We start from the raw sequence: 140,641 nt of genomic DNA on the forward strand, positions 1-140,641 counted from the left end.
CCTGTAGGTGTCTCCATTACTTTTCTTTTTCCCTGACGGCCGTCCTAAAACAAAAACTACATTTCCCATGAGCACCCACCGGCGTCGACGTCGCGCAGTTCTTTGTCGTCACGCCGCGCCCTTTATACCCACTTCCGCCCGGGAGCCTCTTCCTTTCCTTTCGGCGGCGCACGGCGGCAAGATGGCGGTGCAAATTTCTAAGAAGAGGAAGGTGAGGCGTTGGGGCCCGGGTGCCGGGGATCGCAGCGCCGCGGGAGTCAGGGGCTTCTCGGCGTGCTGTCCCGGTGCCCGGAGGCCCGTGCCCTACCCTGGGGAGTGGCTGGGCCCCCGGGGCATCCCCGTGGGCCGCGGATGGCGGTGGATGGAGGACGGGGCCGAGGCGAGCGAGCGCGGTGTGGCGGGGAAAGGAAGGGACGAGTTCTGCCGGTGCCGGCCGGAGAGCAGAGATGAGCGCCGGGTGCCTCTCCTGCCTCGGAGAAGGCGCTTGTGAGCATTTTTTTGGTCAACGAATAAAGTTAGTAAACGTGGAGTTTTGAGGGCACGAGCCATCCCCTGCAGACACTCCCGTCGCGGCTGTGGGGAAGGCAGGTCGCAGGGGGTGCTTGCCGCCTTCGTGCGCGTGTCTGGGTGCAGCCTTCCGACCCCACAGACCTGAACTGGAAACGCAGCGGACTTCTTGCGCCGTCTGGGAGACCTGGGAAGGACGGACGCTTCCTCGGGTTCAGCTCCCTTTTTCATGCGAGGAAAGTGTGAAATTCATTAGCTGTAGACGTCGGCAGGTAGACGTTTTTTGTACACTTACATCCACGTTAAAATGACGTCCGCGCGCTTTTGTGAGGATTTTGTGAGGATTTGCCAAGTCGGTGAGACAGGTTCTCCCGGTGGCCCGAGGTGTGCCTGCAGTGCCACTGACGCCTGGGTCTGTCACTCGGCTGTCGTCCTGCTGTGCTGAACGCGGGAGTTGTCAGTGTGCCACGTTGGGAGTTTTCCTGTAATGCAGGTACCCATAAACGACAGTGTTTAAAACCCTTCGATGAAGAGACGATGACGAGTCTGACTGGAGGTGCTGCCTTTGTCCAGGTGCCCCTACTCTGTGCTGCGTTCTGTGACACAGTTTTAAGGGTCCTGGGTCAGAGTCCCTCCAACAGATGACCTAGAGGCATTTGTCTGAGAAGGGTGGCTCCAGTCCTGGTGGGACAGGGTCATGTGGTTGACGATGGGGAATTTGTTGGAGGCGTTGGATCGGTGAGGGTCGTACTGGCTGGAAGGCGAGGAGGCGGGAGAAGGGGAGCCTGCACACCACCCGATGTGGAACTTTCCTTTTTAGTTTGTTGCTGATGGCATCTTCAAAGCCGAACTGAACGAGTTTCTCACTCGGGAGCTGGCAGAAGATGGCTACTCTGGAGTCGAGGTCCGAGTGACACCAACCAGGACAGAAATCATTATTTTGGCCACCAGGTAAAAACCTTACTTTCCTGGCCATCACCTGTAATTGTTGCGTGTACACCAATGTGGTGCCTTCGGTAAACTTAAGGGCACAGCTGATGAATTTGGCCTTAGGAAATGTAATTTTTTTATTACCTTTTTTTTTTTTTTTGAGTCTCACTGTTCATGTCGTCAGAACTTGATACTTGCTTGGGTTGTGTGAATGAGATCTTACTGCTACATACATGCAAGATTTGAACTTACAGCTGGAATTTTGTGAGAGCTGTGAATTGTCACTTTTTTCTTTATTTTCCCCAGGACACAGAATGTTCTTGGTGAGAAGGGCCGAAGAATCCGGGAATTGACTGCTGTGGTTCAGAAGAGGTTTGGCTTTCCTGAGGGCAGTGTAGAGGTGAGTGATCCTGAGTGATGCTAGAGGTCACTGTGAACCTAGAAAATGGCTCTTTACGGTGGTACTTCTAAAAACCCTTCCCGTCACACTGAAGACTTTGCTTATTCGTGGTCAGTGAGTAGTGCTCATTTCTGGTGGTGAAGGGATTTCTACATTCATCGTGGGTATGGTAACGATACATATGATGGATTGGCTGCGCCATCAGTCTCCTTGGTTTGGCTGTAGGAAGAGCTGGGCGAGGGGAGGCCAGTGAGGAATGGCTCAGCCTAGGTCACTGAGTGTGTGCTGGGTGTGGGGGGGAGAAGTGCTTTAGTGTTTGAGCGATACTACAGTAATCTATACTGTATGCTTGTATGGAGAATGTGCTCACTTTTAATCGAAAACACGATGAAAGTAACATGTTTAAAGACATACCTTGTTTCTTTCTTAAAGCTGTATGCTGAAAAGGTGGCCACAAGAGGTCTGTGTGCAATTGCCCAGGCAGAGTCTCTGCGTTACAAACTCCTAGGAGGCCTTGCTGTACGGAGGTGAGTGTCCCTGTTCTTGTGGATTAGAACGTGGCATGTCTGTCGTCTTGTTGTTCAAATGAACTTTTCTACTCGGCAGACTGCTGATCTCTGAGGGTTTTAACAAAAGCTATTGGCAGTCCACGTCCTTGCTGAACTGCACTCTAGCAAGAAAGACTAGTGAAGAAGCGAGTATTTAAAGAGTGGTCAGTGTTATGGTGGAGAACTGTTCTAAGTTTTTGGGAGTAAAACAAAAGTAAAACTCCAGGGAGGGGAGGTTAAGATTCCTGTTGAAGTCATTCAACTCCATATAGGAGAGAGCTTAAACTCGAGTCACTTATCTTTGTGAGCTGTGTGTAGATAGTAATGTGAGGAGGCCTGGCCTATAAAGGACATGGAGTGATTAGATTGGCCTTGAAGCTGGGGCTACTGATAAGATTTCTTTGTGCAGTTTGACTATGAAATAATTGGAATGCCTTACCTGGGTGTTTGGAACTTAGTCAGTACTCAATGCAAAGCCCAGGGTGGGGGGTTGGTTCCGCAGCAGAGGGTCATGAGGGCTGTGCTCTAGGGAGCTAGGATGGGTAGGAAAGGCTACAGGCGAGGACATATAGTAGACTACCTGGTTATATGCCTGGGCTATCACCTGACAATTTAGGGGAAAAAATTCTCAGTAGCCCAGTTAGTCTGTTTTAACAAGCCTTCCAGGTAATTTTTGCACACATTTAAGTTTGGCTTGGAAGTTCTGAGACCTAAGCAACTTAATTGAACTTCTCTGACCCTTGGATTTCCTGTCTCTAAATAGGGATCATTGTACCATTGCCTTTTTGTGAGGATTAAATGAGATAATGTGAAAGAGCGTGGGGCATGGCCGTAGATCTTACTCCTTTACTTTCCTGTTGCAAGTGAAAGCTGGCCTCAGTTAGAATCTCCCAGTGTGTAAACTAATGAGTGAGTGGGGGGGCATATTTTAAGGCTTACTGTCTAGTATTGATTTTACAGACCTAGAAACTTTTTTCCCCATCATGCTAATAGTCAAGGCAGCCAGGGTCCTGTATTAGTAGTTAGTTACCAATGAACATGAGTCCTGGAGGTTGAATACCTATGCCTGAGTTTTGCTATACCTACCTTCCCAAATTGCCTGTTGGCCTGGCATAGGGGCTGGGCTGAGGGGGGAGGGAATTTTAATCTTGAGGTGATTCTAATGTGCACGAGGGTTGGAAAGTACTTGGTTAGAAGGAACTCGGCATGCGTTCCCTAAAGAATTAGCCTAAGATTAGGTTTGATGGGAGTGGAAGAGAACTTCTCTCTCTTGGGCCAGGATCTGGTCAAATTTTATTCTCCGTTAAAGGAACATTGAAAGCAGTACAGACTAATAAGTCCTATTTTGATTTTTTAACGGGGTGGGGTGGGTGACCCTGTCTTTGGTGATAACACAAATGGATGTGTCTCTTGCTCTCCCAAAGGGCCTGCTATGGTGTGCTGCGGTTCATCATGGAGAGTGGGGCCAAAGGCTGTGAGGTCGTGGTCTCTGGGAAACTCCGAGGGCAGAGGGCTAAATCCATGAAGTTTGTCGACGGTCTGATGATCCACAGTGGGGACCCTGTTAACTACTATGTTGACACTGCTGTGCGCCATGTGCTGCTCAGGCAGGGTGAGCAGCCGGGGGCGGGGGGGAGGCCTTAGCAGATAGATGTGGTTTTCCACGCGTACTTCAGTGTTTGGGGAATTCATCGTGGGGGTAGTAGAGTACGTTTGTCCTCCTGGGCTTTATTGATTAGCTGCACTGAGCTGAAAGGAGTGAAGTGTTGGGGTAGGTCGGATCCGAGAGTTGGTTTGTCTTTGTCTCGGCCTCCTATATACCCTTCAGTGATGACACGATGACGAGTCAGAAAGGTCACATCCTGTTCTTGGCCCTTGTCAGCGCCACGTTCTGTGGCACTGTGCATGGGTTCCTTTTGCAAGTGTCCTGTCCATTGATCGATTAGAGGCATTTGTCTGAGAAGGGACCAGATCCAGGGATGCTCGAGTAACTTACGGTTTTCTTCCTCTACCGTGTGCTATTGTAGTGGGGGCCGGTGAGGCCATAGCTAGGTCCTAACCGTGGTCCTGATTCTCCTAGGTGTGCTGGGCATCAAAGTAAAGATCATGCTTCCTTGGGACCCAAGTGGTAAGATTGGCCCTAAGAAGCCCCTGCCTGATCATGTGAGCATTGTGGAACCGAAAGATGAGATACTGCCCACCACCCCCATCTCAGAACAGAAAGGTGGGAAGCCAGAGCCGCCTGCTATGCCTCAGCCAGTACCCACAGCATAACAGGTATGTTTGTAGCAGCCTCTTGGGCAGAATAGGACCCTATTTCTTCCCCTCCTTATTAATACTTCTATTGCACACTGGTGAGCACCAGGTGAATAATAATTGGATTACACTTTACATGGGAGAACGCAGGTTTGAGCCAAGGACCTTTTCACCCAGGATTCTGTTGGGAGGGATGTGTGGCCTTGGTCTCCTAAATTCCTGTTTACTACTGTGTTTGAAGTAGGAGTTTTCCGTTATTGTCCTTTATTTGCTCAAAAGTTTCCAGGCACTCTTGCTAGTCACTAGCCATCTGTTCTTCAGCTCCCTGAAGCCAGAAACACCTGGTTTTTTCCCCCTAAATGTTCTGTGTGTAGTTTATTAATCTTCATGTAAACGCTAAGTGGGAATGTATACCCACTTGATAAATGAAAGAACCTGATATTCAGATGAAGTTTCTGTTCTTACTGTTGTGCTTTATTTGGTTTTAGGGTCTCCTGGCAGCTGCATCTGGAGTCTGGATGTTGCTCTGTAAAGATGTTTAATAAAATCTTGTTAAAAGATATGTGGCCTGACTAGACTGTACATCCAGTGTTCAGACTGAGCGTCCATCACCCCGTCGGAGCCGTATTTGATTGAGTCTTAGGACTCCCTGCTCACCATGTTTCTGTGCTTTGCCTGACGCTTGGTTTCAGCTGTCTTTGGGAGGCAAGGGCCACACAACAGGAGGGTACAAGCGGAGCTAACCAGAGAGCCCCCCTGTTGGGGGGTAAGTGGTGAAAGTGAGGGCTTATGGTAACAGGACAGTGTCTTGATGAACTCATCTATAGTTCAGGGTTGTAGGTTTAGAAGAGGGATAGATTTAAAATGATTTTATTTTCCTGATGAATAAGGGAATCTACATTGTATACAGAAGATACATACACTGGCTATTATATTTTGAGTTGTACTATGCTCTGGGTATTATACTTCACATACTTTCTCATTGAATCCTCAACATTTCTATAAAGTGTAGGGAATCTGTGCCTCTGATACAGAGCCTGGAGCACAGAAGTAAAGAACATTTAAATTGTCTACTGTTCTGTCATGTTTTGAAGTGTTTTCTGCTGATGTCTATAAGCAATTGGACGTTCTTGCTATGTTCAGGTGAAACTACTGAGGGACAGACTGGGGTGACAATTCTACAAGACTAACGATAACTAGATTGATTGACTGTAGAGGGGACGTTCCTTCCTAGTGGCAGCAGCCTGGCCTGGTAGGCCAGGTACGGTAACCACATGGTCCGGTGGTGGTGACGAGGCCTGGCTGTGACGGACCCCGGCTTCACAGACCACCTGGTGGGTTCTCTGGTTGCTCGTCTTCTCAACTAGACGGAGCTGCACGGGGGCAGACACTGCACATTGTACTGCTTGGCACATGGTAAGGGCTTATGAGTGAACTAATGAATTACGTTGGGAGTGCACTGACCTGTATCTCTGCCCTCCCTCACTTTTTTAAAAAGCCTTTGATGTTTATATTGACTTAGTTTAGACTAACTTCTTTGTCACTATTGATGGAATTGAGACCACATCTCATTAGTAGATACTCTATAAGGCTTTATTTATCCTTTGTGGGTAAAGCTATGGCATTGCAATTTTATTGGAAATATTGGTGTTTGAACTGAGCTAAGCTGCTTTATTCCTGTACTTCTGGACTTGTGTAGTTTGGTTGTGAGGAGATTATTTTTAGTGAAACTAGTTCAGCTAATTTGAGCATCCAGAGGGCTGGGTGCTGGCAACAGGTTATGACAATCATGGTCACCTAGGATCTTAGCATCTACATCGTACTGGCACAGTCACTCATGTCTCTTTTAAATTCCTTACTTTCCTAATGAGTTTTCTGCAAACCTCAGTCCACTAAAATTGGAAATTAGTTTGTGGGGTTCAGTAGTGCTATTAACTTCCCACCAGGTGGTGCTGTAACAAAAAAATGTGCACCAAAGTATCTTGGGAAGGGAAAAATAAACTTACTAAAGTACGGATGCTCCTTGACCGTGGGGTTATATCTGGATAAACCCATCATAAATTGAAAATGTCAGTCAAAAATGCATTTAAAGCACCTAACCTACCAGTGTCAGTCTAGCCTACCTTAAATGTGTTCAGGACACACATTAGCCTACAGTTGGGCAATTACCTTGTTTTATCTCAAGAGTAATTGCCTTCCTCTTCTACCAGGAGACACAGATGGGCATTTTGTAGATATGAAAACAACACTATCCAAAAAAACCACTGGCAACGCAGTACAATACAGAGTATTGGTTGTTTACCCTGGTGTTTGTGGTTGACTCACGGCCACTTCCCAGCTCGCAAGAGTATTATACTTCATACTGCTAACTTTAGAAATATCCAAACGTGAAGCCTGCATATTTCTAAGAATGGATATCGCTTTCATACCATCGTAAAGTTGAAGAATCGTAAATCGAACCATTATAAGTTGGGGATGTAACACATGCAGGAAAGTATGCAAATTAGCTTACTAAAAAATACAGCTTAAATTACCAACACAAACACCCCTCTATAGCCATTATTTAGATCGTGAAAGGGAGGGATTTTTTTTTTAAATCTTATTTCAAAACCACACAAGATAAATGTAGCGCTTAGGTGAGCACTCAGTAACCACAGCCCATCAAGAGATGTAAGCCACTGTCCCCTTAATCCTCTGGGATGTTTCTTAATTCTATTTTCTTTGAAGTTCTTTGTTTCCTAGTTTTTCATAACTTATTAGCTATTTATGCTTTGTGTACGCCCAACAAGCTGAATAAATTCTTCCTACTCTAAAAATATTAGTTGAGCTTTTTAATGCAATTGACAAAAAATGAAATGGTAAATGTTTAATTTTACTCTAAGGCCCTCACTCCCCATGAGTCATAGGAATCAGAAATTTTAAGCACCTACGGTAGTATTGGACCTAAATCTTACGTAAGCATTCTGCGCGGCACTTCCATGTACTAAATTTACGGAGTGTCCTGTGTGTCATCTGCCAGATGCTGAGAGTGTACAGACATGATTAAGGCATTGATCCTGCCTCAGGGAGATTTCGGTCCAGTTCAGACCATCCAGCTTGTAATCAAGAAATATTTGTTGAACTCATCTGTAAGGCATCATCCCCCAGATTTCCCCAGCAAATGATTTTCCAGCTGTCCTTTATGTCACTTCCTTTAAGGTTCAAGGTTCTAGGGGAGAGCATCTGACTGGCCATGCCTGGTATCTGACCCAGCTGCCAGAGGTGAGGAGAAAGGTAGCTGGCCCCTTTGGCTTTCAAGGGGATGAGGCCCTGACTCACACATCGTTCCCCTCCTCAGCAAGCAAGGGGTTGATGCTGGGCAGCCAAAACTTGTGAAATAGCCCTTGGGACCCACCAAGCAAGTGCCTTTCATGGACTTTTCACCAAAAGGTTACTGCCAGGCTCTGAAGAGTTAGGTTCTGGTCATTAGGATATGTGGCAGCTGGTGACAGGCCGCAAATGAGCTGGGAGCTGATTGACCCATCAGGCAAGGAAAGAACACCTGTTAAAGTCTGGTCTTGGCAATAAGCCCAGAGGGCAATCAAGGGTTGGGGACTAATGGACAGTACTGGAGAACCAGGAAAAGAACACAAACTGGTGAAGTCAGAGGAAAACAGTTAAAGCGTTTTTTGGAGGGAGGATTCTGCCTTCAGACAGAATCCAGGCTTGCAAACCACTTTTGTAAAGGCTGCTAGAGCCCACAGCTGGGTGATGTGTGGATGCTGCTCCCCTCAGCTACGATCTCACATTCCCATGGGGAGGTGCAAGAAACTTTAGCCACAGACCCCAGCTCACCTCCAGTCAGCCAACCCTCTCCATTCCTAGTTGGAAGTTAGGCAAAGGTTATGTCAGCCAGGATGGGATGGGGTGGAGGCTGCCTTTCTCTGCAGAGAAAAGGACATACATCCCTTTACAAAGGGAACTCAAGGTAATTGTGGAGAAGCTGCGCTTTGCAATCAGAAACCTAGGTTCAAATCCTGGCACCAGCACCGATTCACTGAGAGTCTGATTTTGGACTTTTCTGATCCTTGGTTATCTCACAGGGCTGTGTGGGAATTAAAGGAGCTCTAAATACCAATACATGTCTCTACCGTGTTTCCCCGAAAATAAGACCTAGCCCGACCATCAGCTTTAATGCATCTTTTGGAGCAAAAATTAATATAAGACCCGGTATTTTACTATAATATAAGACCAGGTCTTACGTAATACAATACCAGGTCTTAATTTTTGTTCCAAAAGATGCATTAAAGCTGATGGGCTGGTGTCATATGGGGTCTCTAGCCCCACTCCCCACATAAGAACGCAGGACATGGTGAGGCCAAAAAGGAACACCCACGGAGCCATAGATGGAGTCATACCACTACATTCTCACTGGCGGCTGGGTTGGAGACACAGGAAACAGGAGCCACATGATCCGCAACCAGCCTTCTGCTTTTCTGCCAACCAACCAACCCCTTGCTAACTGCAATCCACCCTTGCTAGCTTGGCCACGGCAGTTATATTAGTGGCCAATGGCTAACCAGTAACAGCTGATGGCCATCTACTACCCCATCCAGCAACTTTTCCACGTGACGCTGAGAGCCTGGAAACTGCTCTCTGGGACTCTGTCCCCACATCTGGCTAGGTCTTATTTTCGGGGAAACATGGTAGTTTTTGTCATCTATTATCTCTGGAGACAACAGTTAAGAGCCCAGGCCTTCAAGCCAGACTCGATTCAAAACCAGGCCCACAACTTACAGTATGAGTAGGGTACATCAGTTCTGTCTCTGCCTCCATTTACGCATCTGCATGTAGGGTTGTCGTGCGGGGCGTCCGGCGGGGTCTCAGCTCTTGCTCCCCATGTAAGAACGCAGGACATGGTGAGGCCAAAAAGGAACACCCACGGAGCCATAAGTAGGGGAGTCATACCACTATATTCTCACCGGCAGCATCCGCCTCTCTGCAATCCGCTCTTGCTAACCCCCATTCTTTTCTGCTAGCGTAGCCATAGCAGTTATATTAGTGGCCAATGGCTTACGGGTTACAGCTGACGGCCAACTAGCCACAGCTGATGGCCATCCGATCACAGTTGATGGCCATTTGCTACCCGAGCCAGCACCTTTCTATGTGAGGCCGAGAGCCTGGAAACTGCTTTTTGGGGCTTTGTCCCCACAAGGGTTTTGAAGCACCGTGCCTGACACACCAAGTGCTCAGTAAATGCTAGCTGTTGTTACCATCACTACTTAATTATGTGCTTTTGGGAACCATTAATAGCTGACTTCATGGTAATGGATTGTCCCCATCCTAAGGGCCCTGACCACAAGGGCCATGCTTTCTGCTGCAAAGTGGTCGGAGCTGGGCAGGCATCCCCATTTTATAGGTAGTGAACTTGGCCTTTTACTGTGCCATGCTTCATCTAGTGATTGTTTCTGAGCTCTGACGTCGCTGTGCATAAATTCAGCTGTTGTCAGTAGAGCCTGCCGACATCAGCAGGAAAACATTTAGGTATCACTGAGAGTCAACATTTTGAACCTCAAAGGTTGTTTTTCTTAACTATTATCTTTCTCTGGGGCATCAGATTTTTGATGTTATTTAATCTATAAAACAAACCATTCCCATATTTGTTATTAAAGCTACATTTATAATTTGATAAGCAGCATGATCATGGTAAGAGGATAACTGTTATGTGCCATGAGCCTGCTATTAACATATTTAATCTTAACATCCCTGTAATGGGCAGATTCTGTGGGGACAGAGCCAGGAGTGCAGTTTCCAGGCTCTCGGCCTCACGTGGAAAGGTGCTGGCTCAGGTAGTAAATGGCCATCAACTGTGATTGGATGGCCATCAGCTGTGGCTAGTTGGCCGTCAGCTGTAACCAGTGAGCCATTGGTCACTAATATAACTGCTGTGGCTACGCTAGCAGAAAAATGGGGGCTAGCAAGAAGATGGTGGCTGAGCTAGCAAGCGCCTGTGTCTCTGGCCCAGCCGCCAGCGAGAACTCCTTTTTGGCCTCACCATATCCTGCGTTCTTATGTGGGGAGCGGGACCAGAGACCCTGCAGGCCGCCCTGCACGACAGATTCCATTACTAACCTCATCTTACAGCGATTTTAATAAACCCATGTAATACATCTTAGGTGACTGTGTAATTTCTCTTAGGCTTTGAAAAACATTTAGAAAAGTATTTAGAATATCTCAAGATCCCCACTTCTGACTGCAGAACAAGTAGCATGAGACCCTAGAAATAACTTACCTGATCCCATACCCTCACATTCACAAATAAGATGGAGCCTCAGTAGCTCAAATACAAATGAAACCACTGATCCTCAGTCCTGTATTATGGCACTTAGCGGGCCAGGTACAGCTGGGCCTTTGTCTACTGAGCGGGGAGGACTGCTGTGATGGATTCATCCCTCCCTCACTTGGTGGGCCATCAACTGCTCCCATGACCAGCCTGCACCAGGCAGCCCTGTGTGTGATGAGCTGGAGGAGTTGGACCCTTTGAATCTTCTAAATTGCCTAAAGAAAGGGTCGTGCTTTCCTGGCCTTTAAGAATATTACTGCTTTTTAGAAGGAGTGGGAGGGAGACAGCAATAGGACCACTTTCCCATCAAAGGAGGGCGACCAGAAGAGATGGATTTTTTGATACTGGTCAGTATAACAGGAAAAATAGTCACTATCACCATATGGATTTACTCCTATATGAAGTCATTTTACAAATAATTTACAAAAGAATAAAGGGATAGTGAAAAACTTTACAAATTTTAACAAGTATTAGCACAACTCTATACTAAAAACCACTGAATTATACTTTTCACATGGCTGAATTTTATGGTATGTTAATTATATGTCAGTCATTCATATATATATGTGTAATATATATATGAAATACATATATCTCTGTATATGCATACAAATTGATGAATTAAAACAGCAATTACAAATTTTCCTTGTCTTGAAAGTGTGTGTACCCAAAATGGGCAGTTTCCCTTGAATGCAATGAAATGCTCAACAGCTGCTTTGTGTGAAGCTGGAACTTACGAACGATGATTCCAGACCTCAAATACATCTCTAATCGGCTCTAGCTTATCGTCATGTCTGGGGGTTTTCTGGTTTCCTGCTTTTTTTGCACTTGCATTGTCAGCATGTAATATTTTTGATGGCTCGTAATTTTGTGAAAGAACAGCCATTTTCTTTCTCCATAGTTTTAAAACATTTTCATTTTTAGATTTATAAGAATGACCAAGCCAATGAATTAAATTTTTTTTTACAGCATCTGTTTCCCTCCAATCACCTTTTTTACCCAACTGTCTTCAGCACGTCTCCACTGGCGAAATGTAACAAACTGTATCAAGTAAATTTGGGGACATAAGCATCATAAAAGATGAAAGAAGATTGTCACACCACGTTTTAGCAAAACAGGATAGTCCAGGTTTTTGTCATAAATATTTTGTGATGAAATCCTTCCTGTTGAATGACTTTACTAAATAATGACTTAAAATACCATATTTCATTTCTGTTTTTAGAAATATATTGTTCATTTACCAATTCTGGAGTTTGAAAAAATTCATCTAGGACAAATTTTGCTAATGTGACCAATTTCCCCATCATCTTTAGAGGCTGGAGTGCTGCTGTGTGTCTCTGCATTCATTTTCTAATTAGTAATAAGTGAAATGTGTTCTGTCAGTTTTCTTCTCTTTCGTCATTATGGGTGGAAAATGAAAAATCGTGAATTCTTAACTGATGTCTCTAGACTTCTTTTATACCTTCTTGAAAGATGATAATACTTTGGGCAATGCAATATGGAAACTGAAGGATGATATAATGGTGATATTTATTTCATTGTATCTTCTAGGCAATACCATCATTCTTCCTTTCTTAGTATTGTTTGGCATAGTTGGGAATAATTGATGAGTAATGAAATAATTTTTAGGATGATGAAATAGCAAAGTTTTTCAAGATATAGGAAAAATAAATTCATCAAGATCTCATAATGTATTTTAGATTTATGAAAGAATCCAATGGATCTATATGGTGATTGGAAGATAGAATGAGTTTTATTCTATTTTTTTTTAATAAGTATATTTCCTCATGGGTCCTTGGAGGCCCATTAAGAAAGAATAACAGTCATCAAATATTGACCCTTACAAGTAGAATTATTCAAAAATGAAACTCAAAAGACCAAATTTGGCTTCAAAGGCTTCTGATGGTATATCAAGAATTAAGTCTTTGTTCTGCAAACCTGTGTGGCTAAGGGGCCGAGCTCAGGGTTAGTGCTCTGGACTTGTGGTCTGGCTGCCAGGGTGTGGGTGGGCGTGGGGCAGCAGTGGGTGAGGAGCCAGGGCCACCTTCCGCATACGGACTATTAGTTAAACCAAGAGACGAATGTATTAGTCTAAACAGTAGTCCTAGAGAATTAGGACATGTGGGGTGTCACCTTTTGTGTTCCTGCAAGCTTCACTCACCAGGGATGTGAACCACGTCTCCCCTCATCCCAGGAGGCCCCTAAGGGCAGGACAATATCCTGTCAGGCTGGGATTTCCCTTAGTGGAAATGATGTATCTCCTATTTCTAAACAACTCATGTGCTTCACTCAACTGATTCGCTTTCTCAGATTATCGTGTCTCCCCCAAAATAAGACCTAACTGAACAGTCAGCTCTAATGCATCTTTCGGAGCAAAAATTAATATAAGATCTGGTCTTATATATCACCCGGTCTTATTTTACTATATAGTAAAATTTACTTAATTTACTTATAGTAAAATAAGACCGGGTCTTATATTAATGTTTGCTCCAAAAGACGCATTAGAGCTGATTGTCCGGCTAGGTCTTATTTTCGGGGAAACGGTAGCAGCGCCTGGGTGACGATGCATGGAATGAGCAGGCTTTGGAGGTAGCTGGACCCAGGTTTGGAGATAGCTCGAATCCTGGCTCTGCCACCACTCACCAGCAAGTGACTTAGTAAGCAAGTCACTTCACAACTCTTATAAAAGGTGGGCGGGATGATAGTATCAACTCAGAGGTGTATTAGGTAGAAACCAGGAAACTTAAGATTTAATGTATGCAGTGGGAGGCTTTGTTCTGGGCCCTGACACTTCTGCCTCAGAGGGCATCCTGTGTGTATGTCCGGAGACTGGAGACATAAAGGCCTGCCCATGCGTCAGGTGATAGAAGGGGGACAGATGAGGAAGGGACACAAGGAGAGAGTGGTCCACCTGGGGTGGAGGATGTCAGGTCTACCCAGACAGACAGTAGGAAAGGGCATGGGGGGCATGAGTGATCATCGTGGGGTAGCTGCTTGGCACACAGGAAGTGCCAAGCCCAGATGAGACGCCCATGTCATTAGGGAGAGCTTGCCCCTATTTTTCCTACTCTGGCTTTTGCCAGGATAGGCGTGTAATAATACAGCCACCTTAGCTGTGTCATGGGTATTATCCATGGGGTGGGGGCAGGCAGGCTCTGAGGAGCTGGGCCTCCACCCCACTCCCCTCCCCCCTCTGCTATTATCAGCTGTGTCCAGATGGTCACAGTCTCCTTAATCTGGGCTAATCAGAGGGCAGGAGCTCAGCTGGGCCTTTGTGCTGGGCCGTGAAGGGCCCGCCAGCCCCAGCTGCAAAGACCGCAGCACAGACAGGGCCCTGGGGCTTTGGAAAATGGGAGGTGCGTGGGGCTGGCTCTGTGTTGGAGGAGTTGCAAGGAGCAGATGAGAACTCTTCAGAAGGCAATCTAAGTGCAAATGAGAGGAAGCCCCAGATGGGGTCCGGCCAGCTCCTCTGTCCTCCAGGCCTTAGAAACACAGGCACAGAACCTGAACCACTGGGCCTCCACCTCACAGAATCTGTGGCACCTTTTGTTTCCTCTCTTCCTCTGAGCTCACCCCTCGATTAGACACAGGAGCCTAAAAAGGCATTTGCACTGTCCTAGTTCTTCCGGTGGTAGGAACACAGCTATTTTATTATTCTTAAAACAACAAAAATAATCTTTTATGCACGAAATAGTTCATAATTTTTTTTTTAAAAATGTCCACGCTGCTATTATGAAGACAAATGAGGTAAAATAGGTGTTTTGTAGAGTCAAAGCAGGGGGCAGATACTTCTCCAGACAAAGGAGGCTTGAGCTGGAACACAGACCCAACCTTTGAATGAGGTTTTATTTCTACAAGAAAGGGGCAATAAGTGAAGAGGCTATTTATATGGAGGTGCCATGAGGGAAGCAGAATAGTGAGTTGCCCCTTCTCTCTCTGCCTCCTAGCTCAGGTCGTCTCACTGTGAGTCACCTGCCCAGGCTCTGGACAATGGTGACGCAGCCATGGGAGCTGGTGCAGCGCTGCAGGGACGGCTGGGCCTCCACCTGCCCACTGCTGGGGTCAAAGGTGAAGACCCTGTCGGTGCTTTCCCCATGCTCATCCCGCCCACCAAGGATGTGGACCTTCCCGTCACACACAGTCACGCCACAGCTCTCCTGGGTGGACAAACAGAAAGACAATCAGCTATGGGGCCCAGGCTCTCTGCCTAGCCGGCCAGACCAGACAATAAAACCCACAGAATACGAGCAGGCACCCCGGATGGTAGACAGGACACTGGATGGAAGGCAGGAAGCTCTGACTTGACCCTGACTAAATGAACAGCCTCAGACAAGTCCCCTAACCTCTCTAGGCCTCAGTTTCTTCATCTGCAAAATGAGAACAATAGTACCTTCAAAAAGTTCCTTTCACAGTTAATGGGATTAAGCATGGAAAGCATTTTACTTAGTGCCTGGGATGCCGTAAGCACTCCAGTAACAACAAGTAGCACCACAACCAGCATCTTAAGATCTCAGACTCAGAGAAGCCAGAAATCTCAGGCTCTTAGGATCACCGACAATCGGAACGGGCAGGGCCCACCCTTGCAAACCCACCCCTCCATAGTCTTTGTAGAGTTTCAGGAGAGGTGACAGGTGGGAGAGGTGAGGCACACAGGGGCCAGCGTATCCCGGACATGGGCCTCCCTTCTCTGATGTCACTGGGGCAAGGGAACTTACCAAGTCCCTTCGCCTCGTCCCCTAACCCCCCACAATAGGCTACCAATGGTGGCCTTTAGGAGAGGAGAGAGTGCAGGGTCATTTCGACTGAGCCACACGTCCGAGGCTACAGCACTTGGGGCTGGGGTTCCAGGCTCTGCCTTAAGTTAATGTGACTGGTAGCCTTGGGCTGGGGCCTCAATCTCTCTAAGGTTAGTCTCCTTACCTGTGAGATGCAAGGCTGGCTGTCACTGTGAGGACAAAGCTAGAGAACTGGAAAACCGCCTGGCATGGAGTTAAGACACAGGACTCACTGCCTCAGAAGTGCTCTTCCCTCTCCCGAAGGGAACCAGCGCCAGGGCCATGCCCAGGAGCCTGAACTCACCACAGGGCTGGGGAGGACAGCTGCCTCCCTCCAGACGTCTGCACCAGGGTCATAGGTGAAGATTGTGCTCAGGAGGCCCCCTACCACGTAGATGGTATCCTCCAGGCAGACGGCGTCAAGACATCGCTGTGAGAAGGGGGCTGGCGACCGCAGGCTCCACCGGTCCTCCTTGGGGTCGAAGCACTGCACCTGCGGGGCGGGAGGACCAGCAGTGGTGAAAACGCACCCCCTAACTGTCCTGCTGCTCATGCACCCCCACCTCTCTGTCAGGGGGACTCGATGAACACACGTGCCTCTGCCCGCCAGGCCTGACAACACAGCAGTCTGGGAGGGTATACCGGAGACGCACTTCCCTGGCCCCGAGTTGCGCAGTCTAGTTCCACCTTCTGTCCTATACTCCTGACTCCCTGTGTCGAAAACGTCCTCGTCTTCCAAGGTCCAGGGGGGTCTCCAACCCAGGAGATGGAGATACCATCTGCGTTAGAGCAGGTCCCCGTGGAGATGTGTTCCCGGCTGCACACACTGTCAGTCAACCACCTTCCCGCTGCTCTAAGGGCATGACAGGATTCCAGCTGGCATGTCGCAGCTCCCATTCCCACGGCTGCCCACAGGCCTCCCTCTCATTCCCACAGTTGGTTAAGACACCTTTCACAATTCCTGAGGGTTCATAACTGTACCTGCCTGCTTGCCGTGACTTCCTGTGTCAATTGTTTCTTTGGAGACCCCCAAAATGGCCTTTAAGAAGTCAGTGCTGCATGAAAGGGTACTGAATGGGGGCAGTTTCCCAGCCAGCCCGAGGAAGTTGTGCAGGGAGAATAGAAGCAGGATAAGGAGGGGCAAGTGATCCTAGGTTGGAAAGATTCAGATCCCAGGGCCACAGGCCTGTGAGGCCGTCAGGGGAGGGAGAGAGCTGCCATGACGAAGATCAATTTTTACTCACAAAAAAGCCTAAATGTCTAACAACAGAAAATTAGGTTAGTAGACTAGTTCACCCACCCAGTGGCCTATTATAGACTCAAATGATGGCTGTGAAGAGTTGCTAAGCATGTGGAGTGTTTCCACTTAAAGGAGAATAAAAGCAGAATGCAAAATTTTACTAACAACACAAAACTAAAACAAAAGCAAAAGTCAGTTCAGAAGAACCCTGGAGGCAATACACCAAAACATTAATAGTAGTTATCCTTACGTGGGGGATTATGGATGATTTTTATTTTTCGGTTTCTCTGTATTCTAAACTTTCAGTAATGAATGTATTTTTTTGTTTTGAATGGCGGAAAAACATTTTCATCTCCCTCTTGTCTTGGCTTAATTTTTAATCAGTGAAACCATATGGCACCAGCCCACACTTTTGAGCCCAGCTGTGCTGCTGACCCGCTGTGTGACCTTGGGGTAGTCTCAGAACTCATTTCCTTGCCTCAAACATGGGGCTTACTCCTCAGAGATGTTGACTGGATTGAGAAAATGGACAAGAACAGGAAGGCGCCAGTTTAGGGCCCACCCACAACAGGCCTTCCAGCACCCTCTCCACGCCCACCTTGTCGGTGCTGACGCCGTCCTGCCCCGCACCCCCGATCACGTAGAGCTGGCCAGCGCAGGGCACCACGGCTGCTGAGCTCACGGCCTCCGGGAGGGACGCCGCGGCTGCCCAGGTGTTGCAGAAGGGGTCGTAACGCTCCACGCTGCTCAGGCGCTGCAGGCCGTCGAAGCCGCCCACCGCGAACAGCTGCGGGTGAGCAGAAGTGGGGGTGCCCCCCAAGAGCCAAGAGTCAGGGCTGGCTGCCTCGGGGCCCCACCGCCTTGGGATGTGTGCGATGAGCTATTCCACCGCAGCCTTAGGGCCAGGCCTACCTAGAACAAATCCCAGTGCAGCCACTACCCCGTTTCCTAACCAACCTTAGCAGATTTCCTCTCATTAGTCGAGGATAATTAGATCGCTCTCTAAGCAGGATGGGTACTGAATGCGGAATTGATCTGTAAAATACCTGGCACCAAGGTGATGCTTAATAATAATACCTAGGAATTAAAGGTTTACCACCTTACTTAAATGAGTCTAAGGAGCACTTGTATTTGCATTTCTGAATTGGGGATGTAGCTTACAAAGATAATTGGCAGTGTTTTGTGGTTTCTTTGGTCTTAAATGGCACAATCAAGATCAAAACCTAGACTATCTGACCCCAAAGCCCACACCCTTGACCTCTAGGCTATATACTATTACAGTAACTACTATCAGCACGGGCATTATTATGTGTGACCTTGGGCAAGTCCTTTCCTTTTCGAGGCCTCAGATCCCTTCTTACAAAGACAGGGTCTTAGAGGCCTTCCCTAAGGGCACCCATAGATGTGCACCTCGGTCCCCAAGGCAGCAGCCCTGCATGTCCCTACCTGCCCCTGCACGACCGCCATCTTGTGCCTCCACCTGCCCTTGCGCAGTGAGGCCACCTTGATCCACGTGTGCAGATGGGAGCTAAACATCCACACATCACGGCTGTTGATATGGCCGCCTAGGGAAAGAGAAGCAGCTGTTGCCCCAGATCCAAAGGAAGGGTTAAGGGTAGATAGCAGGAAGGACTTCCTCCTGGGCTTGTGTGTGACCCAGACAGTAGGCTTTGAACACGAGGTGGGGAGGTCTGAGTTAGGACAACAGGCAGGGACTCTTGAGGGGAGACGCCCAAGAGATTCAGGGAGAAGGAACTAAGCACTGGGTACCCTGTGGTGGCACCCAGGCTCTGTGCTCAGGGAAGCAAAGGGTGGGGGGACTTGAGAATTCTTCTGAAGAGTGTAAAGGATGCCCAAGACAAACATCAAGAATGTTCTGGGGCGGAGAGAAAGCAGAGCCACCAACACTGGGGGAGAGGGGTAGAAGGTAACCCAACAATCACGTCTCACGTCTGCTTTCACCTCCATGACTTCATGTCTATTCTCATCCCTCCATGAAGTGTTAGAATTATTCAACCCACTTTACAGACAGCAAACTCGGAGAGGCTTATGAGACCAGGAAGGACCCGTTAAAGGTCACATAGCCTTCACTACAAGAACACTGATTAGAACCAGAGCTTCCAGCCCCCAAGCCCAGCACTGGTGCTCGTGATGGGCACAGCACATGCCATGGGGCCAGGCACTGGGGATGCAGGCTGTGGACTCTCCCTCCCCTTGTCTTGCTGCCCTGGGGTTCCTGACCAGGGTCTCATCTCTCAGGAGTAGCCTCCCCAGGGACAATCCTGACTGCACCCCTCAGCCTGAGCCACATCCCTGTTTTGTAGCGCTTGCCTCTGTATTTCTGGTGGCACCCGGCAGAGGCCCCACATGTTGCTCAATGGCCATCAGTGGTCAGTGATAAATGGCCTGGAGGTCTCCGAGGCCTTCCTGGTTCATTCTTCTCATCCTTCCCAGGCACCCACAGCTCCCTACAATATCCATTGCAGTCTACCTAGGCCTGGAGTCCTCCCTGAATTGACTCCAGACTCCCTTTCCTGCCTCATCTCCAATGGCTTCCTGTCCTCTCCCGGATATACTCAACCTGCACTTCAGAGCCCTGACGACCCCAGATTCCTTTCTGTACTTTCCTACCTTTGTTTATGCTATTCCCTCCGAGTTGGGCCACATTCCCTGAGTGGAATTCCCCATAGAATTCTGCCTGGTTATAAAGTGAAGTCCATTCCCCCTCTCCAGGGTATTTCAGGGGAGCAGGGCCTGAATTTCAGGGAGGACACAGTCTGTGGTATCAAACAGATACAGTATATGTTTTTTCTAGGTCGCCAATTTTGAGACAATGGGGAAATTCTTAACCTCTCTGAGCCTGTTTTCTCATGTGTGAAATGGGATTATAGAGAGAATTAGATGATAAGGTGCTTAGCATAATTCATGGCACATAGTAGGCTAGATAAAGAGAAGTGATTAACACTAATATGAATTGAAGCTGTCTTTACTGAATAAAGGGCAGAGTCACACCAGTGATTGCTTCTGCAGAACTACATACCATTTCAGCCAACACAACTAGGTAATCAGGAAAAATACCACCCTCATCTCCCAGTTGGAGGAAAAAACAAAGGGCGGTTGGAGGGAGGTGATGAGCCAATCCCGCAGGGCTCCCACTTCAGCCCTGCCCTCACCGGAGATGTAGATGTCATTGCGGAGAGCACAGGCGGCAAACTCTGAGCGCATGTAGCCGGGCAGGCTGGGCAGCGGGGTCCAGTGCCGGCTTTCTGGGTGGTAGGAGTCTGCGAAGGGCAGCGTTAGGAGCCCCTTGCGGTCACAACCGCCGATGACCACAATCACTTCAGCGAGGTCCATGAATCTGGCATGGGGATAAGCCCAGTATGTTTTGATCCACACCCACGTTTTGGCCCTCTCTCACCCTCTCATTGACCACATACGGTCCTACTGCTCTTCCATGGCTTTCTGCCTCCCTCCTAATGTCCATGCTGGATTCCGTCACCTCCAACCTTTCCTCTGGCTATCGACGGGACGAGGGTCACTAATCCTCACCCCATTCTACTCAGCTCTAAGTAACAGAAAAATGATCTTGCCATAGTCCTTAACCTTACCTAGAAAAATCACCTGGTTTAATCTTTATGCCAGCTCTATTAGGCAGGGATTATTATTCCTTTTACAGAGGAGGAAACTGAGGCTCACAGACTTTGGCTTGCCGGAAGTCTTGCAAGCCAGTAAGTGAAAGAGTGGGAATCCAAGCTCAGGTTTGTCTGACGCTAACCCATTCTCTTCACCCTTTTGTGACCTCCACTCTCATGCTGCTGCCTGTCTCCTCCTATAACCGTCTAAATTTATACCCTAATCACAAATCCCTTTGAACCAGGCTACATACCCTTTCAGCAAAGCATTTTGCCCTCCCCCTGAACCCTCAGGCTTCGGACCCCACCAGAAGTCCCAAACCCTTTCGTTTTAGAAACCCACTGGTTTCCTGTCTAACTCCTTTGACAAATATGAAGCACCTTCTTTGTACCAGGCCCCGTACTTAATTGGAGATAAAGTGGTAAGACCGAGGAGTCCTCGTCTTCTATCCCCGGAAGGATGACAGACCATCTTGGACGGCTCCACCCAAGGTCTCCCGGTGTGCTCCAGGCTGCCTATCTATATACCTTACTAATCTGAGCTCCCGGAGCATACAGAGTGTTTCCAAATCACTCTGGAGGCCCAGGCACGCAGCACGAGACCCGCGCAGGGAGCACTCAGAATTATGAGTGAATGGGCAAGAGAAAGAATGTGCTAGGGTGTGAGATCCCCGCACCTCCCTCCCTGGACCGTTAACTCTTCAAGGGCAAAATGCCCAACACTAAGCCTACGAAATATCTGTTGAATGAGTAACTGCATTTCATTCAAGAGGTACTATTAAGTCATTGAATTAGAGGATGACGACTGGATGAAGAAAGCGGGAACAACGATGGGCGGGAGGGAATACTGGAACAAGAGGGCTGGGGCGCATACCTGCGAGGCCGGGCCCGCAGTGCACAGGTCTCTCGGCCCAGGATGAAGCAGGCGCGGGCCTCGAGCAGCAGCGGACGGCACTCGCCGCAGGCCTGCAGCAGCTCGTCGGCCTCCACCTTCTGCAGGAAGTATTCGGGCGCCAGCAGGGGCAAGCGCACGTGCTCCAGCAGGCGGCGCAGCTGCCCGCAGCGGGCCGGCGCGTCGTGCCGCACCCAGCGCATGGCCGCCTCGAACACGGCCTCCTCGCGCGCCACGCCCAGCGCCGGGTCGGCCAGCAGCGCCGCCACCTCGTCCGGCGCCAGCTCCAGGAAGTCGGCGTGGTGCGCCACCTCGGCGAAGGCCTGGCGCAGCACGTGGCCGCAGCGCTCCGCCAGCGAGGCGAGCGAGAAGGCAGCGGCCACGCGGTGCAGCGCCAAGCTGTTGGCCGCGCGCAGACGGCCCTCGAGGAAGCGGGCGCAGGCCTCGCGCAGGCCCGCCACGCCCAGCCGCTCGGCCAGCGCCAGCACGGCGGCCGCCTCCTCCTCGGCGCGCAGCCGCACGCCCGCGCCGTACACGTAGTCTAGCACCACCGCCAGCGCCGCCGCCGTCCCCGCGGGTCTCGTGCCCGGTGTGGCGGGCACCACGGGCCCCACGGGCCCCACGGGCACCACGGCCAGGCCGCGCTCCGGCCGCCCGGCCGCGAACAGGCTGTGGAAGTAGGCGCTGCCCGCGCTGAGCGCAGCTCGGTGGCACGGGAAGTCGCGGCCGCCCGCGCGCAGCACCACGTCGGTGAGGGTGCCGCTCCGCCGGTACGCGTTGAGGGTCTGCAGGACGCGCTGCGCGTGGCAGGAGCCCGCGCACGGTGCCTCGGTGCCGAGCTCCGGCTCCTCCCGCACCGGGCCCTCCAGCATCCTGCGTGGGGAAATCCACGTGGTTGGGGCCGGATGGAGGGCAGGCTGCGTGAACGTTGGTGGTGTGCTTGCGTTCATTCCACGGCTCTTCCTTCCACCCACCCACCCAGATCCTAAGGATCACGTCTCTGCCCACCTGAGGGGCGAGGCACTGCCTTAGCTGGAGCACCTTCTCCCCCGCTTACCCCACTTCAGCCACAGTACCCTTCCTAGTCTTCAGACTTGCCAAGCTGTTTCCAATTAGTATTGGCAGGACACAGATGGCACGCTCTCAACTGGGGTCATCTGAGGGGAATCCAATAAAGGAATGGTTTGCAAAAGCACAGACAGTTTAGGGACTCCTAAACTGGGGACAGAGCAGTGCCACGTGGCTACCAACGCTGGGGGGCGTTTACCTCTCCAACGTCTGAACCGGGAGGGGTGGGAGGCTACTAGAACCTGCACAAAACATCTGTACAGGGAGAGCCCCTCAGAGGAACTGTATGTAGCCTTTGGTCAAGGGATTCAGGCTACCCACGGAGACGGAGTGTGGGGCGCGGTATAACTACCTCCTCCTCCTCCTCACCCCATGCTGTGTCCTGCGGGTCTCCTGTAGGTGCTCCCCTGTAGATGCTCCCCATTGCCAAACCCTGATCAGTCCTTCTGTTTAATACCTGCCCCTCCCCCAGCAGCACAGTGCTCAGTACCTGTTCAAGGTCGAGTGAATGTCTTAAACAAGCATGTGTTGAGAGCCTTTTCTGTGCCAGGCAGTGAACAAGGCTGTCATGGTCCCTTTTCTCCTGGAGTTCGCAGCCTGGCGGGGGTCCCATGGGAAGTACAGAGTATTAGGGGAGCGCTTAGAAGAGACACTAAACGCAGGTGGAGGGGAGTCAGGCAAGGCATCCTTGAGGAGGTGACCTTCAGACTGAGGATAGGTAGAATTAGCCAGGTGAAGGGAGGGAAAAGGCGGGAGGGTCTCCAGCTGAGAGAACAGCCTGTGCAAAGGCCCAGGGGACGGAGGGCCTGAGGTTAGAGCTCCCGCTGAGACGGAAGTCCGGGCCTCTCCGTTCTCAAGGAAGCACTGTGGGGGAGTAGAAAGCGCCTGGCTCTAAGCACCGATCCAGGTTCTAATCCTGCCTCCAACACGGACTTTCCGTGACCTGTGCAAATCATTCCTCTTCAGTGTCTTCATCTAAAATGGGCTTGTAATGCCTACCTCACAGGGTTGTAGTGACTTTGACTCTTAAATGGAATGTATGCAGAGTGCTAGGTGCATCGCACCAACTCAACAAATGGTCTTTACATTGTTCTTACTCAAGAGGAAGGGAGCACACCGAGTTCCTTTCTTGTCTATAATATCATTTGATCCTCACAACCTGAAAAGTTTCTTTAGAGCCCCACCCTCTTCTTTTTTAAGTCTGTCACCAGGAAACAAGTACACAGAAGGAACCTGCCCTTCAGAGGTTGCTGTGAGGCTCGATGGAGGGGTGTTTGTGAAAGCTCTCTACACACTAAAGGGCTGTACCATGCCCGGTCCTGATTTGACCATTATGAACATACAGCCTCTGCTTGCACACCTCCAGGGACAGGGAGCTTACTCTTTATGTGGCAACATACTCTAGGGGAGCACAGCTCTGGCCTCTGTCCCTTGCCTCTCCCTCTGTTCTCATCCCAGCTGCTCTGCCCGCTCTGAGACTGCTCTGCCCTGGAGGTCAGATCTTGCCCAGGGTCGGCCTGGCTTTCACTGCTCATGCTGGGGTCCTCCGGGGTGGTGGGTCCCCTGCCTCAGGATCTCAGCACATGAACATCCTGGTGGGCAGGGGCCCTAGAATTTAACAGCTTTGCCTAGGAAGAGGGGATAGGCACTGCACCTGGCTCCAGACGGCATGCCTAGCCGCTCAGCCACATTGCTAGAGTGGGAGTGTGTTGCAAGCGGCAGCCCAGGACCAGTGGAGGGAGGTGAGGGAGGTCATCAGAGCATGCTGCCTCATTCTGTCCGCGCAGGACTGAGAAAGCAGCCCCCCTTTGAGCTGAGATCCAAGACAGCAGGTCTCATCAGCGTAAGGAGGGACTTCTCCCTGCAGAGATGTGCCATGGCACAAGGAGCTGTCTGGGGGTATGCGGGCATCGCCTCCTGGGAAGTGCACCAGTACTGTTTCATTCATTTTATGGCTGTCTACTGCTCTGGGCCCCGGACACAGGGACAGCAAACCCAGTTTCCGCCCTAGGCATTCCCAGTCTGGGGGCTAGAGGGCACCTAGTGGGAACACGCAAGGTAGGGATTCCAGGCAGCGCTCCATCTGGCATTGTCCCATCCCTCCTCAAGTCATAGGTCCGGATGCAGACTCAGGGACCGGGCCCCTAAAAGTTGACATGCCACCCTGTCTTTTTCTCATACCCACTCCCTCACCAATAAGCTCAGCTTTGTAGACACCACAGCCAGGACAGCCCTGGGTCCTAAGTCCCACCCTGGATGTTGCTGGCACTTACCTGGCCACACCCTCTCCCAAGTGCCCCGCAGCTGCTGCTCCTGCACGGGCCACTCCTGTCCTGCCCCTTGTACCTCTGGCAGCCGTGGTCCAATGTCCCTGCCACTCTGCTCAGACTGCCGCTCAGGCTCAGCTGTAGGAGGACAAAGGCGCTGGACGCCAGACGGGAGAGGGGGAGGGGAGGAGGGGACACTGGGCTTTTGTTCCACTCTGGGACCAGCCCTGGAAGGGAGGGAAAGAGGGAGAAGGCAGGACTAAGCATGGGATTGACGGCGTGCAACTCCAGGTCCATGTGCCTGGATTGGGGTGAGTGGGCACTGGCTGTGCCCCTGAATGAGGCACAGGTGTGAGGGTGTGTTTGTGCGGGGGGGAGTGCCTGCCTTGGGGAGGCGGTGTGCAAACGGGGGGGGGGGGCGTTGTGAGCGTGCAGGTGTTCTCGGGTACCTGTGTGAGTGTGGACGTGTGGACATGCATGGGACTCGGCCACTGGCGTAGCACTGGGGTGGGTGTAGCGGCAGATGTGACCAAGAATGTGACTGCATGGCTTAGAGGCCTAGGTTTCCTTCTGCCCTGTGTGACACTGTGCTGTGTCTGTGTTCCTGCTGATCGCAGATGGGTCACTGTGTGACCGTGCAGCTGCTATGCCTCGCGTGTCCCTGCCTCTTTTGCTCTGATTGTTCTTTTCTGTGTCTGACTGGAGTCTCTGTGGACAGTGGTCTGTGTATGGACAGCGTGGTCCTTTGTGGTATGGGCTATGTCGAGGTGGTTTTCACTCAACAGTGCACCTGCCTTGGAGGGGGCGCAGTGGGACAGGTGTGGCATCCTGGACAGGCCTGGTTGGGGTGGAGAGAACAAGGCAGCTCTGGACTGGCCTGGCCTCTTGGAGCCGGAGGGAAGCAACTCCATAGGCTGGTGCTGCTGGATCATTTGCTGCCTCTACAAAGGGCCTCGAGGCCTGGTATCTGTGGAGTGGGTGAGGGGATCTGGCTTCATGCAGGAAGACAGTATTTTGGGGGGACATTGCTTTGCCAAGAGCCCGCATTGGCCTGGGGCACCTATGGCCCATTCTTGGCACTGTCTTGACACACCCCACGGCCCTGGGCAGAGCACTGCCACCCCCGTGGCCCCAGTTTCATCTTGGCAGGAGGACTAATCGAGATTCCTGCTCTAACTGCCATGTGAATATACCAAGAGCATGGTATAGTCTTCCATTTATTTGTGTGTTCTTCAATTTTTCTTCAGTGTCTTGTAGTTTTCTGCGTACAGGTCTTTTACCTCCTTGGTTAAATTTATTCCTAGGTATTTTGTATTCTTTTTGATGCAATTGTAAATGAGATTGTTCTCTTAATTTCTCTTTCTGATAGTTTGTTATTGATGTATAAAAATGCATCAATTTCTGCACATTAATTTTGTTTCCTGCTACCTTACTGAATTAATTTATTAGTTCTAATAGTTTTTTGGTGGGATCTTTAGGGTTCTCTGTCTATAGTATCATGTCATCTGCAACTAATGAGAGTTTTACTTCTCCTTTTCCAATTTGAATGCCTTTTATTTCTTCTCTGATCGCTGTGGTTAGGACTTCTAATATGACGCTGAATAACAGTGGTGAGAGTGGACATCCCTGTCTTGTTCCTGAGCTGGAAGAAAAAGCTTTCAGCCTTTCACCATTATAATGTTAGCTGTGGATTTGTCATATATGGCCTTTATTATGTTGAAGTATGTTCCTTCTATCCCTACTTTGCTGGGAGTTTTTATCATAAATGGATGTTGGATTTTGTCAAATGCTTTTTCTGCATCTATTGATATGACCATGTGAATTTTATCCTTCATTTTGTTTACATAGTGTATCATGTTAATTGATTTGCAGATATTAAACCAGACTTGCATCCTGGGAAGAAATCCTACTTGATATGGTGTATGTATGATCTTTTTAATGTATTGCTGAATTTGGTTTGCTAATATTTTGTTGAGGATTTTTGTATCTATGTTCATCGGGGCTATTGGCCTATAGTTTCCTTTTCTTGCAATGTCTTTGTCTGGTATTGGTATCAAGAGTAATGCTGGCCTCACAAAATGAATTTGGGAGCTTTCCCTTCTCGTGATTTTTTTGTAATAGTTTGAGAAGGATAGGTGTTAATTCTTCTTTGAATGCTTGGTAAAATTCACCTGTGAAGCCATCTGGTCCAGGACTTTTGTTTATTCAGTTTTTTGATTACTGATTCGATTTCATTAGTTATTATTGGTCTGTTCAGATTTTGTTTTTTCCTGATTCAGTCTTGGAAGATTGTATGTTTCTAGGAATTTATCCATTTCTTCCAGGTTGTCCAATTTGTTTCATGTCATTGTTTGTAGTATTTTCTTATAATCCTTTGTATCACTCTGGTGTCAGTTGTCACTTCTCTTTTATTTCTGATTTTATTTTTTGGGCCCTCTTTTTTTCTTGATGAGTCTGGCTAAAGTTTTGTCAATTTTGTTTATCTTTTCAAAGAACTAGCTTTTGGTTTCATTGATCTTTTCTATTGTATTTTTAGTCACTATTTCATTTATTTCTACTCTGATATTTATCATTTCCTTCCTTCTACTCACTTTGGGCTTTGTTTGTTCTTTTTCTAGTTCTTTTAGGTGTTAGGTTAGATTATTTGAGATTTTTCTTGTTTTTTGAGGTATGTCTGTATTGCTATGAATTTCCTTCCTAGAACTGCTTTGGCTGTGTCCCATATATTTTTGGGTCATTGTGTTTTCATTTTCATTTGTCTCCAGGCATCTTTTGATTTCCTCCTTGATCTCGTTGTTAACCCATTCATTGTTTAGTGGCATGTTATTTAGCCTCCACGTGTTTGTGTGTTTTTCAGTTTTTTTCTTGTAATTCTAGTTTCATACCATTGTGATCAGAGAAGATGCTTGATATGATTTCAATCTCCTTAAATTTATTGAGACTTGTTTTGTTGCTGAACAGATAGTCTGTCCTGGAAAATGTTCCATGTGCACTTGAAAAGAATGTATATTCTGCTGCTTTTGGGTGAAGTGTTTAAAAAATATATCAATTAAATCCATCTGGCCTAATGTGTCATCTAAGGCCACTGTTTCTTTACTGATTTCACTTTCTGTCTGTACGTGTCTTGATCTGAAGTGAGTTATTTTGTAAGCAGCATATAGGTGGGTCATGTTTTTTAATCCATTCAGCCACCCTGTGTCTTTATATTGGAGCACTTAATCCTTTTACATCTAAAGTAATTATTGATATGTATTTATTGCCATTTTGTTCATTGTTTTTGGTCGTTTTTATAGTTCTCTGCTTCTTCTATTGATCTTTTCTCTTGTGGTTTACTGTTTTTAGTATTTTATTTGGTTCCTTTCTCTTTGTTCTTTGTATATCTTTTGTTGGTTTTTGGTTTGTGGCAGCCGTGAGGTTTATGTATGTCATTCTGTATCTATAGCAGTCTATTTTAAACGGAAAGGCATTTAAGTTCAAATATATTCTGTAAAGATGACATTTTTACTCCTCCCCTCCACGCTTTATGTTTTTGACATCATGTTTTAGGTTTTTTTGTGTTGGGTATCTCCTAACTACTTATTGTAATTTGAGTTGAGTTTGATACTTTTCATCTTTTGACCTTTGTAGTAGCTTTTTAAATGTCTCATTTCCTGTATTAAATATTTGGTTTTACCTGTGAGCTTTTCCCCTTTCTAATATTTTCTTATTTCTGGTTATGGCCTTTCCTTTTCTGTTTAATGAAAACCCTTTAACATTTATTGTAAAACTGGTTTAATGGTGATGAGCTCCTTTAGTTTTTGCTTGTCTGGAAAACTCTTTATCTATCTTTCAATTGTGAATGAGAACCTTGCTGGGTAAATTATTCTAGGTTGCTAGTTCCTTTCTTTCAGTATTTTAAAGATGTCCTGCCACTCCCTTCTGGTCTATAAAGTTGCTGCTGAGAAATCAGCTGATAGCCTTATGTGGTTTCCTTTGTATGTTACTCATTTTTCTCTTGATTCTTTCAAGAGTATCTGTTTAACTTTTGCCATTTTAATTGCAATATGTTTTTTGGTGTGGGTCTCTTTAGTTTCATTTTGTTTGGAACTTTCTGTATTTCCTGGACCTGAATGTCTGTTATCTTTCCCAGGTTACGAAAGTTTCCAGTCATTACTGTGTTTCCCTGAAAATAAGACCAGGTCTTATATTAATTTTTGCTCCATTAGGGCTTATTTTCAGGGGATGTCTTATTTTTTCATGTACAACAATCTACATTTATTCATATACAGTCATGTCATCTTTTTTTGGAACATCGTCATAACGTACTGAATATGTCCGTCTGTCTGAGACCTTAACTGGGGCTTATTTTTGGGGTAGGTCTTTTTTGGGGGGAAACACAGTATTTCTTTAAATAAACTTTCTGTCCCTTCTCTCTTGTCTTTCTGAGGTCCCTGTAATGTGAACGTTTGAATACTTAATGTTATCCCAGAGGTCCCTTAAACTATTCCTCATTTTTAATATTCTTTTATTTTTGCTGTTCTGATTGATTTCCACTAGTCTGTCTTCTGGGTCACTGATCTGTTCTTCTGTATGAGCTAATCTGCTGTTGATTCCTTCTAATGTGTTTTTCATTCCCATTATTATATTCTTTATCTCTGATTGGTTCTTTATTATACTTTCTATAGTTCTCCCTAAACTCCTCCATTCCACTCTCAAGTTTGGTGAGCATCCTTATGACTGTTTCTTTGAATTTTTATTGGGCAAATTACTCATCTCCATTTCCTTCGTCCCCCCCACCCCCCACCCCGGGGATTTTTCTTGTTCCTTCATGGATATTCTTTCTTTTCATTTTGTTTGACTTCTGTTTGTTTATATGAATTAAACAAAATAACTCTCTTACTCTTGAAAAAGTGGCCTTATGTAGTAGAGACCTCTGTGCAGGCTGTATGTACCAGTGGTTTTGGCAGGCTGGTAGGAGCCGAGTGGGAGTCTATGGCATGGAGACACTGGCCTACTGAGAGGAGTGGTTCCAGGTGGGGAGGCCAGGTGTGTGTAGTAACATCCTGTTGGTTGCGCTTGCTCCTTTGTTCAGGGCCGAAATGTGCTTGGGTGATGTGTCTGGGAACACACTGACGTGACCTGGCAGGAGGCCAGAGCACCTGAGTACAGCCGCCACCCTATCGATGTGGGCAGGGACACAAACAATGGTGCTCATAGGTCCCTCTGGCCAGGAGAGTTCCTGCAGCTCCCACAGGGCCCTGCGGCTTCCTAGCCTCTATTCCATCTTTCTCCTGTTTGTTGTTCAGATGCTGTTTGTGGAGTCCTCAGTTGTCTCATAGGAGTAATTGCTTTCTATGTATACGTGTATGTTTGACTTTGTTCATGGGAAGGGGTGAGTTCAGCATCGTCCTGTGCTGCCACCATCTTGGAACTCTAGATTCGGGCACCTTTGTTTCTGTAATTGGGAAGGAGGGGCTGAAAGTTCACGTAAGGCCCTGGAGGCAGTGGAGGGTGGGCTCAGCCTGGAGGCGGGCTCACCTGCTGAGGTCCCAGGGAGGAAGGAAGGAAGGCGTCTACAGGGTGTGGTGGCAGGGGAGGAGACCCGTCTCCTGTTTCCCTGTGAGTGGGCAGTCAGGCTGTCCTTTGTAGGCAAGGTGGGGTTCTCAGTAACCCTGCAGGTCAAGGGGCAGGGTCTTTCCACTCAGAGCTCCCAACTCCCTCTATCCCCTCCTGAAGACTCAACTCTACTTGCCCAGGTCTGACCAGGAGCCAGGGCCATGTTGGCCAGGGGTGATGACTGCACAGGAAGCGTCTGGCATGAAAGGTCAAATCATTCTCCTAATGTGCCTGCCAAGGCTGGAGAGGAGGTTGTGGGGCATTTTGGGTAGGGCCGTGTACCCCATCCCTGACTTGGCTGTTCCAGGTTTCACTCATATTCCCTTGTGCCCAGGGAGAGGCGGGAGCTGACCTCTGCCCCAGGAGAGGAAGCACTTGGCCGATGCTCAGTAGGGGGAAAGGAGGGATGAATCTGTCACAATACTAGAGGTTAATATGGGGGGGGGGAGGTTTCTCTTCCTTTCCTCCAAGAAGGGGCCATAATCACTCAGATCCCAAGAATTCTATCCAGAAGCCAAATCCCTGTTTGGCAAAGAGACACATCCCTTGGCTCCCAGAAAGCACTGCATTTATTTAATGCAGGCTGGTGCTAGGGTTGAGTTCCCCACCCCCGCCTCCCCTCTTAGGACACACCCAAGATCACACAGACTCTTAGGCCAAAGATGGGAATTACAGACCTGCACTGACTCCATTGCTGCCCTCCTTCACGGAGGGCAGAGGCCAAGGACTGAACGACAGGAAGGGACATCTGTGGTTCCAGGGGCTGTATTTGGGTTTTCAGCCCAGGTCCCCCACTGTGCCACTCTTCAGTCAGGTCCAAATCATTGAGATGTCCAAGCCAAACCTCTGCCATGGGGGGAAGGCATCTCACAGCTGAAGGCCTATCCGTCTGTCTGTAGGCCAGGGGGCTCAGAAAGCCTTCACGTGGCTGTGAGGGGACCTCCTCGTCCCACTGCCCATCCCTGCACTGGGCGCAGGAACCCTCCCCATCTGCCATGCCATTCTCAGCTGGTTACGGATGGCATGCACACACTCTGGGCGAGACTGGGTGGGACGCTGGCTCTGCCTATTCTAAGCTATGTGGCCTTGGATAGTCACTTTACTCTTCCAAGACCGTCTCCCCCAGCACAATGTGGGGATACTGGTCCACAACACCAGGCTATTAAGGAACCCCCAGAGCCCTGGCGAGGTGGGAGAGGGGCTCACCCATCCTGCCACCCTCCTGCTCATTTCTGAGAATGTCTCGTCAAATCATGGGGTCTGAATCCTAAACCTAGCAAGCTCTGTTCCCACCCTCCCAATGGCAATTCAGAGATGACGTGTCAAGATGGCAGCTTTAATCACTGTGGCCAAGGCCCCTCACGCTTCCTCCACTGTAGGCCTCCATGGCCACACGCCCACCCATGACCAAACCCAGGACACTTTTCCCTGGTGACCCTGATGTGAGAACTGAGGTTGTGTCAGTCTGCATCTGCTGGGCCACTCTGCCCCAGGGGTCTGCTGGACACTTGGCCGTGTTCTTCTGGCCTCCTCCAGCTGCTCCTGGGGGCCACGGCTCAGGCCTTCCCCTGGGGCAGGGCCAGCAGCAGTGGGGGCTGGGAGGCTGGTCGGGAGGAGTGTCTCAGCAGGCTTTCCTCCTGAGCTGAATCTCCTTGTGCTTTGACACTGACGGAAGAGCAGAGCTGCTGGAGGCAGAGGCCTAGCCCAGGCCCTTGAGGCAGGAGAAACTCGGAGAAATCAGCTGCCTCCTCACAGCACGGACAAGACAGTCATGCGTGGGTATCCACACCCTTCATTGACACAGGGGCATGGCATGGCCCAGCGACCCATCAAAGCTTGCAGACCAGGGAGGGTCTCAGAGGAGGACCGGGCCCCTACTTTCCAGAAGAAGGAGCCCCAGGCCCGCAAGGGCACCTGAGAGGCTGGAGTCCTGGCCTGACTGGGCTCGGGGGCGAGGAGTGCCCCCTCCAGGAGAGTCCATGGTAGACGAGGGCTGGAGCCCACGAGGAGGTTGTGGAGCCAGCTCCCAGAGCACCCCGAGTCCAGACACTTCTGCCACCTCTCCGGGTTCCTGGTCTCCGTCTTAGGCACAGCCTGCGAAGACAGGTCTTCAGCTAACGGCCACTCTGGTCTATGAGCGTCTTGGCACGGCTGCCAGTCCCTCGGGGGCCCACAGGGGTGGTGGCGCTGTTGGCATACGTGTCGTAACTGTTGTCTGAACATACAGAGAGCTCATCGGACACCTCTATGCCGTCGCTGATCTCTGTTGGGCCAGAGGGAGGGAGAGTGTGAGCGGGGGCAGGAGAGGGGTGGACCGGGACTGCTGGCGTCATTCGTGGGAAGGGGAACCGCGATGACTCACGTACTTGGAGGCTGATGAAACCACTGCGTTCAGGTTTGGTATTGAACTTGGTATCCAAGGCCGTCCTGGGTGTCTAGTCTTCCCCGCACGCCACCTTCTAGCCACGGAAACCCATCTGCACCCTCCTGAGGGTGGCACCCAGGTGTTTCCTTTCCTCAGGGCCTTTGCATACTGGTCCCTCTCTTGGGAGTGACCTCCCGATCAACACCTCCTGGTCTTAAAATCTGGCTTCCTTCCTCTCATCTCTGTTCCTGAAGCCTCCTGAAAGCACCCCCGACTTCCCTCAGGCTGGGATGACCCTACCTGTTTCCCCTGCCCCATCACATCCTATACTGTCACCGTGTGTGGCCCCCAGCATCTGGAGCACTTCAAGGACGGGGGTGAGGTCTGGGCATGTGTGTTCCCAGTACTTGGCATAGCACTGGCCATATAGCAGAGGCTCAGGAAAGGTCTGCTGCGGGGGGCTGAGTGCACCCTGAAGAGATGCGGGTGGCTTAATGGCGTTCAAGGGCCCTGGAGAGGAGCTATCAGCCTGGGGGGAAGATCGTGGCTGACTCCCCGGAGCCTCCACTCAGAAGGAGCTGAGCGAGTGGCCTTGGGGACTGTAAGAGGGGGTTCTGGGTGGGCAGAACCGCCCCGGCCTGGGGGTGGCCTCCTGCCTTCCATTTCTTCCACCTGCCCCTCCCGACTGCTCTGGGCCACACACAGTGCAGGGACTTGGGGACTCATCCCTCCTTCAGGAGTTCCCCAGTGTGGCCAGAGGGCTATGGGACTCGGGGAGGCACTCCAACCAAGCCTCGGTGCACAGGGAAGGTTCCTTGGAGAAGGAGGGTTTTCGAGCAAAGGTAGGAGGAATGTAAGTGCCCCACAGGCAAGAATCTGTACCCTAAGCACCTAAAACAGTACCTGGCATTCATCTCTTGGAGGAATAAGCGAAGGAAGGAGTGACAGTAGATGGTTACACTATCCTTGATCGTTGGAGCCAGCCCCAACAAAACGGGTCACCGCATGGGGCTCTCTTTTGTGCAGAGTTTACCAAGCACCTGTGGGCCCAGCATGGGCTGCACCTCATGGGTACCCGGTGATGCGGTGCTAGCCCATTACCGACGAGGAGTCCGACGCCGAGGTAGGTGAGACCGTGTACTCTGGTCCCCACAGCTAGTTAGGGATAGAGCTGGGATCGCAATGCAAGGGCATCGGCTCCTAAATACTCGAAATTTCTCCTCTGTTGCCATGTCCACATCTATCACCTGAATTTCGGAGATACACTCTGGGAAAACGCCGTGTGAACGGCTGGGAAAGGACTGACCATATCCGTTCCTCACGGCCCTGCTGACAACCTTGGTCGTGGACTTCCCAGCCTCCAGAACTGGGAGACAATAAACTACTGTCTAAGCCACCCACTTTGGGGTACTTTGTTATAGCCCTACCGCCAATGTGGCCGAAGACAAGTCTGCCACGACCCTTCCCTGCTGTCAGAACGAAGCCTGAGCCCCCCGTCCCCCACCACAAGCTGTAGGGAGTGATATTTAGTTCTTGGTGCCCTTGTAAGCAGTGTTCCCTCACTACCTCCGAACATGTGCTGCCTGCCTGGAATTCCCTTCCCTCCCTCTGCACCCGTCACCCACGCCTCTCCTATCCATCATTTCCATGTCAGCTATGTCACCTCCTTGCAAAGTGGGTTCCAAAACCTTCCTCATTGTGCCAGGGAGCTCTGACCCTCTCTCCTCCTTTGTACCCCATTCTGGTTCAGCACCATCTGTTCAACGTCTAGGGACACCCAGTTCTCCATGTATTTGCTTATCTAGCTGCCTCCTCCATCAGACTAGGGCTGGCAACAACAGGGGTGAAATCCGTATGTGGGGTCCCTGCGTGAACAAAGCAAAGGGGGGGTGGGCCTTCAAAGCAGACTGCTCCCCTCACGCCCCCCCTGCCCAGCACCCTGGGGGCTGCCAGTGAGCTGCAGGATCTGGAGTTGATGACTGTACGTGGAGGGAGTGCCTCCATGTGTGTGGATGTCTGCATATCCGTGTCGTGTCCCTGCATGTGTGTGCTGTGTGTGCTGTGTGTGCACGTGTGGGGTGAGCGCAGGGCGCTGAGCCCAGTGCCAGCCTCGGCCTGTGTGTGGCTGCGTACCTGAGAAGATGAGCTTCTCCTTCATGATGCTGACGTCCCGGCTGGCCCGGCGCACGGCTGCGCTCAGCATGATCTGCTCAGGGTTGTAGCTTCGTATGCCACCCAGGCGCCACCTGCAGAGATGGCCCTGTGAGCACTGGGTCCTTCCCCACCCTTCCCCGGAGCAGGAACCTGCCCACTTCCAGCCTCTCTGGGTCTGGCCTGAGAGACCAGCAGGACTCTTGTCTGACTATGCAGATGGCAAAACTGAGGCCCACCGATGGGCAGAGCTGGGCCTTGAATCAGAGCAGAGGCTGCTGACTCTCAGCCAGGGTTCTTCTGCTTCCCTCTAAGGTCCAGAACCCGAGGTCAGCGCCCCCTTGCCCAGGAAGACATTTTGGGGTTGGTTAGTTCTGTCTCAGGTGCCCCCAATTATGTACCTGATCCTCTTTGGTGGGGATAAATCTGGGGTGGGGGATGGCTTAGCAGGAATGACTGGTGACCTGCCGTGGGTACGCAATCTTGGGGAGTCTCAGCTCCTGTCCCCTACGGCTCCATCATCATGACCAGGCTGAGCAGAGCCAGGGGAAAGTCCCAGAGAGGACATGAAGGAAAGCAGGGAGGTGACGGGAGATGGCAAGGGGCCTGGCTCAGAGCTGGTCTTCACAGGTTGAGAGGCAAGGGTGTTATAGAGACTTGGGGTGAGGTCTGCTGCTACTTTGTTCAAACAACCCCAGAAGAGTGGGGTGCATGCTCCTTAATGGGAGGCATGAGCTGGCGCGTTAATCCCTCTGATGGCCAAGGCAGGGGCCAGGCCCAAGTGGGGGTGGGGGTGTGGACGGAGAGATGGGGCTGCACAGGGTATGCAGAAGCCAGGCAGAGCCGGCACGATTTTTCCTGTTGTAGTTCCTCTGAACTAGCCCAAATCCCTGGCTCCTGAACTGGAGACTTTTCCTGTGACCTGGACAGAAGGATTCACTGGACTCCTCCCAACCCAACCCCCACCAAGAGAAGAGGGGTCAGCTTGGAAACAAGAACCCAACTCCCCAGGGCACTGAGCCCTGCTGGGGTGGATGGAGGGAGCCCAGACTTCACAAGAAATCACTTGTTTCCAGTTGGGGTCAGCACAGCAGAAATGGACAGATGGACAGGCAGATGGGTGGGTGAATGCTGCAGACGGACAAGGGGAAAGCAGGAGGCAGAGGGGAAGGCGGCCTGCTCTCTGGCTGGGCTGGTGCCCTCTGTATCCTTGTGGGCAGTGAGCCAGTCTCTTATTTACCACTGTGTCTCCGACAGCCAACCTCAATACCTGTTTGTGGGGGGAGGGGGGCCCTAAATACCTGTTGAGTGAATGAGTGGAAGAATGAGGCCCACAGGGAAGTGCTCTTTCCCCCAGGCTCCCCCCCTCCATCAGGCCTCTCGACCTCCAGGAAGACAGTGATCCCGCCTTGACTATGTTGAGCGGGCCTAGCACTTCCGTGCCAGCACCTGGGCCATCATGGCCACCTCCCCAGCATACGGGCCTGTGTGCCAAGGCCTGACTCCTTGCTCAGCCCCAGCACAGTACCTGTGGATGTGTGCCGACTGAGAATGGGGGAGGATTGCGTAAATCCCCTTCACTGAGCTCGTCCCACAGCCAGGGAGCACAGAATTTCTCCTGGAAGCAGGTCAGTGAAGCCCCCTGACCCAAGAGGTCCCAAGGCATTTGGACCTCTGAGACCTAGGTCTCATCTTGGAAGTTAACATTAACCCCAGGAGGGAAGGGGCAGGCGAGGGTCTCTGCAGCCAGGCACATCTAGGACACTGTGAGACCGTCCCCAGGGAAAGTGGGGGAGGCTGTGTGTGTGTGTGTGGGGGGAGTCAGAGACAACGTGAAAAATAGATGAGAGAGACACAGAAAGATAAACAGAGAGTGAGCTATGGGAGCGGCAAACCCAGAGGTGGGGAAGGCGACAGACGGGAAAGGCGAAATGGACTTGGTAGGGTGCGTGCTGGGCAGTGGTGATGGTCCTGCAAGTGACAGGGACGTGGGGTGTCCAGGAAGAGCCCCTCCCCAGAGGAAGACCCTTTGGAACAGAGAGAGGCCAGGTCAACAACCTGCAAGGAAACACTGGTTCCCCATATGCAGAAACAGCAGGAGGAACAGAGAGCAGAGGGGTACACGAGGAGAGATGGGAAAAGAAGGGAGGCGGAGGGAGGAGGGCTGGGGAGGGACGGAGGTGTCCGGGAGGGTGATGGAGAGGGAGTCTGACCCAGGCACAGCGCTTGGTGCAGGTTTTCAGAGGAACTGGAGAAAGGGGCGGCAAGGAAGAGGGAGGAAAAGGAACAGGAGGAGGGGGACCACACCAGAATTACCTGATCAAGTGATAGCTGTGAGGTGCCAGTGCAGCAGAGGGGGGTGGGGAGAGAGGAGGGACATGCGCCGGGTCAGAGAGGTAAGGGGCCGAGAACGGCAGTCAAGAATAAAACCCCTTCCCATTGGTTCATGGCTGGTTGGGACCCCAGCCCGGCCCTCAGCCCTCCCCTGGGCCACCGCCCCCTCCCCACTGCAAGCACCATCCCAGCTGCTGTCCTGAGTGCTGGGGGGAACCCAGGCCTTGGATACCAGGGGAGGAGACAAACCAGAGAGGAGCCGCCGAAATGCGTCAGAGTCCACACAGCAACTCACAGCAGAGGCTGGCTCTGGGCTCCCAGTTGGGTGCTCATTCCAGAAGCCACCCAGCTCTGGCTGAGAGGGTGGCGGGGGAGGGGGGGGCGGGCACTGAGGAGGGGCGTCCTCCTTCTCCCCCGCACAGGTCATCTGGTCAGGCCTTCTCCTGGCCCAGGGCTCAGGAGGAGGGTCACCCGGCTGGGGTGGGAGGTGGGCCTGTCTGGGGGCAGGGAAGGCTATGGAATGTGGTCAGAGCCTACTCACTTCTGGAGCACGAAGATGCCGACGATGAACGAGAAGGAAATCAGGTCGGCGGTGACCCACATGAGACAGTACTCGTCCGGGGGCTGTGGACAGATGGCCCGAGGCCAGCCTCTAGTCATGGCCGGTCCACACCAGACTGCGGACTGAGGGCCCAAGGGCAGGACCTGTCACATTGGGGTGGGGCAGGGCAAGACCTGGAGGGGTGGGTGCTGTGGGCCTGGGGGTGTTGTGTGCACGAGCACACGGACTCGAGCAAAGAGGTCTGTGTGGTGTGCGGGGTGGAGGTGGTTTGTGTTAAGGCTGGAGCGTCTGTGTGCTTAAGGGGGCTCAAAGCAAGAGGTGAATAACGGAAGACAAAGGGCGGCTGGTTAGCGCAGTTGGTTAGAGCGCAGTGCTCTTAACAACAAGGTCGCCGGCTCGATCCCCACATGGGCCCCTGTGAGCTGCGCCCTTCACAACTAGATGAAACAACTACTTGACTTGGAGCTGATGGGTCCTGGAAAAGCACACTTAAAAAAAACTTTAAAAATAAAACAAAATAATGAAAGACAAATAGATGAATCGAGGGTGCAACATGATAGCAGGTGTGAGTGTGTGTGTGTCTCCATGTGGGTGTAAGAGTACGTGTATCACTGCAGGGTGGGGAGCGTGGGTGCCTCCCTTCCAGGGTGAGTGGAGAGGGTGCCAGGAGGGAAACCTGGACCTCAGGTAACTGGAGGACAGGTGGGGCAGGGGCACTTCCTGCTGTTGGTCAACTTCTGTGACCCCCAATCCAGTGTGCTCATCGCTGCTGCTGCCACAGTCAGTGTTACTGAATCTCATTCTGAGCTGAGCCTTTGGAGGTTTTTAAGGACAGTGGGCAGGTGGATGGACTGGCCCCTGCATAACCTGGATCTGATTTACTGACCCTGTCTTAGCGGTAACGAGACCCTCCACCTGCCTGCACAGCCTCCGAGGGCGGCAGTGGGAGCGCAGAGAGGAAGCCAAGGGCTCCCCAATGGCCCCAGTGGCCGAGCTGGAACTGGCAGTCAGGCCTGTCTGCAAGCGCTCCGTCAAGCAACTGAAAACTGGTTCCATTCGCTGTAATCTCAGGACATTTTTAATGTTCTCCATTCTTGTCCTGTTACCCTTTTTCTAATGCCTTCCCTTCCTTTAAAACAAAATATAATAACACCCCAAACCAAAAGACCCAAGTAGTTGGGCACTAATTCTCTAGGGGTCTTAAGTGACATTTTTCTCCCTGTGGGTTGGGCCCAGGTTCCTCCCACCTCCCAGCACCCCAATGCAGACCCCGGAGGCCATGAAAATTCTCCTCGTGCCTCAAGCCTGTACCCCTCCCAGCACTGTCCCCTGAGACCTCACCAGAGAGCCCAAAGTGTGGAGCCTGCCCCCCCCCGGGGCCTGGGTGCTCCCCCCAGGTGCACGTTGGCCCCCAACAATCCTCCAACTCACCATGATCCAGAGGGGGTTAGGCACCTGGGACAGGGCGTGGGAGTTGTCAGAGGTGACGGATGGGACGCCCGCGCACCACATCAGGGAGAAGAGCCACGGCGCGTTGACCGTGTAGAGGTTCACACTCAGGTTCCAGGATGCGTAGTCCCTGTGAAGCGCAGGCTGGGTGCCATGCAGCTCTGGGCCTCTGGCCCAGTGGGGAAGCCGGCAAAGCAGGGCCCCTTCACAACCTAATGCAGCCTCACAACTGTCCCCAGAGGAAGGATTCTCCACTCACTCCCAGAAGGCCAAGCTCAGAAACAAACCCAGGTCTGCCTGACGCTCTGGACCTCTGCTCTGACCCAGGAGCTGCTGTGTGTCTACCCCTCAGCCCACGTGTGTGTGTGTGTGTGTGTGTGTATGAGACAGGAATGGAGGAACTCAGTCCTGCCTCCTCTGGGTGAACAGGGGCAGGTGGGATGGGCACCTGAGCTCCTGGCGGGACACCTGAGTGTAGCGCAGGTTCAGCCACTGGATGTGGCCTTTGTGCAGGCTGGTCACTGCCTCCTTGGAGCCTGACGTCTGCTGGAAGCCAGGAGCCACCTTCCGCACAAAGGGCCTCTGCCTGCTAGGGAGCCACATGACCTGCAGGCAGAGATGGGGCAGTCTCAGGTTTCCCATCTGTAAAATGGGGGTAGTGTGTCTACCCCTCCTCAGAGTAGCTGGAAGGTTTAAGAGATGGGATCTGGCACACGGTGAGAGCTTACATGTAACAGTCATCCCCCCAGGGGACGTGGTCCCAGCCACACCTGTGAACTGCTTTGGCAACAAGCCAGGGAGCTTCCCCTCTAGACCCCTGTCATGTCAAGACTGATGACCCAAACGTCAGTTACTCTGCACGTGGCCACCAGCATCTAGTGTGCGTCACATGTTGGCATGGAATTCCTCTAATCTGCAAATATTACACAACAAGAATGTGGGCAATGCTTCACGGAAATAACTGTTTGGGAGAACCTGGACCTGCTCCTGCCCTTTGTATGTTTTAAAGGACTTGCTTGTTCCCCTCCTGTCCCCACGATGACCCCGCCAGGGAGGGGAGGGGCATGCTACCCCCATTTTCCAAATGTGGACTCTGAGGTCTGGAGAGGGGACCCAATGAGTCTCCGCTGGTGTCCTGCTCCAGCCAGGTCTGGGCTCCCAGGCAGGGCCAGGCCTCACCTGGTGCTGGGGGAAGCCTGAGCGCAGCAAGGCCTCCAGGGTGACATTCAGGAAGGTGCCATGGAAGGGGTGCTCCCGCGGAGGGTCACGCAGGCTGAGCAGCAGCGTGGCATTGCCCTTGGCCAACTCCAGGAGCTCCACGAGGCTGCAGATGGACTGGTTCTGGACCTCCCTGTGGTCGGAGGGTGACAGGGAGCTGGCCGTCCAGAAGGGGTCCGTCTGGCAGAGACAAGGACACACGTGGCTGCCTCACCAACCCTTTGGGGGCCTCCATGTGCCTTCCTGGCTACTAAGCGTGGAGACCCCCGAGCTGCCAGTGTGTGTGCATGTCAGGCTGCTTGATGGCTGCGGCCCTGTGGGGCTCTAGGACACCCCAACCCTAACCTCTCTACCCCACACCCTGCTTTCCAAAAGAATCATTTGCTTGGAACATAGCCCAGCTCCCAGCACATTTCTCCTTTAGTATTAATAGCATCTCAGACCAGAGAACCAACCTCCCTTTAGAGTTTTACAGAGCTAACAATTTTAACTGTGGACTATTGTCACCATCAACTTTTTCTGGTAGGGGACACCGAGCCAGCACAAGCAGTGACAACCATGCTATGAGGGCTACAGTGGCAGGAGTCCCAGGAGGCTGCTAGCCAGCCTGGCTGCGAGGGAAGCTCGGGCAGTGGGGGTCACCTGAGCTGATGGCCGCCCCGGCCCTCTACTCCATGGGGTCCCCGCCCCTGCTTTCCATGCCTAGGACTGGGGCAGGTGCAGCCAGACCTTCAGGAACCACTGGCCAGCATTGAGCCTCTGCAGGACAGTCCAGTTGAGCATGGAGGCGGGCCTGTGGGCGAGCTCTGGGAACTTGTCCTCCACGTTGGTGGTACGCCGCAGAGTGGCATCATGCATGAGGAAGGGCACGCCGTCCAGGCTGTAGGAAGGTGGGGCCACTGAGTCACTGCCCATCCAGGTCCCCCACCTGCCCTCAATAATCACCCCCCCACACACACACGCGCTCTCCTCCCACCCACTTACACCAACCCACCCTGGAACCCAGGCAGGCCCCGCCCCTCTTGGCCTCAGGTTCCCTGTCTGCCCAGGGAGGGCACTGGACGGATGGGTGACTCCATCAAGCTTTCTATGAGGGGCAGATGGGGGTGGGGACTGCTGAGGACGGAGGGCTGGGCCTGATCTCTTAGCAACCTGGCAAGGTAAGTGCCACCTCATTTGATAATGGGGAAAACAAGGCTGGAAAAGGGAAGTACCTAGCTCAAGGTCCACAAGCCAGTAAGCAGTGGAACCTGGCTTAGAACCCAGTCCATGTGATGCCATAATGAGAACAGTGCAAATGCAGGCCCCTTTGACATTTTATTTCACCATCGTCCTGGTCTACTCCACTGCAGCTGCCAATAGCCTGTATGGTACCTTAGTGTGAAATAGTAAAAGGCACCTGTGCCCCACCTCCTCAGGGTATTTTACCGCCACCTACTAGAAAGTTTTGGTAAATCTATAATTCGATGATCTACATTGGGCAAGTGTCCTCACCTATGTGGTGCCTTTGTTCAGTACCCAACCTATGCAACTATACATGGCAGCCCTGCCCCTCGCCCCTTTTCAGACATAATCTGTTAGATTGGTGTGGATTTTTCCTGCCCTTGATACTAGCACACATATATCTACTAGTAGAAAATGTATAAATCATTTTCATGTGGTCTTTTAAAATATAATTGATATCACAGTGAATGTATTGCCCTTCAATGTGCTTACTTCACTTATCAGAGTGTTTGAGCTCCATCTTTCTGAGCCCCGCAGATCTAGTCTTATCTTCATATGGAGAAGTGGCAGGGCTCCAGGTCCCAACCTGCCAACCCTGCTTGAACCAAGAGCATCTGTTCTTTCCTGTATTTTATATCCTGGACTTTGGCACAGATTCATTTTCACAAACAGGGTGCCTGTTCTGCAGTGGATAATCCAAGCCTCTGCTCTCCCATCTCCGAGGCTCTGGGACCTGAGGTTTCTCCAGCAGAAACCCGGATGTGGATGCAGTGGGGATGGGAAGCAGTGCCGTCCTCCTAGCCCAAACACCTACCTGATGGTGACATCAGCTTGTAACCCATACAGCTTCTGCTCTAGGGCTTTCCGGAAGGACATCAGTGTGTGCTCTGGGGCCAGCTGGGGGGAAAGGAGGTGGTGATGGAGGAGCTGAGATTTAGCTGACGTACACCCACTTTCCCAGCCAATGGAAAATCTGCCATGTTGGGCCTGGTTCTAATTCCAACTCCTCCAAGCAGTAGCTTTGTGACCTGGGCTCCCACACAGCTTCTCTGAAGCTCAGTTTCCTCGTATGTGAAATCATGCCTGCCTCACAGCATTTGTTAGGGGGAGGGGGTGGCAGGGGTGGTTAGTGTTAATGTACACAAAGGTGGGGTGGGAGGGCTTTGTTTTACAGTCCTCTGCCTTATAGCAGTCTTAGGCTGGGGCTGAATGCCAGGTTTTCCCCTTGTTCTACCCTGAGTTCAGCTGGAGATCCTGGAGGGAGAGGACACGGTAGATAGGATGGCAAGGTTTCAAAGGGGTAACCATTTTCTTCATCTATTCAGTCACGACAAGACCACCTCTAAGACTGTTGCCTGGATTAAAAGCCCTTAGCATGCTGTCTGCTATACAGTAAGTGCTTAATAAATGACAGCTGCTCGCCCTGCAGCATATACGTCAGAAGATTCTGGTTCTAGCCCCGACTCTGCCATTAACCAGCTTTGTGACCTTGGGTACATCTTTCTCCTATAGACCTCAGTTTCTGCATTTTCCCCTTGGGAGCGTGTATTCACTGTTCACTGAGGGTTCTTCAGTTGGGAGAGCTGCAGTTCTGTCTCCCTGGTTCTATCTGGTGTGAGGACCCTGTCATACCCTTTGCTGCCGCTGGGGGTCAGCACCATACCAAGGACAGGACCAAGGATAGGACCAGGGAACCAGGGAGGGAGAACTCCTGACAGTGAAGGGGTGTGGTGGAAAGGGTCCCCATGGTTGATCCCATTCCCAAGACATGCTCGTTCCCATCCTCTCTCCCTGTGGCCAGGCTGTTCCCCAACATGTAACACACGCCCCTCCTCTGGGAGGCAGCCTGGCATGGCAAGGGCTTTGGAGCTGAGAAGAAGCAATTCCATTTCCCAGTCACTGACCTGGGCCATGACCTCCTTTTGGAACCTCAGCTTCTTTAGCTATAAAATGGGCTAATGTTATCATAGGTGAGATAACACATCAGCGGTCTGTCTAATATGAGTTCCTTTTTTCCCGTTTCCCTGGTTCAGAGCAGCTTTGGGGAACATGCTACCTGTCTCCCAGTTAAGTGGGTTGTGCGAGGTCCCACCTAGAGGTAGAGCGGGACAAAGAGGCATCTAGAGAGGGGTGTGGACTCGATGGAGTTCCCATCCATCTCATCTCTGTCCTTTGGCCAGCCTCCCACGAGTGACCACCCAAAGTGCCTTCGTTCTCCCCTGCCTGGGCTGGGGCTGCAAAAGGTAGGGCAAAGTCTCTTTCTAAAGGCTTTTGTCAACTCAGGTCTCCTTGGGTTAGGAGCTGGCCTCCTAGAGAGAGCCATGGGAAGTTGGCCCTCCCTGGCCAGCCTTGGGAGTCCAGGAGGACGCCAAGAAGCACGCAGGATTCCAGGGTGACTCCTTAATCCCTATCTCAGGGCTCCCACTGCCTCGGGCCTAAGCCCATGTGTGGTTCTGCTGTCAGGAGTAGGAGTGTGTGTGTGTGTGTGTGTGTGTGTGTGTGTGCGCGCACGTGTGGGGTCGGGGGGCTGTCACAAACTCAGGTGGGCAGGCCACTGTGGTTAAGAGTCTAAGCTTTGGAGTTAATACGACCAAATATTAGTGTGCACATGAATGTGCGTGCGTGCGCACAACACCCGAGGGCACATGAACAGCATCTCCAAGACAGACGTGCACTTGGGCTCACCACAGGTGTGTGGACCCAGAATCGGCATCTCCCACACGGAGGGGGTTCTGGGGACCAATGGGCAGATACACACTGGTACAGACAGACACACGTGCAGTCACAGGAACACGCGGTGGAGTTGTGGCAGATACCCTTGCCAGCCCCTCAAAAAATACAGGAATGGAATCAGCCAGACGCACAATGTGTGAGATTCTACAGGACAAGTGATTGTTCCTTCCACATATAAACAGCATGCAGAACACGAGGAAGGGGGTTGTCACTTAGAAGACACATTAATCAGGTGCACTGTGTGGATCCTGATTTTTAACAATTCAATCCTAGAAGGATATTTTGGAGATGATAAAGGAAAACTGAACATGGATTCAATGTTAGACAATATTAAGGAGCTATTCATTTGGTTGGGTGTAATAAAAACGTGATTGTGCTTATGTCCTAAGAAAGTCCTTACGTGGTAGAGATACATCCTGACGTATGTATGGGTAAAATGATCCGATGGCTGAGATTTGCTTTAAAGCAGGGGTGTCCAAACTTTTTTCAACGTTTTTCACCAAGGGCCATATGCGGTAAAATACACAAACAGCCGGGCCACTCACTCGAGGTGAAGTACGTATTGCCTCACCTGGTTTATTTAAGTAAACTAAATATATTTTTGGAATTTGCTGCAGGCCAATTAACAATGGATTGTGGACCGCAGTTGGCCCACGGGCCGCAGTTTGGACACCCCTGCTTTAAAGTATGACAGCAGGAGAAAAAAAAGTAAGGCAATAAATGAAACAAGAATGGCAAAAGGCTGACAGATGTTGAAGGTGGTATTGGAGCTTACTAATGCTATTCTTTATTATACTCTCTTTCCATTTCTGTGATTGTTTGAAATTTTTGTACCAAGAAAAGAATCCATGCTGGGCCACCTCATCCTTCCCTTGCCCCCTCCTTTCCCCACCTCGGCACACCCTCAGGTCCCCTCGCCCCCAGAGCAGGTGGGTGAGGATCTGGGTCATGGACAGAAGAGCAGCTATCATCTTGGGCCCCGTTGTCTGGGAAGGCTGTGCTTCTAGTTACCCTCACTATAGACAGGGGCGTGAGACTCAGAGGGGACAGGTGACGCCCAAGACATACAGGCAGCATATGGCAAACCTGGACCCCAAATCCACATCCCACCAATGTCAAAGCTATGGCCTTTCCAGCTGGTTGCCTCCCGGAGGGGCCGGGACCAGCTGCAGTGTGCTGGAAGGGCACCAGGCTCCGGCTCAGGGGCACAGGTCTCTGAGTTTTATCTAGAAAAGGGGCACAATAATGCCCACCACATGCAGTCGGGGAGAACTTAGGGTGATTCACAGTCCTGTCAGACTCAACACCTCCTTTTAAAACTTCGTGAGGCCACCTTGACTCCTCTAAAATTGAACGACACCCGTGGAACTCCCAATCATTGTGACAACAAAGAAAAGCTCTCCCAAAGTCCCCACGTGCCCCGAGGGTGAGGAGTTGTACTGCCTCTGACTGAGAACTGAGGTTCAAGGACAGGACCTGAGAAGGGGGCAGGTCTGCCCAAGGTACCAGGAGGGTCTCCCAGGCCCATAGCTGCACGCTTCACATGTGCTAAGTCCTGCTCCACAGGGCCCTCTTGTGAAGGGCCTACGGGCAGACACTCGGGCACTTTCCTTATCCCAGGGCACAGGATGAGGAAAGCAGCACAGAGAAGATAGAATTGGTCCGGGCTCCCACAGCTGCCAAGGGGCCAAAGGAGCCTGGCTCTGGAGAATGCCCTCTCCAGGGCAGGGTCTACTGTGGGGTCACAGGGGTGTCAGTGGACAAGCACGTCTCTTACTTTGACTCCTTCCTCTCTCCATTTCAGCCCAGTTCAACTGTCTTCCCTTTAGCAGTGGGCTCTGAGCTACGCCCCGCCTCTCCTGCCCCCCCATAGCCGGGTGGGTTCTCCTCCTGCCTGGCCATAGCCTGTGGGCCCTGCTCTTCCCCCTACACCCAGCAGCTCTCTTTTTCCTGGGCCTTCCTAACCCACAACCTGGCAGTGTCTGGCCCTAGCCTAAAACCCTCCTGTCTTTCCATCGCCCTCTTGATAAAAGTGACATCGTTTTTAGCAAGATGCCTTCAGGGGTCTCCAGGTTTTGATCCCAGCTAAGTTCTCCAGCGTTTTCATCAAACCTTCCCACAAACTTCCCAAAAGGGCTAAAAATTGTTGCTATTCTTATATTACATGTATTATATGCATTTCCCTACAAGGTCTTCCAAGGAGATAGGTCTTTGTTTACCTCCCCCTAGAATGGCAGCTCCGTTCCCCCCACCCCAATCGTTAGGGCCTCGTGGCACTCACCATGGGGGCCCCGCGGTGGCCAATGAGCGCAGGCTTGGGGCCCAGGTCCTTTTTCTCCATGATGCAGGGAGAGGAGATGGTGAGCGGGGCCAGGTAGAGGGCAAACACCACGGCAAAGAAGGCGCAGAGGATGGCCACCTGGGAGGCTGCAGACACAGGCTGTGAGCACTGTCTGCCCGGCATTGGGCTCCCACCAAGCCCCACCATGAGCCCTGGGCAGGGGGGGAGGACTCCTCTTCCCTCCACATGTCCTGACCCAGATGCTCTGAGGGGAGCGCCATGGGAAGCCCCCATCCTTGCAGGGAAGGTGACCCTGGCCTCTAACTCACATAAACACACCAAGTTGCAGAAGAGGAAGCAGGCAAGGCTGACTGAGGCTGCAGCCCCCCATGGAATCCAAGGGCCATGCTGAACGAAACTCCCCACATTGACAGCGAGGGCCCCACCTCATCTGCAAGACGCCCAGGTAAAGTCTAGGTGCGGGCAGGACAAGCTGGCCTGGGACTTGAAGGGCATGGAGAGGGCAAGTCCTGCCCAGTTGTACTTACAGGACCGCTCTGTGCGGGCGAACTGTCCCGCCACGATCCAGGAGAGGGCAGTGATGGCAGCCAGGGCCCCTACGTGCAGGAACGGTGCTGTGCCCTTGTGTGGGAAGGGACAAGAGGGAGAGGGACTGCTGACGCCCAGCCATGCCAGACCCTTTGGTCACCAACATCCCGATGGCCCATCTCTACCCATGGAGCAGGCAACTCTGTCTAGGAGGAAACTGGGAGTCTGGGGACTCTGGACGATAGGAGCCTCCCTTGCTCCCTCTGGGCTTTGGTCTGACGAGATGGGAGTGATAAAAAGGCAGTGCCTTGTTCTGAGGGCTTGGGGGGAGCAGCTGCGACAGCCCCAACTCACCTGCAGGGAGATCAGCAGCACCTCCCACTCGTCCTCCCACAGCTGGGTCACGGCCGACATGGCTACCACTGTAGACATCAGGATGACCACCAGTCCTATCTGGAAGGGGGAGAGCCAGCAGACAGGGGGTCAGAGCAGGGGTGGCTGGACAGCCCGGAGGTCCCCAGTGTGTCTGAGAGGGGAGAAGAGGTAGAGAGGCAGAGGGAGAGACTGAGAGACGGACGGGAAGAAAGAGTGCCAGAGAGGTGAACAAAGCAGGGAAGGGGGGAAGAGGGAAGAGACAGGCACAGACGGAAAGAAGCCAAAGAGCCAGAGATGGCAGTGAGAGGCCGGAGGAGGCAGGCAGACCCAGTGAGGGAGGACCAGAATGCAAGGGAAACAAGGGAGAATAGACAGCAGACCAGGTGGGAGGGAGCTGGGCTACTGGAGGTGCAGCCCGGGACTCGGCCCCCTGAGGGTGAGGAAGGACATCACCCAGCCAATGGGGGCGGTGGTGCTCACCAGCAGGTCCCATCCAAGGCCTTGCCCAGCCCTGCCAGCAATTTGGGGGGAAAGGCTGACTTGCCTAGACCTCAGGGGCAGGAGGCTGAGGAGCCGGGTCTCCTGCAGTGGCCTGATACCCAGCACAGCCCTACACAGGCTCACAGGGGCTCTTCAGGCTGGAGCAAACCAAGGTGGGGGGTGGGGGCTTCTGTCCCACCCATGCCATTGCAAAGCTTGCTCTCAGCCCCAGCTTCCAAGGTCATAGCTTCTAATGTGTCCTGGGGGCTGCCCTTGCAACCACCTCCTGGAGAAAGCAAGCACAGCTCTGATGGAAGACTAGATGGGGCCTTCACAGGACAGAGCTCTCTGGGCATGGGTGGGATCTCAGCTAATGCAACGCCAGGTGCTCCCCAAAAGTGAAGCCCGGTTTCTGGCTCCCCAGCCCACCCCCGCCCCCCGCCTTGAGCTCTGGCTCTTACCTTCCCCACACTGCCAGGCAGGCCTTCCTAACACCAGGTCACACCTCTGTCCCAAAGCCCCTAGCCCGCTCCACAAGGGGCCAGCCAAGACCAGCACACGGTGCCCTGACTGACCCTACGGCATGCGCGAAGTTGCTCCGTCTGCCAGTCAGGCCCTGTCCCTCTCCCTCTTCCTGCAGTGCCCCTCTCAGCAGCATCCTGACAACCTGCCAATGACGACGAAACAAGCTCTAAATCGAGTTTCCAGGTAGTGAGGGCAGAGGCGGGCCGATCCATCTTGATTCCCTGCCAGGCAGGGAAGATGCCTTCTTGTCTGGGAGGAAGTTTTCCTTTGCAGGTTTGCCATGCCAGCCTATCAGCCTGGGAACAAATGTTCCACTAGGAAACAGTAGCAAGGCTGAGATGGGGAGGGAGGGGCTTTTCGGCTGTGACATACCGCCCAGGGTGGAGGGTAGAAATGCAGGGCTAGGTACAGAGGGCCCGCAGGTGCCTAGGAGTGGGGAGGCCCTTCCTGTTTTCTTCATGTTTATACTCCTAATGTCCCAGGTGAGGTATTATCACCTTCATTTTGAGCGTAAGGAAACGGGGCTCAGAGCACAGGATTTGCTTGGTCATATACTTTTGAGGGGGCAGATCTGGACCCAAACCCCATCCCGCCTGTCTCAGAGGTCGTGCTCTTTCTGGGCTGTGCTGTTGCAGTGACGGGAGACCAAGCAGTGTCCTAACCGTCCACGGGACTCCCCCAAGTGTGCAGGCTCCCTGCCGCCTGCCGCCCCTGACAGGCAGGCCCTGGGCACAGCAAGCACCTCTGAAGGGACGTTTCTGAGAGCGTCTTATGGCAATATTTAATTGCTAGTGGAACTACTTGCAATAAAACTAATTCCCCATGACCCTAATGCAATTAAACATTTTGTTCTGAATTTTGCAGTTGCTGTAGTGGCACCATTATGCTCAGCAGCATTGCTGCAAAGTCTGTGGGATTCCCGACCCCCACCTGTCCACCCTGCATCCCGACCACGTGACCACCATTGCTCAGATCTGACTGGACAGGAGGAACCCCACCCAGAAGGCCCATCCACTGTCCTCTGAATAAGCCTGGTTTCTTGGTGGGACAGGCCTATGATGACAGAGGCAGGGATGGGAATATGGAAGGTACACCCGTTTGTTCAGTGAGCCTTGCCTGGTTGCTGGGACTCGAGGAGTTGGAATCCAGCCTTACAGAGGTGCCACAGGTTGGTTTCTTGGGGGTGCCTGGAATCTGGGTCCTGCGATCCAAATGGCAGATAGTTGGCCAAGGCTCAGGGCCACATTTGAGGCATATCCATCAGTCAAATCTCAGCTCTGCTGCCTAACAGGGGGTGGGGGTTATCCTCTCAGAGCATGTTTCCTGAGACATGAAATGCGGAGAGGGCATGCCTACCTGAGCGGGGATTGGGGAAGATATTCTAAGCAAGGGAAGTGCTTAGCACAGTGGTTGGCCCCCAGATAGCAAATGCTTACTAAATGTTAGTGGTATAATTTTTTTAAGTGGGCATCATATCGGAGGAACAGGATTATTACAAGGAATAAATGAAGTATGATGTAACGTGCCTGACACATAGTCAGTGCCCAGTAGGGATGGTCATGACGAGCACAGAGCCTGACGATTCCTGGGCACCTCTGTCTGCCAGCCTCCCCTCCTCAGGACTCAGGGGAACCAGAGACTCTCAAAATGAAGATCTTGATGAAAACATAGTACAAAACTGCACTATTTAAAGCAATATGATACTGGTATAAGACCAGAGAGATAAATGAAAGTAAATAAGCTCAGAAACAGATCTAAATACATAAAAAAATTAGAATATGACAAAAGTGGCATCTCAAATTAGAGGGAAAAGGATGGATTCCTCAATGGAGAGTTGGAAACAGTGGGAAGCCATCTAAGGAGAACAAAGTTCAATCACACTATATCCCAAAATAACTTCCAACGAGACAAAAAATTTAAATGTTAAAAAGAAGTAGAAACATAGAATTACCAAACGCTACTGAGTTTTTTGTAACCTTGGAATGGGAAAGACTTTCTTGACACAAAATCCAGGAGCCATAAAAAGAAATGACAGATTCACATTCCTAAGAATAAAATATATTCCTATGGCAAAAACACAACAAGCAAAGTCAAGTGATGAGTGACAAACTAGAAAGAATTACTTGCAGTTCATCAGCCAAAGGGCCAATTTTCTGAATCTATAAAGAGCTCCTGCAAATTAATAAGCAAAAAGGGGAAAAGATTTGAAAAGACAGTTTATAAAAAAGAAAGTACAAATGACTTACGTACATGAAAGACTGACTCAAACTCATCATCCGGGAAATGCAAATCAAAAGTACACTGAAGCACCATTTTTCACCCATTGATTGTCACAAGCCAAGAAATCTGCAAACACTATATGGGCAAGGGTGATTTTATAAGCACAGTTATAGATTGCCCAGCGAGCACGAAATGGTGGCACTTGGTGGCAAGGAGGCCATTTGGCAAGAACTATCCCAATTCCAGAAGTACATACTTTACCCAGAATTCCCCACCCAGGGCACTGCTACATTGTCCTGGCACTGAACTGTCATTGGGCCCATCAACAGGGGCTGGCTACATACCTCAAGACCCAGGGATTTGATCGGGGGATGCGGGACGGGAGCAGGGGCTGGAGGTCGATGGAATCTCTCAATGTACTGAGGGGAAGGCGCTCCAGGAGTTCTATTATGGTGCAGAATGGAGGGTATACGTAGGCTTGTATGTAAAGAAAAATGAAAACGTGTATCCTGGTATATACTTAAAATATCTCTGGAAAGATAATAGGGAGATTTACACTGTGTACTTTTTTGTACCTTTTTAATTTTGAAACACGTCAATGTATTAGATGGTCAAAAATTGGTTAAAATAAAAAGAGGCTAGGGAGGCCTTAGAATCTTTACATCAGATGATAGGATCCTGGAAACGGAATGGTAGAGCCAGCCCCTACTTGAATGCTCTGACCCCAGGGAGCTCCCTCCCTCCTGGCACAGTGGCCCAGCTTCGCGTCAGCTCTGCCTGGAAGGACTTTCCTCGTGCTGAGATCTCAGGGCAGGGGGCAGAGGGGAGAGGAAGGCAGGGCTGGCACCCAGAGCTGGCCCCAGTGCAGATGAAGGATCCGATCCCCGCCCCCCAGGAGGAGTCCCTGCAGTGATGTGCCACCCCGATGGCTCAGGGCCTCTCTGCCAGGATCAAGCAGTTGTGACCCAGCCTGCTGAGAACCAGGCAAGACCCAGAGGAGGTGACCACGGTGTGTGCCCGCCCGACCTGGGCTGCCAGCTGGTATAGTTCTTTCAAGTGTCAGCTTTGCACCCAGGAGAAGAAAGGGCCTCACAGAGGGGACTCCACAAACCCAGAGGAGACCTCCGGATATAGTGACAAGGGCGGGGGACCCCAGGGCTGCGGGCTGCTCTTCATCCCTGCAGGACTTCAGTCCCAGGGTCTGATTCCTTAGCTCCTGACCTCGAAAGTCCCCCGGATGCCCACAGGCACCTCCCACTCCACACAGGACAACTTGACCTTCCTATGTCTTTCTTCGGGTTTCTGCTCCATGACCCCCTTCTAGCGGGAAGTGAACCCCTCTCCTCAGAGTCCCTCTGGACCCATCTCGTGGGCTCATGGTTATTTCTGGAGTTTCTGCCCCTTCTTAAAACGGCATGCCCACTGTCAGTCAGGCACCGGGAAAGAAAAGATGGCCCAGTCTTCCCTCAAGGCCCCGGTGCTCCTGGAGGAAGGGGCTCACTCTTGGCCAGCGCTGTGCCACCCCTGCGCCCACTGGGGCCTCCAGAAGAGCAGGTATCAGGCACATACATTCAACACCATGTGTGCAATGAACAGGAAGAACGCTGCAGCTTAGACCGTATGAGCATCCTGCTTTGGGCCCAGCCCCGAGGAAGGGGCACTGGGACACAGAGATGGGCAAAGCCAGTTCTGACCTGCAAGCAGCTCCCAGACTGGGGAGGGTTGGGGTGAGGGAGCCCGATGGAAATGGACAACACAGATGCTTGGGACTGTGGTAGGCAGCTTGCAGGGCTGGGGGAACCCAAGAAGCCTGTGCCGGTGGGGTGAGGGGGTGGAAACTAAGGAAGGGTCCAAAGGAGAGAGAAAGGGAGGCAAGAGTAAAGAGAGAAAGTAGAGAAGAAGCTGAGATGTCTCCTGTGGCAGAAGCGGGTGGTGACCGTCCCAGGACAGCAGCAGGGACACATCAGCAGGGCCCAGGCATGCAGGGCTTGACGCTGGGTGGGGAGTTTGGACCAGCCTGGGAGCAATGGGAGTGGTGGAAAGGACTTTAAGCTGGGAATATCACTGGGTCGGGGTTTAGAATGAGCTCACTGAAGAATGAAGGAGGGTGAGACCCGAGGCAGAGTCCAACCAGAGGCCAGAGCTGTAATCCGCGCTGGTTAACTGCACGTTACGGGGTTAGGATCCCGGATCGCCCACGTATTAAGTGGGAGATCTTGGGCAAGTTACTTAACCTCTTTGTACCTCAGTTTTCCCAGCTGAAAAGTGGGATGACATTGCCCACATCATAGGGCTACTATGAGGGTGAAATGAGTTAACACCGGCCAGGCTGCGAGAAGAGCTCCAGGCACACAGTGAATGCTCAGTGCTAGCTCCTAAGCAGTTCTAATCATGACCTAGAGGACCCAGCCTCCTCTCTGCTTTCCAGCCACCGTGGAGGCAGCCCTTACCTTGTGCAGCCAGTGCAGGTTCATCTGCTGTCCCACAGCAATGTGACACAGTGCCAGGACCTGCAAAGGGGGGGCCTACAGTCAGGCATGTGTGACTCGGGCTTTCCACCACGTCCCCAGACACGTGTCTCCCCTCTGCTGCTCTGGGCCTGGCCCCGAGCAGTCAGCAAACCCTCCGAGCAGGCCATGGGAATGGCTGCCCAAGCCCAAACCTGGTCTCCCCCCAGAGTATCCCAGGTCTCCAGGCTCGTCCTCCTTTAGGATTTCTCCCTTAAGAGGTCACTGGGCCCTGCAGTACTTGGACTGCTCACTTATTGTTTGGGGAGTTCCAGGCCTCAGGATGCTGAAGGAGATTTGAGCCTCGCCCCTAAGGAGCCCCCAGGCCAACATAGGACTGAGCTGAGTCTGAGGGCATAGAGTACTGGGAACAGGAGCCAAAGCAGAAGTTCCTGGAAGAGGAAGTCTGCAGTGGGTCCTAATAGCGGAATGGCTCACACCGGGTCAGGGGAAAACACTCAAGGACGGGGCAAAAGCAAAGTGACCTCCTGAACCTTGAAGGAACCAAGGCCCAGAGGTGCAGCAGCCCCAGAGGCCCAGGTAAAAGCCTCTTTAGAACAGGGTGGGCCCCTCCATCAGCCAGCACGGGCCAAGCCTCCCTTCCCGAGAGCAGGGCCACCTGCCCTCTGAGACAGCCCCATGTACCAGGAGGCCCGCGATGTAAGTGAAGGCGGCGGCTGTCATCATGAGGATGGGCACAGACCAGTCACTCCAGTAACCCATGCGGTTATAGAGGTACCTGCAGGAGGAGAAGGGGCTGGGCTCAGACCTCCGCCTGCCGGGAACCAGGATGGAAGTTCCCTTGGGCCGGGCCCAGAGACCTGCCCACTCCGTAAGGATATCACTGTGCCCCTGGTCATTAGTCAGGCCTGTTCAGGGCTCGTGCTGGGCACCTGGGCATGCCAAGGGCACAAAGAAGACAAATCCCCATAGACACAACAATTCCACTGCCTAGACCGTGGCTGATGCTTCTTCCAGTGGGCTTTCTCCCTATGTTTATCTATTTGTACAAACAGCAAAGTTGGGACCTGCTGCCTACAACGTAGTGGTCCGAGTTTGGGCTGGGTTGGGAGGTGCACGCAGATTTGAATCCCCACTCTAAGAGGTGGGGACCCTGTGGAGGTGACAGTTCTAAGATGTCACGGATTGTGATATTCATCTCCATTTCAATATTAACATGTGAAAATAAGGGGTTTTAGAATTAATAAAATGCCCTTCACAGGGTTTCCTGAGGATGGGGAGGGGGACGTGACAAGTGCTCAATCCCAATTCTCTTCTTATAACAACACAAGCATTTACTGCCATCAGTAAAAGTCCTAAGGAAACGTGATTTGTTTAACAGCTGTGTGGTCTTCTATTGAATTAATGTACCATATGTAGCCAATCTCCTACTAATAACAATTAGTTGTTTCCAATTATTCACTATTATAAATTAACACCAAGAAAGAAAAATGTGCACGTATCTTTCTGTATTAGTAATTATTTCCTTAGGATAGACTCCTAACAGATAGAACTATAGGACCAGAGGGAATGAACTTTTAAAGGCGCCTGATAGATACTGCTTAGCTGCTCTTCAGAGAGATTGAATCACTACCACCTCCCTGTACAACTGGGGAAACTGAGGCTCAGAGAAGGCAGCAACTTGCTCAGGGTTATCAGAAAATCTGAGCTGGTGCCAGCTGGGCAGTTTCAGGACTGCTGCCATTTTGAGCCTTGGCAGAGGGCCGGGGGCTGGGGGACAGCAGGAGGACACTGTGGGCCATCTGCCCTCGTCTGTGCCCTTCCTTGGCCCCCACCCTCAGATTCCTGGGGAAACTCTACCGCCGGGAAGATTACTGAGTGTATTCTTCTTACTGTACAGTTAGGGAAACTGAGGCCCAGAGAGGGGTAGTTCCTGGTAACTGCTCCTGAAAGATGTTTGGGCTCCACTTGTTTCTCACTTTTGCAAAGGATCCCTCCTGGACAGCAGCAGCCCAGATGGCCCCATCATGGCTCTTGGCCCTGACCACATGGGTCACTCACATCTTCTCACTGCGTGAACGATCCCCAGAGACTCTGGAGACCGTGAGGGCTGGGCCAGGCTCTCCTGAATCCCAGCACTGACTGCAAGAAACTGAGGTGACAGGCTGAGGGAGCTGCAGTGTTCAGGCCATGCCTCAGTCCCAGGCAGGCCTTCCTTCTTCCCGACAGAGCCAGCACCCATCCTCTGCTTGGGCCACCCAGCAACAGGGAGTCACTCTCTGGGAGAGTGGGATGGCTCTGTGGGCAGCACGATACAGTCAGTCAGGCTTAAGTCCCTGTCCTAGAACGGTGCACTTTGCTGTGTGACTTTGGAAAGGCCACTCGACCACTCTGAGCCTTGGTCTCCTCAGACTGTCCTCAATATGTCTTTTTGGTACTAACTGGTTGTGTGGCCACAGGTGAGTCCTGCCCCTCTCTGAGCCTTAGTTTCCCCATCTGTACATGACAGGGGTGGACCATTGATCTTCCAGGCAGCAGACCTCCAGTTTTGCGGAACTAGCCAGGGCTGCTGTGGAGGGCTAGCTAGCAAGGAATGTTCCTGTACACCCACAACAGTGCCTGGGCTGTGGATACCTGCAAGGATGAATAATTGATTTACGGCATTTAATAAAGGCCAGAGGCCACCTCTGGGACTCAGCGGGGGCTCAGGCTCATCTGCCAGGCTGCCAGGGACAGCAGCATGTCCTTTACTCTCTCACGAGTAACAGAGGCACAGCCCAGGGCCACGCAGCGGGGAGTGGACACCTGACTCCACGAGTGGAATCTCCGGATCGTCACAGAATCCTAGGACCATGGCCCACCAGTACCCACCCCAGAGTCCTAGGAATCCCCAAGTCCAACATCATGGCCCCCTTGCAGGCCGGCCTCCCAGGAAGCAGCCCTCAGGCTACGTCGAGCTTTGAGCCCTCTCAAGTGCATCATCTCATTTCATCCTCAGAAAGGCCTGAGGAGGTGGGAGGCACCCTAGTTTACAGAAGAGGACACGAAGGCTCGGAGAGAACCGGAGACTGGCTCCCAGTCACACTGAGCTGAAGTTCTGACCAAAGGAAGACACAGCACTGGATGGGGAGTGAGGATGTCTGGCTTCTGAGCCCCAGCTCTGCCCCCAGTTGACTGTGTGACCTTGGGCCTTAGTTTCTACACTTGTCAATGGAGTTCCCACGAGAATTCCAGGTCCTTCACCCCCTCCCATGGCCTTTCGCTGTTTGACAGAAGCAGGCAGTGGAGGTGGGGGTGAGATAGAAACAAGTGCTATCCTGTACCGGCATCGCACTCCGACAGCCCTGCCCTCGGACCTGGGGCTGGCGCTCCCAGAACCATAGCATCTGCCAGCCCTGCCCAAGGCCCCGCTCAGAGAGTTTTGGGGTCTGGGGTACGGGGCCATGTCCTCTGCTGAGGCCCTGGGCTCTCTGGGCCTTGGGGTCCTTGTGTACCAAGTGGGCCTCCGGGTGAGGCCCCGGCTGAGCCCTGTCCCACCCAGCCTTCCATTTCTATTTTCCAGGACAGCGGCCCCACGAAGGAGTCCCCTGCTCTTCCCAGCTGGCCTCAACTCCTGCTAGGCTTTGTCCTTCCCAAGGCCACAGAGAACGAGCGGGTGGCAGAGCTCTGGACGAGCGGGTGGCAGAGCTCTGAGGGCCAGCGTGGGAGAGAGGCTCACACCCAGGCCGCCGTCCGGGCCTGTGCCGTGCCCACCCCTGCCCCACTCACCAGTTGAATTCGTCGTAGTCATTACGGACTTGCCACCAGAAGTAGAGCCAGCTGAGTATGAGGCCAAAGGTGACGGTGAGGAGCAGGAACCAGAGGCGTTCCCACTGGAAGAGCAGAGCAGAAGACGGGTTAAGGGGGGTCAGGGGCCGGCCTTCCAGGCCGCCTCCCACCCACATGTGCCTGTGTCTCCCCCTTTGTAGCCAAACCTGCCTGGCAGGCATTGCTGCCCTCTCCATACTGGTGGGGGCATCTGTGGCTCAGAGAGGGGCAGTGACTTGTCCAACATCCCAGAGTCACAAAATGATGGGGAGTTAGGAGCAGGGTCAGGGGTCCATCCCAGAGCTGGGCCCTTTCCGCTGCAGCCTGAGGCCTTTGCAGTGTGCGCCAGTCTCCTCGTTCTGGCGATGGTCCCGGGAGCAAAGGCCACGTCTGCCCTGAGCTTTCCACTGGCAGAGTGATCAGCAGTCTGAGGTCACATCCCTCACCCGCTTCCCTCCTCACACAGGCTACAAAGCAGGTATTGTTCTTACCCACCTCAATCCAGTGCTGCTGATAAAAACACTGAGGCCCAGAGAGGCAAAGCAACTTGCCCAAGTTACACAGCATGTTAGGATTGAATACCCCACCCCACCCCCGTATTTGAGGAAATACACTAGCCCCTCAAGGCGAGGCCAGACCACCCGTCTGTCTCTTGCAGAGGTGGAGGTGGGGGCATCTGACAGTCTATGGCTGCTTCCCAAAGGGCCGGCTTAGAGGTCTGCAGACGCTTCCGCTGAGCCCTTGGGTTTATCCTTGCTTTCATCCGCCCCCTTATCTCAGAAGCACAACAAGCTTGGACATCCTGCTCTCTGGGAAAACTGCTGAAATCATCAGAACAAACCAACAGCCCTTAAGGGGAAGTCAGTGCAGGAGAGAAGCAAGACCACCTTCCCTTGAGGGGCTGGCGGCCTTGGAGCAGCCAGGCATCTCTCATGTGGGCAGACTGCCCAGGAGGATCCTTGCCGGGCTCCCTGTAGTTCACCTCCACCCACACAGGATAGCCAGCTCCGAGCTACAGTTCTAACCCCAATTTACCCTCTTGATGGCGCCTCACTGCTTAGCCAAGCAGGAGTCCCCTCTGGGGATGGCCCCTCATCCCTCTAGCTTCATATCCCCTACCAGTTCCTTCACTCTGGAAGGACCACTACCCCCGGGGTCTGGTCACCTAACATTCCCACTCATCTTTCAAGTCAGCACAAATGTCACCTCCTCTGTGAAGCCTTCTTGGACTGCGCTCCTGCCACCCATGCACCTTCCTTGGTGCTCCCACAGCATCAGTGTCCCTGTCTGTAAACTCATACTCTGTACACTGTGAACCGCTCACATGAACATGTCTCCCAGATGACAGCCCTGTATCCCCTTGGGTTCTGTAAGGACTGTCTCCATCTACTCCCTTAGCGTTACGGCTGTGAAAAGAGGAGGGAGAGTTCCCTCACTGCCCAGGATACATCCACCTTACGCTGCCGAGAAGACCACAGTGGAGTAGTTACACGGAGTGTTTGGAGCCAGACTCTGCCCATGACTTACTAGCTGTATAACCTCGGGCACTGCAAGCTGATGCAACCACTCTGTGCCTCAGTTTCCCCTCTGTAAAATGAGGACAATAACAGTACTGATCCATGGGGCTGGTGTGAGAATTAAACGAGATAATACAGCAAAGTGCTCAGAACCATGCCTGGGAGCAGTCAGCACTCTATCAGCGTATGTGTACGCACATTCCACCCTCCCCCAGCATGCAGGAAAGACCCTCAAACTCTGATAAATCATGACTGCATACACTGAGCACTGCTCCGGACGTAGCTCTGGGAAGGAGGGCTCGAGCTCGGGTGACAATTAAGCAGCTTCCTCCACTCACTGTTATGTGAGAAGCCAGGCCACCTTGCTTGGCCCCACTTTGTAGGCAAACAGACATGAAGGTGACAACACTCTGAAACTGTCTTTCCGGCAGGTGGAAGGGGCTGGCTTCTCAGAGAGAAGGCCACTGGCGTCGGCCCCACCCAGACACAGAATGGCATAAGCCCCAGCTCTAGGCCCAGCCTTGCTCAGGAATGCAGGACAAGCCACGTGCGCACCAGGAGCAACGGACCCCTGGCAGCCACCAGCCAGAGAGTGGCTGGGATTGTCTGGGGGAGCAGAGAAGGGCCACAGTTCAGTCCCGCTTCCTCTGGCTGGGTCCCTGGCGCCTAAGGGGCTGGCCTACGCTGCCATGTCTGAGCCAGCACCCCCACCCTGGCTGGTCTAGCATTCCGCCCCCTACTCACTTTAGTCCTTCTAAGAGTCCCTCTCCCTGCCTCCAATTCTTATTTGCTCACAAATAAGAATCCATTTGCCCCCATTTCCTGCAGAGTGCAGGTGGTGGGTCTCAGGCCAGCTTAAACATCTGGGTCTTGCAAGACTGATCCACCTCTTCTCATGTCATGCTCCAGCCCAACAGGCCCCCTGGCCTGAGCCCAGGCCCACCTCTGCCCCACACATGTACTTCTACATGCCATGCACCAGATCACCCACAGTCTCCCAGGCAGGCGCTTTCAAGCCCCAGGCCTTTGCACAAGCCATACCCTCACCTCTAGAAAGCAACCTGGTCCACGGCAAACCCCGTCCCCCCTGAGGCCTTCCTATGCCCACAGGGAGACGCCCTCTCCTCAGAGCTCCCGTGCCCCATGTCTGTAGGGCAGACACCCTGTAGTTCTACAAGTCTCTCTGTGTGTCAGTCTCCCGGCTATACTATAAGCTCCTTAAAGAGCTGGGTGGTCTGCATATTCCCAGGGTTGGGTGGGAACTTAAAGATTTGATAATGAAACAGTCAGTGAGGAAATACCCTTTCTCCTACCCCCACTTGAGTACGCCCACCCAGGAGAGGTTTCACTGGGGGCTTACCACCTGACCCCCATACAGTGGCGCTTAGCCTTCTGTAGACCCCGAGCTGGCAGTGGCAAGCGGCCCTCTGTCCAGAGATTGCTCGACCTCAGCAGGGGCACGGCCACTGAGCCTCTGGCCAGTACACAAGGTTCTGCGGGGGCCTGGGCGAGGGGTGAGCCATCGGCCTGTGATGGGTCTGTCCCAGGCAAGCAGCTTGGAGATGGACAGGTGGTGGCACCAGGGCACTGGGACAGGGGTAGTGTAACAGGTGTTGGGAGATGTCCTGTGGCGAGGTGCAATGTAGGAGCCAGGGGCAACGCTGGCAGGTAGCCAGGAAGACTGCAGGTGTCAGGAGGACCCACAGCAGACAGGGGGGTCTTGCGACTAGGAACCACTGCCGTCCCTCGGCTAGATCCTGAGAGTAGGGCAGATATGAGGGGCTGCCCCGCCCTGCCCTTGGGAATCAGCCAGGGTGACAAGATTAGAAGTGACAAGTGAGTGAGGCACCCAGAGCATGGCAAGATGAGGGCAGGGCCTAAGCCATAAGGAAGTAGAAACCCCATTATCAGAACCGGGAATGAGTTGGGGTTGGAGGCCACCTAGGGATGACAGTCCTGGGAGCTGCAAGCCAGAGGCTCCTTGGTCACAGGGAACCCATTGACGGGGATGAAGAGGCCCCAGCGCAGTGGGGAGGGAGACAGCGGGTGACTCTAAGAACAATCAGAGGAAAAAACTGAATGGCAGGGGCTGGAAGAGGGGGGAGGGGAAGGCAGGGACCTGCGGGAGGAAGTGGCCCAGAGAGCAGCTCCACTGACAGAGAGGCTCCAAATGGCACTAAGGGTCCTTGTCAGGGCGCGTGCGTTACAGGAGGAGCCTGAGCCCGCTCCGCCATGACCCAGCCAGCCTGGCCCTGCTCCCAGGGGACCTGGGCTCAGGAGTCAGGAGAGGTCCGGTGGGCCTACTGGCCCTCTGTCACCTCTCACACTGCCTGGGAGGATTTATTCATGGGTGTTTGTCCCCAGCTGAGAGCAGATGAAGACACTGAGCCTCAGAGAAGGGCCACCACGCACAGCTGAGCAAGTTGTGGACCCCAACACTAAAAAGTGCCACTCGTATTCCCCATCAGTGTGCACATGTGTCATGACGATTTTCCAGCAGATGTTGGTCAAGAGTCCTGGGGAAGGGGTGCCTTTTGCTAACTTGCACAAAGGCTCAATCTGGGTGAGTAGAGGTGACTCAGCGGTCGAGCAATGTACCCAAAGTGACCAAGTGGGGGAGGAGTGGAGGTGGGATTGAACCCAGATGTCTTGACAGGAGGCCGTCTCTGCACAGTTCTCCCCAAAGCCCACCGTTGCCCACTGGGACCAGTATGGCCACCCCAGGCCCAGCTCAGCTTGCTGGGATTCCCCTCTCTCTGGGTCCAGCCCCCCCTCCCAGGGCCAAACCTCTCTCTCCTTTGTGGAAACCCTCTCATTGCTCCAGCCCCCAAAGATTGCCTTTCCCTGACTGCTTCTGCACACTCTTGTGACCCACCAGTTTGACCCTCAACCACATTCTGAATTGTAGAGATGGAGAGAGCCCCAGGCTCAAGAGACAGACAGACCTGGCTCTGCTATTTGGGCAAGTTATTCAGCCCCTATGAGCCTCAGTTTCCTCACCTATCAAATGGGAATAACTCCTACCTTGGAGGGTTGATATTAAACGAGGCGCTGTATGCCAAGTGGCACACAGTAGGAGCATAATAAGGAACAGCTCACTGGGCTGTGGACTCCTTCAGGGCACGTGGTGGTGCTCAGATATGGTGTGAGGAACAGAAGCTGTGAATGTGACCGTCTCCCAGGGAGGCTTTAGGCCTTGACCAGTGGACAAGGCCATTATCCAGCCTCAGACTTAACCTCAGGCTGAGCCTGGGAGCCCCAGGGAACCAAGGGAAGGTGCTCCTGTGACACCCCAGCCTCCTTCAGAGCCTTGCAGCTGCTTGGGAGCAGGACTGAGGGCAGGCAGTTTGTAAGCTGGTGGGTGGAGGAGGCAGGAGGAGGGGCTCCGAGCAGCCGGGCCCGGCCAAGGATGGGCTAGGATGCTTCCTCACTACTCCACGGGTGGCTGACAGCGTCCCAGAGGCCCCAGCCCCAGAGGCTACGGGCATTCAGCCCCACACCCTCTGCCTCGTCTCCTCCCATTCTTGCCCTCACCCTCTAGGAAGACGAGCCCCTCCATCCTGTGCCCAGCAAGTGTGCCAGTTTCCCCAAGGCCGCTGCTTTCCTCCCTGTCTCATGCTGATCGTACGTTGTCTCACCCTTCTGTGCCTCTTTCCCGCCTACTCCAGAGCCTTCTGAATTCAGAGAGAAACGTGTGCGGCAAGAGCTTCTCAGCAGCGGGGGCTCACCCAGTCACCCGGACGGCCGCAGCCATACACCCAGGACCTACACAGGAAGCGCGGGCACAGGGCCTGCTGCTGCCGTTGCTGCCCCCAGACTGTGGTCCCAGACACTGCTCCCACTGCTGGGGACCCCGCAGGGTCGGGAACACCTCCCCTCGGTCCCACACAGAACCTGTGTCGGGACAGCACCTGAGCAGCAGCCACCTTCCTGGCCTTGGCACCAGCACAGACTTCAGATTCACAGAGTCGCAAAGCCAAAGCTGTCTGGCTGGACTCCTGTTTCCTGTCTGTCACGCCTGGGGAAAAAACTGCCTCTGCCGCCTCCAGGGCAGGAGTTCACCCTGTTTCTGCTCCCACAGCTCCAGGGATGGGCACTCCCCCTCTGGATGCTGCCTGCTCCTCCTCTGGACCAAAGGTGGTAAGACAGCAGCCAGATAGGGGCAGGCTGCACGTGGGAGTCCAGCACAGTGGGTGCGAGTCCCAGAGGCACCACCTACTGAACAGGTGCCCCTGGAGAAGACATTCATGTATCTTCTGTGAGTGCCAGCGTCCTGCTCTGTAAAACGGGGGCAGCAGTACTGGCATCCCACGCAGACCAGAAGGACCTGCAAAGGGTCTGGCGACTGGAGGGCAGGAGGAGTTATTTCCCTTTGCCCTGCCCCTCCCTGAGGAGCAGCTGAAATCTGCCTCCTTGACTGCCACTCTTCAGCTGGTTCTCTCGTACCACACAGAACAGGTCCCACAAAAGGGCAAGAAATACTGGAGTCATGACGGCCCTTCTCCCCACGAGCCGCGTGGCTGTGGGCCAATCAAGACCTCAAGCCTCAGCTTCCTCCGTTCACGGGGATGACGTCACTTCTACCTCACGGGAAGGCTGCCAGGCCCGAATCAGATTACAGATGGAAGCTGTAAGTCGCCAAATCCACGATCGTTCCTGTAATTATCATCTCGCGTCTGACAGACCTTTAATTATGTGAAGACAGTGATCAAGGCTTCCCCCGCCCCCTGCTCCACATCAAAATTTTCTGGCTGCTGAGGACAGCCAGTAGATGGCCCACTCTCGGCCCAGGGTGGGTGCCACGGTCAATGGAGACAGAGGTCAGGTCTGGCTCTGCAAGAGCCGGCGTGGACGGAGGAAGAAGACTCTGGCATGGCAGCCACCCCATCTCATCTCACAGCCCTGCAGCACTGGCTATGGAGGACAGAGCCCGACACGAGTGCTTCACAGAGCTGAGACGTACTCCTAAGAGCCCTCTACTTGCCCCAGTTCATCTCATCCTCTCTAAGCTCTGCAAAGCAGGCAGGATAGTTGGAGAAAACCAGGGCTCAGAGAAGAGAAGTGACTCGCCCAAGGTCATAAAGGGCAAACATAATGGTGGAGCCAGAATTCATACCTAGCTCTGGGTGTCTCCAGTCCCCAACTGTGCCAAATCAACAAAGAGCAGGACATGTAATTATCCTTGTGGGACAGAGGAAATAGGCTCAGGAGGCCTTGCCCAAGGTCACACAGCAAGACACAGGCAGTGCCAAGGAGGCATCCTTGGTTTTCAGATTTAGAAAAGATTTCAGAGATCATCTTGCCTTTTCCTCGAAAGGTCCAATTAAGAAATGGAGAAACTGAGACCCAAAGAAGGGGACTGGCCTGGAAGCATGGACACAGGACTTGTACATGGTAAACTGGTACAAAAATGACAGAGAACCCAACAGAGGCTGTTGGGACATCTGGACATCCATTTGGTAAAACATATCATTAGACCCCTACCTCACACCCCCTACCAAGCTAAATGCCAGCGTCTCCCTGCCACACCGCGTTCTTCCAGGCATTCTACACATGTGTGCTGACCCTGGGATATAAATCAGTCCTGGACTCCACTCTGAGCCACCCTCACAGGTGACTGACCCGCCAATAGGCAGCTCCATGACTAGGAGCGAGTGTGACAAACAGGAATGCATGCATGGGCTGCTTAGAGCACACCGCTGGTTATGGGAGGACGGAAAGTCAAGAGGGCTTCCAGGAAGAGGGGATGCCTGCAACAGAGCTGAACAAAATGGGCTTGCTGGGATGACAAGGTTAAGGAGCCTTGATTCAGGCAGAGGGAGGGAACGAAAGGTGCAAAGGCGCAGAGCCAGGAAGGTTTTGTTTGGGGGACCTGGCTTCTTTTCTTATGGGCTTATAAAGGCTTTCTCTATGTAAGACTGCTAACTTTCATGTATAGTGTATATTTTTTCTTATTTCATCATTTGACTTTCATTTTACTTATCATGTTTTTTGCATAAAAATTTAAATTTTTACGCAGTCAAATCTATCTTTTCCTTTTCAGGTTTCGCCTTTGGTATCATGTTTAAGGAATGTGACCCAAGGTTATCTACCTAACTCATATTTTATACTGGTAATTTCCTGGCTTCATTGTTTACATTTAAATCTCTAACCCATCTATCTAGTATATCCATCTGTCTAGAGCTCCAAATGGATGTCTATGTGTGTGGAGAGAGGACTGAAAGTCTTATTACTAAAGCATTAAGATTAAAATTTCTTTTACTTTACATCTTCCCAAGTTGTTTGAATTTTCTCAACAAATGTGTGCTTCCTAAATAGAAAAGAAATTTAAGAATAGGAAAAAAAGCAACACATTTTAACCCAGCTGGGATTTATTTTGGTTTGAGGTAAGAGGCAGGGATCTAATTTTACTTTCACCAAATGGATCCTTCGGCTGGGCCCACACCACTTGTGATATTTGCAATAACTCCCACGTGCGTTTAGTACACAGCACGTTCTCAGATGTGTGTGGATTGTTTTTAGGTTGTCTGGTCTGCCTGGAGGCAGCCCTCTCCCCACGTGATGACTCTGCCTGGCACGGCCCCTTTGTCTGTCTAAGCTCTGGCTCGAGACACCCCTGTGGTCTTGGCTCTGTTTCGAGGTCCCTGAGTCTAACTGTGCCCTCAGTACCACACAGCCCTGCAGAGAATGGAGCGTGAAATTGAGGGGTACCTAACAGGCCTGCCCACCCGTGGACCAGATATCAGGCACCCAGTTCCTCTAATCACCAGCCTGTTTCACCCTCATCAAGTTCCAAATGGGAGGACCATTGCCCAGAAAAAGCCTAGGAAATGTCAGCTGGAAAGGGTGCAGGGAGCTCCTGGAAGGGAAGGATAGGCAGGTCCCAGCAGGAATTGCTTTGGCCCTGACACGGGAGATTTGGTGGAGGGGTGGTGTGAGGAGGTTTGAGATTATGACAGCATGAGGGCTGAACAGGCAAAGGGATTAGATCTCCAACCCAGCCAGCTCCTGACAGCCTAAGAGGCTGGATTTATTTTTCTGGGCTCCAGAGAGCAGGGCACTTAGGCGTCCGTCTGCCCTTCTTCTGCTGGGGGGCAGTCTGAGCCATCATCAGGCAGGAGAATGGAAGCAGGCCCAGCCTGTGAGTGGCACCGGCCCTCAGGGAGACCTGAGCAAGGTGCTGGAAGCCCTTAGGAGGATTACCCCAGAGCTCCTCAGAGGGCCCTGCCAAGGCCACATGGCGGAGGGCCACAGCCCCTGCTGATCCCCCCCACCAAGCTGTGCCATCGACACTACCTAAGCAGCTGCTCAAGGTGGCCACAAGTGTCATGAACGGGGCTTAGCCGCTTCCCCTGGAGCATGACTGGCCATGCCAGGTACCCTCAGCAACATTGAGAGAGGAGCTGGGGGTGTGTGTGGGGGTTTCTGAAGACCAGAGATGGCCTGGTTTTATTGCAGAGATAAATGCTCAGCTTTCTGCACAGCAGCAATCCCGGGCTCTGCCAGCCTCTCCTCTCTCTCTCATAGATGCCATGATATCATCTCCCGTTTTCTCATCCTCTTAGCACCCCTGTAAGGTTTAAAGGATAAAATGGGGTGTTATCATCCCCATTTCAGAAGTGAGAAAACTAAAGCTCAGAGGGCACCTCTCTGACATGTTGGGCCGCTTTTCCCCAAAGCACCAGAGATGGGAACAGCCATCCCTTCGCAAGTCTGTAGGGAGGATCATTTCCCCCCAAGGTTGGAGCGGCGGTCCCCTCTGGTATAGGACATGAGGCATGTTGCTATTCCTTAACTAACTGGACCCTTGGGGTGTGGATTTGTACCTCCATCTAACCCACGAGCAAGCTGAGGCCCAGAGAGGGTCTGGCCGTGCCTAAGGTCACACACTAAATCACTGGAGGAGGCAGGGTAGAGTTCAGACGGCAGCTCCCTCAGCCAGGAACGACTGAGTGCTTCTGGCCGACTCCAGTTACACCCTGGAGCCCATCCCAAAGGCTGCTTTATCCAGGGAGCCCACTTTGATTCCAAGTGAGGATCCACTTTTCCCTGCCCCAATCTCTGTCACAGGCATACATAGTGTTGATAGAACAGGGAGGTAGGGAGCCAGCTGGTAATCCTTCTGCCCCCTGGCAGAGCCCAACCCCAGCTCCAAGGATAGCCTGGGAGGTCCTGCAGCTGAATCAGCACCTTCTCCGCCAGCCACAGCCAGGGGAATCCGGCATGCACCTGCACTCACCTAACCCCTGAGACCTCCTTGGGGTCCTGTTCTACACACGACTGGCAACATGGCAGGCACATTCCCTACGGCTTCCCCACTCGCTCTTCAACTCACCACTCGGTCATCCCTCTGGTCCTTGCCTGAGCCCCTCCTGGGAGCCTGGCCCTGCCCTCGAAACAGAGTCCAGTGGAAGACACAGAAAGCCACAATCCACATGGGCAGCCCAGGCCCAAGGAGCTGCTAGAGCCCAGGGAGGGAGGGAAGAAGGGAAACAGGCCTGACTTTTTTGTTGGGGGGGGGCGGGGAATACTTCTTAGAGCAATAGACATTTGCAATTATCCCTGAGAAGGAGAGACAAGAGAGAAAGAGGATTCCAGGCAGAGGGGACAGTGCTGTGAAAGGGTGAGGTGATTCTGGGACGGCTTCAGGGGCTTGTGTGGAAGGGGGCAGAGGGGTGCTGATGGATTTCTGCACAGCAGGTGTCTTCCTGCTCCCATAATAAGATGCAGACAATTGGGGGCGGGGAGATTTATTCTGTCTGTATTTCACCCACCCTCACGGCACTATTCTTGGACTCCATTGAGACCACTTTCCCTCTCTCACTCACCACGGGGCACAGCATGGTTGCCATCTCCAGGAATGGCCTCACACAGCCAGGCTGGAAATCCTGGGATGTGGGAGCTTCATCAGAGACTCTCAATCTCTTACACAGTCAGACCTTCCAGGTGTCTCTAGAACCGCTCCCTCTGCTCCCTCCTGCATCTCCCTTCCCCAGGCTGAGGCCTCAGCCTTTCTCATCTGGCTCCCTGCCCTCCCCACCTCCCACACTGTGCATTCTCCATGATTTAACTGGAGTGGTCCTCGCACAGCCCAGGATGGAGGACAGGCTCCCACTGCCCAGGATAGAGGACAGGCTGCCCAGCACAGCTCCAGGCAACACCCTGCCCTCCTCACACCAGAGTCACACTGGGGTCGAACAGTTTTCAGTTCCTAAACACATGACCCTCTGTACACGCAGCTCCCTCTGCCTGGAGCACTTTCCCACTCTGGAGTGACAGGACTAACTCTCTCAGACACCAGCTCGGGCAAGCTTTGATGCCTGGGGTTCCCCCACCTCCACTCCCCCCCACTTGGCAGTGATCACCTGGGTGGTCTGGGTATGTTGGTCCTGTCTGATCCCCCACCCACCTGAAAGCTTCAAGGGAGGGGGACCAGGTTTGATACACACGTGACCCTCCCTGGGGCCAGAACAGATATGGAGACAGGTTTGTTGATTGGATAAGCAACCAGTGCATCCCAGACAAGCCTGGTATGGAAGAGGGGAGAGGGCGCAGGACCGGGGGTGCAACCAAGAGCAGGACAGGCTGTGTCTTCAGCTCCTCAGCTTGAAGCAGTCACTAACTCTTCCTGGAGCCCCATCTGTAAGACGGAGGGGGTCACACAGCTCAAGATGGCCTTCCAAAGGCAAACTACTCCAGAAGTGCAAGAAAGCTGGCTGGCACTGTCTCCTTCAGCGTCAGGCTGGGAAATTCTTCCAGGCATCTGACCTGTATCCCTCTTGCCACAGAGAAGTGGTTTTGACACTACTGCCTCCCACAGACGCACAGTCTTGGGGGGGGAGGGACTATGGGGACGGCCTGAGAACTGTCTTCTGTCCTACCCATCCTTAACTGGCAGTATTGGAGTAATGAGTCATAGAAAACCAATTAATTATCCCCAGTTATAAAAAGCTTTTGGTTCCCTTTCCTAGCTGTGGTGCGAGCAGGCCTCCTGCTGCTGCTGGGCTCTTCCACCCCCTGGGCTGGGGACAGGAGAATAGGTCATTTCACCTCTTGGTCTCCGATTTCCTTATTTGTCAAGTGTGTGTCTTGGGGGGAGGAGACAGTGTGAGCAAACTGTACTGCAGGGCCAGAAGCTCGTCAGGGAAACACGAGGAAACAGAGGGTCCCGAGTGTGACATTCAAGACCCTCCCTATCTTCTCCCACTAGTCCGGGTCCCATGCTCTTTCTCCTCCATCAGGCAGCTTCCCATGTCCTCCCCGGCCCTCCTTCCTTCTCCTTGTAAGCTCTCATGTAAAATCACCCAGACTCAAAACACACGAGCCCTCCTCCAGCTTTCTGAGGTTCTTGCTGCAAATCTCTCATGGAGTCCAGGTGTGCCATGGTGTTGAGCCTTGAGTTCTCCTTCCAGAAATGGGGCACAACAATTAAACATGCCCCAAAAGGGTGTTATAACAGTCAACAGGGCAATGCATGTAAGCCATATGCTCCCTGCATACAATACATACTCAAGTGGTAACTCTTAACTCTTACTCTCACACTTCATTTCCCAGCCTGCCAATGAGACGAAAACACTTCTGCGGCTCACCACCTGTCTCTCACCCCATTTCACAGAGGTTGGCTTCACAGAAGAACTTGACCGCAGGCTTCTCTGAGTTGGGAGATGCAGGGGGTCTCCCCCAAGAGGACCTGAGGAGAGGCAGTGCCTGGGTGGGGTGGGGGCCGGGAAAGAGGTCCTCAAAGGAGAAGGGGAAGGTGGGGATAAGAAGAGGCGCAGGCCCAGAGTTGGACTCCCTTGCCAGTCAGGGGCCTCTCCTCTATACCAGGCCCCATCGTCTCCCCTTTCCCAACCCAACCTGTGCTCCCGGAACTCACTCAGGGGCTTCAGGTTGTTCGGCAAAATTTGCAGAGCACCTTCTCTGAGCCAGCCCTCACTTTGAGACACCAGACAGCTGTTTCCTTCACTGTGTCAGGTCAGGGAGCCCAGCCCCCCATCTCAGGGGAGGAAGGGAGGGACGAGGGAGAGAAAAGAGAAGAGCAGAGAGAGTGCGAGAATGGGTGAGCAGACTGAGGCTGGAGCCCAGGAAGTGGGAAGGGAAGCAGGAGCAGAGGCAGTGACAGGGAAGAGGGAAGGAGGCTCAGCCTCAGCCGGAAGCCTGGGGTCACCTGAGGGGAGCTCAGCCCTTCCCGCAGAGGCCCTGCATCCAGAGCTGCTGCAAAACCCTCTCCCCTCTCCCAGTCAAGCTGGCGTGTGGCCTCCTGAGGCCCTTTCTGCTTTTGTCCCATACTTCGTACCCCAGACCTTGGCATTTGCAGAACCTGCACTGCTCAGGCTCCCAGTCATCTCAAAACCGGTCTCAGCGAACCACTTCCTCCACCCTGGGCCCTGTGCTGGCCACAGCCACGACCTATCACTTCCTGACTCTGCAGCCAATGACTGGCTGACCCTGAGCCCATCAGGGGATATACACCTGGGAGATATGTATGTCCTGGGAGCTACACCCTCCTCAAGCATCTACTCCAACGGCCACGGGGCTTCCTGCTTGGGAGCTCAGCCATCTCAGCCATCCTTATCTTCCTTCCTTGGCCTCAGCTGTCTTCCCACCCTCCAGCCACACCCCCACCATGAGTGTTTGGACCTACACCGCCAGACCAGAGCTCTGCCCCTCACCAGCTGTGTGACCACGGCCCAGTCACTGACTTCCTGGCTTCAGTTCCCTCACGTGAAATGGTGGCCACGACACCTAGCGCACGGGCTCGCTGGGAGAAATATGAACGGCAGTGTGTCAGTATTCAGCAAAGCGCCTGGTGCAAGACACAGGGGGTGCAGGTTGGCTGCTGAGCTTCTGACTTTCCCAACACAGGGAGGCCCTGCTACCTGCCCCAAATCTCTGGGGAGAATGGAGCTCAGCATAAAGCAGAGTGGCCAAGGACTTCTAAAGTCTTCGCCCAACCCCTCTTCCATTTCAGAGATGGAGATGCCAAGGGTTGGCAGTCAGGAATGACTGGTGTTAAGGACTAGTCACAGCTAGCACTGTGCTGGTCACTTCCTGTTGCTATGGCATGCCATCCGCCCAGCAGCTCCTTGAGAGGGGTGGAGACTATTTCACAGGTGAGACAGCTCAAAGTCAAGTAGGCACTGTGAATGAAACAGGGGCTGTAACAAATCGAACTAAAAGGAACCTCATAGGGTGATCCGATCACAAGTTCCTAACTGGGCAGGTCATGGTGGGTGGGGAGTCACATCCTAGGCCTGTAGCTTCTTTAGAAAAAGGCTTATCTTTGCCTTAAGCAAGCCCTGTCCACTGTTTCTGTGCATCTAGCTTAACACACCTTTGAAAAGCCTCTTTTCCGGACCCCTGGGAAGAGTAACCACCCTCGAGAGAGCACATAATCTATCCTGTAATCTAATCCCCACCGTGTGTTCTCCCACCTTCGTGTAATCTTTCCTCCTTAATTCCAAATGCATCAAAGAAGCTGCAAACCTGTTATTCTCCAGAGCATTTGAGATCTTGTTTCCTGGCACTGTCGTCAGTTAGGCTCAAATCAACTCTAACAAAAATTCTCTACAAGTTTGCACATTTCTTATGTCGACAGTACAAGGAGAAGAGGCACAACTGGGAATTGAGGTGTGTCTAACTCCAAATCTCCAGCCGGCATCACTGTGAGGGAGACCCTCTATGTACAGAGAGAAAAGGCTGTCCCAGGCAGGGCCGAGGCTGCTATCCCAGCTGTGCGGGGACCGGCCCTGTGGCCTTGGCCAGGCGCCAGCCTCTCCCTGGCCTCAGTGCGGCTCCTGGCCGCTGTGCTGAGAGTGGGGAGATGGCAATGCATGAGGCCGGAAGCTCACCAGGTGGCACCTGCTTCTCACCATGTGGGGATCGCCAATCCAGGCTCCTGACTCAGTCTAGCACTGTGTCCCTCACCATCACAGGCAGAGAAGGAGGGCACACAGGGGACACCCTTCCCCAACCTTCCCATCCAGACAGCCTTGTGATGCCTGTCCTCTGACCTTTAGCCGCCACTCCCACCCTTGGCATTCCTGCCCGTTTTGGGATGGGCTGAATTTGGAGGCTGGCTGCTTTGTACACACAAGGAGAGGAGAGGAAAGTTGTTTTTCAGGTAGCAAAGCTTTTAGATAAACACAATTTATCTCTCGCTCTCCATTCCCTCTTAAAGGAATTGGGTTCCTTCAGAGAAGAAACTAGATTCACTGGCTGATAGCACCCCAGGGATGAAGTGCAGCTCGGAGTCTGGCCTGCGGAGCTGAACACCGGAGGAGGCTTTCTTTATCTGGCTGAGCACCTGCTGCCAGCGCTGGCAGGCCTGTGGCTCAGGTGACTGAGCGCTGGTGCCAGGGCCTCGCCCTCCCAGCGCCTAGACCCACCTCCTCGCCCTTCTCTCCAGACACCCCACCTGCTTGCCTACCCGTCTAGACCTGCCAGCAAGCTGAGGACTTCTGTAGGCCTTGGAGTTTCTCTCCCGGAGCGCCCCTCCCTGCCCAGTCCCCACGCTGCCGGAGGAAAGTTAACAACTGGCTATATCCCATGATGCAATGGCCATACCTACCTACGCAGCGAGACTCAAGGATTGCCATGGGCCCATTTGACAGAGGGAGAACGGAAACCCAAAAGGGGCACTGACCGGTCCAGAGCCACACAGTAGGGGGACAGAGCTGACACCCCTCCCCCCCAGGCTCTGGGGCTCCCTGGGTTTTTTTAACCCAGTCCTAGGGGGGCTCACCGGTGTGGTGTCATCATGGGAGCGCTGGTAGCGTTTCCAGCGACAGCCGTAGATGCCTGTGAGGCAGGAGAGGCACAGCTGGGGCTCGTAGTACTGCAGGGGCTGGTGTCTCACCATGCTCGTGCCTGCGGCCCTGGCGCCCGGCCCTCAGGAGCCCATGGAGGCCCCAGGCTGGTCCTGTGGAAGGAAGCACAGGTCTATGAGGCGGGGGGACGGTGGGGGGGCAGTCCCACAGGAAAGGCCATGGTGGCCTCGGTCAGGGTGAGTCAGCCTCTGCAGAGCTCTGCATGGGTCCCAGTCCCACCCGGAGTCAGAGGCACATCCTTGCAGGTCTCCCAGGACAGTCCCCTGCCACCCACCCCTGCTCTACCCACAACCCCTCCTCCAGCTGCACTGGCTCAGCACACCGCTGCTGCTTTCCCTGCCCAGTGCTCTTCCCTGAGAACCCCCGGTGGTGCCCTCTGTCTCCTCTTCACCTCAGGTCTTTCCTCCAATGTCCTCGTGTCAACCAGACTTTCCCAAGTCCCCTTCTGTAAAACTGAAACTCCTTCCCACACTCTCTCAGCCATTCTCAGCTTTGTTTTCTCAATCATGTTCTCAAATGTAATTTACTTACTTTGTTTCTCCTCTGACTGCCCCACTACAATGTGAGTTTCATAAAGGGAAGGATTTTGTCTGTTTCATCCTCTGTTATATCTCCAGGAACTAAAACATGCCTAGCACATCGTAGACTTTCCAAATAAATGTTTTAAAATAAATGATCATAAAAGCTCACACGTAGTGAGCTCTTAAAATACTCCAGGCACTGCGTGAACACTTTATATTCATTGTTCCATCTCACTGTCACAACACCTGAAGTGGCAGGGACTGTGCCCGAAACCTATTTGATAATTGAACAAACTGAGGCTGAGAGAGAGAAGCGGGGCAGAGCCTGGCCTGTGGGCACACAGTTGGGAATCTGCTCTGGTGCCCCAACGTGTTCATTCCTTCATGCTCAGGGAAACCCAGCCCGGTGGGGCCCGTGGAAGAATGGCAGGTGTGTTTCGGCTTGTGATGCCACCAGGAACAACTGCTTGATGCCCTGGAGATACCTGCTGGGGCTCAGCCTCCTGGCGCCAGCAATGGCCAAGTGTGGCCCTAGGCTTGGACACCTCACACACCCTGATGTCAGGTATTATCTGATCCTCAACACCCACCACTGTTATTATTGCCCCATTTTACAGATGAGAAGCCTGGGGCTCAGAACTGCAAAATGATTTGCCCAAGGAGTCCAGACTCAACTCCTGGTCTGTGGGACTCCAGAAACTTGAAGCCATTTGTCCTGGATCAGATCCCGTCCGAGGCCCTGGAGACAACGTGAGCAGGACAGACATAGTGATTGTCTTAGGGCCCTCGTAGCACTACTGAGGGGCACGGCCAGCCCCTGACTAGCCACCAGGCACCGTTCCAGTGCTCCATGCACTAACTCTAACAACAACAGATGGGGGATCATTATTTTTTTATTGAGATATAATTCACACTTGGTAAAATTCACCCTTTTAAAGTGTACGATGCAGCACTTAGCATATTCAGTTTTCAGGATCGTCACAAAGTTGTGCAACCATCACCACTATCTAATTCCAAAGCTTTTTCAACATCCCAACAAAAAACTCCATACCATTAGCAGTCACTCCCCCACCTACCCTACTCCCACCCCCAGCCCCTGACAACCGGTCATCTACTTTCTGTCTCTATGGATGCGTCTCATCTGAACATTTCATATAAATGGAATCATATAATTCATGCCCTTTTGTGACTGGCTTCTTTTACTTAACATAATGTTTTCAAGGTTCGTCTATGTTGCAGCATGAATCAGTATTGCATTCCCTTTTAGGGCTGAATAATATACCATTGTACAGATATATCACTTTATCCATTCATCAGCTGATAGACATTTGGGTTTTTAACACTTTTTGGTTGTTACGAATAATGCTGCTGTGAACAAGTTTTTGTGTGAATGTATGTTTTCATTTCTCTTGGCTATATACTTTGGAACAGAATTGCTGGGTACGTGTGTGTAACTTTCTACAGAACTGCCACAGCCATTTTCCAAAGCAGCTCCACCATTTTACAGTCCCAGAGTGTTATCATTACCATCCCCATTTTACAGATGAGAAATCTGAAGCACAGAAAGGTTTAGCCACGTGCTGTAAGTCACACAGCAGAGCCAAGTGGTCTGGCTCCAGGGGCCTTGCTCTCACCCAGGGGTTGGCAAACTGTAACTTATGGGCCATATCTGGCCAGCCACCTATTTTTGTATAGCCCACAAGCTAAGAATGGTTTTCTACATTTCTAAATGATTTAGGGGGGGAAAAATCAAAACAAGAACACATTTCTGACACAGGAAAATTATATGAGAGTCAAATTTCCGTGTGTCCATAAATAAAGTTTCATTGTCAAAGGGTCAAACTCATTCAATTATATATTGTCTATGGCTGCTTTAACTGTCACTGCAGCGTTGTGTAGTTATGACAGAGCCCGTATGGCTCGCAAAGCCTAAAATACATACTGCCTGGCCCCTTCACAGGAAAGTTTGCTGACCCCTGCAGCCACAGGCCTATCATGGCTCATAAGTGCAGCGGAGGATGGAGAGTAGAGGGAGGCTCTGGGCATGTACTGTGGGCAGGGAGGGTCAGGGCACGCTTCCTGGAGGCAGCACTGAGCTGAGGCCTGTGGGATACGCTCCTCCGCTGCCTCTCTCTAAGTACCCGGGCTGTACCACAGGGGCGCACTGGGCCTCAGACCCACCCACGGCCTCCCCCCCTGGGCCTCACTCACAGCCTCTGCCTACCAGCCCCCTCCCCCTCCCCCACCAAACGCTGTCCTCAGCACAGGGATGACAGCCTTCGGTCTGAGCCGGGAGATGCATTAGGGCTTGCTGGGAACACGGACTGACTCGGTGCCTCCTAATGGCTGGGAACTGTCTGCTGTAGCCGCCCTGCCCAGGGCTCCCTGGGGACTGGAGTGGATCACGGTGCAGCTGCTAGGGATTCTCTGCGCCCAGCCCAGCCCAGGCCTTGGGGGGACAGTAAGGCATGGGGGTGCTGCTGGAGGCGTCTTAGCTCCCATGGGGTTGGGAGGACTGGGGAGCAGAAGGGGGACGCTCTCAGCTTTACTCAGCTAAATTGCACCCTCTGCACCCCATGACCTCCACTATCAGGGCAACCACCACATCTGCCCCCACCTCCCCAGGAAGGGAGGAGGCAGCTGGTACACAGAAAGAGGCCTGGATTCACTGTGTCAGCCACTGACTTGCTCTGTGCCTTCGGCCCTTCAGCTCTTCCCTGAGCCTTGCTTTCTGAATCTGAAAAATGGGGCAACAGCCTTTGCCTGGACTTCTATAGGAAACCGCATGCAGCGGGGCGGCGGGCCAGAGGGCACGTGGCTGCAATGACTGAGGTACAGCAGGTGAGCGTTCTGTGCACAGGAGCCCACACCCAGGTTCCCTGGCCCTCTCATTCCCTTCTCAGGACCCCCACCCCGGGGACTAGTTCCCATATGTCCTCTGCCCTCCCCTGCTCCCCCACCCCCACAAGTGAGCATTGCAACCCACTAAGGAATGGAAATTCCATTTCAGATCTGGAAAAGAGGGAAGTAGAACTGCCTGCACCAGGCCTCAGTCCAGGACTCTGCTGATTGCGGCTCTTGGAACGGCCTCACCCCAGATGAATTTGCACACTATTCATAACTTCAGGGGCATCTTTGGGAGGCAAACCTCTTTTCTTTCCTCTTCATGTTCTCCTGGGACCATCTCGTCTACTCCCACGGCTTCAGTTACCAGGCGCAGCCAAGGCCACCCAATCTCTACCTCTCCGTTGAGATAGCAGGCTCCTGGCTGTCTGGGGGTGGGAGTGGGGGTGGGGTGTCACCCAGCATGGCCAGCTGACCTTCTCACCACCCCCAAGCTGCTGCTAACATCTCTCAAAGCCCTTTTCTCACCATTCCCTTGGCCACTGCCCTGGGGGAGGGGGTCCGGGGCAGGGGTGGAGGGGGCACTGCCCACCAATCCAAGCTCTCACCTGCAGCCAGAGTGAGCTTTTTCACAGGCACATGACCGGATGTGGCCTTTCCAGCTCCTCCAGCCTCACCACTCCAGAACTTGTCCCTTCATTTGATTGACACTTCCTGACCCTTTGACCCTTAGCTCAGATGTTACCTCCTCCAGGGAGCCTCCCCTGGGCCCTGCGTTTGGTTAGAGTGCTCCCCGGCCTCCCAGAGCCCTGGGCATCCCTGACTCTTCCTGGGCCCCCTGTGTGAGTACTGTGGATATGTCCATCTCCCCCGTGGGCTGGCCTGAGTTATTCCCATGTCCCCAGTGGTCAGTACAGGGCAGCAGAGGAGGAAGCACGGGGGGCTTCCTGGACTATATATCCCAGGAGGCCTGGAAGTTCTGCTAACAGAGATGGGCTGTTCACTGGTCATTAGGACAAGCTTCCAGAGACCAGACTCTCCCTCTTCCCCCACTCCTCTTCCTGCCAGGCTAATGGCATTACTTAGGATCAATTGATTTATCCAAGCCACCTCCCAGGGCTGCTGATATCAACCAAGTTCCCAAGACTTCCCTGCCTGGAGCTCCTGCTGGCTCTGGGACAACAGGAATCCCCCACCACTGGGCCTGATGTTCGTTAGAGGGCCCCCCCTCAGCCCACAGTCCCGGTTTCTGTCTGAATTCCTGGTCCCTGCCCTGAACTTCCAAAGCCTCTGGTTTACACAGGGAAGGGCCTTCCAGGTGTCCGGCAATGAGATGCAGTGAGCACCCACTATGGAGCCTGCAGGGTCGTCTCCCACCCTGACATCCCAGGAAGGCACCCGACCCACTTCCCTGTTCTTCCTCCCTCCCGTGACCGCCAGGCTGCTAGGCCCTCACTGCCCCCAGATCCTGCTGCCTCTGGCCCCAAGTCCACCCCCTTTCCTGAGAAAGAATCTCAGGCCAGGGGTCAGGGCCTGAGTTCCAGCCTGTTTATCTCAACTGACTTGCTATGTGACTGCAGACAGGTCACTAGCTCTCTCTGAGCCTTACTTTATCCATCTGAGAAATGGGAAGTAGATGGAGTAACAGATAAAAGGACCCAAGGCTGCAATAAAAAGAAAGAAAATGGGGCGGCTGGTTTGCTCAGTGGTCAGAGCACAGTGCTCATAACACCAAGGTCGCCGGTTTGATTCCCACATGGGCCAGTGAGCTGCGCCCTCCACAACTAGATTGAAAACAAGGACTTGACATGGAGCTGATGGGTCCTGAAAAAACAGTGTTCCCCAATAAAAATTAAAAAAAAAAGAAATAAAAGACTCATACATGCTACAACATGAATCTTGAAAAACATTATAAGTGAGAGAAGGTAGTTACAGAAGGTGGTGTGGGGCTTGCTGGGCCCACACTGAGCATTGTACCTGTGTCATCTTCTGATGACAACCTTCCAAGTTGAGCTTGACAGGCTTCTGTTAAAGTATAGAAACATGGGTCCTCCAGGCAAATTGATGAACAAACTGTCGTCCATCCAGATAATGGAATATTATTCAATGAGAAAAGACATGCACTATCAAGCGCAAAAAAAAACATAAAGGGACCTTAAAAGCATATTGCTAAGTGACAGAAGCCAATATGAAAAGGCTACATACTGTATGATTCAACTCCATGTCATTCTGGAAAAGGCCAAACCATGGAAGCAGTGAAAAGGTCAGTGGTCGCCAGGGGTTAGGGGTGGGGAGCGCAGGGGATTTTTAGACAGTGGAACTATTCTGTACCATACTGTAATGACGAACACATCATCCTACATTTGTCAAACCCCATAGAATATACAACACAAAGAGTGAGCCCTAATGTAAACTAAGCACTTTAGTTAATAATATTGTATTAACGTTGGCCCATTAGTTGCAACAAACGTACCACCCTAATGTAAGATGTTAATAATGGGAAACTGTGGGGTGGAGGAGGGAGAACATATAGGAACTCTCTGTACTTTCTGATCGGTTTTTCTGTAAACCTAAAACTGTCCTTAAAAATGTGTTTAATTTAGATATCTATAACGATTGATGAATAGTTAAGCTGACCCAAGACATTAAGTGATTTGCCCAAGGCTAAACAGCTAATGGGGCAGAAGGATTTGAACCCAGGGCTGCCTAAACAGTCCTAAAACCGTTCCATAGTACCAGCCCCACCGGGGGGGGGGGGGGGGGTGTGCCCACGTTTCTGCCGCCTTCCATGTCTGTGCCAGCCACAACATCTGGGTCACTGCAAATTGCATGTCTAAGGGCCAAACTCAATATTTTGGTTGGCACCAGGGGAACAGGGGCATGGACTGGAGCCATGAACCCCGGAGAGAAAAAGGGAACCCCTCCCCACCCCACATCGGGCACAGGGCTCGGGTTGGCAGAGACCTGACCCTTCCCAGCAGCCTGCCAGGGCTCCAAGGAAGGAGGCAGGGCACACATATGGAGAAGGAACCACTCCCTTTCTTGGCTATGACTGCCCCCACTGGGGCCTCACCCCCAGCCCTGGGACCGACAGGCTGAGGCTGAGCTCAGCCACCAGTAGGCGGGCTGGTCTCCCCCAGCCTCTGGCCTCCCCCAGCCTCTGGCCTCCCCCAGCCTCTGGCCTCCCCCAGCCTCTGGCCTCCCCCAGCCTCTGGCCTCGGCTTTCCCGGCTGTACCACGGGAGGGTCTGAACACTACCAGATGATCTCCGAGGACCTTTCGGGCACTCAGCTTCTAGAACACTTCTCCCCCTGCTCTCTCCTCATTCCCAGGAGAAAAGCAGAGATGGGACAGCACAGGGAGGAGGGAAGGACCATCCACGGTCCTTGACTGGTCTGAGGGGAAGAGCTCCCTGCATTCCTAGGGGCCCTGAGCCTGCCACTGACTAGAGCAGTTAAAATAAGGATGAGAGCTGCAGGGAGGCCTGCGACAAGTTTAGAGGCCTCGTCACCCTCAGCCCCAGGCCAGGTGCCTCTACCATCTTTGACAGAGACCTAGGTACAGGAGTCACGGCCTGGGTAACTCACAGTGATGATGCCAAACTTCACTGAATGTAAGGCCTGCCCATCCTTCAGGCCTGCAAACTCCTCCTCCTGTCAGCTCAGGTGGCCCCTCCTCCAGGAAACCCTCCCTGCTTGTGTCAGGGTCTTCTGGACCCACAGCTCCTGTGCTTCCTTGGGTCCTAGCCCTGATCACTGCACAGCGACTTCCTGAGGAGAGTAGGATCTAAGTGGAATTCAGAAATAAGGGAGGTTTGTAGCCCAAAGGGAAGAAGGGGGCTCTAGGTGAAGGAATAGCACAGGGAAAGCATGGTGGCAGAGAGTAGGGAAACAGGGCTTCTCCCAGGGCCAAGGGTGTCCCCAGGTTCCATACAGCAAGTTAGCCCCTTGTGGGTTCCACCTGGTAGTGGTGGGAGGTGGGGGGTCTGCTGCCAACAGGGTCCTCCCGCTCTCTGGGTGCTCAGAGGCAGCAGGGAAACCCCCAAGCAGCTCATCAGCTGGGCTGTTTTCCCCAAACTAACAACCAAACCCAAATGACAAGATAAATCCCTGCTGAGGTGTGTGTGTGTGTGGGGTGTGTGCTAATTCTGGGACTCCCATTCTCTGAGGCCTGAAAACACCAGAGAAATGTGGGACCAGCCAATCCCAGACCCTCCCTGCCACCCTCCAGCACAGGCTTAGCTTCAGAGGCATGCTCACAGATTTGTTCTACTTCTCGTTGTACGGGTCTCATCAGAGAGTTTGAATTGAGAGATCTGGGCTGCCACCACCACACAGTGGCCCTGGGCAGTTCTCTGGGCCTCCGAGAAAGCCCTAGATTCTACTGAAATCAGCAGAGAAGGTGGGCTGACACAGGGCAGGAAGGCAGTCTGTCGCTGAGGCAGCAGCCAGCAGGGAGAGGTTGGGAGAGGAGGTGCCTGGTGGGAGGCCCGGGAGGGAAAACGACAGGGTGGGCCAGCACTCTGTCCTCCCCGTCACCTGTGCTCATTCTTTGGGAAAACAGTACTCAATGGCTGAGGCTGGCGCTCAGCAGGAACCCTCAAAGAATCAATCATGTCATAATTAGGGCCACTGATCTCTTTCCAAGGCGGTGTCAGAGTCTCCTTCTTACCCAACACTTGGGTCCTGAGACACCTCTGACAGCTCTTCCTCTGGGGAGCAGGCCAAGGCTGACGGCAGCACAAGGCAGGCTCGCTTCACCCCAGCCGTGAGCTCTCCAGTTCCTTTGCCCCTCCTGCTGCCCTCTCGCAGGAAGTGTTCCCTGCTTCTCCCAGAGAACTGTGGTCTCTGGAACCATCCGTCCCATACCAAAGGCTCTTTCGCTCATTCAGTAAATGTTTAAGGAGCTTCCACTCTGTGCCAGGCATGGCTGGGAGCCAAAAGAGACTCACAGAGAACCAGACATGGACCTTTCTTTGAGGGGAACGACCTCATGGAAAAACAGCAGCTACAATGATACCCAGATGCCCAGTGCTTTCCAGTTGATAAAGAGCCTCCCCACACACAGGCTCATTGAGCATCTCGCCAGCTGCACAGGTAAGTACCAGATCCGCGGTTTACAGATGAGGTGCGAAGGCTGGTGGAGGTCAGGATAGGGCTGTTGAGCCACACCCACAGTAAGGCCCTCGGGGGACAGACCTGCACGTTTGGGGCTACAGGCTGGACAGGAGCCAGGATGAGGATCCCGCCCAGGGGCCTTGGGTTTTCCTGGTACAGAAAGCACCTGTCTTTCCCAAGTCAAGGCTATGAGATTGGGCGGAGGAGTCACAGGTGTGACCTGACCTTGCCTAGAGAGCAGAGCTTAGCATCTCAGACTCAAAATCTCCAGCTGCAAACTCTCGAAACCAGAGTCTTAGAATCACCTCACTCAAGACTCATACAATTATGGAATCCTGGTTTAACCCAACAGGAATCTTGGAACTATCCCTGGATTTCAGACTATTAAAGTCTTCAAATGTCAGCACCAGGAAAGCCCTGGAGCCATTCCATCCAGCCTCCCTTCCCACGCAGAAATCCCCAGGATAGCTCCTAGAGGTGGTTCCCCAGCAGACTGGCCTGCACAGGCTTGTACACTCTCTGTGACGGGCCCCTGCCTCACTGGAGGGCCGAGTGGTTCCCTCCTTAAGCAAGGACTGCAGGAGGGCCCTCCGACACAAGCAGCCTGCCCCCTGCCACCTGCCCCCCCCAAAGAAACCCCCAAAAAACTGGCACTGACAGGTTCTTCCTGGAGCAGGCAGTGAACAAATATCCCCAGGGCCTCTGGTGGGGCCTCAAGGGCCAGCCCAGGGCCTGGTAAGGGGGGAGACTCTCACCATCCTCTCACCCTGGAGTGACATCCCAGACCTTCCCAGGAGCCAAGTGATTCTGTCAGGCTGGCTTTTTCCAAAGCCTCTCCCTGAGTCCCAGGGAAGGGGGGGTGCCCGAAAGAAAGGAGGAGAAGGAGGAAGCTGAGTCGGGCAGAGACTTGCACTGAGCAAACTTGTCTCTGACCAGTTTTTGCCCCCTGAGGGAATGGAAAGCAATGATTTATTTTATTTATTTATGTAAAATGAAGTTATTATACAAACAGCCTTCCCAAACAGGCCCTGGGGTGAGAAGAGAAGCCAGTCCTACCATGTAAGGAGTCTCTCTTGCTTCCTTCCACTCACACCTACCTGCCTCACCTCACCACCTCCCCCCCACCCCCCGCCCCTCCTCACACTGCACTGCTCCGAGCCCCCACACTACCCACCTTCCCACTGCCACGCCTTTGCTCATACTGGGCCCTCTGCCAGGAAAGCCCTCCCCATCACCCCATCCTAACAAATGGACCCTGTGCAAAGCTCGGTCTGACACCCCCACGGAAGCCCATTGCCTCCTCCCTTTGTGCTCACATCATCTGGCAGAGCTTGGAAGACGTGATCACAGGCCTCTGTGCACAGTAATTATCCGCTTCCGCGGCGGCCTTGCCCACCAGGCTGAGACCTTCCCCAGGCGGAGACTTCTGATCCACTCAGCCTAGCTTTCCTGAAGAGCCACAGTGTCTGCGGCCCTGCACCGGGCGATGGAGCCGAGTCCCCGCCCCTGCTGAGGCCTCACTGGGCAGAGAACCTGTATTCCTGCACGGGGCCAGCACTGAGGAGGCGCCGTTTATTTGTCAGTCAGGAAAGCTGGTTAAATGCGCAAAGGAAGCAAAGAAGGAACCCATCAGAGCCTCTTAAAACCACACAATTGCAGGGCCACTTAGGAGCCTGGTCCCAATTCTGCCTCTGAATAATAATTAGCCTTTCCCTATTTACAAAAAAATTAAGTTACTAAAAAAAGTCTCAATTAAGTGTTTTCAAAAAAAACGTTTTCTCTCCCACGATTTTTTCTTAAACCTCGGCTATCTGCTTGCACGTTTCTGTTCCTGGTCTAGTATCAGATGCCCTCAGATTTAGCACAGAACATCGATCCTCAGGGTCATTTACATCTCTCTTCGTCATGGTGTTCTGTGAAGAATAGCTGCCCCTCTTCTCCCAGGCAAGTCTGAACACCTGGCGCCGAAACTTTTCCTCCCCTCTTTCAGATCTCCAGGTTTCCCTTCAGTAATCACAGAAAACCGGCCTTGTGTGAATGCTGAGGAAGGAAGTCCCCGGAGCCGGTCACCAGCACACCTTGGAGTTTCATGCCAATGGCATGATTCAAGGCTTCCAATTCCTTTGCTGAAGCGTCACTCTCTAGAAAATGTGTACCCAAGGGCCAGCTTGCCTGGGTTGGCAACCCAGTTCTACCACTTACTAACTGAGCAGATTCCTTAACGCCTCTCTACCTCAGTCTCTTTATCTCTACAGTGGGGATAATAACCGTGCTAACCTCATGGGCTGCTGTGAGGATTAGATGAGCTCACATACACGTAAGGCGCTTAGATAAACAAGTACCACGTACACTGGGGTAAGCAAGACGCAACTCTACTCAGAGCTTCCGGTTTTTTCTTGCCTATAGAAATGGCACAGTAACCCCTGTTCCTTCTGCCTTCTTTGGGTAAACTGTAGAGTGCTGCCCCATGGGAGAGGCAGACATTGTTTTAGAACCCAGTGGGCCGCCCTGTGTAGCTTGTCTCTAACTCCTCTCTCCCTGCCTCCTTCCTTCCTTCCTTTTTTTTTTACCTGGAAGAAGGTACCAGTGGCTGTGAGCTGGGCCCCTGGGGTGTCCTGTCCACGGAGTTGGTGATGTCACGTCACTGGGAGAGCTGCGGGGACAAGGGGACACACTTGTCAGATCACTCATCAGTTCACCCTGCCTTTTCCTTTCCCACCTGACCCTTAATGAGCCCTCACCCTGTGCCCACCTTGTGTTGGTTGTGGGGCCCAAGGATGGGTCAGGTCTAGCCCCTGCCCTGGAGAAGTAGCCAAGCTGGTGGGTGAGTGGTGTGGGTGAGTTGTGGGCCATGAGACCCTACACATGCAGTCCTACCTCCCCACATGCTGCCCACAAACCAGCCCCAACCCCAAAGCCAGTATCACCTGCTCCCTGAACCATTCTTCCCCCTCTACCCCAGGACCCACGGACACATGATCCAAGGCCCAGCCACCCTGGGGCGAAACCTGGGGCTGTGCCCAGCTCCTGGGGGGCATAGGCTCTTTCGTGCTGCCCAGGGACCTGCTTCTCCGGTGGTAGCCGCCAAACCAGCTGTTCTAAAGCAGCCGCTGAGAGAGGGCCAGTGGGCTGGAGGCGGGATCTGGGGCACCGCAATTATGTGGCTGACTTCTGACTCATGCACCACCTCCCCCATCACCAGCTCTTAACAGTCCTCCTGCCCAGGAACTGGGAGGAGAGAGGTGCCAACAGGCCATGGGGAGAAAAGAGAAGGGGAGGGGACGGGGCTTTGGGGCTTCAGAGGATGCTGCCACATTGCTCACCAGGGGACATAGGCTGGCAGGGCCAGAGGCCTGCCTAGGTCACCCAGAGTATCAGAATCAGAGCCAGGGCTGGGACCCAGATGTCCTAGTGCCCTGCAGAGCCAGGGCAGTGGTGGCTCAGGCCTGGTTCCCAGCCCAAGGCCATGCCAATGAGAACGCTCTCCAACTCATTTCGGCCCTCGAGTCACACACCAGCAAGAAACTCACAGCTAAGACTCAGGAAGGGGGCAGAGCTGGGCTCACAGACAGCTTGGAAATGACATCCAGCTACTGGAGACAGACTCCTGGCGCACCCCCAGCCCTGCCTCCCTCCACCTCCAGCCCCCAGGTTTCTCACAGTACCCTGAACGTACTACACTTTACAGTTTACAAAGCATGTTTATTTCCTTCATCTCCCACAGTGATTTTAAGGCCTAAGTGACAGAGAGAATATAAATAAAGCATGGCTTCTCAAACTTTAATGTGCAAAGAAATCAGCTGGAGATCTTGTTAAAATGCAGTCTGGCTCAGTAGATCTAAGTTGGGGTCTGGGATTCTACATTTCTGACAAGCTCCTGGGTGATGCTAGTGCTGCCAGGTCCAGGGACCACAATTTGAGTAGCAAGATCATAGCTGTTAACAGCATGGACACTGGGTTCAAACTGCCTAAGTTAGAAGCTTGGCTCTTCCTGTGTGGCCTTGGGCAAGTTACGGGACCTCTCTGTGCCTCAATCTCCTTATGTATAAGACAATCATCATCATCATCATCATCCTCCTCCTCCTACCCCATAGGGTGGATATATAAGGATTAAATTATGTAAAATGCCTAAAGTGATTATTATTATTTCTAATTTTAAAATGGAAATATGTCCTCTGAGAGCTGGACATACCCAGCAAGGTGGCACAGTCAGAATAGAAACCCAATTCTCTTAATGTAAATCCTGCAATACCACGGTGCCACAGAATGTCACAGCCAGCAAGCCCTCCCCCCATTAGACACACATGGATATTGAGGCCCAGAGAGGGGCCGGGAACTGACAAAGTCACCAGAAAGTTGGTGTCAGAAACCCAATTCCATGACTCTTGGCCTAGAACTCTTTCGATCACACCTCACTGTCCTTCAAAGAAGAGAAAATGTCACAAATTTGCCCTGGGGAGGGTCCCAGCTCTGCTGTCGGCCCCCACCTGGGCAGCAGATACCCTGGAAACCGGACGTGGGAATGGCTGGATGTGGAGGCTGCCACCATGCTCAGGGCCCAAGTTCCCTGTCCTCTCAGAGCCCTGCCCACCAGGCTGGGTGAGGAGAAGAGTCGAGCCTTCTCCTTCCAGCTCCAGCTCCTACCTCCAGTCTGTGGCACTGCTCAGCCTCAGGGTCACCCCGCTGGGGTCGCAGGCAGAGGGTGGCACGGCCCAGGCCTGTCTCCACCCCCACCTTGGCTTCCCAGCAGGGGGCCAGAGGGAGCCTGTGAGTCACTTGAAGGAAGCGCTCAGCCCCAAACAGGAAGTGGCTCTTCAAGCAGAAACTCCCTGCAGGATCTCGCCAGGGCCCTCTCACAGGTGGCCTGGGAAGCAGTTTGATGAAGGAAGGGAAGCTGATTGGGGCATAGCAAAAGCTATTCAGATTTCACCTGAACTCAAATAAGGCACCCTTCCTCTTCATTGTGAAACCTGGCCAGGGGGCTTCTTCTCTGCTGTGCAATCTTAGGTCGATCAGTACCCTTCCTTCTCTAACCTCAGTGCCTTCGTCTGGAAGATCATAGGGCTGCACTACAAGACTCCTATGGCCTGGCATTTCTACAATGAAATGAAGAATTGGGGGGGGGGAAATATGTTCACTTTTAAATAAGTGAACAAACGCATATATGGATGAAATGAATGAGTGACTGCAGATACCTAGATTTAAACTCCAGCTGCTGGGAGAAGCTCAGGCCATCCTGGACCCTGAGCTGGAATGAATGGGTTGGAAATTCATTATCTTACTTGTTGTTATTCATCTTCCTTAAATGTATGTATAGCTCATATTTATTTCAATGTTTAATATTAAAAGTATTTCGGGTCTTTTATTTACAAGTTTGGTGACGTTTTTATGACCAGAAATATGCCGTAGGAACTTAATTCTTATTTATATCGAGGGTAAAATTGGTTTTATGTCATTTCATTAACGTCGCAGTTTCCGAGAAACTAATGACGATGGTCAGGAAGGACTTAACGATATCTGTTTCCCACTAATGTGGAGCATCTTCTTTTTGTGTGTGGCTTCTCTCCCTGTTCCAATTTGTCATTCTTCAAGTACTCCTGAATTAGTGTGGGATTCACACGTGGTGCACACGGTGTCTGGGGAACACCTTACAGTACAGTAGTCCCCCTTTCCACAGTTTCACAGTTACCTGTGGTCAACCACCATCCAAAATTGTTCAACAGAAAATTCCAGAAATGAACAATTCGTAAGTTTTAAATTGCGCTCCATTCCACCTAGAACAGGAATCATCCCTTTAGTCACTTCGTAGCCATCTAGTTATCCACTGACTACCACGGTCTCACAGTGCTTGTGTTCAAGTAACCCTTATTTTACTTAAGGCCCCAAAGTGCAAGGGCAGTGATGCTGGTAGTTTGGATGAGCCAAAGAAAAGCTGGAAATTGCTTCCTTTAAGTGAAAAGGTGAAAGCTGTCACATAAAAAAAAATATCACGTTGTTTTGTGCTAGTCTGCTGAGCGACCACATTCACATAACTTTCATTACAACATATTGTTATAATTGTTTTATTAGTTATTAATCTCTTACTGTGCCTAATTTATAAATTAAACTTTATCATAGGTAGGTGTAAGAAAAAACAGTAAATATAGCTGACGTTTGAACAGCATGGCTTTGAACTATGCAGGTCCACTTACATGCAGACGTGAAAAAGAATTCCGTAAGCATAAGTGGACCTGCACAGTTCAAACTCATGTTGCTCAAGGGTCAACTGCATTTTTAACCCACGGTTGAGAACCTGCATAGGCAGAGAGCCAACTTAAGTAATATGAGGATTTTCAACTGCACAGAGGTCAGTGACCCTAAACCCCAAGATGCTCAAGGGTCAGTTATATAGGGTTTGGTACTATCCATCGTGTCAGGCATCCACTGGGGGTCTTGGAACATATTCCCCAAGGAAAAGGGAAGACTACTATATTTAACAATTCCTATTGTTCAAATCAATGTAACATGAAGTGTGATACTAATTCTTTACATTGGCAACTTGATAGGACATTAAATATTAGAACTGTCAGTAGTTTCCTATTTATAAAATCTTCAAAAATTTGAATTAATATTTCATCTCTGTTTAAATCGTTCTATTTTAAAATATGATATTCATTAATTATGATGTGTATAGTTTTGACTTCTAGAGAATTTTCAAGGAATAAAAATGATTTTTGGAAATACAAATTTTCCTTTGTTTACATTTACTTTAATTTACATTTTTGATGGAAATACATTCACATTCTATACCCTTTCAACAGTTGCATTTTATTTTTAATCCTTTAGATTATTACCATCGATACAGAAATTTCAAATGATATGAAAATCTTGATTATAACAATTACAGTGATCTTGCCAAGATGAAGACAATAAAATATATTTTATGAAATAAATAGTATATGAACTAAGTCTTATTACTCATCTGAACATCAGCAGCCCTCAAAACACCCAGATGTACTAATAATTAAATTGAGTCTTCCTTGATATTTTGTCATTTTTAGTCATATAAAACCACAACTTGAAATATACATTTCAATTTGCATTATGAAGATGTATTTGTCAATGTGGAAAAAAATATCAGACTATTTTATTGAACCTTCAAGATACCTGACAAAGATATAGGGATCTCTATTTGTATGTTTGTCTTGGGCCCTGCAAATTTGGGGCCAGGCCTACCTGTCCACTCCCTGCCCGCCAGAGCTCACTTTTGTGGAGCCCAGACTACCTGTGCCGGTCACTTCCCCTTGCTGAGGATCACCTGGGCTGCCGTGAGCCCTGTTCTCCCCAGAGTCTACCTTTTAGAGAGAGCTCTATACGTGCCTAGTTACACGTGGGCCTTATTTCCAGAGCTGACTCGAATGCCCTCAAGGGCAGTGACATGACCTGTCGGGCATCTCCCACACACCTGGTGCTCCTTCAAGTCCCTTACATTCCAGCACCATCTGTGAAGGGACCCGGATGGGAGGGCCCAGCAGCCTCTGGTCCACCAGGCTGGTAGCCCCTGGCTATCAGGCTAAGGGAAAGACCTGTGGCCCCCACAACTGGTTTTCTTCTCCTCTGCATCCTCACTCAGTCTACATCTACCCAGGCCCCCCCCTGCAGCCCCCTTACTCTGGGCCTACTGGTCACAGTGACCTCCCCTTTGGGCTAAAGCCACCAGAATGCCCCTCTAGCCCCTGACATCTGGGCTGACAAATCTCCAGGCTGACACATTCCCTGCCCACCACCCTTCTTTCCTAGTGTCTTTCACAAAAAGCTTCCAGAGGACTGGAACTGGGTTCTAGAGGGGGGAAGGGTGTTGAGGAGAGAGCAGGAGACTAAGAGCAAGAAGCCCTGGGTTCTGGGCCTGGCTTGGCCAATCTAGGCTCAGGGCCTTCATTTGTCAGAGGGGGGTCTGCAACCAGCCCAGTCTGCTTTGTGGGGTGATTCGGATAACCGAGCAAGCAGGATGTGACAGGACTTTGTAAACTGTAAAGTGCTGAACCATGTGACCAAGGTCTAACGCATCTCTCTTATGTTTCCTACTTGGCCTGACGTAGGCAGAGTCCATCGACCACGACACTGTCCACCATTTATGGAGGGGCTGGTCGTAGCCTTATGCAAAGTCAAGATTCTCTGTCTGTTCTCTCACATACTCCTCTTAGCCTCCTATTGCAGCACGTCCTACAGATGGCAAAACAGAAGCTCAAGAGGGTTTGGGTCTCTTGCTCAAGGGCACAGCTAAGTAGGTAGCAGGACCAGAATCCATACTCTGTCTGACTCCCAAGCCAGTCTAGACAACATAAATCCCGTCACCAATACACATTTCCTGAGCTCTCCTGTGTGCCAGGAGAGGCCCTGAGGCCCTGGTGGACAGACCTCCTGCTGGAGGAGCCTAAGGTCTAATGGTATACAGCTGCTACAGCTGTTTGAACAAAGGAGGCAGGAGCCGGGGGAGGGGCCCAGGAGGGCCTTGCTGCTGGATCAAAGCCATCTTCCAGCCTAACGCAGTGGGGACCGACCACAAACAGCAACAAATACCTGGGAGTAAGCAAATTTCTTTCCCCTGCACACCACCCTGGCCAGCCACTCCCTGCCTGCTTTGGGGCATGGAGGACAGGGACGGGCCCTAGACATTTCAGACCACTTCCTCCTCTGGAACTACCACCCTATGTCCACCCTGACACCCGGGGTCTGCAGGTTCCCCAGGCTTCAGGATAGGACACAGCCTTATAGTGGACTAGACATTACACCTGGAGAAAGCAGAATCCTGCCTGCCCATCTGAGCACAGAACCCCTTACACAGTAGGTGCTTAATAAACGGTTGCCAGGTGGGCTAATGACTAAATAGCAGGGACTGACCACTCCTATGCCTGGCTCAGTTCGCCGTGGCCACGGGGAGGCTAGTTCAGGTGCTGAAGCAGATGGAGCCTGAGGGCCAGAGCCAAGCTGATACAGGGTAAGGCCCTCATGTAACCAGCCACGGGGCAGGGAGCCCTTTCTCCTCCACCCTTTTGCTGTGTGACGATGGGCAAATCACTTCGCCTCTCTGGGTATCAAACAGTGGTTAATATCATGTTGAAATCATCTGATTTTAGGTGAACACCTACAAAGCTCTAGTTAGAAACACTGAGGCTCAGGGAGGGGAGGTGACTTGGCCAAGGTCACACAGCAGGTGACGGAGTCCAGACTAGTACCCAGGCCTGTCATGGTCTGTGGGGCTAGACTCCCAGAGGCCAATGTGCTGGGTGATAGTCCTTGTGACGTCATGGGGCAGGGAAAGGGAGGAGAGGAGCTGAGGCAGGTCCTATCCCGGCCAACGCAGGCGGACATCACCGCCTCAAGTCATCAGAGCCCTGAAAGTGCTTCTATTTGCTCACTCCTGAGATCTGCTGACCAATATGAGTTCCATAAGCAATCCCTGAGCACCTTGTATGGAAAAAGCCCAGGAGACGCAGTGGAGTAGGGTGGGCTAGAAGGAAACGCCAAATTCAATTGAGGTGGGGATGGGCCCTCGGGGCCTCAGTTTCCTCCGTGGCCCCGACCTAACCTCTGCCCATAGGCCGTGTGCTATCCCCTGCTCTTCCCCAACCCCTCCGGGCCACGCAGGCAGAGGTGGGGGTGGTACAGAGGCAGACTTCTCTGGAAGGGGCTACCGCAGGGCACCAGACCAGGCCTGGCAAGGTTGGAGAGGTTGCCTGGAGCCAAGTCGTGGGGAGAACCCTGGGGGCTGGTGCCCGGCTTGCCAGGCCGTGTTGCTCTGTCACGTTCTGTCTCTGGAAGCTGGGAGACAGTGAGCCAGCATCTGGGGTTGGGGAAGCAGTGGGGGGCACAGGGCAGCTCTCAGAGGTCCTGCCTCTCGCTGACCACACAATCCTGGGACACTCGTTCTGCACCCCTTTCTATCAGGTGAGCAGAGCGGTCACTGATTGGTGCTTCCTCTGCACCGGGTTCCCTATAATCAGCCCTGTACACAGTTTACCGTGTATAACTGCACACTAATCCTCGCGCGAGGCCGTCGTCATACTGCACCCACGACCACTGGTGCTCCTTACCATTCTGGAGCACACTGGGTTGCATGGCCCTGCCCCAACTGCCAACACCTGTGGAGGTACATGGGCAGACAGCCCTCAGGCTCTCAGAATCCCTTTGCCTAAAGCCCAGCAATCCCCCAGAGTCCCCTTTACCAGCGACCTGGTGGGTGGAGGTCTAACTTGTCCAGCACCCTTGCCCCTGGCACAAAGCTCTGGCTCCATGTCCCCACTCTGGGGACTAAGCCACGTTCCCCTCGAGGGGCTTGGCTTGAACCACACTCTTGCTTTTCCTTCTCTTTCTGGTTCTACTTTCCCTAGTCTCTTAAGTTTTTTTTTCTCTGGAAAACTTCTGACATGAATCACTGACATGAATCCTGGTCTCAGGCTCTGCTTCTGTATCACCCAACCTATGAGGCAAGTGCCATTCATTTTCCCATTTCAGAGATGAGAAAAGTGAGGCTCAGAGTTGTCAAAGATCTCCCATGTGGCAAGACTTAAATTGAGGTCAGCTCAATGCAAAGCCTGAGCACCGACCCCTCCGTCCACCACCAGCATTATCTGAGCCCATTTACGTCCTTAAACTCTGTCCCCTCCTGGCCATCTGAGCTAACTTTTTTTTTATTATTATTGCAAGGAAAGCAAGAGAATCGGATGATACAAGGGGGATGACTAAGTCTCAGATTCCTCTGTTGGCTCAGATCCTGTTTTGGTCAATCCTTGTGAATCAGGGCGGGTCTGACATTCTGGGAATGCAGAAAGACTTCAAACCGACTTCATGAAAACAAGTTGTAAAAACACTGGCTGCCACTCAAAGCTGCCGGCTGATGTGCTTGGCTCCACAGAGCTGGATTAAACAAGTTCACAAGAAGGGAACACACAGCAGGAAAGACTTAGGCTAGACCCAGAGGAAGAACTTCCTAGTAACTGGAAGTTGGGCCCAGCCTCCTTGGAAGCAGACGAATCCATGTCCTGACCTTCCTAGGCCTTTCTAGTTTTAAGTGTGTATGAAGCCACTTCAGTGAGCAGCAGAGACACAAAACCACCGCAGGCCAACGCCACCCAGCCCTGAGCTTCAATCACTGACCTGGAACCTAGTTTATGAGGCTGCTCTGATCTGATGGGTCTCCTGCCTCCTAGGAGGTCAAAGTCTCCACAGGTGAGGGCCCCAGACCCTCCCCACCCTGAGAGCGGATGGAGGCCCTGGAGCCTGGCGAAGCTCAGGGCAGGCCTGAGGGCCACCATGCTGTCGCCTCTGCCACCGCTCTCCACATCTATCCCTCCAGAAACAGCCCCCACGCCAACACTCCAGGTGCCCGCTGTCACCACAGAGGACCATGGCAAGTGTGTACAGATCAGGTCTCACCCTCCTCTTCCTGCGTCCAGCACCTTCTCTCCCCCTTCCAGGCAGCAATAAACAGGCCCGAGTCTCACCCTTTTATTCCCCTCTACCCCTTTCCAGCTAGCACTCCCTCTTTTTCCTTCCTTCTCATCCAAACTCCTCAAAGAATTGTCTACACTCACGTCTCCACTTCCTCCCTCCAACCTGCGGCAAACCCACAGCCTCTATTTCCACCAAATTCCACCACGACTTCCACTGCGTAAGCCCACTGGACGGTTCTCGGCCCTCCCCGACTCTGTGGACTTCGCCCTCCTTCAGGAACCGTCCCCCTGCCCTGGCCTCTAGGACACCAGTTCCTCCAGTTTCCCTTCTCCCTCTCCACCCCCAGCCCCAGCTCCTCTCTGTGCCCAGCCCCCCCGCTGCTGCTCTTTATCCTAAGCCCCTTCCCCTCCCTTGCCTGCACATTCTCCTTAGGCGGTATCATCCACCAGTCCTGTCTCTGCCTAGACCAAGCTCCAGGCCGAGTACCCAATGAACCTCGGGTCATCCTGCCTGGACGTCCCATTGGCATCTCACATCCACAGGGTGCAAATGGGAACCCATCACATTCCCCTAACCCTGCTCCTCCCTCTTCCCCCATCTCAGGAGGCGTCCCGGCCTGGAAGGTGAGAATCACCCTCCCCACCTCCCTCTTCCTCAAACCCTGAAATCCCATCTGGCACCAAGCCCTGCTCTATTCTCCACCCCTTCCTCTCATCTCTCACTAAACATCCCTCACGTCTTGGCTCAAACTGCCCCTATGGGAAGCCTTTCTTAATTCTGCCTCAGACCTGGGCATGGCTTGTTCTGTTCTCGAGTGGCCCGCCCGCACAGCCCTCAGTTCCTCAGGCATGTTAGTGTCCAGTTGCATGGACACATTCCACTGCCTCCGGCTGCCCCAGGAAGTGGAGGGGCAGCATCGGATCTGACTCAGGGTCCCAGCACCCAGCCCGAGCTTGGCACAGAGAGGCCTCCCGAAAAGGATTCCCAAACCTGGGAAGTTGTGTTTCTGCTGGATTTTCCCCACTGGTGAGGTCTGGCTCTCCCCTGGGCCCACAGCCCCACCCACCCTTTGCTCTGCCCCGCCTCAGCACTTAAAACCCATGAGAACCTGTCCGTCATTTACAAGGTCACATGGGGCCTAGAGGGAGCCGAGGGGCCCCCTCACATGTGTGCAACTGCACACGCAAATGCATATAGGCAGACATAAACCAGTACACAGATTCACAGACAGACCCAGGTAAATAAACACGGGCACGAGGCCCAAGCACACAGCTCGTGAAGGTACACGCAGATGTGCAGACAGGCCCACAGGAGCACAGCATCCTGGGAGCAGCATGGACTTCGGCCACTGCCTCCCCGAGAGCACCAGGCTCCAGACATCATGGGCTCCAGGAGTTAAGATTATCTTGCCCAGGGTTCAAGACTGGTTCTCAGAGCTGTCGGGCAGGGGCTCAGGGAGAGGGGGCAATAGCCCACACACAGGGCACAGCCCTGGAGGAACTCTGCCTGACTTCAGCCATTCCTTCCCTCTCAGTCGCCACAAACTCTTCTTCCAGGAAGCCCTCCCTCATCTCACCCTTCCTCGCAGGGCCAGGGGAGGAGGCTGCCCCCAAAGGGGACCCTGCCTAGATCCTACCCCAATCTTTCCCTTGGGCCCCTTCTCATATCCAAGGGGAAGTCTGTACCTGCCCAGTCACAGCTCAGAGCTTTTAGGATCAAGATACCCCCCTTTCCCCAGCCCTCGTCCTGCCTTGCCTCCAAATCCCAGCTCAAATGTCCCTTCCGACTGACCCCGGCAATTCCCTTTCCCAGATGAAGCATCATCATCAGAGAGAACTCAGCACTGGTGAATTCATTCAATCCTCCAGACAAGTTGCTGCTGGGGTCTGTGTTCTCACGATCCTCTTACAAATGAGAAAACCACGGCTCGGAGAGACAAGATAACCTTCCCAGGGCCACACAGCTGCTAAGCCCTTCTTTCCTTTCCTTGAAACCATGTTCCTAGCCACGACCTCCCTCTGGAGGGAGCACTTGCCTTTGAGGGTGGTTGGGAAGAGGCTTCAGATGGAGGGGTGGGTGGGTGGGGGTCTAACAGGGAGGCACGCTGCCCCTCAAGAGCACCAGTTCCCACCTGAATCGCAGGCAGTCGTGAGGGCCACTGCACCTGGCTGCAGTCATGTGAGGGGCCTGAGGCTGGCTCGTTTACTGTGGGATTTGGAGCAAGTCACTGAGCCTCAGTTTCCCCATCTGTGATGAGAGGGGGGCTGGATACCACAACCCTTGGGATCTTTTCCAGTTGGACCCTGCGAGGCTGGAGGGTAGGGAGGGGTGTTGGAAGGGGAGACCACTGGGGGCACAGGAGCTATTCTCCACAGACGGTGCTGGGGGGCAGAAGAGGAGGCCCTGCCTACTAACAGAGTCCGCTGCCGAGCTCCTCCAGACCTGGTCTGCCAAGACAGTCGCCCTCCAGCCCTCTACCTTCCCCTGGAGGAGGGCTGATCTGAGCAGAGAGAAATCACAAAATACCCAACATACTGGAAAGTGAGGGAAAGCCAGCTAGGCTGGGAACGCGTATCACACACAAAGCTGACGCAAATGCTGCAGGCAAACACCTGGCTTTGAGCTCCATCCCTCCGGCCCTCTCCCTGTACCCCTAAGTCTATTACCTCCCCAAGTCCTGCTGATTCCCTGTACCCCTAAGTCTAGTACCTCCCCAAGTCCTGCTGATTCCCTGTACCCCTAAGTCTAGTACCTCCCCAAGTCCTGCTGATTCTGCCTCAGAAGCGGCTCTCCTGTAGGGCACTGCAGCCCTTCACACTGCTACCTGAGAAATGGCCAAGAACTCCTTGGGACCTACAGGATCAAACCTTATATGTAAAGCTTTTGTCGTCCTGGCCTCAATGCACCTTCCTGGTTTCCTCCTGCTCACCTCAGGGTAGCCCCAGCCACCTGAAGCTAAGTCTCTGCCCCCGGGGACTGCATTTTCCAACTCTACGCCCTTACACAGCTAGTTCTCTCTGCAGGGAATCCTTCCCACTTGTCTCTGCTTGGTGAACTCCTACAGATCCCTCAATATCCAAATGGGAAATGCTGCAGTTCAGTGAATTGGCGTCTGTAGTGGAAATCAGGTCCTAAAGTCAGCATATCATGAGTAAATTGCATATGGTCAAAATCACCCTTACTTTCGACTGTACATGCAACTACCTCTTATCCATAAAGCGTAGGCACTATACTAGACAGTTCCCATGTTTTGACTCATCTAATTCTCACAATAGTGACAGATTGTATTTCCAAACACATCTGTGGCGATCTCTCCCATCCCAATTGCTCTTCTTACAATGAAACTCTGACACTCTTCTCACGGAGAAGCAAGGTCTATGTCACCCCCTATTCCCTCCCCCCCGGAATCTGGAAGAGCTGAGGACTAATGGCTGAAGTGACACTATAAAATTTCCAAGCTTCTGCTTCATTCACTGGGATACATCCCCCAGAGCGCTGAGCCACCATGCATAAATCTGCATACAATCTGACTGCTCTGTGGGGAAGCCCAGACCGGTCACGGAGTGGAACGAAGCCCCAAGACTACGTGAAGAGCCAGAGAGGCCTGGCCAACCTCCAGCTGCTCCAGCTTGCGCTGCTCTAGCCTTTATATGACCATGACTGTATCCCCGTGGAAAACCCTGGGCCAGAACCGCTCAGCTGAGCCCATCTGAAATTCCTGATCCATAGAAACTGGGAGATAATAAAATGATTGTTAGGTAAAGTCTCTAAGTTTTGGGGTGATTTGTTATGTAAAAACAGTAACTGGGACATCATCTCCACTTTAGAGAGGAATCTGAGCACAGAGAGCTTAAGCAACTTGCCCAAGGTTACAGAGCTAGTAAGTAGCTGGTAGAGCCAGGACTCGAACCCAGGTAGTTTAGTCCTGGAACCCACACTATTCACTACTATGCCCTACTAACTGCCTCTGAGGTCTGACTGGTCTCCAGGTGCACAGCAGGGCCCAGGGAGTGGTTGCTGAATAAATGGCTGCGGGAAGGAATAAGCAAATGCAAATTGAGTGAGCGAAAGCAGAGAGTGACCTCCCAGGTGCAAAGCAGGGATCTTAGGCAAGCCTGTACCATGCAAATGAACTTGACATGAACTCCTTGTCACTGAGGCAGCTCCAGTGTCCACAGCCGTGGGAGAGGGTGACAATCAGAGGTGCCTGTCTGATGCCACCTGCCTCTGCCTCTCACAGAGGATCCTGAGCTCATCTCCCTGCTCCCCACCTCCCCCAACCCTGCACGTTGCAGAGTTAGTCAGGACGCTGGAAAGCCTCCTAAGGACAAGGCCTGTGGACCCTGGGGACTGCAGCAGGAAGGTCCCCAGGTAAGGAGGCTGGAGACCTGGCAGGGCCATTGACTGGCTGTGTGAATTTGGGGAAGTTCCTGCCCCTCTCTGGGCCTAGGGTCTCTCCAGCTCCACTGTTCTAAGACTCACCAGATGCTGAGCTGGCCTCGTAGATGGGGGTTGAGGTGACTTTGGTTATGTGGGTCCAATAATCCACGGTCCTTTAAATCCCCACAGGGATCTGTCCCTAGAAGGAAAGTGGGTAATGAGAATGAATCCTACCGAACACTCACCAGGAGCTGGCTGTGCGCCAGGTGTTTAGACAAGCACAATTTCTAATCCTTGCAGCAACGCCATTAGGCACAGGAGCAAGGACACAGAACTCAGATTTGCAGCTCAGGTGATGCTGGAAGCCAGGATCCAACCCAGGGCCACTCAACTTCAAAACTCCCACCCTTCTCACAACAGCAAGCAGTAGAAGCAACCCAAGTGTCTAACAACGAACAAATGGATAAACAAAATCTGGTATAGACGCACGGTGGAATATCATTCAGCTTTAAAAAAGAAGGAAATCTTGTCATGTGCAACAACCATGGAGCAAACACGGGTGAGCCTGGAGGATATTATGCTAAGTGAGATAAGCCCGTCACAAAAGGGCCCATACCGCATGATTCCATTAACGGGAGGCATCTAAAGTAGTCAAATTCATAGAAACAGAAAGTGGAATGGTGGTTGCCAGGGCCTGGTGGGGGGTGGAGGACGGGAGTTGTTGTTTAATGGGTATAGAGTTTCAGTTTTGCAAGATGAAAACGTTCTGGAAACCTGTTGTGAAACAATGTGAATCTAGTTAACACCCCTGAACTGTACCCTTAAAAATGGTTAAGACAGTACATTTTATGTTGTACGTGTGGTTTTTTTTAACCACAGCTAAAAAAGTTCCCATTCTGAGAGCAGAGAGGGAGGTTAGGAGGAATATGAAGGAGGGAAGTCCAGGCAGGCTTCACAGAATAGGGGGCATTTGAGTAGGGCAGAATTTGGGCCGAGATGAATCTGGGGCACTACAGAGGCTTCCGCCTTCGGTCCCCACCTCCCTCCCAGGACCCAGCTGACTCCACCTCCCAGCCCATCACAGGGCTTCGAGATCTCCACACAAATGCTGTGCCCCAGAGGGGAAGAGGCATTAGCCGAGAAGGGACTTCTTGAACACCTACTATGTGCTCCCAGTCCCACTTACTGGGTGACCTTGAGCCAGTTTCTGTCCTGCTGGGGCTTCAGTCTTCCCATCTGGATAATCAGAGGTTGACCCACAATTTCTTTCGATTCTCCCACTAGGAATAACCTCTGAGGGGTGGAGCAGGTGGGAGGCACCAGAGAGGGTGACCCGGAATCAGGGGTTACAGCCTCACGATCCTGCCCCAAGCAGCCTCTGCCCATTTCACAGAGGGGAATCTGAGACCCAAGGGGGTTTGGTTTCATTCCAACTCAACAAACAGGAGCCTGTACCTACTATGTTTGTGATAGGATCATAATGCCTCCTCCCAACCCAGTACTGTTTCTCCTACTCCCGGCTACCAAAAGTGGAGCAGGCTCTAACCTGGGACAAAGCATGAATCGTTGCACTGAGTGACAAAGTCCTCATGTCCATTCTCTCCAAGAATTCTGACTCTCACCTCTTCCCGACTCAGGAATCCTTTGTGCCTAGAAAAAACGAGGGGGGCCTGTCTTAGGTTCCAATGCCCGCTCTGCCAAGCACTAGCTGGGCCTCAGTGTCCTCATCTGCACAGTGGGGATAAGGACACCTCTCACAGTGCCCTGGTGAAGATTAGAAGAGTCAAGAGCACAAAGCGCTGAGCCCAGGGGCTGGCACACAGTAGGCGCTCAATAAATGACTGCCATCACCAGCTCTCTCCTTGAAGACAAAAGCCATTTTCACTGATCTGTTCATTCCTCTCAGAGGCCCGTTTGTTTGTTTGAACTCTTCCCAGAAAAGATTATCCCCCAGGAATGCTGGTGATGCTCCCAGCCATCCCCAGAGAGGAGAAGGAAACAGCAATGAGCCTTGCTTGACAGTAAGAGGAAAATCATCATCAGATGGAAACAAGAGAGAGAAGTCTGGGGGAAACCCAGTGGCTCCCCCAGCACCCTCAGTCCCCTCTCCCTCCCCCACCCTGGAGGACCCACGGTGCCCCAGATCCTGCTAATGAGCTCCCTGGGGCCCTGCTGGGAGGCCTGATAGGATCAGGCTGCTACTTGAGTCACACAAAGCCTTCTATTCTTAGCTGAGCAGGGCTAGTTCCTTCCCTGCAACAGGTCAGCACTACCAGCCCCAGTGGTGTAAGCCTGGGGGTCAATCCCGACCGCGAGGAGGGGGTGGGCAGCCCTGTGACCTGACTGAGGCCCACGTGAGGGGGCTGCAGAGCAAGGCCCCCAAACACACACACACCAGGGTGTCCGGGGGGCCTGCAGGGGCCGGATGGAGATCTGGGTCAGATGACCCCTAAGGTCACTTCCATGTCCAGTCTGGTTCCCAAAGTCTTGATTTCAAAGGACCAAGTTTCTAAGGTACCATGATCCAGTGCTTCTAAGATGTGGGAATAAAAGGATTCCATGGTTCTAGTGAATCAAGGTTCCAAGATGCCAACAAAGATCTGAGATGTTGGGCTTGTGTGTGCACCTCCACTTCCCTTTGGGAGGTAGAGGATGGCCAGCTCCACCAGGACCCTTGAGCCCCGGGGACTCAGCACTCCCCGCCCCCCAGATCTGCTGGCGGTAAGAGTTCCTGGGGAACCTCTGGGCACTGCAGGAGAAACAGGAAAAGGAGGAAGGGACAGGCTGAAGACACCCTGAGGCCCACCAACGCCTGACAATGCCGGGCAGGGCGTCCACAGGGCCAGCATCGCAGTCAGACAGGCCTGGAGAGGCTGGGCCACCTGCGCAAGGTCATGGCTGGAAGATAGAGGAGCCAGGGTGAGTATGCCAGGTCTGGATGGCTTCAGAAGTCATTCCTCACTCGCATCGCTTCACTTTAGGCCACAGTGTCCCAGGACCGCCTCTTCCAACGTTCTCTTTTAGATGGAAAACTGAGGCCCAGAGAGAAAGGTCAGGTGATCCAGGTCACAGGGAACTGGTGACAGAGCCAGGCAGAATCATTTCCACTGACTGTCTCCTATTCCCTGGCCAGGTCCCCGCCAGTGATCCTTCTCTGGATTCCTGGATTCCCCTTTTCTACCCACCAGAACCAGGGCTCTCGGGGCAGGGCTGCTGCCTGCTCCTTCAGTCCCCAGCACAGCCACTGCTCCCCGGGTCATTTGAGGGATAAGCAAGAATAAAGGGATAGGACAATGGGTCACAGCCTCATGCCCAACACTGGCCAGCTGAGCACCACATGGTCTGGCAAGGGCTGACCCTGACACGTGTCAGGAACGTGCACATGGGCACTTGTCAGGAATACTCAGAGGCTAATTAGCCAGCTGTCCCATTAAGGAAAGCAAATAAGGCTCCACTCGGCTGGCTGTCACAGAGCCTGCTGTCACCAGCATAGGGAATCCAGCCTCAGCTTCCTAAACCACTGGCCTGCCACCTGGGCTGCCCTCCCCAGACTCCCCCAAGCACCTACTACCCTGTTTCCCCAAAAATAAGACCTAGCCGGATAATCAGTTCTAATGCATCTTTTGGAGCAAAAATTAATGTAAGACCCGGTCTTATTTTACTGTAAGACCAGGTCTTATATAATAGTAAAATTATAGTACCAGGTCTTATATATATAATCTAATCTAATATAATACCTGGTTTCATATTAATTTTTGCTTCAAAAGACACATTAGAGCTGATTGTCCGGCTAGGTCTTATCATTGTGGAAACACGGTATGTATCAGTTGCTCTTTTTTCTCCAATAGAGTTTTACAGATAATTCCACACCTGACTTTCACAGCGCTGAGTTAGGTATCTTTTACCTCCCTTTTACAGGGACAGGGAGACAGGGACTCACCCCTAGGGCTGCCTGGCTTTGCCTGGGCCCAGAGTGAAGCTCCCCCACACCTTGGTGATTTAGAGGCTCCTCTCCTGGGGTCATAAATTGAGAATGTGTCTAAGCTGCACGGACCATTTCACGGAGCTTAACAGAAATTTCCTTTTCTTGCTTAGAGAGACCACAGGTCCAGTATCTAAAAAGCCAGTTTCTTTGCTCTGGGCAGGAATTAGATTCTCTGTAAACTGGTGGCCTACTATGTGCCTGGCACCCCACCGAGAGTCCCACCCATGGGGTGGTTTGATTTGACTTCACACCAGCCTTGTGAAGTTGGCTTAGGCTGAGCCTCAGAGTGGCTATGTCACAAATCCAAGGTTGCACAGGCATGGAGTGGAGCTGGGACAGGAACCCAAGTGTGTCAGGCCTTTTTAAGATGAGGGAGAACTGATGTTTATGTTCACCGGGCTCTTTTCTCAATAAACTGCTGAAGTTGACGCTGATGCTCCATTAGAGCCTTCTCTGTTCCTGCGCCAGCCCCTCCCGTTACCCCCGTGCTAACGCAGGCAGAGGGGGCATCTGTGACACCTCTGGGTGCCAGCGGAGCCCAGCTGCCTGCCCCCAACCCCAGAAGCCACTCAGGAACAAGGGCATTGAGAGGGACCCACAGACCTCTGGGGGAAAGGGTGCTGGGCACAGCCCAGCCCTGTCCCCCTGCACCCCATCCTGGGCAGGGTGGCTTTGACCAAGCACTCTGTGTGACAGTCTGCCGGCCTCCCCGAGCAGGTGCCCCAGGTTTTGCTGAAATAAAACATCACCCACACCAGAGTTCGGAGTTGCCCCGGTTGACCCCACCCGGCACTAACTGGGAAATAGAGGGGATGGAGGGCTGACAGCCTTGTTGGTCCCCAACGCCCAGCTACAAGGGATACAGGCCAGAGCCCGTGCATGCAGGCCAGCCCTGTTGGACCCAGCCTGTGAGCAGTATCTATAGATAAGCGGGGAGGGGGAGTTCCTGACATGTGCTTCCCACCCTTTCCCTGAGGTCAAACCCCACACTCTGCAGGCCTCTGGGATTCTGCTGGGGAGGGGAAGTATCTGGTCCCAGGCGGCTGATTTCCCTCCTACTTAAATGCACACAGACACAAGAGTGCAAACACACAGCCTGATCTGCATGTGCAACTTGTACATAATTCATGGGCTCCTCTCCCTCTGGCCTGGATAAAATGTACCCTGCAGGAGAAGCCACATAGCTCCTAGTGAGCAGCCACCCCTTCCGGGAAAGGGCTGAGTGGGCCAGAGGCCTGGGGGGTTATGAAACTCAGACGGGTAAGTATTATTACCAACAAAAACGGTTTACATGTGGGGCGGTATGTCAATTTACCAAATGCTTTCATAAACTGGATCTCATTGCATCTTCACAAAAGCCTAGGGTGGGGGTTACCATTGTGTTCGTTTTCCAGATGAGGAAACTGAGGCTCAGAGAGGTTAAGTAACTTTCCCATTTTCACAGAGAAGGAAGCAGCAGAACTTCTCACCCTGCACCAAGCTGCTGCATGCACACAACCCTCAACCCCAGCCTGGCTCCACTCTCCTCCCCCCAAATCACAGTCTGGGGCCCTGGCAGAGCCATCAGCGAGGACAGAGAAGACACCAGGGAACGTCATCCTGAGCTCAGCGGGCCAACTGCTGAAGGACGAGAGAAAGAGGAGTGAATTCCACTAGCAGAGCCAGCCTGACCGCCGCCCCAGCAAACAGGCTGCCCCCTACCCAGGGTCCACTAGGGCACCCCAGTAGACCTGGAGGCTGGGGGCGAAATAGCCTGCTCTTCCCCTACACACACCTGAGAATTCCTGAGAGCCCTTCAGAGCTGGAAGGGATGTGCTAGGTGACCTTGTCCGACCATGAGCACGAGGAACGCAAGGTTCAGAGGCGGGAAAGACGCGTCCAAGGCCTTCTAGTGGAAGAGTCCCATCAGTCCACACCCCTACCAGGCGCCAGCCAGGTACTGTGGCCACCGGTCTGGTCTTCAAGGCACTCCCAGGCAGGTGGCCGCCCACTCAGCGGTGTTTGGACCCTTAGGAGGCGCCCCAGCCAACCTCTCCAGCCCATCTCAAAAGACTGCCCCCCATTTTCCTCGCTCTGTCCTTATCACCCCAGGCTCCTTACAGAGTCCTGAAGATGTAACCCACCTGTTGTTACCACTGTACTTTTGCTCTGCTGTTGCTCTTCCAAGAATGCCTTTCCCAGCTGGCCTGAGCCTGCCCACCCCCAATACCCCACCGGTAACCTCTGCCCTGTTTGCAGGGCCTCAATCAGGTTCCCCCCTCCCCTCCTCTCCCCACCCCTCAGCTCTGTGTGCTCCCAGAGAAGGTCTCCCTCCCTCCCTCCCTGCCCACACGCTTAACCTCCCTTATAACACCCGTGCAGTCTGCCGGGGTCATTGCTCCTGGAACTGTCTCATACACACCCCTTAGCACGCGGGACTACAGCTCTGCTGAACTGAGGAAATGTGTCACACACCCACCACCACACAGACCCAGAACAATTTAAAAACTCATTTCTTCCTTTTAAGGCTTGTATTTGTCTTTCTTTAAAAACCCTTAGTGGGCACGGAGAAATGAAATGGAAGGTTCTTAGTCAGATGCCTCTTGGCATTTCCAAATGCTGGCTCTGTGCCTGGCACACAGTAGATGTCTGAGATTCCTTCCTTTGGTGGATGAAAGAATAAAAATATCTCCTCACCTTCCCCTTTTCCCTGCTGCCTGAAACTCCACCGTTATTATCAATTATTCCCTGGGGCTAAATTCTGCTCCCTGTGATCTTCTCAAAATGCAAACAGCTCTGGTCAAGAACCAAGCTCTAGCTGGAGGCTTCTGTGTGCAAAGTGGGACAGTGAGGGTTCCCTAGTCAGCTCTTCCTGCAGTGTTTTCTCTAGACGATTAGCCCCAGACCATGCATGTGACAAAGGAGTTGCATGTTCAAGCAGGCTTGGGGAAGGCTGGCTGCACACTGTGCCACCTGTCAGGGATCCCTAATTCATGTCGACACATTAAAGGCCTTGGGGAGCCCTGCTGTGAGTTACATAACCTAGCATTTCTGGACTCTGTATGGCCATGTGTCCCTGGACTCATTACCATTCCAGGGAACTAGGGCTCCTCCGAACACAATCTGGAATGGGGACTAGATGGCGTGCCCTGGTCCACTGCAGGACAAGGTCTGGGCAGTCGAGGGCCTTGGTGGCTGGCAGCCAGCCAAGGCCACACTTCCTTGCACTGACCACTTTACAGAGGCAGAGGTCTGACCTAAGCCACCAATAATGATCCTTTGTGACAGGAGCAGAAAATGAATGGGGCATCATACAGCTCACAAATGGAGCAGAGAAGAGGGAACAGATAACAGGCCAGGCTGGAGACCTCAGTTCCAATTACAAATACTGGGCTCACTGCTGGCATCTGGATAGGGGACCTGATCCTGCTGAGCTATGCTTTTATCATCTGTGAAACAGGGATAATACCATTCTCAAGGGCTGTTGTGAAGATTCGTTGTGGTGACGGAAGCAGAGGCAGATCACAAACGGTAAAATCCTGGACTGGCATTTGCTGTGTACATCGTTATTTCCCTGCCTGCACTGCCAGGAGTGGGTGTCAACATGTCTTGATTGATCACAAGCCACTGCAGAGGTCCTCAATCAGGATGGATGGATGGATGGATGGATGGTGGGGCAGATTAATCCCTAGCAAGACCCAGGATTAACAAATGCTGGCTGAACAGGCATGAATGAATGAACCAATTCGCAAGCTCAATTATCCCATTTCTCAGTCCCCAACTGGTGGAAGCAGCAGATTAGGAAGGACACACATATGCACACAACCACACACGCAGGCAAGAGGGGAGAAGAAACTGGTTCCGGGCTGCTGGAGGGTGGTCTGTGGGCAGCAGAATGAAGGATCAGGGTGAGAAGAACCAGAAACTGGCAAAGGCAGAAACTACTGCTAAACAGCCACAGCAGCCGGAGTCAGTGGGTGTGAGGGCCAACAGGTCCTGGCACTCCCAGCAAAGCAGTCAGCGTTCCCAAGGCCCATCCCTGAGAGGCTGACTGGGTCAGCATTGTACAGGGAAAGGAAGTGATCAATCCTTTTCACAAAGGTTTCCAACCAAAACGATTAAAGGGTTGTTTTTAAAGGGGATAGTGAGCAGAAGGAAGGCTTAGGGGCACAAGCCTTAGCTGCCTGGAAAAATAATACTACTTACATAGACATTTTTAAAGTGTCTATTGTGTGCCAGGCAAGTTCTGTTAGGCATGGGCATGAGAGCACAAGGCCTCTTCAGACAGCACCACTCTGTGACGACTAGATACATGAGGTGTCGGGTCGCTTGGTCACTCAAGGACAGAGAGGGAGGTGTTGGAGAGAAAAGCCAGAGACAGGAAGTCTGGAGGACCAAGCTAAATCACTACCTGACCTCAGGCAAGTCACTTCCTCCTCTGAGCCTCCACCTTCCGATCTGGAAAGTGGGCTGATAATAAAAATCATGAAAACTACTACATGGCACCAGGTACTGGACCAGTGGTTAAGGCCTTATCTCACCTAATGTGTGCAGCCAGCAAGACAGCTGTTGCTAACTATCTGTTGTGGGGAATGACGGACCCTTTCAGATGAGCAAACTGTGGCGCAGCTGGTTACTCACTTGCCTGAGGCCAGAGAGTTGGTGGGAGCTGAATTTAACACCAGGTTTGTCTGATTCCAGAGCTCACACTATCCTTGCCCTCCCAAACAAGTCCCCTGCCACCTCTCAGATTGCCATGAAGATTTGGTGACATCATGGATATCAAAACGCTTTATAAAAGGTAAACTATTATGTGTCCAAAGCCAACAAGAAAGAAGTCTTGATTCCTCCACGAAACCAAACACTGAGGTTCACAGGGGCATTCAGAACTGGTCGCAACCCAGAACTCCTGGATTCCTGATCCCTCCACCTCCTGAGTTCCTTAAGCCAACTTCTCTCCAGGGAAAGGAACCCAGCCATCTCAGAGCTCCAGCGAACCCTCCAGCGTACACGTCTCCCCCTCAGACCAAAAAACTGGCTCCCCTGTGCTCCACCCCTAGATGGCATGGCCCATGGGGGCTCCCCAGCACCCCCACTGACAGGCTGTGGGACCTCAGGCCAGTCGTCTCATCTCTCTGAGCCCCGGGCTTCCCACGCACAAAATGAGGGATTAAAGCACACTTCATGTGGGAAAAAAGCTACTCCAACAAGGGACTCAACTGCCCTTGAGTTGGATGACTTTAGCTGGGTGTGGAGGAGGAGATTCAAACTCTCAAAATCCCTGGTCTGAGGAGGAAGGCACTGCCCCACCCACCAAGAATCCCAACTCACTACCTGCCCATGGGAGCCCTGGTGTGAGAGGCAGACCCAGCTCCTACCACCACCAGCTAGCAGGCTGGCTGGGGCCCAGGTGGGGGAGAGGGAGAAAAGGGTCTTCCAGGGGCGGCTGGTTAGCTCAGCTGGTTAGAGCACCGTGCTCGTAACACCAGGGTTGTTAGCTCCATCCCTGCAGCCAGGGTGAGCTGCGCCCTCCACAACTAGATTGAAACAACTGTTTGACTTGGAGCTGATGGGTCCTGGAAAAACACACTTAAAATAAATAAAAGTAAAAAAAAAAAAAAAAAAAAAAAAAAAAAGAATAGAAAAGAAGAAAAAGGGTGTTCCAGCTGAAATGTATACATCTTCACTGGAGAGCCCGGGCGCTGGGCCACAGACATCCTCACAGGCCTGCTGTGGCTCAGAGAGGTTGCCAACTAGCTTCAGGCCACACAGCAAGACAGGGTCAAGTGGGTGCTGGGACCCAGGCCTAGGCCCAACCCAGGGCTCTCTCCATTGCCCCAGAGTCATCCCTTTGGAGCATAGAGAGGAAGAGCAGTGTAAACAGTCAAGATGAGGCACCAGCCCCACTCCACGCTGATCAGCAGATGCTGGCCATTGACAGCTGGGCCCCCAAGCCACACGGTGAAAACCAACATCCAGTTGCTCCATTTCCTGCCTCACTCACTTCAGGTACTGACTGATGGGGCACATCTGCATAGACAATGGGCTCGGTCAAGAAGAGAAGGAGCTTCCAGAGGCAGCATCATGGATTTAAGTTAGACAAAAGAAAGAACTTCCTACCTATTAAAATAGTACACAGAGAAAGGGAGCAGGATGATGGTGGTTGAGAAGTCTCCTCAAAATACAAGATGCTATCTCATCCATTATATCACTTTAGCTTCAAAACAGACCTAAAAGGTCAGTGTTATGCTCTCATTTTACAGGTGAGCAGTTGAGGCTCAGAGAGGTTAAGTGACTTGCCCAATGTCTTCAAAGCTCTGTTCAAAAGAGGCAGAGCTGGGATTCAAGGCCGGGACTGACTGACAAACCCACACACCTCTTTTCCCAAGAAGGTCTCTGAGGATCAAGGCACAGCCACCCACATTCACAGCTCCTCTTCAGACACCCGGGGTGAGCTGCTGGAGAAGCCAGAACATTCCTGTCAGGGAGGAGAGGGAGTGCTCAGCCGTGGCCAGCTACAAAGAAAGGGCTCTATATTCTACGCCTAACCCCCCAAGACATCAGACCCTGGGGGCTTCATAGAGGCTTTCCGTGCGATGTGCTCCAACCCATCTCCCCAAAGCCCAGGCCCAGGCCCCCATCACGGGCTGCCCAGGAACCCTTGCATGGCCTGCCTGGCCTCACATTCCCCTTACCTGGTCTTCATAGGCTCCTGCGGGCCGCCTGAGCTCAGGGAAGCATGGCCCATTCTGGGGGTCAGAGGCTGATGTGGGCCCAAGAATGACCCTCCAAGCTGCCGATGGCCACCCAGCTCTAAGAAGATCATGTCAGGTGGCTACATCAGGGCCAGCTCATAGCTGGCACACCTGAGCTCACCTGATACCAGCCTACCCATGACGTTTACCCCACTCCAGAGATAAGGCTGTCCTTGGCAAGGCCACCTGAGAAGCCACCTGCAGCCTGATTTGGGGGAGGAGGCATGGACCAAGGCAGGTCCCTGCAGTCCCACGTTGGAGAGGCAGGCAGCCTGAGTCCTCCAGCCACATTCAGTACCTTGCGTGGCACTGCCCCAGCCCTGTGAGGGCTGGCCCCCCTTCTACAGATGGCGAAATGAAATGTCAGAGAAGCCAAGCCACTTGCCCAAAGAACCAGTAAGAAAGAGCCAGGATTCAAACCCAAGCCTGCCCAATTCTAGAAACTAAATGTTTCCCACCACATCATTCTACCTTTGAGGGCTTGCTGTGTGCGCTGAGGGCAGCACGCCCCCATTCCCTGCTGCAGCCCTAGGGCCACGCCTCCTTGCCTCATGCTTATTCTTCCGTCCAATTTAGACCAGTGAGGTCCTGGCCTACCTTCAAGACTCATTTCAAATGCCCCGTTCTCCCTGATTTCTCTCCTTTTCCTCGGAGCTCCTCCTCATGGCTGCCCAGCCTGGCCCGTAGGGAAGAAAACTGGATTGTGCCCTGACCACTCCCACCACCCCAGCCTCCAAGGCCCCTTCCTGCAGGGTAAGGACAACCTGAGGCCTTTTCCTCCCAGCACCAGGCGCAGACTTAGGGGCAGAACGTGGGGATGTGTAGTCCAACTGCTTTCTTTCACAGATGGGGAAACTGCAGCTTGCTATGATAAAGTGAGAGGCCTCTTCCCACAGGAGACGGTTTGCAAGACAGGACTGGGGGCCAGGGGGTGGAAGAGCTGACAGGTGAGTGTCCACCATGTGGCAAGACTGGGAACATGTCAGAGCCTCCTCACTGGAGCAGAATCTAGACTGAGGGCAGTGACAGTCCCCATCCTCAAACTAATATCTGGCCACACGGTGCACTCTGTGCTCCTGTGGTCTCACTGGTGGTCACGGTGAAGGCTATCACTTCCTGAGCACTTCCTGCTGGCCAGGCAGCGTCCTAAACACTGTACATTGATTCACTCATTTAGTCTTCACAACAACCCTCTGAGGAACTCTCTGTTCTCTCCACTTCAAAGATGAGGACACCGAGGCACAGAGAGACTAAGGGGTCCACTGTGTAGTTCCCCAGCCACATTACGGTGGAGTTAGGGTTTTAGGAGAAAGCCTGGTTTCAGAGCCTGTGTTCTAAGCTCTGCTCACTCTGCCTAAGACGGACAGAGACACGGGTTGTTCAGCTGATCAGGCGGGAGAAAACTCCCAGCCAGGGCCTCTGAGGACCAGCAGGGGCGGAGCCGGACAGCGGTGGGCATGGTGGACAGAGGCCTGGGCACCAGTCCGGAAGGGGTGCTAAGGCACCTCTGGAGAGGCAGGGATGGAAAGATGCTGCGTACCCCAGAACTCCTCTCCGAGGACAGGGGTGGTTAGACGGTTCGGCTGGTCTTGGGCGTAGGAGTGGAGACCCCTTCGTAGGGGGTACACCCCAGTAACAACAGACGACAGGAATGCCTCCTGTTTGCCTTTCCAGGTCCACTTCTCCATCCTGCCTGGTGCCCCAGAGGTTGAACCTAATGGACGGCACTGGGCCCCATGCTTCTGCCTTCTGGGTAGATTCGCCCAATAGGAAGCCCCAAAGGGAGACTGGAGGGAAGAAGAGAGCTAGTTGAGGTTTCATTGCCCCCCTAGGTCCCCTGAGTGGACAGGTTCCTTCTACTGCAGGCCACAACCCCTGTCCAGAGAGCTGACCACTTCCTCTCTGTGCAGCTTCCTGTTGGGCCGGAACTGCTCCCAGGGGCTGCTAGCCGTGGGGCTCTCCTCTCCTTTGTGTCTCTGCTATACCTGTATTGCCTCAGCAGTTCACCCTGGGCCGGTATGCGCTCTCCGGCTGCGCCAGAGCAGAGCAGAGCAGACCGAGCACTGCATCAACAGCCCTCACAGCCCCCTCTACACACGCAGGGAACAAGTGGTCACAGAAGAGTCGTTTGCAGGATACCCAGGCCTCCACGCTCTCAGCCGGCGCCTGGCCCAGCACAGGGAGCAGGCTGGGCGCAGGGAGCAGAACCCAGCCAGCCAAGGGAGGGGCAGGGCAGAGGTCAGCTCCTAAGGAGGACCAGCTTAGTTTCTGAGCGCTCACTGTAGGGTAGGCACTGAGCTTTACACACCAAGCGTTTCATTCACTTCTCAGAACAACCCAAGGAAGTACATCCTATTTACGCCTTTTACAGAAGAGAAAACTGGTGCTAAAAAAGCTGAAATGACTCGCCTAGGGTCCTATTGCCAGTAAGTGACAAAGGACTCAAACACAAGTTTTGATGCCTCCCAAACCTATCCTGATAACTACCTTGAAATAATTTTTGTGAACTAGCTTCCAACAGAGGCCACTACCACAAGCAGGGTCAATTATTGGTGAGGGCCAGACAGAGGCCTCTAGTGTCTCCCCAGTCCCCTCCCCTGGATGGAAAGAAAAAAAAAGAGCCCTCTGACATTCTTCAGCTCTCCCAGGTGGGACGGGGCCCCAAGCGGGCGGTGCAGTTGGGTGTCCGGTTAGAAAAACAAGCCGTTTCAGACAAGGCTTCATTGTTAGGGAGAGGCTGACACTTGGGCCATTAAAACAAAACCAAGCAAAACAAAATGCTTGCTGCTTTGTCTTATCTCTTAAGAGACAAGGGGGACAGGGAAGGGCCCCAAGACTGGGTGTTGACCCCTCCCTCCCCCAGCCATCTCCGAGACCCAGCCTCAGGTGGCTCTGTCAGGAGGAGTGGCACTGTGGTGAGAGGCCGGGGCCTGAGTCCAGCCTGGCTCTGCCTGTGTCTGTGACCGGCTACCGCTCGCTGCTGACGTGTCAGGCACCGCGCTGCTGCTTTCTGTGCGCGGCCCCGTTTGGTCTCGGTGGCCCTTTCAGAGAGAGATTGTTGTGACTTCTATTTTCAGATGGGGACACCAAGGCTCAGAAAAGACAGCCCCGCAGAGAATTGTTGGAACCTAGGTGTACTGTCTTGTAATGTCTTTCCCCATCCCTGCCTCTCCAGGCAGGGCGGTCCCAGGGAGAGCAGTGCCACAGAGGAGGGAGCAGGGAGCTCCTGGTTGTGCAGGTTCCTGCGGATGCTGTAGGAGGCATGCGGCCAAAGGCGGCCAGGGATTCTCAGTCTTGGCTGCCCACTGACGTCACCTGGGCTGCTTGACACAGTAGCGATGCCTGGGTCTTGCTGGGAGGGTGGGGTGGGGCCCAGGCAGGACTTTTACAAGTTTCCTAAATGATTCTAATGTGCACAGCAAAGTTTGACAGCCGTGGGCCCAGCTGCCCACCAAAGCCTCTCCCACCTCACAAGCGTCCCAAGCACACGTCCTGAAGGAGAAAAGAGCTTTACTATTCTGGCCCCATTTGACAAGAGGGGTAAAAACCAGGCAAAATATACTGGACAAGGCTGTGTCCTCAAGTCCCCACAGCAGCCACAAGTGCAAGCAGCACAAAGGGAAACTGACTTTAGGACGCCTCTGGGGTGACCCCCTTTAAGATACTTGGGGGATCCTGGCTCCCTTGTCAGTGGGAAAAAAACTTTCTTTTGAGCCTCTTTGGTGGGAGGGTGAGAGGAATTCATCATGATGGGTTTTTTAAAATAATAGCGTCCTCTCATTCAAAGCTAAACAGCTGCAGGATTCATGCTGGAAGACCACCTCTGCGGGTGGGTGTGCCTCGGGAGCAAGAATATAAAAGAACTCTTAGCAAGGCCTGTTTATTGTTTCCTGGAGGAGATTTGGTCCCAGGCCTAGGAAGAGCTGGGACAATCAGACCACGGCCCACACTTCCTGTCCACCTGCCTTCTTGCCTTCCTTGTGCCCTCAAAGGAGAATGTCACAGATGGCGAGACAGCGTGAGGCGGTGGGAAGAGGGAGGCCTGTGGAGTCCAGCAGACCTGGGGTCTGCCCAAGCTCTGCCCTGGCCAGCTATCCTGAGACAGAACCACGCACCTCTGAGCTCATTCCTAGCACGGACCTCACAGCAGTGCCGAGGTGCAAGGTGTATGTTCATGTATGCACATGCGTATGCTAAAAGATACTTTCAAATTCATCTCCAGAAAGCCTTTCCTAACTCCCTCCCCACCCAGTACTGGACACCCCAGTCCCTGGCCTTCCCTGCCACATTCTGTTGTCACTGTTTCTGTGTCCTCCCCTCCTCACTGGGCCATCCATTCATTCATTGCACAGAGCAGCTGCCCTTTCCCTGGGATTCATTCCATACGCCCTTCCCGAGCACCTCTTCTCTTTGAGGTGCTCTGCTAGGAGCTGGAGGTATGGACAACGTGCACTGAGTGTTTATTAAGTGCCAGGTATTTTCCTGAGTGCTTTACACGTACGAGTATGACTCCCTTAATCTTCACCACAACCTTATGAAGTAGGTGCTATAATTGTCCCATTTTACAGACAGGGAAGCTGAGGCCCAGAGGGGTTAAATCATTTGTCCAAATCATATGGCTAGTGTGTGCATTCGGGCTGTGATTTGAGCATTACCTTACACCACCATCCACAGACAATGATACGACCGGTCCCCACCTCAGGAGCTCTCTCTTTACAATTTGGAAGTTTTATATCTATGTGTTTATTTAATGTCTGGTTGCACCACAGACCAAAATCTCTAATCATGTCACATTTTGTGTGTGTGTGTGTGTGTGTGTGTGTGTGTGTGTGTGTGTGAGAGAGAGAGAGAGAGAGAGAGAGAGAGAGAGAGAGAGAGAGAGAGAGATAGAACACATGTCCAAATGAGCAGTAATTCCCTTTAAGGAAGGACTCCCTCTGCCCACTCTGCCCAGCACCTACTGGACCCAGACGGCTCCTCCCAACTGGGTCATTCCTGCTGCTAAGGCCTGAGAATAACCTGGTCCCTGGACATCCTGCTCCCTGCCCTCAACGTAGCTCAAAGTCTTCCATGTCTCTCAACTGCCTGTTCACTGGGAAGGTGGTAGAATCACAGCTCTGTAAATCCCATCTGACACAGAGTCCTCCCTAGACAGCAAAGCGTCCTCCTCTGGGAAGTCCTCCCTGTCACCTAGCACACCCTCCCTTCTGGCACCACTAGCTGGACTCTTCAATTAGCTTCCCACTGAGTCCCTCATTCACAAGGTTACCAAGAGGATGGGCAAGTGGACTCAGGCTGACGGAGCACCTCCCTCCCATCGTCCCATTTAACCCGCATGACACTTACTATCAGCCCCATTTTATGAGTACACAGGAAAGCAGACCTACACAGCCCCAACCCACAGACCGCAGTAAGTGAGGGCTATGGATCTGCAGAGGAGGAGGGAGGGATTCTGCCTGCTTGGAGGGGATCCTGGAAGCTTCTTGGAGGAGGCATCTTCGAGCTGGGCTAGATTCCTCGCTGCTCCACTCCCACAACCACCACAACGGGAGGACAGGCACACCTTGGCCTACAAAGCTCTGGTGCCCAGTGGGTACTTGCCACCGCCCTGGAGGCTGCAGAGGGAGGAGCAGCGGCTTCCCTGCCAGCTGCCCTGCCAATGACCCCACTGTGGCCAGGCCAGCCTGCCTCCAGCACTGCTGGTCTGGCCTGGCCCAGCAGGCTCCCAATCACAGAGTCTTCTCTGCCCAGCTAATGACCATGCTGCGAGCAATCCAGGGCACCACCCTTCTTCGGGAAAGTAGCAGCTAACTACAGGGCCTGCTGGCCCAGACAGCAACTAGGCCAAGAATCACAGCCACCCAACGCACCACATCCTCTGGCCCTGAGGCTGTGGTCTCCTCCTCTACCTTCCAGGGTCACAAAGGACACTGCAAAAGCTGGCGCTCCCAGAGCTCGGACACCACCCCACTCACCTGTGGGAAAACAGAACCACAGAGGGGGGCTGATTCACCCCAGTCACACAGCCCTGGAGGCCAGGCCAAGTGCTCCTCCCTGGGTCCCATTGCTCACCCCAGCACTGCCTTTCTCAGCCTAGGAGAAGAAGGCTCATTTCCAGGCTTTTCACATGCAAAGTATGCTCTCAAGATGCTGGGGCAGAGTTGAGGAGACAGGGTATCCCCTAAAAGCTATCAAGTTGTCTGTTTAGTCGCAGATAGGAACTCAAGCTTGACTCCTCACTCCCCACTGTCCAGCTGTGTGACCTTGAGCAAGACAATGCACCTCTCTGAACCCCCATTTCTGGGAGGTGACAACAGTTACCTCCCAGAGTTGTGAATGAGTGTCTGTAAAGCGCTTAGCAGTGCCGGGCTCATGACAAGCCCTGGAAGCTTTAGCTATTGTCAGTATCATCACCATAGTATTATAATGAGGATGAGGATGCATTCTACAATCTGTGAAATAGGACGCAGTGGTGGGTATTATTTATGACTGTGAAGTGTTGAAGAGTCCGAGGCAGTATGACCAAAGGGTTGGGTAATTCAGGAATGTTTCTTGGGTAATTTATGACTGGAGCTGGGCCTCGACATGGGGAGAGGTGAACAGAAAAGAGGCAGGGATGGTGGGTCCGACAAGAGGAACCCCACAAGCATAGGGACAGCGATAGGTCCACAGGTGGTGTGTTTAGGAGACAGGGATGAGCAATGAGCCAGGGGTCCATGCAGTGGCTACAGTGGGCAAGGCTTTGAATACCCCAAAAAGGGGCCTGGTCTCCATCTGACAGGCAAGAAGGAGCCACAGAAGGTTCGGAGTGGGCACTCCACGATGCTGTCTGAAATGTGAATTCTGTCTGCCAGTCAAGGTCCTCTAACCATCTGTCACTCATCCCTCTTCTCTACACCTCTCACTGACCCAACAAACTCTAGCATGCTCCTCCCCTCTCTGCTCACTACCCCATTCCGTCTCCCCTGCTGTGAGCTCACCCCGTGGTTCACACGCGCGCGATGAAGTACCTGTCGTGCCACGTGCTTTACATATATGACCTCAGTCACCCATAACGCCTCGCCTTTTACAGAGGAGCAAACGGAGGCCTGGCAGGGTCAGGTATCTTGCTCATCATCTCACAGTGAGTACGTGACACAGCCAGGATTCAACCTTGAACTGATGTTTATAGCAAGTTGCCTCTAGCCCCAGCCCGACACCTTCCTCCTCGATGAAGCCCTCCAGGCTTACTCCGGTCCTCGAGGGCCTCGCCCTGCCACTTCTCATCACCTGCTTGGCATCAAGAGACCCTAACTCAGCTGGCTTGGTTTCCACTGTTTCCTGTGGGTCCACTGGGCCCCCCAACAGGAGGGAGCCAGGGTTAACAATAGGTCACTTTCTTCCCATCCTGCCTCCCTCTCCCCATCTCCAAGACTTCTTATGGCACTAACTGGAACTACCCACCTCCTGGGGGTGAGAGGGTGAGGAAGAGGGTTCAGAAACTCCGCAGGGCACAGAGCAATTTCCTTGAGCCTGCCTCCCAGCAATGAGGGGACCCATAAATTATTCACTGCATCTTTGTGCCTAAGGGAGATCAGACAATGAGCCACAGGGAATGAACACCAGTTTCCCCCAACCCTGGCCCTAGGGTGGGAGGTCAGAATCCAGATTCTTTACCAGGGTCCCCGAGCAGATTCTAGAGGGTTAGGAGACCAGGAAAGTGGCACAGGGGAGCCTGACACACAGGAGTCCCCTCTGAGCAAGCCTGGGTCTGTGCGTCGGCAACAGTAGCCTGCATTCTAAGGCATGTCTGAGAATTTTCCCATATTTTCTGGTAAAAATTTAAGCTTCTTTTCCTTATAGGGAAAGAAATAGATATTTGGCCGAGTACTGTATATTTATATCCCACTTAATCTTCACAACCACCTCATAAAGGAGGAATTCTAATGTATAGAGAAGAAGCTGGGGCTCTGATGAGTGATTTGGCCAATGTCACCTGGTCAGTGGGAGGCAGAGCGGATTTATGCCCACCCGGTCTGTCTCACTACTATCTGCCCATGCCACTTAGCCCACCCAATTAATTGTGAGCTAGTCACCACACTGCCTTTGCCATCTGGGCAACTTCCAGGGCACCTGGTACGCAGTTGGCGCTCAGTTCCCGAAGCAAACTCAAAGGCCCTGGATAAGTGGTTTCACCTCTCTGAGCCTCAGTTTCCCACACACGGTAGTCATGAATAACAAGCCCAGGCTTGGCAAACACAAAAACTCTTTAGCACTTGACAGTGTGCTGGGTACGATGGCCCCATTATCTGAACAGGTAACACACAGCCCACAGCCTGCCTTGACCCCATTTTACGGGTGAGGCTGGGAGCCATGAATGCATCTGAGAGGTCCCAGGTGGCTCCCCAATAATGTTATGCCACACTCCAGGTTCCTTCCATCACACCATGAAATGAGATCACAGGTGTGAAATGATCTCATCAAAGAAGAGCTTTGTTTAGAGACAGGAATTATTAGGAGAATTTGAATCCCCATGGATTACGTGGGGAGGGGGAATCCGAAGCCCCTCAACCACCTTCTCTTGAGGTTTCTCGACCCCTCCACCCACAAGGACTGAGTTTCCAGCCTTCCGCTGACCTCTCCAGCCTCCGCCACCTCCCAGGTGCTTTCCAAGGTGGTTTCCCCTAGACTCCAGGAAGCTGGGCACAGCAGGGGTTAACTAGTCCCAGCCAAGGCCACAGGGCTCAGACCTGGGCCATGTCTCCTCCCCCTTCCAACCCAGAACAAGAGCCTACAGAGTCCAGGCCAAGCCCTCTTTCACAACACCCCTCTCCCTGCACTGCCCCAGGGGGGGTAGCAGAAGGAGCCCCTGCCTGGGAATCCAGACACCTGGGACTGTGGCCCCCCCACCTCGGCCCTGGCAGCCCCAGCATTTACACCTAAAGCAAGCCGTCCCCTCCTAGGCCAGCAGCGTCTTGCAGGTTCCTCTGCCAGGAGAGACTAAGGTCAGACCTTTAGTCTGGGCCAAAGGCTATGGGGTTGCTGGCATGTCTTGGGCCAGAGCACCAACCACACAGACTCTCCCAACAGCCTCATATGTAGTCACCCTGACCTCACATCAGGGCTGGGGAAAACCTCAGCCACCCACCCAGAAGTTGCTAACTGGAGAGGCAGAATGGATACCTTGAAGAATGTCTTTTCAAGTGTACCTGTGGCTCAACCCCTCACTCACTGCTTTAGGATCTTGGACAATTGGCACCCCCGATACCCACCCCACCCTTAGTAACGTGAAAAACGTGAGCTGGATGAGCGCTGAGGGGCCTCATCTTGTCCATCTCTTCCAACTTGGGGACCTCTACAGTGAGGTTCCCCAACAGATACACGGCGTCTCAGGACCTCCAGAGTGCCTTAGAGACCCTGGAGTATGGCAGGCAAGGGCCAGGGGCCGCTGTTCACTGGTCCTGGGCCCACAGGAGGGGAACTGTGGAAGTAGGAAGCGTCCCACCTTTGCCCTCAACTCTGGGTCACCTTTCCTGGGATGTGACATACCCATGGAGTTGGGGGGGAGGAGACCCGGAGAAGTCACCTCCTTCCAGCCTCAGGATCAGTTAGTTCTAGGGTGCCCCAGTGGCCCCATCTTTACCCCTTCCCCCACCTCCTGCCTCGAGGCTATCCACTTCCTTTCTTTTACTCTTCAATTTCTGTTTCTTTCCCTCTCCACTCACACCCTCCTCACAGTCTCACCCCCAGAGTGAAAAGAGCAGCGTCACTCAACCCCGTTGAGCCTCAGTTTCCCCATCTGTAAGAGCCCATTAAATGTACTGGACACCTTCTATCCCACCGAGTTATCAGTGAGCCTTAATGAAGGGACCACTCGGGCAAGGGTGGGGCGCGGACCGGCACACAATGGGCGCTCGGTAAGTGCCCGTTTTCTCCGTTCCCGCGCCCCCTCCCAGCCAGTTGCAGCCTCAGCTCGAGCCCGGCATACTCCCGCAGGGGCCCCGGCGCTGCCCGGATGGGGTCAGGGCCCGTCCCAGCCCGGCCTCCGGGGCTCTCTCACCTGCAGCTCTCGGCTCCCGCCGGCCGCCGGGGCAGAGGGGCCCCCGGGTCCTCTTCGGGGCAAGCGCCAAGCCGTTCGCCTAGGAAGGCAGTGGTAGCTTCGACTCTCAGCACCAGCCCGGTCCGGCTCGGTCCGACTGTCCACGGGGCGCTGAACCCGGGCCGGGGCTTCCCGGGAGCTCGCAACGTCCCAAGTCCGAAGCAGCACCGGGTCGGAGGCAGCTAAAAGTCCTGGTCTAGGGGAGACAGAGGCGGGGGCGTCCGGGCTCCTGGGCACCCAGTCGGGGGCTTGGGGACACCCTGCGTTGAGCCCGGGCGGAGAGCTGGGGACTCCGACACACACTATAGAAAGGCTGTGGATAAGCCCGCAGCCACGGACCCGCAGGGTGGGCCAGGAGCGCCTCGCCCAGGTGCACCGGATGAGGGTCGGGGGCGCCGGGGGGCCCGGCCACGACGCGCCGGACTGCAGGGCTGAGGGCGTCCCAGCGCGGGCTCCAGGGCCGGGGCAGGCGGGGTAGGTCGGGACGCCTGCGAGGAGCGGCGGCCGCCGGCGCCGGGCGGGGAAGTCTTCCCGGGTCCCGACTCGCCTCGCTCTGACGAATGGGGGACCTCCGTGCGGCAGCCCACTCTGGAGCTCCGCACCGCAGCTCACTTCCTCCTCTTCCCCCGGCTCGCACGCCGCAGCCGCCGCCACCCCCGCCGCTGTCAGCGCGGCCGCCCACCCCCGCGGGAGCTGCGGCCCCGGCGGAGCAGAGCTGAGGCAGCGCCGCCCAGCGCCTGAGCGCGAGCCCGCGCCGCCCCGCCCGAACTGGGCGGAGTCAGCCCGAAACCCCGCCCCTTTCCTCGGCCCCGCAGGAGCCAATGGGAGAGAGAGTGGGAAAAGAACGGAGCTCTGCGGAAAGTGGGCTCTACCTCGGAGAGGGCGGAGCCGACAGTGGAGAGGTGCGGCTGGGGCGGGGACAACGCACGGGGGTGGGGGACTTCAAAGAGAGGAGCTGGAGGGAGGATAACGTGGGCACCCAGGTGGAAGGAGAGGTGAAGGGGACTGGGTTGTTTGGGACCTGAGCCCGGGGACTGCCTTGTGTGGGAGAGGGGGCGTCATGGGATAGGTGCTGGGGTCGGGGTAGAGAGAGAAGCTGCATAGAGGCCAGGTGGGTTATCCAGGGTAGTGGAATCAACAGGGAGAGTGGAGCCCTCGGGACACAGCTCTCACAGTCTTCTTCCTCTCCACCTTCTAGGGCTCAATGCGAGGAGGTGAGCGTTGGATGCTGTGAAATATTCAGATTTCAGGAAGCGGTGAAAAATTAAGTTTTTGAAAATAAAGAGCACATCTTTCTTAAACATTTTTCTGCGGGGAGGAGCGTCGTTATCAGTTTTAAAACTATGAAGTCAAGAGCAGAGGTGCGTGAGTGACCTTTATGCCCTCTGCTGCTCCTCCCCTCCAGCCTTAGGGCTGGAGCTGTGTCTGATTTACATCTCCCGAGGCTCCAGCACCCTGCACTGGGCGAGGCACAGAGCAGGCATTGGAGGGTTTTGATGTATGAAAGAGTGAATGTTGAATGTGCTTCTGGGGCCATGTGAAAACCACTAAATGGCCTGGGGAGCAAAGGAATGGAGGCCACACAATACAGCTTTTCTGTAAGCCTCACACCAACCTTATGCAGTAGATACCCCATTCAACTGATGGGGACATCAAAGCACTTGAGAGGCAAAGTGATGTTCCATAAAGCTGGCACAAGAGTCTGTCCACTCATCATTACCGCATTCTGGGGCAAAGCGGTGTGGCTTTGAACAGGTTACCGGACCTCTCTGAGCCTCTGATTCCTCAACTGTAAGGGCAATAAAAATGCTGCTACTTATCAGGGGCTGGGCAGGCACCAGGCTTCAGAGAACAGAGGGAAGGCTTATTCCTGGCAGAGGAAACAGCACATGCAAAGGCATGGAGTCTGAAAGAACGCTTCTGGGGACCCCAAGCCTATTTTGGGGAAATTAGAAGAGGCTTCCTTGAGGGAGTGACAGGCAGGCTCGGAAGTAGGGGTTAGCTCGGTTAGGAGAGAACCTAAGTGAATGGACAGTGGTCTGGGCAAAGGCTAGTCTGGACAAAACCCTGGAGGTGAGGGAGAGCATTACTTCGTGGGAGAACCCAGGCAAGTTCAGGGTGGCTGGAGCTCCCAGGGAAGGAACAGCAGAACTGATGGGAAGAGAAAAGGGTGAAGAGGCAGGTGGAGCCAAACAAAAGGGAGTTCAGACTTTATTCTAAGGGCCAAGAACTCTGTTAGCGTCTTGCTCATGACCCTGAACCCAGCAGGGTTATGGGGAGGACTCAGTCTTGAAAGCCAACTCATTGGCTGCCAGAGGGGGTGCCCGGGGAAGTTTTTAAGTCAGGTATTGCTATGGGAAAGACAGAACTTTGTAGGGAAACCAGGTAGCTTGATAACACTTAAAGCCCACAAGAGGCAAATGGTATGGGACCTGCATGAGGAAGGGTTGGAATCCTCAGTGATGCCTGGACCCAGGGCTCTGTCCTGTCCCCTCTTTAGAGTGTAACAGCCTTCGAGTTGGTTGGAAGAATAAGGAAGGGGCTGAGCTGGAGGCTGAAGTCCAGGCTGGAGGGGTGCCCTCTCCTGGCCAAGCCCAGGGTGGGGGGTGGGGAGGTTGGCCCCAGGAAGCTCCCACTGGTGCCTGCGGCCTCAGGGCTGGTAGAAGGCTATTTTGCCTGTAAGTTGAGCTTGGTAATGGTGCTATGAAACCTTGTGACTTCTCCCTCTGTTTAGAAGCTTCTGTGGCTCCCAGTTGCCAGCAGGATCAAGTCCTAAGTGTCTAGCCTGGGGTTCTAGCCCCTCCATTATTGCTCTCTACCAACCCAACTAGCTTCATCTCCCAGTTACTTCCCTCTCCCCTCGCACCAGATGTCTTTCTGTGCCATCCACAGGCAGGATGCAGTCTCTTCTATGTTGTTTCTGCTGTTCCCTTTGTCTGAGGGACTGTGTTCTCCTTCTCTCCTGAGTCAATTCCTACTTCCCTCTGGGCTGAAGGGAAGAAACTTTGAGGCAAATGCCCATCTGTCCTCTTCACTGCTATGTTCTTGGAGCCTAATACATAGTATGTGCTCAGTAGTTAATTGTTGAATGAATGCTCCATCTCTCAAATCAAGTGTCTCTTCCTTTGAGAAACCTTCCTGGATTCCCCCAGGAAGTCTGCCTTTGGTGTGGAATCTCTCAGTTGGAACACTCTGTAATTATGTCTTTCATGTCTAGTTGGCCCCTTGGGCAGGGAGCCCCTCTGCATCAGTGCGCCCCCACCCACTCCCAACCAGCAGAGTGCCAGCAGTCCCTTGTAAGACCTCAGCACTGGGAGATGAATGAGCTCTCAGAAAGCAGTTCTCTGCCGCAAGAGCCTCCTGAGCAGGTCAGATGAGCAGAAGGCCAGAATGAAAAGGAGGCTTTCAGAACAGACCCTCCCTGACCCCTGAGGCCCAGGGTCCCCTGGAGGTGACCGGCAAACAGTTCTCAGCCGCCCACATTTGCCCTCTGGCTACCTTCCCAGGGGGAGGAAGTCTCCTGACCTGGGAGAATCCAGCCTTTTTGCGGCTGAGAGGCCCAAGAAGCAGTGTGACAGAGGCATGGTCATGATGGCTTGTCTGGGAGGGTGACTGAGGGCTCAGAGGCAGCTCTAAAGCTGGGCCTCTGGGGCAGATAGAAAAGGCTAGCCTTGCCAGCCCGGTGTCCCCCCCCAACCCCCCGCCCGCCTTATATCCTTCTGCCCAGAGTGGGGATTAACTGTGAATCTACTGCAGCTTCAAGCCTGTTGCACAGCTTCCTATGCTCATCACAACTGAACATTTGCTTTTGTGCCTACATTTATATTAGGAATTTGGTATTCTCTTCCTTAATAGAGCCACCAAATTATATAAGACTTCTCACCCCGTGAGATCTACTTCCAACAAACCCTTACCAGGCACCCACGATGCGGGCACTGTGCTGGGTGCTGGCAAGGTACATGGAGCATCAAGCAGACACGCGCCCTGCCTCCTGCAGCTCACCGTCTGCTGGGGGCGGCAGCTCAGCTGAAATCGTGGCCCTCACGGTATGGCCTGCTTTCCTACCTGTCTGCCTCTGCCAGCCTGGAATCCTTTCCCCAGCTCGCCTGCCTGCATGGGCCCCACTCGGCCACTGGAATTTTCTTCATCCTTCAAGGGCTAGTACACAAGTTGACCACTGTGGGAAGCCAGCCTGATTGCCCGGTGGGAAGCGTTCTCCATCCATCGGAGCCAGTGACACTGCAGGCTCTTTGTGTTTCCCTTGGGACACTGATCCCCTTGGATCACAGGTTGCTTGTGGGTCAGTTTTCCCACCAGAATATAAGCTTGTAGAAGGCAGGGTATGGAGTCTCGTTTCTCTCTGTGCCCCCAGGTCGTCCTTCATTTACCAATAATTCAATGTCCTGGACCAAACTTTGGGTATCCGGGGATGGGACAATTAAGGAGCCCCAAGTCTCAGGGCTTTCTGCTGTGCTGTGTGCAGAGCACCCATGAACACAGAATACTGCAGGGGGTGGGCAGAGCGGGGTCCAGGGTGGCTTCCCAGGGAAGGGGACACTTGACTGGCTCTCTAAGAATAAGCACAATATGTCAGGATAAGGAGGAAGAGTCTTCTAGGCAGAGGGAACATTGACACAAAAGCATGAAAGTGGGAACAGGCAAGTGATAGGTGAGAAGTCGGTGTGTTTGGGGGAACAGGAAAGACAGGAAGGAAAAAACTGAAGTCACACAATGGAGCAGTTAGGCCCAGACTGGACCCATATGGCTCAGGTTCACCTCCTGGCTCTGCCGTTACTGTCATTGCTCTGTGCCTCAGTCTCCTCATCTGTAAAGGTGGGACAATACTTCATAAGCTATAAGAATTAAATGAACATATTTCTATTAAAGCCTACGGTAGTGTTGGTATACAGTCAGCCCCACTGTGTATCTAATAATTAAGTTGGAGCAGGAGGGGCAGGCTGAGGCTCTGTTGGGTGGAGTTTTGAATTGGGACTGTATTGGGAGGGTACCAGAGCATTAAGAAGGGGGGTGAGGGATGAAAGGGAGGAGGAGGGGGTTTGGCTCATATCCAGCCACACTCCTCCCCTCCCCGAACACCCAGAGGGCTTCCTGTTGGCACCCTGCCTGCCTGTTTCCCTCCCTGACCTGTGGTGCTCCCCATGGCCGCATGGCATCAATCATGTATAGTGGGACCCACCCCAGCACAGCCAGGAAAATTTTATGGCCCAATTTATTGCCAAAGGAGATCAAGGAGAGTCCCCGAGGGGGTCCAGGGCACTTGGCAGGGCAACCGTCCAAGCCCCAGCTGGCCTGAAAGGACGGGACTAGATACGAGAGTCTGTTGAGTGGGGAATGGACGGGGGTGGGAGGATGGAGGGGTGACAAAGTCACTTGCCTGGACGGGAGCCAGAGTTGGATGTGGAGCACTTGGGTGCGATGCTGTGGGCTTGGGTGCCAGACTCATGTCCTAGCCCAGTCACCGCCCATCTCTACGCCTCACTTTCCTCATGACTAACGTGGAGATGAAAACAGTGGCCCCTCAAAGGTGGTCCAGATGAAAAGAGATCTAGTGTTTAGTCAGCCAGACCGGATAGAGCATGGTGTGTGTGGAGACCAACGTCAGTTCCTTAGTACCAAGGCAGAAAGGTCAGGAGAGTCTGTGGCTGGAAAGGTGGCAGGGGTCGTGTCACACACGTCTCTGTCACTGAGTTTGGCTTCTGTGCTGAGGGTAGAGGGGAGCATTGGTAGGGTTGAAGCAGGGATAACAAGGCGAGCTTTGCTTTTCAGAGCTTACCCTGGTTGCTGTTTGAAGAAGTGACTAAGACAGGGGGACCACAGCATCAGGGGGGACTGTTTGGAGGGTCTGATGACAAGGGAAGATGAGGGTCTGCACCTGAAACATGTAAGGGAGCCTACAAATCGTCTGTGTGGGGTGAGGGAGATAGAGAGTTTTGGGGTCTGGGACTCAGGAGAGGGGCCAGGGCTCCAGGCCACAGCCTGAGACAGCCTTTGGGATGAGAGGCAAGTGGCCCCAGGGAGCGAGTGGGCTTGCGAGGAGGAAACTTGAAAACCCACAGGGAGAGAGGTGGGCAGGGGATGGAGCCCAGGAAAGAGCCAAAGAAGGATTGGTCACAGAGGGCAGAGGAGTACCAGGGCTGAAGTGTCCGGGGAACGGTTCTCAGCCGGGCCTGAGGGTGGCCAGGAGAGGTGGAGGCAGGAGCAGGCTGCGCGTGGAGCAGGTGTGGGCCACCCTTCCCAGGGTAGCTGGCAAAGCGTGCATGCTTGGGCGGCAGCTGGAGGAGGAGGCAGAGCTGGAGTCTTTCAGAGGAGGCCTTAAAACCCTGTGGGAGAAAGGAGGTAACTGGTACGTGTAATGGAGAGGAGGGCACTGACCTGAGACTGAGAGGCGCTCTTCCACTTCCTGGACAACCAGCGTGGGCATGGAGCAGGGGAGGAAGATCAGACCTGCAGGCTTCAGTGAAGCAGGAGGTAAAGGGTCTTGTCGTGCGGGGCGTCCGGCGGGGTCTCTGCTCCTGCTCCCCACATAAGAACGCAGGATATGGTGAGGCCAAAAAGGAACACCCACGGAGTCATATCACTATATTCTCACCGGCGACATCCGCCTCTCTGCAATCCGCTCTTGCTAGCCCCCATTTTCTTTTGCTAGTGTAGCCACAGCAGTTGTATTAGTAGCCAATGGCTTACGGGTTACAGCTGACGGCCACCTAGCCACAGTTGATGGCCATCTGATCACAGTTGATGGCCATTTACTACACGAGCCAGCACCTTTCTATGTGAGGCCAAGAGCCTGGAAACTGCTTTTTGGGGCTTTGTCCCCACAGGTCTGCTCTCCAGGGAGCGGCTATGTGGAGCAGGGGCATGAGGAGAGGTGAGAAACTGGGAGCCATGGCTGTGGAAAGTGGAAGGGGAGGAAGTGGGAACCATAAAGCTGGGGTAGCCCCTTTCCCATGCTGGAGGGATTGTTGGTGGTTTCGGGAAATGCCTGTGTCAACTTAATAAAAAATGATACCTGGCCCCCCTCTCATTCTCCTGGATTCCTGCTCAGACTCAAGTCTGGACAGGGTGGGGGGCTTCAGGGTCCTCTCTGACTCTGGATCCTGCGTGCTCCCTCCGCTCCAGTGGGAATCATGGCGATCACACACAGTAACTCCAATTTATGCTTTACCATCACCTCCCGATGCTCACGAGAGGGGTTGTCTAGTTTGGCCCCACCAATGTGAATTGCCAGAGTCTGTTACCTGTTGGATTGAACTCCTTGTCAGATTTACTTCTGTGTCTCCCTCCATCACAGTGCGGGCCAGGGTCACACCCAATAGGCAGCTTCTCAGTACCTTTAACTAAAGAAAGGCAAAGGGGACTCCTTCATTTGCCTGCCTCTGCTGCCCCCTGCTGACTAACATTGGTTGGTGCAGAATAAGAGTACCAAGCACTAACAACTGGAGCGCTGGTTCTCAAACTATAGTCTCAATTTTTTACACCTAAAAATTATTGAGGACCCCAAGAACTTCTGTTTATATTGGTATATACATTATTAGAAATTAAAATGGAGACATTTAAAAATATTTAAGCAGTTTAACAATAACAATCTTATTACATGTTAACATTTTCATGAAAAATATATTTTGCAAAACAAAAACTTATTGAGAAGGATGGCATTGTTTTATATGCTGACAAATTTCTTTAATGCTTGGCCTTGTAGAAAACTGCTGCATTCTATCTGCTTTTGCATGCAAGCAGACACAATATATTGTTTTGGTTGAAGTCTATGACGAAAATACAGGCTTACACTGATAGGTAGTGAGAAAAGGGAGGGGTACTTTAACAGTCTTTTTAAATAATTGTGGCTATTCTTCTTTGATACTAACCCAAACTCGACAAATTTCTTGAAGGTTAGTTGTTATTAGAATCTAAAACCATATCAATGAAATTTTCTCACTCAGTTACATTAAAATCCATTGGCCTCTTTTGTACTTTGAATATGTCTTAACCATGCATGAGTTTGTAACATTGGAGAAAAACATGGTTCATCAAGTTATGCAGATCTTTCAAATATTGGTCAATTTCAGTATATAACATTTAAAAAGTCAAATTCATTAATGTCACCATTTATCTCATCAGAAAAGTTAAGTACAGGCATACTTCATTTTATTGCACTTCACTTTATTGCACTTCGCAGATGTTGTGTTTTTTACAAATTGAAGGCAAGACCCTCCAGCAAAGACTACAACTTGCTGAAAGTTCAGATCATGGTTAGCATTTTTTTAGCAATACAGTATTTTTTTTATTAAGGTGTGCACAAAAAGAAACAGATCCACAGATATAGAGAACAAGCTGATGGTTGCCTGTGGGGACAAAGCCCCAGAGAGCAGTTTCCAGGCTCTCAGCCTCACATAGAAAGGTGCTGGCTCAGGTAGTAAATGGCCATCAACTGTGATCAGATGGCCATCAGCTGTGGCTAGTTGGCCGTCAGCTGTAACCAGTGACCCATTGGCCACTAATATAACGGCTGTGGCTACGCTAGCAGGAAATGGGGGCTAGCAAGAGCGGATTGCAGAGAGGCGGATGCCGCCGGTGAGAATATAGTGATATGATTCCCCTACTTATGGCTCCGTGGGTGTTCCTTTTTGGCCTCACGGTGTCCTGCGTTCTTATGGGGGGAGCGGGACAAGAGACCCCGCCTGCCGTTCCGCACGACATTGCCAAAGGGGAAGGGATAGATGGAATTTTTTAAAAAGTATTGAGTAGTTAAAAGATTATGTACTTTGGGGATAGAATGGGATAAATGAAAGATATCAAACTGGTCATCAAGTTGTTGCTAAGTTCATATTCAAGCATAAGAATAAAAATTAAACTGGAAAAATATTAAGTACTTTTTAAAAATTACCTACAAAAAAACAAAAGTAAAAAATATAACACTCTAAAAAACTTGTGGTAAAAATATACATAACATAAAATTTACATTTTCACCATTTTTAAGTGTACGGTTCAGTGGCATTAAGCACTGTTGTGCTACCATCACCACCATTCCTCACCAGAACTTTTTCATTTTGTAAAAGTGAGGCTCGGTACCCTTTAAACAGTAACTGCTGATTTTCTCATCCAAGGCTGCAGGCAGGTTCTGCTCATCACATCCCCACCCCCAACATCGGCCAGAGGAAGGGTTGCTTGGCAGAATACGGGAGATGATGAGGGAAAGTGCCTACCTCTGTGCTCTGTAACAGCAGATGGCTGTTAAAATAAAAGCAGTGGTAAGGAGACACCCAGAGAAAAGTGTTGAGTGGGAGGGTGACATGGGCAGACATTTTGGGGATTTCACTGTGTGGAAGGTGGAATGGCAGGGGTGAGAACAGAGGCAGAAGATAGTGAGGAGACAGGTACCGGTACTAAAATTTGGTATGATGGTTTGACAGATCTGGGAAGGGAACAACAAGGGACATGGAAGATGGGGTGGCTGGGAAAACTTAGAAGCATAGCTCAGCTGCTAGAGCTGTGACCCCTTTCACCTTGCAGGTCTGGGTCCTGAATGTTCTGGATGAGGCTATGTAAGGGTCCTTCCTAGGACTGACTACCGTGCTAAATGAAAATGCAGGGCTCCAATGTCCCAAAATTACTAAAATGTCAAAATGGTGAACACCAGAACATTAAATCAAGAGTAGAGTCCTTGGCTCAGGCCACCAGATTTAGAAGGGAAATAAAAAAGAGGACACTCAGTTAAAATTGAATTTCAGATAAACAACAAATAAATTTTTAGTATAAATGTGTCTGGGGCAATATTTGCAATAAAAATCTTATGTTCTTTGTCTCAAATTCAACTTTAATGGGAGTACTGGGTTTTAGCTGGCAACCCTATCTGGTGAGTCCTGCTGTCTCGTATATTACCTGGGGCTCCTATGAGAATGGGTTCCCAAACTTGAGTCTGCGTCAGAATCACTTGGAGGGCTTGTTAAAACAGATTGAGGGGCCCTACACCTAAAGTTTCTGATTTATAGGTCTGGGTGGAGCCCAAGAATTTTCATTTCTAATAAGTTCCAAGATACTGCTGACACTGTGGGTCCTGGGACCACATTCTGAGAACCACTGTTCCAGGGGTCTGTTATCCCAGTGAAGCCTGAGGACATGGAAAATGCAATGACCCCAAATGACCACCAGAGGACAGAAGCGCCCACTAGTCAGGCCTCAGGGGCGCCAACTGTCTTAGGACCAAGCTTATACCTTTGCTGAGTATTTGTCTGTGCCTGACCATGCCCAGGAACCTGGCTATGACAAAAGCATGGGTCAGACTCAGTTTTTGCCCTTGAGGAGCTCAGGGTCTGGAGAGAGAAAGACAGAGGTGTTAACTGGCAATCACAATTGGTGCTGAGGTGGTGGGAAGCATGAAGTGGGGAGGCTGTAGGAGCCCAGGGCAGGCTGGGGGTAGTCAGGCAGGCTTCCTGGGGGAACCCATAACCTGAGCCATGAGTAGAGGTCACCCAGGTGGAGAGAGGAGGAAGAATGGCATTCTGGGCATAGGAATCCATAAGTGCAAAGGCACACAGGCTGGGACGTGTCAGGAGTACTTGAGGAGTTGTGTCGGGAAGGGATAAGAATTGGTGGTTGAGCGCCTGGCAAGGCTGGCAGGGGCTCGGCTGGATCCTGAGGGTCTCAGGGAGCCCAGGAGGGTTTTAACTAGAGGGTGTGTAAGAATGACCCCTGGTGTAATGGTGAGGAGGAAGAGAGACCAGAGACAGGGAAGCTAGTGAGAGGCTGGTGCAAGGGTCCAGGAAGAGGTAACGAGACAAAGCAAGAATGGCAACAGTGTCTCATGCATTCATTCATTGAGCCATTCACGTTACGCTTTATGGATCAAATTCTCTGAGCCAAGCTCTGGGCTGGGTGCTGGGTCTTGGTGGTGATCAAGACAGACAGTTCCCGGTCTTCTCAGAGAGTGTACATTCTGACAGCAAAGGCCGCCATCCAACAGCCAATGGCACAGAGAACCATCCAGTGATAGCAGAGGGACCAGTACCAGATGCTAAGGCAGACAAATGGCAGGGTCTGGGCAGTGGTGCGGGGTGGAAGGCCTCTCCCAGGAGAGCCCATGGCCTAGGCATCCTGACCTAATGGGCACAGATGCCTCATTCAGCCAGACCCTGGCGCCCTCCCCACTGCAGCCCAGAGCTAACAATATGGCCATTGAAGGCTGCTGCCACTGCTCGAGGTCCAATCTTTCCTGCCCCCACTCTCCCTCAGCCACACAATCCTTGCTTTCAGCGGAGAAGAAAGAACAGGATTATGTGCAGGTACCAGGGGCTGGGCCCACTCCTCCACCACAGTCAGTCCGGCCCTCAGCTCCAGGTGGGCACCAGGCAGGCACCTTCTTGAAACATCCAGGGCTCTTGTTCTAAGCACGTGAAGAGTTGGCTAGTTAGAAGCAGAGGGATGGAAGAGATGACCTTCAGTGCCAAGGGGATGTTCTCTAAGGGTTGTCCCGGCTGCTCAGGGTCCCTGGAATACGCCATTCATCTACAGAGGTGAGATTGGCCCCATGGATGAAGTTGATTAAAATCAAACTAACTGGAGCATTCCTCTCTTGGAGGGTGGCTTCTTGCTGTTCTGAGAACACGCCCAGTTCATTCTAGCCTTGGGGCCTTTGCACATGCAGTGCAAGGGGCCTTTGGGGCTCTCACCTCCACCCCCAGGCCTTCACAAGGTTGGCTTCTGCAGTAGGCAGAATAATGCTCACTCCCACCCCAGATGCTCACGCCACAATCCCTGCACGTGTTAGCTTACGTGGTAAAGGGGGCAGTGGTGAGTACATTATGGGTCTTGAGATAGGGCGATTACCCTGGAGGCCCTATGTCATCACAAGGGTCCTTAGAAGAGGGAGGGAGGAGGGTTTAGAGTCACAGAGAAAGATGTGATGACAGAAGCAGAGGTCAGAGGGAGGGAGAGGTACGAAGACGCTCCATTGATGGCTTTGCAGTTGGAGGAAGGGGCTAGGAGTCAAGGAATGCAGGCAGCCTCTGGAAGCTGGCAAGGGCGAGGAAGCAGATTTGCCTATAGAGCCTCCAGAAGGAATTTAGTCCTTCCAACCCGTTTTCATCTTCTGATGTCCAGAAGTAGAAGATAATAAACTGACATTGTTTTAAGCCACTGCATTCGTGGTAATCTGTTACAGCAGCAATAACAAGTGATCACAGCTGCTTAGGGTTCAGATCTCAGGGTACGTCACGTCAAGTAGTGGTCCCCATTACCGCTAACCAATTGTTTTCATTTCTTTGTGGCCCTCCCTTATCATTATCTGAAATAATCATATTTGCTCCTTAGTTTGTGGCCTGTCTACCCACCCCTCCGACCCCCCACCCACCAGGTGAGGCTCCTTGAGAGCAAAAGCTTTATTTTGTCCACTCTTGTATCCCTGCCTCTAGAACAGCGCCTGGTACATAGGGAGTTCTCAATAAATATTTGTTGCATAAAAGAAAGAACGAAGGAATACGTGAAAGACTTGATAGGCTCTTTCTCACGTGCACACTGAGGGCAAGGGCAGGGAGAAGCTTTGGCTGGCTGGGAAGGCCTCCCAGGCTATGAGAAGCAGAAGGGGTCTCAGGAGCTCCAAGAACGGAGGGAGGGTCAGGGAAGATGATCATATGCCAGCCTGGGGCACCTGGAGTGGCACCTGGCACAGAACTTGTACATGTACTTTCCAAATTACAGGGCTTCCCAGTTTCAAGCTCAGCACCTTTTTTTTTTTTCTATTGCCCCTCAGAACATCCTGGAAGAAAGGCTGTTGAAAGGAACCGTGGTTCTCACTTTGCAGAGGGGAGCACTAAGGTTCTGGACGTGATTCAAGAGTGACAAGATACCCAGGTCCCTCTCCGCAAAGACTCGGTGGGACCTGGGAGGTGCCTGAAGGCTTGCCTGCTCCCCCAAGCCTCCCCAGTGCCTCACAGGCCAGTTTGACCACCGGTGCAGGGTTCCAGCCTTTACCCTGCTATTCCTTCTGCCTGAGAGGCCCTTCCTCTCCTTGCCTTCTCTCTCGGGGCTGGGACTAGGGCGAGGCATTCCTCCAGGGTGCAAATGAAAAGGGGCACCAAAACCTCAGGAATCAAGAGAAATAACATTTTCACATAACTTTTTTTTTTTTTTTTAAGGAGGGCTCAGCTCTCAGTGGCCCCATGCGGGGATCGAACTGGCAACCTTGGTGTTAATTAGCACCACGCTGTAACTGATTGAGCTAATCGGCCACCCCTCATATAACATTTTTTAAGATCAAAGTTAATTAAAAAAAAAATTCCACGAGGAACAAAATACCAAAATTTTAAGTCAATACATTCCCCCCCCGCCCCCCCCCCGCTTTGGCTTAGGTTCTAATATGGCTGGACAGTACTATTTTATTGATCTTGTCCACATGATGTGTGGGGTCCCTTCTTCAAAAGTTATTCAGAATTTCAAGATGACAGCAGAACATTTAACCAAGCATGGAGCCCTGTGAGACTGCACGCGTCATACACCCACGGAGTTGGCCTGGATTCTGTATTTACTTAAAATTTTGATATTTTGTTCATCATGCATTTTTTATGCATTGATTTTGATTTTCAAAACTATTGCATGAAAATATTACTTATCTTGATTACTGTGTTTTCTGGTGTTCCCCTTAATTGCACCCCTGAGGAAGGTGCCTCACTTTCCTTACCTTCCCCAAGCCTTCTCTGCTTGGTGTGAGCTCTGTCTTAACCCCAGGGGGCCTCCTCCAGGAAGTCTTCCCTGCCCCCACGCCTGCATGGACTCAGGTACTTTTGGGCTCTGGAGCTTTTTGCCTCCTTTCCTCTGTCACACCCTCTGAGCATCCTGTGTGAACCCCATTTGCTTAAGGACAGGGAATGGATTTGATTTATTTCTGTGTCCCCAGCACAGAGCCTGGCTAAAAAGAGTTACTTAGGGAAAGTTGGTTTTGAGTGAAAATGAGTGGCCTGCCAGGGTTTGGAATTCTATGCCAACAGGATGCCTTTGATTCAACTCCGTCTGTCTTCAAAAGGTCCTTGGTAAAACTCCTCTGGGGGTAACCCTTTAACAAGGATCCATCTCTGAAAATGCCCAGCTGTGGCAGAGCCAGCTGTGTGGTCACTGGGCCTGCTCATCCTCCATACCCTTCCCCCGGTGGCAGACCCAGCCCCACTCCAGGGGGCAGGGCAGACCTCTGGCAGGACTTGGGGATGGGCCAGTGCTGTGGGTACGGATGGAGGCAGAGTGGCCACGCTATTGGGACTTAAGTGTCAAGGGAGCCTCATCTCTGTACTCTGCTGCCCTGGCCTGTGGCCGTTTGCTGACGCACTGGCCCACTGCACAAACCCTGCCAAGCTGGCCTCTGGGCTAAGCCCCCTGCTGGGTGGCTCCTAGCCTCAGGGACTCATGCTCTTCCTCTAATAACTAGGCTTCCTGCCTTGTTCCTGGGACCAGGCCTTGTCTAGATTTGCAGCTGAGACCCTTTCTGGCACTCAGCCCACACTTGCCAGTCTTCCAGGCCAGGACCCTGCGTTAGGGAGTTTCAGGAAGCTGCCCACAGGTCCCCGAGCCTCGGCCTATGCTGATCCCTTTAGATCCCCACCTGTGTCCGCAGACTCCGTCTGACCTGGCCACTAGATGTCCAGCTCCTTCTCCTTCATTGCCCTAACACTGGGGCCTGGGCAGGGTTCACAGAGAATCGACTTGTGGGCAGTGCCCAAGATTCAGGCAACTCTGAGTCCTGGGCACCCGTGACACCACTGTGAGCTCCTGATGCCCTCAGCTATGGCTCCGTTGGCTGTAGACCCCAAGCAGGAAAACCTGACTTCAAATCCTGGGCTGTTTGAGGCTCCGTTTCCTCATCTGCAAATTGGGAATTAACATACCTACCTCACAGCAGGTAGTTAACAGAAAATTCCAGAGCTCCTGGCACACAGCAGGCATCAATCAATGCTAGTTCCCTTTCTTCCATACCTGGTTTGGGTGCCCAGACTGTCAGCTGTGCCCCTGGTGACCCCCTTCCCATTCCAGCCCCCAGCCTCTGAATTCTTTTTCACAGCTCTCTGTCCCAGCGAAAGAGATGGGGAACTGAGACCCAGGGGGAAGAGATTTGCCTGAAGTTACACAGAGTCAAGGGCTGAGCACAGAATGGAACCCAGGACCTGACTCTCAGCCTGGGCTCGGCAGGGACCCAGCTCCTCCTTTCCGGTTTCCCATCTGGCTTTGGAAATGCTGAGCCTGAGAGGGACAGCTGTGGGTGCAGCATCAGCTGGGGCCCCTCCCCCACCGCGTGCACATGCGATCGCACGCACAGGCACAGAGCCGAGGCCTCTGGGTGCTTCCATGAAAGGCGTGTTTCCCTCCTGAGTCAGAGCAGTTCCAGAGCTCCAGCCTTCTATGAGAGCGGGTCCCCCCTCCCTGCTGGAACCTCTGGGCAGTGGCCAGCACAGCTGTATCCCGTCAGCAGAGCCTGCAATGATAGGCCCACGTTGCATCAGCTCGGCCTGTCTCTGCACTGGCTCCTGCTTGCCAGCCAATGGGGCCTGGCCCAGTGTACAGATCCCAGCTCTGACCCAGCCCACCCACCACAGAATCACCACGAGGCAGCCTGCTCGGCCCTCAGCCAGGGAGGAGCAAACAGAGAGCACCGCGGCTCCATCGCCTCTAGAATGGCATTCCTCCCTCTTCTCCTGCCCCACCAGGGCCATCTTTGCCTTGATTCTCTTTCCTGGAAGTGGCAGAGCTGCCCCCTCCGCCTGGCATGGGCCTGTTTCTCCCCAGCTTCTGTTCTTCTCACCCTCTGTAGCTGCTCTCACCTATACTTTCCACCCCACGGCGTCCATTACTTTCCTGTGCCATGACTCCCAAATTGCCCTCTCCAGCCTGGCCTTCTCTCCTCAGAGCCAGGCTCATCGATGCTACCGCCTCCTGGATGACCAGTCTATACGCTACAGAGCTCACCATCTTCCCTCAGAATCTCCTGGATGACCAGTCGATACGCTACAGAGCTCACCATCTTCCCTCAGAATCTCCTGGATGACCAGTCTATACGCTACAGAGCTCACCATCTTCCCTCAGAATCTCCGTCTCAGGAAGAGGACCATTTGCCACCCAGTCACACAAGCCTGACAAGCGCAAGTCCTCCTTCCTTCTTTTCCTGGACCCTGTCTAGCCCCATGGCCCCTGCAGGGGTCCAGGCAGTAGCATCTCACTCTGGCTTATTGTGACATTCTCCTCTCTGGGTTCCCTGTCACTCTCCATTCAGCAGGCAGAGAACTTCTTTAAAATCATCAACGTGCCCTTGTCCCTTTCCTGCTAAATTACCTTCAGGGGGAAGCTCTGAGCCCCTGGCCCCCAGGCTCCTATGAGATGGAGATGGGCCTGGCCACCTTCTGTAGCTTTTCCAACTCATATTCCTGACCCCTTACATGGTGACTTTGTCTAGACTCTTGCCTGCCTGCCCTGGCTGCTTCCCAAGGAATCCTATCAGGATTTAGCTCCTTTTAGCCTGAGGCCTAAAGCCAGCTGGCCTGTGGTGCAAAATGTGATGCCTGGCCAGAGGAAGGCCTGCTCCAGCCTCCCATCTTCCCCCGCGCTGCAGTGAGGGGCTCAAGCCCTGGGTCCCAGCACCGCTGGTGCTTCCCCAGCTCCAGCTCAGACATGGCCTACAGGCCCGGCTTGACCTCCCCCTGGATATTTCTTTTCTATTTATTTTAGTGATTAAAAAAAATGATTATAAAAGCAATATATACTACTGAAAAACTTTGGAGAAGCAGAAGAGAAAATAGAGATAATGTATATTTCAATCTCCAAAGATAAACAGTAGTAAACCATTTAAGAGTATTTCCTTCTGGCTTTTTTTCTATGAATATTATACACATATATCTATATATTTTTTTGTTAATACACATTCATTGGGGGCAGAAAAACACCTCCAAACAGAAGTGTTTTTAAAGTTAAGTGGAAATTACCTAACAACAAGAGCTGGCTCTCTGACATGTGAACTGCCTTTCATACATCTGTGCCTCTGCACATAGAGTTTTCATAAACGCTTTGTTTCATAAGCTGCTGTATTTTCTATCCACCAGTCCATCAAGCTATCTTTCTCTGTTGGAGAATCAAAACGGGCTTGCCCCTTTACGAAGGTTGCCAAAGCCTGTTCCTTCCTGACATAGTCTCCAATTTTCGGCCCTACCAACGAGACTGTAACAAACATCCTTGTACATATATTTTCAGAAATCATTTCCTTAGGCTAAATTCCTAAAAATCGATTTCCCCCCCCCAAAAGAACACAAACCATTCAAAATTTTAAAAATGTGTGAATAGGTAATGCGTTCATACAGTCCAAAACATTCATAAGTGATGAAAAAATAAATCTCGTTCCTCCCATCCAGTCCTTTCCCCACCAGCAAGAAATGTTACTAGTGTGTCATGCGCCGGCTGGAATCATCTGTGCAGATAAAGCAATGGCAGGACACCACACACACTCTTCTCTCGGCTCTTCCACTAAGATCCTGTCAATATCAGGACATAAAGAACTTCCTTGCTTTTTGTTTTTTCCAGCTTGTTGGTATCCCCACCCCCTATGGATGAATAGTTAGGTTGTTTCCAATTTCTGCTATTATAAACAATGTTGCAAGGAATTATTCAGTAACATATTCTTAAAGCTCCTAGTGCGAACTGTCCTTCTAGAAAGCGTGTGCCAATTTCTCCTCTTGCCAGCAGTGTGGATGAACCCTTCTTCCTATTTACAATGAAATCCCTCCGATCCTTCCAGATCCTGCTTTTATCCCCATGTTACCGATGAGGAGATGGAAATCAAGAATGGTGCAGTGATTTTCTAGAGTCACTCAATGAGTGGTGGCACCCTGACTTCCAGGCTGGGTGTCATGCAGGGTCTCAGCTCCCGCTCCCCACATAAGAACGCAGGACAGGGTGAGGCCAAAAAGGCACACCCACAGAGCCATAAATAGGGGAGTCATACCACTATAGTCTCTCTGGTGGCTGGGTTGGAGACACAGGAAGCAGGAGCCACGTGATCCGCAACCTGCAGTCTGCTTCTCTGCCAACCAACCCCACTTGCTAACTGTAATCCGCCCTGCTAACTGCAATCCGTTCTTGCTACCTCAGCCACCATCTTCTTGCTAGCCCCATTTTCTGCTAGCGTAGCCACAGCAGTTATATTAGTGGCCAGTGTTCACTGGTTACAGCTGACGGCCAACTAGCCACAGCTGATGGCCATCCAATCACAGTTGATGGCCATTTACTACCTGAGTGAGCACCTTTCCAAGTGAGGCCGAGAGCCTGGAAACTTCACTGCTGGCTCTGTCCCCACACTGGGGTCCTTCCCCCTTTGCCAGGCTGTCATCCTCTGCCTGTGCCTCCCAGGGAAGTCCCCACTCCTGTCACAGTCTTTTGCTATTCTCATGTGTACATGCAAGGCCAGGTGTGAGTGGAACCGACAGGACGGTGCTCAGAGGACAGAGCAGGATAGTCAGAGAGGTGGCTTCCTAAGGTTACGTAGGACAGGAAGAGGAGAGCAGAGTGTGGGGTGGAGAGCCCAACATCAGTTAGAGTTCTCCTAATGCTCTCTAAGTTGTTGTTTCACCCGTGCTTCTCATCATCTTCGAGATTATCGTTCCTTTTTTACAGAAGGGGGAACCAGATCAGGAGCACGCAGCTAAAACATAGCTGAGCTGGGACAGGATCTCAGGACTCTGGACCCCCAAGCCAGGGCTTCATCCCCCTGGGGAGGCTGCCTCGAGCCCAGGCAGATTAGGGCTGAGGTGGGGGTGTCAGGGCTCAGGGGTCCCTTTTCTGAGTGTCAGAAATGCTAGGATGAGGAGGGCAGCCCTGTAGCCGATCTGGGCTTCATTATTATTACAGCTGTCGGTGTGACTTGGGGGAGAGAAGATCTGGGTACTGGGAGAGGGGCTGGGAGGACAAGCAGCCGGGGAAGGGAGAGGGCAAGGCAGTATTTAACAACCATCCTCCCACCCTACCAGCCCTCCGAGCCTGGCCTTGCAGGCAGCTGGAGCCATTTCCAAGGGCTGCTGGAGGAGGCTGGGAGAAGGAAGGGAGCTCTCCGTCTACCCAAAATAAAATGTGCTCCCCACTCCCAAAAGCCAAGCTTTCTTAAGAATGTGCTCCCTCGCTCTGGTCCTAAGTAGGCAGACTCTCTGTCCAGGGCACCAAGGACCTGCACTTGCAAACTGGCATGCCTGCTGCATGCCGAAGGGGCCGGGACTTTCTCCAGGCGCCACTGGGGACCACAGAAGAGTTTTGAGCTGTGTTCTGCCCCTGGCTCATCCCGTTTCCCAATGCGACCTATGTCCTTGCCTTGCCAGGGTTTTGGCACCCTACACATGACAGATACTCAAGAAATAGCTAAAAGTTTTGAGATGAGGGCTGGGGGAATATCAACTGGCAGGGAGTGGGGTGGCAAGAAGTCACATCCTCTCATTTTACAAATGGAAACAAACCCAGAGGGGGGAGTGAATTCCCCAAGGCTTCGCAGCTAACAAGGGGGGACAAGATGAGAGTGGAATCCCCGACTTCCAGGCCGTGCCCTTTCCCGGTCACTTCAAGTGTCTGCCTGTGCACAGGTACCTATGCGGCATGTGTGTTACGTGTGGTGTACTTGTGTTGCCAGAGGTTACACAGACATTCGTGTATGTGGATTGCATGAAGGGACTCCCGTGGGTGGGTAGACATGTGTGTCTGTAGTGTCACGTACCAGTGGGTGTGTAGCTCCTGGGTGTTGTGTCCAGCATGTGGGTGAAGGCACCGGGTAACTGCTCTCAGCACCAGGAGGCCCGCGGGGTGGGGGTGGGGCCTGCTCTGGGAGGAGTCGGGAGGAATCGCGTGCCTGCCCACCCCCACACCGGCCTGGGGCCTCCCACCCTCCAACGTGGCAGCTTGGGGGAGAGCCCTTTCGGTTGGAAGGCCCCACACTCTGAGCGAGAGAATCAGAGATTGCAGAAATTGTGTTTCCCTGACTCATGCTTTGGGCTGAGAGCACATTCTTGGCTTCAGGACAGCATCTCAAAGAAGAACGGCCAGTGGCAGCCCTGGGTCCCTGGGCGAGAGGACCCACCACGGCCTGGTTATTGCAGCCTTTCATGACAAAAGGAGGAAGGGGTTACACTTCCTGCCAGTGAATATACTATAATCCAAAATGAGACACCGTTTAGGATGTCCAGTATGGGACCTGGCTACAGGGAAGTGCCCCATAAATGTCTCTTCCCTCTTCTCCCCTCTCCTACCTTCCTGTGGACAAACAGCCCCAGTTCAAATTGCAGCTCTGACTGCAACTTGCTGTATGCCCTTAGACACACGTAGTCTCCCTGAGATGCTGTTTCCTCATGTTTAAAACCAGGGCGTTTTTAGTTAACTTGACAGTATTCAATGTGATAATATGAATGTGCTGGGCACTTAACTAACATGTTAGTTTTTCTCTTAGGATAAGGACTGCATGAATCTAGCCACTGATACCAAAGAAAGCTATTTCTGCAATACCTGGCAGAACTGGGCCTGCCTACCTGGTTGGGTCAGTTAGAAGATTGTGGGGTGGGGAAGGCTGAGGGTCCCCGGTGTGAGGGAGGGCCCAGCTCCACTTCTGACTTGCTGTATGACCTTGGGCAAATTCCTGCCCCTCTCTGGACTTCAGTTTTCCTTTCTGTACAGTTGACCTTGATGATTTTCTATTTCCTGCTGCCCACACTTCTTGGGACCTAGAGAATTTCCAGCTGAGCCCATGTGGGAAGTGGGGACCCGCAGGGAGCTAAATGCACGGGAGGAATCCAGACCTGAAATGCTAGAGTTGCTCTGCATTTCAGACCCTCTCCCCACTCCAATAAGAGTGCTTTTTCCAGAAAGCGCAGCCTGGGAATGTAGGGGAATGGCTGCAGTCAGCAGGGCCTGGGCTGGGCTTAGAGCTAAGAATAATGTGGCAAAGGCTCTTGAAATATTTTTTGCTGATCTTGGAAATTTAAAGGAGCCTTGCCCTTTTTTCTTCAGGGAGGCTGTGCTTAGAGCCCAGCAGATTCAGGCAGCCACTTCCCATCACTAGTGAGAGAAGCACCATTGGCCACACTTACCAAGTGCCTCTCTGCGCATGCCCCATGCCGGGTACTGGGGACTCCGAGTGAGAAGGAGAAAGTCCTGCCCTTCCAAAGTCTCCAGTGACATTCAGTGACAATACAGGGTGATATCACAGACATAATGCAGCACAGAGGAGGCTTCTGGCCCTCTCTGAACTACACAGTAGGCGTCTGGTGGAGCTGGCAGAGGGGCTGCAGACCCAGCCTCCTCCCTAGGCCTCAGCTTCCCTATGTAAATAGAGGGCATTGGTCCTTTCCACTCTGACCTTCTAGGATTCTAGATTTATCTCACAGCAGGAGCCTCAGTTTGCCCTTTCCCCTCAGGGCAGTAACTGAGTCATAGTGCTCAGCTTTCCCCTCACTGTTGGTGAAACCTCAGAGAGCTAAGAGATGAAAAAGAGTGGAAGAAAGGAAATCTCTGGGATTTTGACATCTGGATCTGCTGGAAACCAAGATGAACCTCTCCTTCATTCCACCAGCTTTGATGGATCCTTAACTCACTGGCCAAATACCATCAGAGGGCCCAGCCTGGGGCTCGGGAGAGGGGGGGTGAGGTAGAGGGAGGGGTCTGGCCCGGGACCTATGTGGTTTCCTCAGATAGTCAGGACTTACCCTTAAAAGCAATACACAATTGAGGTAGGAAGGAAGCATATAGCGACCAGGACAGCCACCCCAAAGGGGTGAACACACACTCATGTGGGAAGATTGTGTTAATGACTCGACCAGTCCTGAGCAAGAATCCTGGGCTGCCACCAAGGGAGTGAGCTCAGAGTCCCTGGAAGTGTCTGGGTGCTGGCTGAAGTATCCCCCTTTTTGGGATACTACAGGGAGAACTTTTGCCTGGGGCTGTAGACAGGAATTCTCGACTTCTAGGATGCCTTGCAGCCCTGAGTCCTTAATACTTTTACTGTCAGATTCTTTGACATTCTGAGACTCCTTAGGTGGATTCAAAAATTCTAGGGGGCTTCGAGCAAAACGTCATATTCTATGATGATCACGTTAGGGTTCAAGTAATCAAATCTTTGACCCTGATTCGAAGAGTCAGAAGCTCATGGGATCTCAGATTTCCCACAGTCCTTGCCATCAGACTTTGAGCAGCAGCAGCCTAACCCAGACTGAGTAGTTAGTCACCACCACCAGAAAGGGCCCTCCCCCACCCCAGCTGCCAGGGACCCAGATGATTCACCAGCCGTTGCTTGGCCTCATTTTCTCCCCAAGATACAAATATACCTGGAAGAAAGAAGATGCTCTGCACAGTTAGTTGAATGAATGAATGAATGAGTGAATGAATGAAGTGTCTCTTTACTCAGTGCTTTCCTCTTTATACTGTGCCCATCTGTTATCTGTCATTTCATTATTAAAGAAGATGGGGGCAGGGTGTCCTAAACAATCGTCTGCCTTCCTGAGTTCCCTACTAACATTTACATTCCCAACTCAGAATGTTCTGGTCAAGGGTAGGGACTTTGCCCTGTTCTCTGCTGTCTCTTCAGTTCCTAGGACAGAAATGAATACCCCAGCAGAGCTCAGAGATCAAGGGGCTTATCAGTTGTGGGAGGTGGGGTGGGAAGAGTTGACAGTGAGACCTGGAACCTGTGGGAGGGGCCCAGACAGGGATGACCAAGGAGAGAGAAAGACAAAGACAGACAGGGAAGGAAGCAAGGAATGACTGAGCACCACATTACACAAAGGAACTGAGGCCCAGAAAAGTGACTTGCTTAGTGTCACACAGCATCTTACTTAGTGAACAGCCAGGGTTTCCTAACCCTGTATCCCTCCAGGCCCCGCCAGACCGCCTGATGTGCCCCAGGTGCCTCTGCCTCTATCTCTCCAAGACTTCAGCGGGTGAGGGGCAAGTACTGCGTCTGGTCCAACCCCACTCCCCTTCCAGGCGGTTACTGAAGCTGAGCTCCAGCCAAGGTCTCCAGA

At 52.6% G+C, this 140,641-nt stretch overlaps 3 protein-coding genes across 16 annotated transcripts; 1 reads left to right on the top strand and 2 right to left on the bottom strand.

The window, feature by feature from the left end:
- The first annotated feature begins 93 nt into the window (after window positions 1-93).
- On the top strand, window positions 94-5,199 carry RPS3 (ribosomal protein S3). 2 transcript variants are annotated; one of them, XM_081062178.1, is made up of 7 exons: window positions 94-211; window positions 1,328-1,458; window positions 1,744-1,837; window positions 2,270-2,364; window positions 3,810-3,997; window positions 4,466-4,662; window positions 5,130-5,199. In XM_081062178.1, exons 1-6 carry the CDS (start codon window positions 182-184, stop codon window positions 4,657-4,659), a joined length of 732 nt encoding a protein of 243 aa, XP_080918304.1. In that variant the 5' UTR covers window positions 94-181; the 3' UTR covers window positions 4,660-4,662; window positions 5,130-5,199. The 2 variants fall into 2 exon arrangements, with proteins under 2 accessions (XP_080918304.1, XP_080918305.1); XM_081062179.1 differs by lacking the exon at window positions 94-211 and adding an exon at window positions 656-779.
- Window positions 5,200-14,851: 9,652 nt separating this feature from the next.
- KLHL35 (kelch like family member 35) lies at window positions 14,852-24,936 on the bottom strand. The gene is made up of 7 exons (XM_081062777.1): window positions 24,844-24,936; window positions 21,485-22,375; window positions 20,152-20,336; window positions 18,425-18,543; window positions 17,577-17,765; window positions 16,043-16,231; window positions 14,852-15,120 (listed from the first exon to the last, which is right to left on the bottom strand). Exons 2-7 carry the CDS (start codon window positions 22,372-22,374, stop codon window positions 14,932-14,934), a joined length of 1,761 nt encoding a protein of 586 aa, XP_080918903.1. The 5' UTR covers window position 22,375; window positions 24,844-24,936; the 3' UTR covers window positions 14,852-14,931.
- Window positions 24,937-30,984: 6,048 nt separating this feature from the next.
- GDPD5 (glycerophosphodiester phosphodiesterase domain containing 5) lies at window positions 30,985-118,364 on the bottom strand. 13 transcript variants are annotated; one of them, XM_081063636.1, is made up of 19 exons: window positions 117,573-118,302; window positions 98,361-98,464; window positions 96,917-97,013; window positions 83,572-83,654; window positions 72,435-72,611; window positions 57,135-57,238; window positions 54,051-54,144; window positions 53,349-53,408; window positions 47,653-47,751; window positions 47,298-47,391; window positions 46,750-46,895; window positions 42,550-42,632; window positions 41,241-41,391; window positions 40,473-40,691; window positions 39,742-39,899; window positions 39,276-39,423; window positions 37,824-37,906; window positions 34,931-35,043; window positions 30,985-32,695 (listed from the first exon to the last, which is right to left on the bottom strand). In XM_081063636.1, exons 5-19 carry the CDS (start codon window positions 72,549-72,551, stop codon window positions 32,547-32,549), a joined length of 1,818 nt encoding a protein of 605 aa, XP_080919762.1. In that variant the 5' UTR covers window positions 72,552-72,611; window positions 83,572-83,654; window positions 96,917-97,013; window positions 98,361-98,464; window positions 117,573-118,302; the 3' UTR covers window positions 30,985-32,546. The 13 variants fall into 13 exon arrangements, 12 of the variants coding, with proteins under 12 accessions (XP_080919762.1, XP_080919761.1, XP_080919764.1 ...); XM_081063628.1 differs by lacking the exon at window positions 98,361-98,464 and adding an exon at window positions 37,265-37,279 and having other exon boundaries at window positions 31,756-32,695; window positions 117,573-118,322; XM_081063635.1 differs by lacking the exon at window positions 98,361-98,464 and having other exon boundaries at window positions 117,573-118,322.
- Window positions 118,365-140,641: the final 22,277 nt, after the last annotated feature.

This window comes from Rhinolophus hipposideros (assembly GCF_964194185.1).
Source record: "Rhinolophus hipposideros genome assembly, chromosome: 10".
Classification (NCBI taxonomy): Eukaryota; Metazoa; Chordata; class Mammalia; order Chiroptera; family Rhinolophidae; genus Rhinolophus; species Rhinolophus hipposideros.

Coding starts and splice junctions, on each gene's coding strand:
- GDPD5 (XM_081063628.1), bottom strand. CDS start 72,551: ATGGTGAGACACCAGCCCCTGCAGTACTACGAGCCCCAGCTGTGCCTC. Junction 40,692..41,240: donor CTGGCCAGTGGTTCCTGAAG/GTCTGGCTGCAC, acceptor TGTCTCTGCCAG/ACGGACCCCTTCTGGACGGC. Junction 39,424..39,741: donor GTGTCCCGCCAGGAGCTCAG/GTGCCCATCCCA, acceptor TGCGCTTCACAG/GGACTACGCATCCTGGAACC.
- KLHL35 (XM_081062777.1), bottom strand. CDS start 22,374: ATGCTGGAGGGCCCGGTGCGGGAGGAGCCGGAGCTCGGCACCGAGGCA. Junction 20,337..21,484: donor CTGCGGGCCCGGCCTCGCAG/GTATGCGCCCCA, acceptor TCCCCATGCCAG/ATTCATGGACCTCGCTGAAG. Junction 15,121..16,042: donor CTGTCCTCCCCAGCCCTGTG/GTGAGTTCAGGC, acceptor TTGTCCACCCAG/GAGAGCTGTGGCGTGACTGT.
- RPS3 (XM_081062178.1), top strand. CDS start 182: ATGGCGGTGCAAATTTCTAAGAAGAGGAAG. Junction 1,459..1,743: donor ATCATTATTTTGGCCACCAG/GTAAAAACCTTA, acceptor TATTTTCCCCAG/GACACAGAATGTTCTTGGTG. Junction 3,998..4,465: donor CCATGTGCTGCTCAGGCAGG/GTGAGCAGCCGG, acceptor TGATTCTCCTAG/GTGTGCTGGGCATCAAAGTA.